This window comes from Grammomys surdaster, unplaced genomic scaffold, assembly GCF_004785775.1.
Source record: "Grammomys surdaster isolate TR1022 unplaced genomic scaffold, NIH_TR_1.0 126131, whole genome shotgun sequence".
Lineage (NCBI taxonomy): Eukaryota > Metazoa > Chordata > Mammalia > Rodentia > Muridae > Grammomys > Grammomys surdaster.
In genome coordinates, this window is record NW_021620939.1 from 4,510,326 (window position 1) to 4,647,580 (window position 137,255).

General features: G+C 49.9%; 3 protein-coding genes across 5 annotated transcripts in view; 2 read left to right on the top strand and 1 right to left on the bottom strand.

The window, feature by feature from the left end:
- Positions 1 to 4,892, bottom strand: part of Alas1 (5'-aminolevulinate synthase 1) — a 14,275-nt gene extending 9,383 nt beyond the window's left edge. The window contains exons 1-3 of the mRNA XM_028756655.1: positions 4,723 to 4,892; positions 3,715 to 3,934; positions 586 to 819 (exon numbers count right to left, since the gene is read on the bottom strand). Coding sequence (XP_028612488.1) covers positions 586 to 819; positions 3,715 to 3,913 — 433 coding nt within the window. The 5' untranslated portion in view covers positions 3,914 to 3,934; positions 4,723 to 4,892. The remainder of the gene's footprint in view (positions 1 to 585; positions 820 to 3,714; positions 3,935 to 4,722) is intronic.
- Positions 4,893 to 35,828: 30,936 nt separating this feature from the next.
- Poc1a (POC1 centriolar protein A) lies at positions 35,829 to 108,033 on the top strand. Of its 2 annotated transcripts, none has more exons than XM_028756741.1 (11): positions 35,829 to 36,223; positions 37,615 to 37,699; positions 40,700 to 40,871; positions 41,230 to 41,409; positions 43,070 to 43,177; positions 44,219 to 44,334; positions 51,069 to 51,202; positions 61,292 to 61,360; positions 64,128 to 64,220; positions 85,997 to 86,140; positions 106,013 to 108,033. In XM_028756741.1, the coding sequence occupies exons 1-11, from the start codon at positions 36,206 to 36,208 to the stop codon at positions 106,109 to 106,111; spliced, it is 1,218 nt and encodes a 405-aa protein (XP_028612574.1). In that variant the 5' UTR covers positions 35,829 to 36,205; the 3' UTR covers positions 106,112 to 108,033. The 2 variants fall into 2 exon arrangements, with proteins under 2 accessions (XP_028612574.1, XP_028612575.1); XM_028756742.1 differs by having other exon boundaries at positions 36,199 to 36,223; positions 37,618 to 37,699.
- A 16,134-nt stretch (positions 108,034 to 124,167) lies between these two features.
- Positions 124,168 to 131,283, top strand: Dusp7 (dual specificity phosphatase 7). Of its 2 annotated transcripts, XR_003709913.1 has the most exons (4): positions 124,168 to 124,687; positions 126,111 to 126,545; positions 129,097 to 130,541; positions 130,625 to 131,283. XR_003709913.1 is itself a non-coding variant. In XM_028756722.1 (3 exons), the coding sequence occupies exons 1-3, from the start codon at positions 124,168 to 124,170 to the stop codon at positions 129,402 to 129,404; spliced, it is 1,263 nt and encodes a 420-aa protein (XP_028612555.1). In that variant the 3' UTR covers positions 129,405 to 131,283. The 2 variants fall into 2 exon arrangements, 1 of the variants encoding a protein (XP_028612555.1); XM_028756722.1 differs by having other exon boundaries at positions 129,097 to 131,283.
- Positions 131,284 to 137,255: the final 5,972 nt, after the last annotated feature.

The window sequence follows — 137,255 nt, forward strand, 5'->3', positions numbered from 1 at the left end:
ACCCAACGCCTACTGAGGCAGCTTTCCCCCACATAGGGTCTCTCTATGCCCAACGCCTACTGAGGCAGCTTCCCCATAGGGTCTGTCTATTCCGCTCTGGCTGTCCTGGAGCTGGCTACTTAAACAAGCACTCACGCCGATCCCCAGCGTCTGCCTCCCAGGTACTGGACTTACAGGCGTGAGCCACCATGCTCAGCATGCTGAGGCCTTGAGGAGCTGCTGGGAACTCAGATGGGGTTAAGGTTGTCCCTCCGTGACCATCAGCAGGACATGTAGCTTGGGAGTCCTAGGCTACACTTACTGCAGTAATACCAGAGACAAACCAATGCTGATATCTGTTCAAGACTACAGGTTATTTCTAGAAAGTGAGCATGACTTTGGGAAGCTGGTTACTGCCTACACCCTCACCAGAAACCAAGTCCCCCATTTTGTAATACAGTCTAGGCTAGGGGCCTTCCTTCCTCTCTGCTACAGAAGAGGAAGGTGTTCACATCATTACTACATGGTAGGAGCTCAAATATATGCTGGAGGGTTCCAGGAGCCCCAAGGACTGCCTCACTCTTTCCACTGAGACACTTCTGTTACCTTTCCTCACAGCATGCATTTCCTGCACATCCTCCTGAAGCTCCAGACTGGCCTTTCGGAAGACGCTGCTGCCTGTCTGGCTCAGCTGTGCCGCCAGGAAAGGGCACTTGCTCCCAGAGCCCTGGCTTGTAGTGGGTGATGGGTGTCCAGACGGGAGCTGTGTGCCGTCTGGAGTCTGTGCCATCTGGGACTCGTCAGGAGCCTGCTGGACTGCGGCTTTGGCAGTTTTCTCTTCTGAGGAAGGAAATGGAAAGAATGAGGCCTCAGCCCTGCTCACAGAGTGCATGAGCAAGTCACTGAGTCCGTCCCTTATCGCCTCAAACTTCATATTCACTCTAGCCTATAACCCATGCCCAGGTTTACCTTTGTTAAAGTCTACTAACATGTGTTCTCACCTGCCTCACTGTGATGGAGGCTCTTTGAGGGCTGACTGGCCCATCCAGGTTACCTCAGACCCACAGGACTTCTCCAAGAGCACTCTTTTGTATTTCCAGTCAACCCAACGTTCTTTCTTCATCTGTTTAAGACAGGGTCTTGCTGTGTATATGTAGCCCATGATGCTTGACTTGGTAATCCTTCTGCCTCAGCCTCCTAAGTGCTAGGATTATGCATGCGCTTAGCTCCAAAAGCTCTTGACATGGCTAAGTAATTTCTATCCTGCGAACACTCAGCATCTCAGGAGAGTAATGCTCTCTGAGGCAACTAGGGGTAGCCACACAGTTATTTCCTCTTCATAGTTTCTAAATAGATTCCTAATAAAGCTCAACCAGTTTTAAAAATACTTCTAGGGCTGGAGAGATGGCTCAGTGGGTAAGAGCACTGACTGCTCTTCCAGAGGTTGTGAGTTCATTTCCCAGCAACCACATCGTGGCTCACAACCATCTGTAATGGGATCCGATGCTCTCTTCTGGTGTGTCTGAAGACAGCTACAATGTACTCATATAAAATAATCTTTGGGGGAAAAGTCCTAAAAAAAGAAAGAGAGGGAGAGAGAGAGAGAGAGAGAGAGAGAGAGAGAGAGAGAGAGAAGAATAAGAAGAAGAAGAAGAAGAAGAAGAAGAAGAAGAAGAAGAAGAAAGGAAGGAAGGAAGGAAGAGTGAGCGAGCAGGCTGTCTCTTAGGTCTTCAAACTGTCCTCAAGCTATTAGGACTATTAGAGAGCCAGGCAGGTTACATTCATTCACACATGGCTCACCTACTTTCTCATCTAAGTTCATCAAAGGAAGCTGCTGACCTAGCACTAGCACAGCAGGCTGGTTTTGTGCTCTAAGTTACAGTCATTCCTCAGGCCCTTGAGCAATGTGCTCACCTTCCTTCTAGAAAAGTCTTCATCATTTTGGAATACTCCCATGAATCACTGGCTGCTCTTTCTACCACTTGGATAAGGTGTCTCAACACAGTTTCCGTAACATTTTCTACAAAGGGAAGTCAAGAAATGATATTTTGAAATTAACTTAATTTTACAAGGTGTGCAGATCTGTTATGGAGAGTCTAGACAACGGAAGGGAAAAGGAGCATTCTACCTCAAAACATGGCCACTACAGACATTCTGAGAAAAGACAACTAACTCCTGACAGGAAATCCTTCGAAGGACTAAGTCTTGCCCACTTGAAGAACAAATACTCCTTTGCTAGAGGCACACACCAAGAAGCCTGAAAGGTGGAAGGCTCAACAGGAGTAAGTGGACTCTATATGAGACAGGTCCACGCCCTGACAAACACTAACAAACACCATGCCTCACTTACGTAAGGCAACTGGCCCAGCGGCAGAGTGGTGGCTGCCAGGCACTGGGGGAAGGAGTATGGGAGTTAATGTTTAATGGCCGTTTTTAGTTTGGGGAGATGAAGAAAGTTCTGGAATTGAATGAAGGTGGCAGAACATGAGCATATGCAATACTGCTGAACCACACACTGCAATGATTAAAATGGGCATTGTAATTGAGGTGGTGCATGCTTATAATTCTAGCACTTAAAAGACTGAGGCAAAAGGACTGCCAAAAGTTGGAGAGCAATCTGGACTCTGATTTTTAAAAAACAAAACAAAAAAACCCTAAATATATATTTGCTTGTTTTTTTTTTTTGTTTTTTTTTTTTTTTTGGTTTTTCGAGACAGGGTTTCTCTGTGTATCCCTGGCTGTCCTGGAATTCACTCTGTAGACCAGGCTAGCCTCGAACTCAGAAGTCTGCCTGCCTCTGCCTCCCAAGTGCTGGGATTAAAAGCATGTGCCACCATTGCCCGGCTTTGTTTTTTCTTAAAGAGGGAAAAACAACAGGGGCTGGAGAGAAGGTACAATGGTTAGCACTTGTTGCTCTTCCAGAGGACTCAGGTTCAATATCTAGCACTAAGATGGTGACTCACAATCATCTGTAACTCCAGTTCCAGAGGATCTGACCCCCTCTTCTGGCCCCTGGGGCACCAGGCATGCCTGTAGTGCAGCTAAACACTCATTTGCACAAAGTAAAATGAATAAATCTTTTAAAAATTAAAACAAGAGGCCGGGCAGTGGTGGTGCATGCCTTTAATCCCAGTACTTGGGAGGCAGAGGCAGGCAGATTTCTGAGTTTGAGGCCAGCCTGGTCTACAGAGTGAGTTCCAGGACAGCCAGGGCTCCACAAAGAAACCCTGTCTCGAAAAACAAAAACAAAACAAAAAAAATTATAAAAAAATTAAAACAAGAAACAAACTGGCAGTGGTAGCTTAGGCCTGTGGTGTCAGCCCTTGGGAGGCAGAGGTGACGTCATGACTTTATGGCCAGCCAAGACTACACAGTGAGTTCCGGGCTTGCCTTGGATGCAAAGTGAGACCCTGCCTCAAGATACTAGACAGATTTTTTAATTACTGCTGTACAAGCCAGAGGCCAAATCTTTATTGAGGAAAAGGGTCAAGAGTGACTACTATACCAGACAATGAGGAAATGCTAGGGCCCAGCAGACCTGATAGGCAATCCAGAAACCTGTACAGTTTACTTTTAAAGCCAGGAGCACCAGAAGCCCCTAACTCAGGAGTCAGAGGGACAGCTACACAAGATGAGCCCTGTTCCCCATACACAAGGGCCCATCCGGATGGAGTAAGGCTCCCTCAGAGTGGCCCTCACCACCAAGAACCTGTTCCTTCACTGCCAACTACTTACTCTCATTGGCTGGAGGGGTTTCTTTGACCTGCTGGCAGTGGACTGCTGAAGTGGACAGGGTTCGAGGAGCTGGCTTGGCCCCCACTTCCATCATCTTGGGGCAGTTTTGAGCATAGAACAACAGAGACTTTCCTGCCTTCTGCAGAAAGGCCTGAGGGACACGGGATAAGAATGGGCATCGGCGAACGACAGTCTCCATGTCTGCAAAGTGTCCTGGATCCTGTAGAAGAGTCCATGATGAGTGATGTCAAGGGAGGCCCAGACACACGTCCCACTCAAAACAAAACAAACTAAGGATAGCAACCAACATGGGGCTCAGTAAAGGCGTGGGAGCCACACTCTACCGAGGTCACCAACTTCTTCATTCTCTACCTCTACAAAAACCCTCCCACCCCTAAGCAAGTTTACCGGAGTAAGTAGGGACGACTAATATTTAAGGGAGTACAAGAGATGAAGAACAAGGCAGAATAGGTGTGGGAGGCCAGAGGCTCCTCGAAGGGTGAACACTGTAGGTTAAGACATCTTAGCACACATCCAGAAGCAACATTGAGGCTAGAGAAGTCACTGTCATCTATCCAGATAGAGAGGACTCTCGGGGATCCCGGCAATCTGAGGAAGAGGGTAGAGTCTAGACCAGCCCTGAGTCTCCGAGACAAGGTCATGCCCCTACAGCTGGAACCGGGAAAGGAGGCAGAAAGAAGGGTAGGGTCAGGGCTGATTCCGTCAGGAGCAGGGCTAGACAACGCAAAGAGTCGGACTGGTGGAAGGGGGTCAGCCGTGAGTCAGAGGTTCCCTGGGATCAGAATGGAAAGGGTAAGAAAGAAGTTCTGAAGCCGCCTGTCAAACGCCGAATGTCAGAAGGGGACGTAATGGGGCGTCTGAGGTAGCCCAAGAGGTAAAGAGCAGGGAATGGACGCTGAGCCAAGGTGGTGGCCGGAGGGGGATGGGGCATGTGGCCGCGGTGGCGGGGCGCGCCGGGTTCCCGCGACCACCGAGCGCGGCCCTCACCTGCGCGGGCTCTCGACGAGGCGGCGGTGGGCACTCGAGCAGAGGGCGCTAAACCGATCAGTGCCCTTGTTCACGAGCAGCCTAAGGCCGCGATCGCTGGCGGCCCTAAATATAGAGCCGGAGTGACCGCTGCGCATGCGCCTTGGGTGCGGCCTGCCGCGCGCACGCGCTCCGAGTCGGCCCGGCAGGCTGCCAGGTCCCTGTGTGTGGGCTCCGCTCCAGCTCTTGGGACTGTCTCTCAGGCCTACGCTGCCGGAGCCAGGAGCGCAGGGCGGTGGATGGGAAAGTCCCTTTTTGGATCCCTTCCCTTCGTCCCTCTGTCATCTTCCACGAACAGCCCTGTGCGTCAGACTCCTGCGCCCCCGGTGTAGGTCGTAAACCAACCCCACCCGGGAAGGAAACCTACCTGCTAAAAAAAAGGCTTTATTGGGCATATAGAAAGGGGTTTCCGGCCAGGACCTTAAGATCCTATCTTAAGGCTTGCTTAGTTTTGTTTGCGTCGATGACAGGACTTCTTTACTGCATGGATGGCCCAAGAATAGAATGGCCCTTGCGAAGATGTGCCAAGAGGCCGTGGACACGGGATTGAAGAAGCAGCCGCAGAATGGAGCCCAGTGGTGGCACGCTCTTGTCCGAATTGAAGAAAAGAGGGGAACAGAGGAACTGGCTAGATGGAGCTCATTAGGTCCGCAGCTCTAGTCACCCAGGTGGGGAGGGGGTCATGGCAGCACAGGGCCTGACACGGGATTGAACAGCTAAGTTATTGCTCTGGTTTTTACTTTGAGACAAGGTCTCATGTCAAGCCATCCTGGCCTCAAAGTTGCTATGTAGCCAACCTTAGAGTCATCCAGTCTTTACCTCCCCAGTCCTGGGATGGCAGGTATGAGCCTCCACACCTAGAGAATACAACACTGAGTATTGAACCAGGGTCTTCTGCCTGCTTGGCAAAGACTCCCCTAATGAGCCGCATCCCTGACCCCGTTTTTTGTTGTTTTGTTGAGTCAGGGTCTTGCTTTGTGGGCCAGGATGGCCTCCAACTTTGCCAGATTCTTCTGCTTCTGTTTCAAATGCTGGGATTATAACATGTGCCACAACACTTAATTAGCTCATTGTCCAAAGTCCTTGCTGGTAGTGATGCACACCAGTTGACAGGTTGAGTTCTCCGCCCTGTGTTAATGCAAAAGATGAGAGGAGAAGGACAACTCCTGACCCAATTCATCATGGCCAAATGTACTAAAGCAAGCAATTAAGGCAAGCTTTTCTTATTCGTGTACACGGGCTGCCTTCCTCTAAGGCACTGACTGAGAGGTCAGCACTGGATAGGAGGAAGACGAGGTGTTGGTAGCTCAGGGGTAGAGTGTTTCCAAATGGGGAATTTGGTGGGTGAAATAGGTGGGATTAGAGGAACAGAACCTAAACATAACAAGTTAGTCATAAGGATCTCCTGAAACAAAAACATGATTGCAAGGTGGTCATAAGGTAGTCATGACAACAGATAGACATAACAACCTTTTGAAACAAAGGTAGGGTTGCCCCGATAGTTATAACTTTTTGAAACAAAGACCTGGTTGCCATTTCCTGGAACAGGCAGTACAAAACCATTTGTAGTTAAGGTTGCAAGTGGGACATAGCCCAATCCTTGAGAAACAGTTTTAATCATAAACAGGAATGAACCTAGCTTGTCTTTACTTTAAGGTGGCTTTTAAGCTTAAAGTGGAGGCAGGCTGGTTCATCACCTGGAGTGCAGAGCTGATTCCTGCCTCCTTTGAAGCTCCTGAGACCTCACCCGAGGGGTAGGGCTTGGCAGTCTCTTAGACACGCCAACCTGACCTCCTCATTCCACACCCTTCTCAGCTTGCCCCAGACTGGGTTAGGCTGGACCTGTGCCAGGCCGAGAGCTGCCCACCTGCAATCAGGGAAATAACCATTCTGGTTGCGTCTTTCCCAGCTGGACACCAACAAGAAGAACAAAGTCCAGAATGATAAAGATGGAAGCCTGCCCAGGTACTTCCTGATTTCCCTCAAATCGCCACTTCACTGTAAGACTGGTGTGGTGAGTCTGGGACTTTGGAGAAAACACTGGAGTCCAAAGTGGCACCACGGGCATGCCAAGATAAGGACTCTGGCTATTATCAGAGGGAAGAGAGAGGAGGTCAGCACTTGAACCCAGAAGTCAGACCTGGTGCTGAGGGATTGCATTTGCTCTGGGCCTCACTTTCCTTATCTGGGCAATGGGATCACAAGGCCTGCTGCCTGGCTGTCTTTGGAGCTGTTGGGTGATGAGTAGCAGAGCAGACATGAGTTCTAAATTCAGCTCCGAATCTCATCTGGCTTTGGCCTTCACCGCCAGGCTTGGGCTTCCTCATTAGCAAAGTTCTCCCAGCGCCACTTGTCATTGGTGGGAGTGTCAGGGTGAAGTGGTGACTGCAGAGGCTTATTGTTTAAACTGGGGATCCAGCTCTCTGGGAGTTTCCTGTTTAATGTGTGTGTGGGAGGGCAGGGGGGCTAGGAGGCCCACCCGCGAGGAAAGTGAAGAAGTGAAGTAGGGTGTTGTAAACAATCCCAAATAGAGGATCTATTACGTCAACCTCAACCGGAAGGAGAGAGGTTGCAGCCATGGGGAGGGCTCCCTGAAGAGAAGCAGGCGCTGGCTGGAAGAGTGCTGAGAGACTGCTGGGTAAAATTAGGAGTGGAGAGTCCCAGGCCTGTAGGAGGGGAGCATGGCGTGAGGCAGCCTGGGTAGTTTGGCCACATGTACACAACAAGCCAGGAGCTGGGGCGAGAGGTTAAACCTGAGAGGCCTTAAATGAGCCACCGTGTCAGAACCCAAAGATCCACTACCCAGGTTCTCCTGGAAGCATAGGTCTTTAGCTTCAAAATGCACCTTGATTTTTTTTTTGAACCAGGAATCTGTATCTTAAACAGACCACCTTTCTGGTGCTGTGGGTGTTGGGTCTCATAGGGCCATGTGTTAGGATATGCCACTCCAGTGGTTCCTGTTTAAGACCTTGAAGGACAAAGTTAAGTCGAAGAATTATAATCCTAGTGCTGTTACATTCCAGTTTCTTCAGTAGAGGCTCCATGTCCTCTGCGTCCATCTTGTGGAGTGGGAGTAGCCTCAGCTGCCCTGGGCTTACCTGCCTTGGCTTTGTACCCAGGTGGGTCCGTGCTGATCCAGCTGCCGTCTTCTCCTGTGCTGCTGCTGCTTCTTGTCTGTCCTCCCCTCTTCATCCAAGTCTGCCCTTCTCCCAGGATCCTTCCCTTCCCCCCCCCCTTACTCCTTACTCCCTCCAACTCCCATGACCCCCCCCCCCCCCCCCCCAACTGCAGTATAAACTCTAATCCTTTGCTCTGGCCCTGAGCATGGGCGCCCAAACGGCTGGCGTTCAAGCAAGGTCAACCCTCATTCTGGAAATGACGCTGAGACATTTCTACTTCTCAGCCAGTCTGCGTCACTGTCACGGTCAGGGGCTGCTGCATATCGCACCGGGCCTGCAGTCAAGGCAGAAAGAAAATGTCAAGCCTTGCTCCAGAATCCTCCCCCACCCCTGTTATTCTGGGCCCCACAAGCTGTTTTCAGCAATCCCCCTACATGACAAGCTTACTAGCCAGTCTTACTGATTACCACTCTCTTGGCCTCAGTTTCCCCTCAAGGAGACCCTCGTAGACAGGAGACAGTGCTACCTAGCATCCTCAGTGTCCTGCATTCAATTCCCAGTAATGCAAAACTAAAGTAAAAAGAAAACAAAGCTGTCCAGCCCAGGCTGTTTCTGCTTGCTTGTAGCCTTGAACCAGAAGGACATCTTGTACCAGTACCCACATGTGCAGTGGGTGGTGAGGGCAACCTGGCAGCCCAGCGCTGCCCTGGAGAGCTGGAGACATGAACTCCAAGTTCACAGTGTCAGGGCTCGGCAGCCGCTGTGTGAAATGGGATTTAGAGGAGAGCAGGAGGATCAAGGCACCTGCTTTGCCTTGCCGCTCGCTGCCTTTGGAATGACTTCAGGCCCTGGCTGACCTGGGGCCTGGGGGCATAGTGTAAGCCTTGACTTCTGTTCATGACGATAAGGGTGGGATTAGGGGCTCCAGCTGGAGAGGAGCTGTAATGGGTCCTCAGACCTTAGCATGACAGACTCCACAATGAGAATACCATTCAGACTGTAAAGCTCAGCTCACAGACACCTGCCCAAACAAAACCAAAAGGTCTAATCCATCCAAGTCCATAGTTATGGGAACGTCTCAAAATGTACTAATCTTGCTTTTTTACTTCTAAAGTTCTGCTTACTGTTCTTGTTAACTGGAGCATGCCATTCAAAGCTTACACTAAGAAAGACTCAGCGCTACACATCGAGATCCCAAATACCTAGCATAGTCCCCAGGCAGCCCGCTAATAACCACCTTCTATTGGCTTAAGCCCATGTCCAAGCAGTCTTCTCTGGTAGATACCCCACAAAAGGACAAAACTGTTAATGCTTCCAGAGGCAGATCTGGATTGGGGTCCTCTCAGGACAGCCCACCTCCAACACTGTCCTAGAGATAAGATGTCCAGGGGGCTCCAGAGGTTCCCTTCAGCCTCACACCGGAAATTGTGGCCTAGGTATCTGCTTGGTTCAGGTTGTACTTTGTTTTGGTTTTTAGTTTATTTTTAGAGAACCTACATAACATGTGTTTGTTTATTTTTGCTTAAAAAGGAATGCCAGGCTACCTAGATGGCTCAGCAGATTAAGGGGCTTGCTGCAGAGCCTGACAACCTGAGTTCAATCCCCAGGATTCGCACAGTAGAACCGATGCCTGAAGCAGAAACTTGGGGACCTGGGGGTTCTTTGGAAAGTCAGTTGGATGGTGTTTTGCTGGGGCAAACATGAGAAGGAACATTTTATTAAAGTGGACACAGGTGTGAAAGGCAAAAGCAAGCACATGAAAGGACATGTGATGAAGGATTCCATGGAGAAAAATGCACCAAAAAGCTTCTGGTGGTATGCTGCAGTTTCTTGCCGCTTCTTTGGATTCTGCCTGATTGGATGCACACGGAGTCCTGGCAAATGCAGCTCAACTACACAGTGTAAGGTGGACCAATACATGTGTGTTGTTAGCGAAGAATCCTTCATCACATGTCCTTTCATGTGCTTGCTTTAGCGGAACATCCTCTCCTGTGTCTGCTTTAGTGAAATGTTCCTTCACAAGACTGCCTTAGCCTTTCACACCTGTGTCCACTTTAACGAAATGTCCCTTCATATGTTTGCCCCAGCAAAAAAGACTTTCCAAAGAACCCCCAAGTCTCCACTTCAGATGCCCGTACTGCTAACAAATCTGGGTCAAAATAGAGGACTTCAAGATGATGTCAGTTCCATTGGTCCACAGTGTGTAGGTGACAAACAGTCAGTTAGCCAACAAAAGTGTCAAATCTGTTAACATTTTTTCCTTTTCTATATCATCCTCAGAACTCAGAAACTTGCCTGCCTCTGTCCCTGCTTCCTAAGTGCTGTGATTAAAGAGAAGCACCGCCATGGCTTGCCTTTGAGACAGGGTGTTGCTATAGTGTGTGTGTGTGTTTGTGTGTGTGTGTGTGTGTGTGTGTGTGTGTGTGTGTGTGAGAGATAGAGATAGAGAGAGAGAGAGAGAGAGAGAGAGAGAGAGAGAGAGAGAGAGAGAGAGAGGGGGGGGGTCGTCGTTGTCTGTCCTCTGGGGCTTGGCAGTAAGTGCCTTTACCTGCTGAGCCATTTCTCCAACCCTACAAGGCTTCTTTTGTGATGCTATTTCCTGTCATGATTCCTGACAATGTTAACAGTTCTTGATGCCCTCATCTACCAGAGACTTTAGTGAGGCATTTTCACCAATGAGCAAATCCCCAGGCCAAACCTCTGTCCTGTTAGCCATCTTCCCCTCTGTGTCCAGGCACAGGTTATCCTTGAACTCTCTTCTCACTTTGGCTAATGGCCTCCTGAGCTACTGGAGAGACAAAGTACTGGGAAAGACCTGGTATATGCCAGGGGACTTTGGGAAAAGGAGAGAGGAGGTGGATTTTGGTCATTGCTAAGACCGGATATCAAGGAGAGGCAGCCTAAAGCAAGCATAAGCCTAAACTTAAGCCTAAAACATCTTAAGACTAAGATAGGCCGGGCATTGGTGGCACACGCCTTTAATCCCAGCACTTGGGAGGCAGAGGCAGGTGGATTTCTGAGTTCGAGGCCAGCCTGGTCTACAGAGTGAGTTCCAGGACAGCCAGAACTACACAGAGAAACCCTGTCTCGAAAAAAAACAAAAAACAAAAAACAACAACAACAAAAAAGACTAAGATAGGCCTTTAATCTCAGCACTTGGGAGGCAGAGGCAGGCAGATCTATGTGAGTTCAAGGCCACCCTGGCCTACAAAGCAAGTCCAGGACAGCCAGGGCTTGTTAAGGATTTAGTGAAGGCTTGGGGATCCTCCTGTGAAAGAGGAACATGAAGGACCTCAGAGAAGCCTGAGCTATCAGACAAAGGGGAAAAAACAGATGTATGGCAGAGACAAGAAGGTGGCCTAGTCCCAACCAGCTGCAGCCAGATTTCCACTGTTAGCCATTACTGCAACAGCCTGAGAATTCTTCCAGAGACCTCTACTCCCCAGAAGCCTGGAAAAGGAGACAGAGAGACAGACAGAGACTGAGACTCTTGCTTTAGATAAGGAAAACAATTTCAGGATGAGCCAGAGTGAAGCTGAGTTAGGTTAGGAAGAAAGTTTAATGTTTTGTTTGGCAGAAAAAAAGAAGTGCTGGGGTGGTGGGTGGTGGGCCAGGAGGAGAACAAGACACACCCAAGCATGGATATGGGCCTCTTGGGAGTGGTGTCTAACCATCTTAGTCGAAGCCACATACATGATTGGGAGCTCTTAGAAGTCCCTCCCAAAAGGTTCCTAAAACACTAACTTTTTTCTTTCTTTGTCCTCTTTTTTTTTTTTTTATTTTTTGGTTTTTCAAGATGGTTTCTTTGTGTAGCCATGGCTATATTGTAACTCTCTGTGTAGACCAAGTTGGCCTTGAACTCAGAGACCCACTTGCCTCCTCCTCCCCAGTGCTGGGCCATCACACGTGGCTTTGTTTTGTTTTTGTTTTGTTTTGTTGTTGTTGTTTTGTTTTTATGTTTTTCGAGACAAGGTTTCTCTGTACAGCCCTGGATGTCCTGGAACTCACTCTGTAGAACAGGCTGGCCTCGAACTTAGAAGTCTGCCTGCCTCTGCCTCCCAGTGTTTGGTTCACACATGGCTTTCCTCCTCCTCCTCCTCCTCCTCCTCCTCCTCCTCCTCCTCTTCCTCCTCCTCTTCCTCCTCCTCTTCTTCTTTTTTTTTTTTTTTTGAGACAGGGTCTCACTGTGTGTCCCTGGCTACCCTAGAATTCACTATGTAGACCAGGCCGATCTCAAACTCTCCAAGACCCACATTCCTCTGGCAAGCTCTGAGTTCAAAGGTATGTAGGAGCACACCAGACTTGGTCCTCCTTGATCAATGAAAAGGTAGGGTGGAGCTAGAGGTGCCTGGGACAGGATTACAATCTGATTAGATAAAAGCAGAATCACAAGAGTCTCACAAGGGTGTTAAAACCTATCTTTTACAATAAATAGAAATTTCTTGTGAGATTTCTAGAAAACAGGCTTGCAGCTGACAAGAAGGAGAAAGACCATGTATATACCCACCTAGGCCTTAGCATGACTCATTGCTAGCTCAGCATTTTTATTTAAAATATCTTTGTATGAAAGGAATCTTGTTCCTGTGTAGGCAACCTTCATAGCAAATGCCGCCAGTTGTATTGAAATTCTTAAGGTTGTTTTAACATTTATCAGTCACAACTGGGACCTTGGTCTATGATGCTGTAGGTGTTTAAAGGGCTACCCAGCCTTCAGGAGGCAAAGACAAACAGATCGCTGTGAGATCAGGCCAGCTTGAGCGATGTAATGAGGGCCAGGCCAGCCAGGGAGGGCTACCTGAGACTTTGTCTCAGAGAGAGGAAGGGGTAGGGAGGGAGAGATTAGGAGCTCAGAAGGGAAGTAGATCTTGGTGTGTATGGTCAGGGAGGACAGTTGGGGGACAGTTGCTAAGACTACAGTTGGCACATATGTTAAAGTGTTTGGCTAGATGCTGTGGCTATTACTAACTTCAGGTTCCCCTTGAAGAAACGGTACAGGACAGTGCCACAACTAGTCCCTAAATGGGACAGAACCCAGGATACAGCCAACAAGAAGAGAGTATGGCTAACAGCTTCTGCCTTTAAGACCAATTTTCCCAACCTAGGGAGAAGCTGCAAGGAGCCAGGCTGTAGCTGTACTGAGGGTACTGGGTCTCAGTGGAGGTGTTTCTGTACTCTGGATGACTAGTCCAGTTGGAGTCCCAGGACCACTTCATAGCCAGCCAGGACATCAGGAGGCAGGACTCCTTCCCGACCCCACACACTTGGAGACACTGCCCATTCCCTGTCATCTGTGCAATGGTCAATAGCTCTGGGCTTCCTCCCCATCTTGGGAGTCCCAGGAAGGAGACAGGCTCTTTTTCTCCATACCACAGAACTTTCCTCTAGCAACAGAAAATAGGATCCTCCTCTTTCTGCCTCTTTGCCTAGGTCCGAGAACATCTCCATCCCTTTTGAGTTCTAACAGCAGAAGGCTGACAGTCACTACCTGTCATGGCATGAGAAAGCCAGGAAAGAGTATGTTTGAAACCTGATTCTTATAAGCACCTCTCCAGTGTCATCTACATTCTATACTCCCTCCTCCAACAGAGGCCCTGAGACTCAAGTTCCTCACACAAAAAGTAAGTTATGTAATGCTCAAATATCCCATGTCACCTCAGCTTTGCAGTTGGATCCACTGTTTATTTTTTTATTTTTTATTTTTTTGGTTTTTCAAGACAGGGTGTCTCTGTGTTTTCCCGGCTGTCCTGGAACTCACTCTGTAGATCAGACTGGCCTCGAACTCAGAAATCCTCCTGCCTCTGCCTCCCAAGTGCTGGGATTAAAGGCGTGCGCCACCACTGCCCGGCTGGATCCACTGTTTCAACACTAGTCTAGATAGTGCTGTATCTAACACCTGTGACCAGCTGGTTTTGGTTGTTTTGCTTTTTGACGGGGTTTCTCTATGCAGCCTTGTCTGACCTAGAACTTGCTCTGTAGACAAGACTGGCCTTGTACTCAGAGATCTGCCTGCCTCTAGCTCCTGAATGCTGGGATTAAAGGTGTGTGCTACCATTTCCTCAATGCACAGCTGATTTTAAATGAAGAAGATAGTTCTGGATGAGGAGGGAGGGCCTCCATCCGTGAGCTGAAGACTTTTGGAGCAAACAAGATTTCCTGGAGTCAGCTTTGCATCACAAGCTATGAGACAGAAGTCTGGCCAGAGCGTCCAGTCCACCCACATGTCATCCACCCACGGCTTCTATTTGTCAGTCTCTGAAATCACTGAGTCAATTTCTCCCTTTCCCTCCATCCTACCAGTTCCTTTTCTCAGGAGAATCATCATCAATACTGTCTTTACAGGAGATTGACATGAGAGCTCAGGGGTATAAGGCCTTTTAGGGCCTCAACTGTACCGGGAGCAGCAGGCAGGAAGTGTCAGTTGTTGGGTTCAGATAACAAAACTGAGGATTGAGAAATCAACTTTTTTTTTTTTACTTATTTTATGTACATTCTTGTTTTTCCTATATATAAGTCCATGTGAGGGTGTTGATTGCCCTAAAGCTGAAGTTACAGATGGTCGTGAGCTGCTATGTGGGTTCCAGGAATTGAACCCAGGTCCTTTGGAAGAGCAGTCAGTTCTCTTAACTACTGAGCCATTTCTTCAGCCTAGGAAGTGGCTAAAGCTTCATCACTGCAGTCATGATTCCAGCCATACCTGCACTGTCTACCTTGCCACCCACCCCCTCACAAGATATCAAGGGGTTTGCTGTGGGCACTCTCTTTCCAGGACTTCCTGTTGGTTTCAATGAAAGCCCTCAGACACTGGTTGGGGAAGTAAGACCAGAAACCCTAGTACCATTCCTGGTACTGAGCTAACAGATTCTTGGGCAAGATCAGCAGGGGGTCATGGTATACCAACACTTAATTGCTCCAGAATTATCTTGTGGCTTTGAGGTTTAGATCAGAATCAACAAAGGAGTGGCAGCCTGAAAGCTTGCCCAGGTCTCTGCAGTGCTAGGAAGCTAAGATCTTTGAAACACAGACCTGGGATCTGCATCATAGAAGCTGTTAGGGTGTACACAAGGTGAAGGCAGTGGAGGAGCTGGAAGGGCCTAGTCCTCCAAGCCCCTCAGAGGTCCTGAATGTGGTGTTCCTGGTGATGCTCCTGAGGGGTGGCGAGGCACTTCTTTACAGAGTTCTAGCTTTGTTCCTTATCCTCAGTTCTGTCCCCAACTCCTCCTTGGCACTTAGGTTGGAACAATTTCAGGCACTAAGGGATCATGGAGCTGGGGCACATCACAAGAAACAGATGGATACAGGTAGCCCTGGGACAGATAGACGGCGGGCTCAGTGGGTAGTGGCACTTGCCATGAAAGCCGAATAACCTGATCCTCAGAGCCCACTTGAAGGGGAAGGAGAGAACTCCCCAAAGCTGTCTTCTGACTGTCACACATGTGCCTGCACTTCTATACCATGCACACACACAATAACATTTTAAAACACTCCGAGAAATAATGAGTGAGACCCTATGGCCATAGATTATCAAGACAAAACCCACTACTGTTAATATCTGGATGACAATTTTTTTTGACACAGGATTTCTAGCCAAGGCTGGCCTCCAGTTCCCTAGGTAGGGGAAGATGACCTTGAACTCCTGATCTTCCGGGCTCTACCTAAAATCAGATTTATGCAGTACCAGGATTGAACTCAGGGCTTATACATGACAATCAAGCTTTCTATCAACCGATCCACATTCCCAGGGGGGTGATAAATGCTTTATTCAATTAATTAATTAATTATCCATGTATTTATTTAATCTTATGTGTATGTATGAATGAGTGTATGCATGCATATGCACCTCGTGTGTGTCTGGTGCTCTCAGAGGCTGGAAGGTGTCAGATGCTCTGGAACTGGAGTTACAGGTGTTTGTAAGCTGTCTTGTAGGTTCTGGGAGCCAAACCCAGGTCCTCTGTAAGAGCAGAAAGCGTTCTTAAACTATTAAGCCATCTCTCCAGCTCCTGGATGGTAAATTCTTGTTGTAAAGTCACCCTGAGGTGGTTTGCAGTGATAATCTGCACTTGGTGCTGAGTGACCACTCAGCTGCCCTTTGAAAAATGCCTCAGTGGTTCCATGGTGACTCTGCGTAGCCATGTGACCTAATGGATAGGCCTGAGAAGAATAGGGAGTAGGGGACACTGGGGTCTGAGGTGAAGATCGGTCAAATGTCCTTGGTCAGTCTCCAAACCTCTACCCTCAGTCAATTCCGAAGGGTTTCTATTGATTTCATATCTACAGTTTGCTGAACAGCTGAGAGTGAGAGCAGGCCTGACCCACGGTCAAGTGTAGCAAAGGCACTGCTACCGCAGCCGCGCTGCTGCTGCTGCGGACACATTGGAAAACCTGGATGACCTTACATGCCTGGGCCACATGTGCTGGCAGAGCATGGTTGCTTACGGAACCTTCCAGGGCAGACTCTTGAGAGTGTCCAAGCAACTGGGTATCTGGTAAATGATCTCACTTCTGTTCCCCAGCCTCTCTTCAGGCTCCTTGCTGACCAGATATCAGCTTCTAGCTTTCCCCATTGACTTCTTTGCTGACACAATGTACCCAAGGACTCTGGGGCCTAGGGACACCCACATATGATCCTCATCTGTTTATGTACTGCGTTCATCCAGGCATTCATTTCTTCATTCAACAAGCACTCGTTGAGCATCCTGGGGTGGGGGTGGGGGACACCAGTTTGTTGTACCCCCAGGTCAGAGTAATGAAAGCATGCATGGCTCAACAGACCACTGTGTGGGAGGTTAACCAAAGAGGAACCTGGGGCTCAGTGGGCTTGTGGCCGTTAGCTGGGGGGAAGCACTGAGCTAGTGTCACAACCAAGCCAGGGCATCAAGCTGGATGGACTTGGGAGGTTGAGTAAATGTATGGCAGTCCCCTCCCACCAACAGGTCCCCCAAGACTGGGTCTAACATAGTCACTCTGCAGAGCCCCAAGGCTTGCTTTGCCTGAGGTTGAATCCCAAGGCTACAGAGTTGTCTTCCCATCCTACAGAACAAGGTCCATCTCTCTCAACGGGACCCTGCAATCGAACCTCCGCTGTTTGTGCCGGGGGACAGAGTTACTGCTGTGGCAGGCTAGAAGCTGAAGGGGCCTCAGCCCGGCCCTCTATCAGCCCATCCCACTAGCTCCACCTTCCTAACTCCCTTTCCTCCCTATTCCATCTTCTCTTTTTTGAATAGCTTGACTCCTGAGGTGACCTCAGGCCGGCTCATCCTTTTCCTCCCTCATCCCGTCCCCAGAAGCTGTGTCATGGTGTTTCCCACCATGGCTCTGAAGAGAATCCACAGGAATAGAATGACAAGCCTGGGATTCCCAACCCCACAGTTTTCAGCAGGTCCTGTGGAGATATGTTTCACTAGAAAGCTCGTACTGTGGAGCCTGGCCACAGCCCAGTTCCTAGCCAGTTGGGTTATTTTCTTGACAATTCATTCCCACAGATCCAATACTCTGAACTGGCATTTTCCTCTCTGACTAGATGGCCTCTGAGTGATCTTGAATGTTCTATGGCCAGGTAAGTTGATGTGTTATATAAGTCCCTTCATATTGGGTAACTGTATTTCAAAAAGTTTTCCCACAGTCTGCCTGTGTTTTACCAGGCAGAAAATTCTGGCCAAGTCCAGAGTGACAGTTCAGGTTTGAAAGATCTTATGGTTAGTTTCCTGTTAGGATAACCTGCTGATTACATTCAGAGGCACAGTCCTGGACAGCACTTGAATACATGCCCAATCTCAGGCACTATCTTGGACAGCTCTTGAATAGTGCCCAGTCTCAGGCCACAAGTACTCAGAGACACAAACACCTATCATTTATGTCTGTGCTTCCAAGCCCCTGATTACAAGGAGAATACCACAAACACCAGCTGTCTGAAGTAGTCACAGTGTCACGTTGTTAAAAATGACAATATAGCCAATGTAAGCCCCAGGATGGATATCCGTAGAATGCCATGGTTGGTATGTCCGACTGACTTTGGCTGAGATGAACAGGGTCACAATCTTATACTGTTTCACCTCTACCATGTTGATCCCCAAAGACCGTTGGGATATGTTGTTAACTGCATTCCCAATGAATTCCAGGATAATCATGAGACCTGCCTGTCACTCTGTTACCTCTTCAGGAGCTCCCTGCTCAGAGCTGTGCTGATGGCCCTTAATACTCCTGAAAAAGTCTAAACTCTCCAGAATGTGGACTCTAGGATAGTATGCTCAAACTGAATGACCGTAACAACCCTTTCTTTCTGGTCTCAATTTCAGCCAATGAGAATGGGAGGGGGGAGGTTCTAGTCTCTTCTAGCTCCTGTGATAGAGATACTTCCAATTCTTTGGCTCCTCTGGCATTCCGTAAGTGTCTACTCCAATCACACTGCCCAGAGCCTGTTGCTAAAGATCCCTGCAAGGTATTCTTGGAAGCAAGGAGAAGCCAGCCATTCCTGAGGCCTTGGAGATGTTCCCTGAGGCAGGTCTGATGCAGTTTTCTACAGAGCTGCAAGAATGACTCTCCAGCTTGCTGAGATGGCCTCCGGGTACCCATCTAAAGCCTCTGTAAATAATGTTGTCTGTGCTCAGAAGATTGGTCTCAGGCAACAAAAGAAAAAAAAAAAAGCCTTCCAGAGAAGCTGTCTTGAGACCAGGCAATGAACTCAGCCAGGGTGGGCACTTACCACCCACAGTTGGTCACTGTTCTGGGAAGGCCACGCTGGTTGATCTCACTGCAGTTTTTCTTGTTCCTGGATCTTTCCAGATGCTTAGCCTTCACAGGCAGACTAGAGAATCAGTGCCCAAGGCTCTGAAGCCAAGTTCTCTTGCCTCTGAGCCTGGGGAAAGGTCAATTGATATTTACCTAACCCAAGTCCTATCAGGGCCACCATGGGACAACTGAGGCTTTTTTTTCAGAGAGTAATTGAGTGTCCACTGACTGCCAGGTACACTGTAGGAGCCAGAGAACACAAACAACATTCTGAACTGATCTCTTTCCATGTGACCAAGATGTTTATTGGGTGTTCTCGAGCATTCTGTGGTCTGGCAAGCTGGCCATTATATAATTCACAAGTGCTGAAGAAAGGTGAGCTGGTTTCATTTCTGTGGGTTTTGGCAGGAGTTGTGAGCAAGCTGTGTGCGTTGGGGATGTGGGTGGGGGAGTCAATCAAGTGCACCTTGTTTCTCACACAGCTGAGCACAGGACTGTCCTTAGAGCCTCTGGTATGGTCTAGTGGAGTCAAAGATCTCAAGAAGTACTTAAGGACCGGGGACCTAACTCAGTGGTAGAACACTTGTCAGTGTGCTGAACAACCTGGTCCCTAGTGCTTCAAAACAGAAAACACAAGGCCTTAGAATCTCCCAGCACAGTGAGCTTCCCCCAGCACCCCTAACTCCCCCAGGGATCACTCATGTATGTGATCCCAGGGTTCTTGACTCAGCCAAAACTTCTCTCCCTCCTGGACCTGAGATGCCAGGAATCCGTGTGATCGTGGCGTTTCTCAGCAGGATCAGAGAGTCCTGTTGAAAGCCCAAACCGATACACAGTCCCTCCACAGCTTATAGCAGTCTAGTGACTCCCCTCCAGGAGCAACTTCCTCACAGGAATCTGCAAAGCCTAGCCACTTGGTTGATGGCCCCTCATTTTTCTATCCCTTAAATCCAACCAAGAAATCCCTACCTGAGGCCCCTGCCACCGCTGCCTTTCTGTCTGCGATGTTCCTTCCAGCCTGGTGCTTTCTCTCCCCTTCTTCCCCTGTCCTAGTGTGTACTCGTCTATGCCTTCCAGGGCCTTTGTCATCCCCTGCCCCTCCCCACCTTGCTCTCAAGCTCCCTCTGTTCACCCGAACTTTCTGATCTCTTTAACCTCTGTCAGCTCCAGGAGACTAATTAAAGCTTTTTGATGGCTCTACCCCATAGTGTCCAGTTCAGGGGTGAGGGTGGGGAGCTGCTACCAAATGAGGGGTGCCTGGAGCAGCCCGAAGAGCTCCTGGAGCTCTGACCTCTCAGGCTAGCCAGGCTGGAGAAGGTGGGACTACCCATAGGAGGGATCAGCGGGGAGGGGTTGGGGGGCTTTCTGAGCCCACGACAGGTCTGGAGTACTTGGATAGTTTAAGGAGGGAAACAAGCGTCTAGACTTGGCCAGAGGGAGTGGCCCTGTGGCTTTATCAGTGCTAACCTGTGTCCTAACCCCTGGAGCATGACCTGTTCCTGCCAATGCACACAGGTCAAGGCAGAACAAGTGAACTCAGCTTACCCAGTTCTCCACCAGGAACCTGATGAACTCACAGGCTGTCCTGAGGCAGAAGCCAGAAGAAGGTTCTGAGTGGAACCAGAGAGACACAAGTCTGTCTATGTCAACCCACCCATCTGGTCCAGGAAAAGAATTTAGCTGAGCCAGTCTGACTCCAGAAGTCTGAGAGTTACAAGGAGGGTTAGGGAGGAGCAGATCTACTCCTTCTTTGCCTGGAGGTGGTTGCCTATAATCTCCACCAAGGTTCCCTGATCCCTGACTCCACAAGTGGCTCTGACAGTTGAACTGCTGCACCCTCCCCCTCCACAACACATGTCTCCTCCATCAAGACAAAGCTGTGGGTTTGGGCAGCCTTGGAAGTACAAGGCTCCCTGGTATCTGCTCATGATGTCAGTGGTGGCCTTGTTTAACATTCCTTAGAAAATTTCAGAGGAGCAGAGCTTGGTGGCCCTTTCACGTAAGGAAGTTGATCTTTTGCCCTGGGCCTGCCCATAAACTGAGGTCCTCCAGTCACTTTATCTAGACCTCTTGGGTGTAACACAGTGAGCAGTGCTTTGCTTCCTGTGCATACGTCACTGTCCAGGCACGCACACAGCTGCTCGTGTGAATATGTAGATACACATGCACGGAAGCCTTGTCAGCTTCCCCTATCCGCTCTTTTTGTTTAAGGCATCACTTGTTGGGGACTGGAGAGATGGCTCAGTGGTTAAGAGCACTCACTGGCTGCTCTTCAAGAGGACCTGGGTTCAATTCCCAGCACCCAAATGGCAGCTCATAACTCTCTGTAATTCCAAGGTCTGACACCGACGCAACAGACAAACATGCAGGCAAAACACCAATGCACATAAAATGAGAGTAAATAAATCATTTTAAAAATGTAAAAAACAGGGGCTGGAGAGATGGCTCAGTGGTTAAGAGCACTGACTGCTCTTCCAGAGGTCCTGAGTTCAAATCCCAGCAACCACATGGTGGCTCACAACCATCTGTAATGAGATTTGATGCCCTCTTCTGGTGTGTCTGAAGACAGCTACAGTGTACTCATATAAATGAAATAAATAAATCTTTCATAAAAAAAAAAAATGTAAAAAACACATCACACAGGTATGTAGCAGGCATTACATACAGCAGCCCTATGTCCCAGGGTTGTAATCCCCTAAAAAGATATACCCAACTGCATCCTCTGGTGTCCGTGAATCTGATCTTATTTTGGAATAGGAACTTTGCAAATGTCAGGTATGTCAGGTTAAGTAGATCCATCCTAGATGAGACTGGGCTCATAAGAAGGAAATCTGGACTCTGAAGGTAAGATAGCCACACAAAAAAGGAGGCGGAGCATAGAAAAATACTGCTTGGAGAGGCAACATCTGGACAGAGGTGGGAAGGTACCCCTCCTTGGCATGCCCAGCATACCCTACTCCCTATGAGCAGGAGATTGATGCTCCCTGTACAACATTCAAAGCCCCCCTGGCTACTGTCCAGGTTCCTGGGGGCCACAGGGTTGAGAGAGTCAGGAAGCCCAGGGTCTAGACTCAGTATCTTCTCAATAGGAGTCCTGACCCTCTCACCCTGTACCCACTGCACTCTGACCCCAGGTTTCATACTGGCCTGAGGACAGGAGCTGCTGGCACCTCCCAAATCAGGGCCAGGACGATCTGGTCACATTTGTAGAAGCTTGGCATGATTTGGCAGACCCTGAGCCAGGGAGGGTGGAGAAGAAAGGGCAAGGCCACAGACAGCATGCTTGCTGTTGTATTGATCTTTCTGTGAACTCACAAAGGCTGTCAAAGAGAGGTTTCTGTCCCTGTGCCCATGAGCATGACAGGGCAACAGCACAATCATTAACATGGACATACGGTATATGTATGATATACTGGTTTATACTGACACTCCATCTGGTTCCTTCTTTCATATCATTTTTGCCTAGATAAACCTTACTTTCAACTACCCCGACTGGAGATTTTATGCCTGAGGCCTTTCCTTGTCCTAGGAGACCTGAGGCTATGTGTGGGACAGAAGGGAAATGCCAGGCCCAGCTGTGCCTGTTGGGAATGGGTGGACAAGTGGACTGGCTCACCCTTCAGAGACAGCCTTGGGCACTAATCCAGTGGCCCTCAATCTCCCTAATGCTTCAACCTCATGTTGTTGCTACTTCATTATTGTAATTTCACTACTGTTATGAATCGTAATGTAAATATCTTTGGAGATAGGGGATCGCCAAAGACGTCATGATCCAGAGGATAAGAACTGCTGCTAATCCTTTCTCCAGGTACACCAGAAAAGCCCAGATTAAAATATTAAAATACACAGGCAGGGGTATATACACAGTCTCACATACGTACACACACACCACACACACACACACACACACACACACACACAGATACAGAGACACACAGCCATAGATACAGAGGGCACCCATCCCCAGAATACTTGTTACTATGTGCACAGAGATGCAAACACACATTGTCAGTGGTGACACATGCACACATGACTGCCCATACACTTCCACTCATTGTGTATGATGAAGAGGGGACATAAATGAGTCTTTCCTCCAGGAATTCAGATCCTCAGCTAGAACAAGCTGGGGCCCTAGGGGAGACGAAACTGGCCTGAAGAAATTCATGTTCAGAGTAGGCAACTGTAAAGGATGGAGACATTTAAGACCAAGTTCAGGGGAGAGGTCAGGATCCCCCCATTCCTCATAGTATTTGTTAGGCAAAGGGACTACATAGAGCAGGGATAAAGGTGAGAGAGCGGCCGGTGAAGTCATCCTGGGTGGAGCACACAGTGAGGGTAGAGAGGTAGGAGGGACTGAGCAGGTGGATGATGGGGAATCTGGCCTTATCCTGAGGCACCACAGATGGACTTCCATTGATGGACCACACAGTGAGCCCCAGGGAGGCTGACAAGGGCTTCCTCTCTCCTCCTCCAGGACCCAAGAACCAGCTGCTTTCTCTCTGGGGCTCAGTCTTTGCCTTCTACAACTTGGAGGATGTGTCGTGGTTGGGTCTGGTTGGGATATACAAATGACCCTTTAGAGAGAAGGCTTTGCCACCTGGGTGAGTCCCTTGCTTCTTAGAGCTGAGCCAAGAGGTAACAGTCCCTGGGGGATGAATTTGCGCACTAGGGGGAGTATGTTCTTGCTTGCCTCTGTGATTCCTTTATCTTTACCTCTCTGATGCTTCTTCTGTTCCCAGAAGCCTCAACTCTGCCACTGGAGTGCCTCCCTGCCCCCATGCTGGGTTGAACCCCAGTGAGAACACTCACCAAGCTCAGCCTGTTTGGTGGTGCTTTTCCTGCCTGCATTCCTTTGCAGTGTTAGTCAGCCAGCCTGCCCTGCTGAGCCTGGTACAGGGACTGGGATGCAATGCCACTCCCTAACTGTGTGGATCCTGTAACACAGCAGTATTTCAAAAACACTGTGTTTGTGGAACACCTGTGGAATTGAACTGTTTACTCCTGAGTGTATAAGAAGCTCCTCCCCAAGCCCAGTTTTCACTGGGGATGGTGGAAAGGATCTCCAGATATCTGTGGATTCCAGGGGTTGACTTGTAAAACAAGTCTGCTTGGCCTTTTTCTTCACCAAGTCAAGGACAAGGGCCCAAAATATCCATCATCCACCACAAGGTCACATTAAGTCTCCACTGCCCCAAGGAGCTCCCAGTTCTAGAGATGGAAGATAAAGCCTCACATCTAAGCAGGGAGGAGGCTGGAGAAGGCTGAAGCCTCAGTGTGCAGCTCGGAGTCATAGGAACCATCTCCGAGGATGCAATGTGCAGGCTGAGGCCTGGAGGACGGAGATCTTACAAAGCAATGATATGGAGTGAGCAAGGCTGACAGAGAGGAGAGCCAGTGTGGCGTGGTGAGGTCGGACATGCCTGGACCACATCCATCCACAGACCAGAAAAATCTCCTATGTATCTGTCAGTCAGGCAGGCCTGAGGTTAACCTTACCTGCAGTTGCTCACTGGAGTAGGCAGGCCAGGTCGGGGCCAGTAGAGGGAAGGGAGGGAGGGCGGACATGGACCTGATTCTTTTTTTTTTTTTTTTGGTTTTTCGAGACAGGGTTTCTCTGTGGAGCCCTGGCTGTCCTGGAACTCACTCTGTAGACCAGGCTGTCCTCGAACTCAGAAATCTGCCTGCCTCTGCCTCCCAAGTGCTGGGATTAAAGGTGTGCGCCACCACTGCCCGGCAGACCTGATTCTTCTAAGACTCAGAACCTTCCAAGGCTCAGACTCTGATCGTAGGACATGACGTGTTTTATAAAATGACAATGCGGCAGAAGGGATCACCTGGGCAGGCCCAAGCCGAAGCATTCCCTCTGAGAAATCAAGTCATTCATGAGACAGACGTAATATAAGGAAGGTTTATTGGTGAGAAGGGAAAGGGGGAGGAAAGAGAGAAAGAGTGGGGGAGAGAGAGAGAGGCAGAGAGAGAGGAAGAGAGAGAGGGAGGGAGGGAGATCAGAGACATGAGGGAAAGAGAGAGGGAGAGAGGGAAAAGGAATAGATGGAGAAAGAGGAAAGATGGAAAGTCCTTTTATACGTGAGCCAGGCTCATACTTGGCTGTCTCCAGGTAACTGTTGGGTGGGGCTTAGATGAAATGCTAACAGGAACACCATGAGAAGCTGCGTGTCTTTATTTCACAGATGGAGAAAGTGAGGGAGCAGAAGGGACTGTAGAGCAGGATGAGGTCACTGCTGGGATCGTAGAGCCAATGAGGTCACTGCTGGGATCATAGAGCAGATGAGGTCACTGCTGGGATCGTAGAGCCAATGAGGTCACTGCTGGGATCATAGAGCAGATGAGGTCACTGCTGGGATCATAGAGCAGATGAGGTCACTGCTGGGATCATAGAGCCAATGAGGTCACTGCTGGGATCATAGAGCAGATGAGGTCACTGCTGGGATCATAGAGCCAATGAGGTCACTTCTGGGATCATAGAGCAGATGAGGTCACTGCTGGGATCATAGAGCCAATGAGGTCACTGCTGGGATCATAGAGCAGATGAGGTCACTGCTGGGATTGTAGAGCGGATGAGGTCACTGCTGGGACTCGTCTTGTGTCCCTGGTCAGAGTTCCACTACCAGGTGAGGGTCCTTCTGCTTTGTGGGAGCAAGACGGGGGGCAGTGCCCTTTCCAGCAAGGCCCAGGACTGCATCACAGTCACATGGGGACCTTTGCAAACTCAAGCTTCTGCCCTCTTTCTCAACAGAAGCCAACTCTGACAGGCCTGAGAATTGACATTTATAGCAAGACCTCTAAGGATTCTTTAACCACACCATGTACCCTACATCCCCTGGAGGCCTGGCTGGGGAGGGGGGACTCATCCTATTTAATGGCCAGCTGAGTAATCAGGCATGACAAGGTGGTACACATCTGTAATCTGAACACACAGGATGTAGAGGCAGGAGAATCTTGAGTTTGAGGTCAGCCGGGATATATCATGAATTCAAGGCTAGCCTGAGTTCCACAGAGATCCTTTCTCCATGCAAAACCAAGGCCTATAAACCATTGTCTCAGCACTGGAAAGGCTGAGACAGGTAGATCTCAAGGCCAGCCTGGTCTACAGAGTGTATCCCAGGACAGCTAGGGCTACACAGAGAAATCATGTCTCAGAAAACTAAAAACCAAAAACCAACAACAACAAACCCAAGGGCTGTGGGTGAGACAGCTGAGCAGGCAAAGGTCCTGCCAACTGATGATGCAAGTCTGATGTGCTACGTTTGATCCCAGGAATTCATGCAAAGGTAGAAAGAACACATTCCAAAGAGTTGTCCTCTGACCTCCACAGGTATGCTGGGACAAAGCACCACATCGAAAAGAGCCACGGATGTAGCTCAGGAGTAGAGAGCCTGCTTAACACAAGCAAGATTCGAATTCTCTCCCCTGAAAATAAAAACAGTCTGAAAGTACATGACCTGGGAATGAAGCCATAACTAAGTGGTTAAGAGCATAGCTGCTCTTCCAGAAGACCCCAGTTCAATTCCCAGCACTCACATGGAAGTTCACAACTGTCTGTAACTCCAGTTCCAGGGATCCAACACCCACTTCTGCTCTTCATAGGCACAAGGCACACATGTGGTAAACCAACATGTGCATAGGCAAAACACCCATACACGTAAAATAATAATATGACCATCTGAAGCCAGGTGGTGATTTTGCAGACCTTTAATCCCAGCATTCCATAGGCAGAGGCAGTCAGATCTCTGAGTTCAAGGCCAGCCTGGTTTACAGAGCAAGTTCTAGGATAGCCAGGGCTACACAGAGAAACCTTGTCTCAAAAAAAAAAAATGTGTTTGTGTATGTGTGTATATACACATAGGACTATCTGAGTGACAGGTGACAGTGACCCGTCACAGGACAACTTGGGACTTTCTAGTATGAGACTGGCTGCTGTGGGACAGTTTTAGCTCCATCTCTTTTGTGTGTGTGTGTGTGTTTGGGGGGACAAGCATATCTCAAGATCCCACCATGTAAGTATTACAGCATCCCAAACTGGTACAGACTTCTTAATCATTCTCCCTGAACACACTAGGGTTAAGAGGTCAGGTCTGTAGATAGATAAGTTCTAATCTTAGCATTTCTTTACCAACTCCGTGCCTCAGTTTTTCCATCAATAAAATGGGCTTAGCTCTGCACTGCTCTTGGTGCCGTGGTTAACTTCATTTGCATTCATTATCTAGTTACTCAGTAGGTGAGAGCTATTCTTTTCTGACCATCTGGCTTCAGGCTACTTCTTCAAGTCCCACTATGCTCTGACCTCTATGGATATCAATGGTCAGTGTCCTCAGGTCCTCTGGAAACAGCTGGAGAAGCCCTGTCATGGGGCATAAAGAGCCATGGCCAACCCTTTTCTGCCTTGCTCCAGGTATCCTACATTGGTCTAATGTCCCTGACCCCTTGCCTTCACCTGGATAATGGGGCATAGGCCAAATGACTTCCACAGGTACTATAGATTGGACCCCACACGCCTTCATGACCTTACCAGAAGACTAAAATCCAAGTGGTCAATGACTTTTCTGAATCCCCAGAGCCAAGCCACATTCTTTGCCGGCTGATAAAGTAGCCACTGGCTACACGCAGCTAATTACATTGAAATGGCTTGAGACACAGTAAGATGAGGAATTCAGTTCTTCAGCCACACTGAGAACTCCACACTCACACGGGACCACACTCACACGTGACCATGTATACCGCGTTGGACAGAGCATGTGGACATCTGCACAGCCCTGGAAAAGTCTTTTGGTCATCACTGGTTTAGAGCAGGGTTCTCGGTCTTGGCTGCCCACTGGACTCCCCCGGAGAACTTAAAAAAGACTGACGATGGACCAGGCATGATGGTGCACGCTTTTGGTCCTAGCACTCATAGGGCAAGAAGTTCCATGAGTTCAATGCCAGCCGGGTCTATAGAACAACTTCCAGGCTGGCCAGGGATTAATAGTGAGACCATGGCACAAACAGAATCAGCAATGTCAGGCTGGGCGTTAGCTCATTAGCTAGAGTGCATGCCTCGCATGTACAAGGCCTTGTGTTTGAGTCTGGTGCCTTAGACAAGCCCCTAACCCCCATCCCACCCCAGGTCCTGACATAGTGAGGTGTTGGGTTTGATCCCCAGGACCACATAAACTGGGCATGATGGCACATGCCTGTTGATCCCAGCATTTAGGAGGCGGAGGCAGGAGGATCTACATGCTGAATTTGATGCTAGCCAAGTGTACAGGGAGACGTTTAAAAAAACAGCAAAATAACAGAAACTAAAACCCACTGACGTTGCTGCTTGCCCGTACAGAGGTTCTACACAGTAGCCAGGCTGACCACTGCTGCTCTAAAGCTGTGGCCACTTAATTTATTGGGAAAGATCTACTCTTTGAACTCAGGCCATGTGTTCTCAGCCCATGCTCGCAGAGCCCACTGATGAAGAGTTTGCCTTATCACAGGTGGGATTTCCTGGCTCCTCCCTTGGCTCTGGGCATTGTCAGCTAGGATCCACACACTTCTTAGAAGTTAACTGAAGGGGACACATGGTTCAAAGTTAGTATTATTTCTTATTTCCAGGAAGCACAAGACAATTCCAGGCATGTCTTCGACCTGCAATGTGGGAAGAGAGGCCAAAGCTAGGTGCTCATCCAGAGGGGCCCCCTTTAATGTCTCTATTGCTAAGGGATTTTTAAATTTTTTTTTTTTAAACCAAAGCTGCTGCTGGACTGAGGAACCTGGGTAGGCAAGACTGTAGACCCATAACCCCATTGGCTCTCTTCTCTCTCTAGGATCTGGCCTACTTTTAGAGAAAGCTGACTCAGAGGGTCATGTCAGCTCTGCAAAGCGTACCACTGGGACCAGAATTGCTGTGGGATCCCCTAGGGAGGGAATGCCACAGAATCACTCTCACAATAGGTGGATCTGGGCCAGAGTCCCATCAGAGGGGCATGGGGAGCTCTTTAGTTTCACCACAGCACTAGGGCAGGTGGGTTTACTGGAGACGGATTCCAAGGATCTAGTCTTCGTCTGTGTCCTCATAATCTGGTTTATCCCTGATCTCATCTGCTTTGTCCTGATCCTCATGTTTCTGTTTAGTTATCTGAAGAGACCTTTGTTGAGAGTGTTACCTACAGACAAACTGTCCTCCCTCAACCAGGTAAGGCAGCCCACACCTGTAATCACAGCACTTGGGACAGAGAGGGAAGAGAACAGGAGTTCAAGGCCACCTTTGACTACATAGTGAATTGGAGGCTAGCCTGAGCTACGTGAGATCTTGATCTCGTCTGAAAACAAACAAATAAACAAAAAACAAAAAACAACAAAAAAAAAAAAACAAAAAATAGGGCTAGTTGTGGTGGCACACGCCTGAGCACTCTGGAAGCAGAGGTGGACAGATCTTTATGGATTTGAGATCAGTCTGGTCTACACAGTGAGTTCCAGGCCAGCCTAAGCTACATAGTGAGACCCTATCTTGACAATGAAGGACTGTAATGAAATCAACCCAGTGTTTCAGATGGTAATAAGTCACTGGAGGAAAATGAAGCAGAGACAAGGGAGGGGAGGGCTGAGGTTTTAAGTAGAGTGGCCATGCTTGATGTTTCAACAAGATCTGATGGAAGTGAGAGACAGAACCAAGTTGTTCCAGGTCCTAAAGACAGTGAGCTGGCTTCATGAGCTGGGGAGAGTAGGGCAAGAGAGAGGGAGGGGGAGAGAGAGGGAGGGAGAGAGGGAGGGGAAGACAGCTTGGAGTAGGGACAGGAGGTGTTGGCTAAACTGTCACTACAGAGGAAGTATGAAGTCACACGCTTCATATTAAATGACAGAGGACCATCAGGCTCCAACATGAATTAATAATAGCTCACGGGATTCCCCTGTCGTCACTGTAGCAGGTATAGTGCTACGATCATGCTATTATCGTGAGCAGAAAGGCTGGGAGGGGTGCTGTGACTCTTACTAGCTTATCCAGCTTGCAGGTGGCTGAGAATGGATGTATCCCCAGACCAGCCCAACCCTGGGGACAAGCCTTGAGCTGCCTTGGCACAGAATTTCAAACAGAACAAGACTGTCTGACAGTGTTGATGGGCTTTCCAGGCTGGGATGGACTGGACTAGGCTAAAGAGAGGGGTGCCTGCCTTTCCTATCTCTGTCTTCATCCTGTCCTGGACTGTCTGAGGACTGGGGTTGTGGAAGGATGACGGGAAAGAGAGATTCATGTAGATGGACAAGCCTGTGGCCTCAGGCTGAGACCGAGACTTCCCTGGGACAGAGGCCTGAACAAGCAGGGCGCTTTAACATTAAGCTCCCACTAACATGGAAGCTCCTCAAACATTGACCTCTGACACAATGTGGAGGCCCAAGTCAGAACTGCAGTCCGATCTAAAGGAGCTGATGAGGGTAGGAGAGGGGCTCACTGAGGTGGGCGGCTCACTGAGGTGGGCTTCTCTTGTCTCTCTTCCCTGGCCAGTAGGGACAGAAGACTGAGATTTGGAAAGCTTTGGAGGAGACCTGGAGACCAAAAAAATCTTCCATGACTTGAACTCGGAACAAAACTGATATTTAAAAACTATTTTATTATTTTACTTAAGTTTTCTTTTGTGTTTTTGTTTTTTGTCTGTTTGTTTGTTTTTTGAGACAGGGTCTTTCTATGTAGCCCTGGCTGTCCTGGCACTTTGTAGACCAGGCTGACCCTGAACTCAAGAGATCTTCCTGCCTCTACCTCCAAGTACTGAGATTAAAGGTGTTCACCACAATGCCTGGCTCAGAAGTTTTTCCAAATTCCACTTTCCTTTTTCTTATTTATTGTGTGGCACTGAAGATGAGATTTAGGGCCTTATGTGGCTACAGCCTCAGCTTCTGTTTTTACATACTTTATTTTTACATTTGTTTCGTTTACTTTTGAGTGTGTAGGCACATGTGCCATGGTGTATGAGTGAAGTCAAAAGACAACTTGGAGGAGTTGGTTCTCTCTTTACACCTTGTAGGTTCCTTCCTTTGGGGTTAGGTGGGAGGCGGGTGTGTCCTGTGATTATGATGGCTGCCAGAGTAATGATCAAGGGAGGAAAGAAGATAGTTTGGTTCAACACCACTAAGTAGCCAGTGTTGGCCCACAAGTAATGTATCTTAGGTATGTATATTTAAGCATAGCACAATTTGGTGAAAATATTCCTAGTGATAATTAGTTCCATCTTGTGGGGAAAATTTAGAGACTGCCACAGCGGTGGGAGTCCAGAGGAGCTTCCACGCTGCGGCGGGTCCCACTTCGGGAGGAATCCTATGGTTCCAGCAGCCTGGAGGCCTTGGCGGCGGCAGGGCCCAATGACACAAGGAAGTCTTTGGTTCCAGAAAGGTTTATTGTCATGGCAGATGGTGGATTTATCTAGGCGTACCCCCCAGAACTCAGGGCAGTCCCGAGTTATATAGGGAGGAAGAAAGGGGGAAGATTGGGGGAGAATCTGGGGGAGGCATGCTTAATTTGCTCTGTCCTCTGTCCTTCATTAGTATGTAAATCCCTAGGGCCTGAGGCCTATAGTCTGGCCTATGTGACTGAAAATGTAATTCTGTGAAGACATGACTGTTTTTCAGGACCCTGGATTCTGGGGGGCGCCGAACTCCTGACGGTACTCACGCAGAGTCTCGGGGTTCTAGGCACCTGCTCAACCATGACCCAGGATACCCTCACACAGTCCCACACCATCTCACGTGCACAATAAAGCTTAAGACATGATGACATTGAAACTCTCTGTACGTGTGACACCTACAATTGACAAGCTCATACTAAGGGTCCTGGGGAGGATCCCGTGATCTCAGCCACACAGAGAATGCATGATGAGTGTCATCAGGCTATTAACCACACTCCCAGTCTCCTGGATGGTTAATGGGTTCTGCATCCCTCCATTTAAAGGATCGAGCCTGTGTGGTTAGCATTCCTGGTTCCTTTAGTGGGTCTCTGTGAGCATAAAGACCTCTGTGCCTCCCACACCTTCTGGGGATTGAACTCAAGACTGAACTCAACTTGCAACAAGCTCTTTTCCTGCTCAGCCATACTGCTAGCCTTTTCCTTATCTATCTATCTATCTATCTATCTATCTATCTATCTATCATCTATCCATCCATCTATCTACCTACATACCTAGTTTGTTTTATGTGTGTGTGTGTATGTGTGGGTACCAGCCTCTGTGTGAAAATGGAAGTCAGAAAAAGAGGGGAAGCAATGAGTTCTGGCAAACAGTTACTTACCCTTTTTGACTCTTTGTTTTGAGACAGGGTCTTACTGAGTTTCCTAGACTGGCCTCTTACACTTACTCTGCAGCCCAGGCAGGCTAAGAACCTGTGACCACTCTGTCTCAGATTCTCCAGTAACTGTGACTACAGGGCTGAGCCACTGAGCCCGCTTACATTCAGTCTTCTGAACTGAAGATTTCTCTAACCAAGGGTATTTAACAGGAAAAACAGACAAAACCCCACCACCATCCCCCACCCCCAAATGTTTAGATTTTTATTTATTTTATTGTTATTATCATCATCATTATTATTTAGAGACAGGGTTTCTTTGTATACTAGCCTTAGCTGTCCTGAAACTCACGTTGTAGACCAGGCTAGCCTATGAACTCACAGAGATTCGCCTGCCTCTGGCTATAGTGTGCTCAGAATAAAGGCATGCACCACCAAACCCAGCTTAAATTTTAAATTCTGTACACAGACTTTTCTGCATTTTCTTTTTTACCTCACCCCACAACCCCTCATCCCCTATGCCTGTGCCTTGAATGTTTAGCTGGCTATGAAGACAAGGTTGTGTCCTACTCTAAGTTACTCTGCATTGTATGAGACAGTGGCTTATCAGCTATGCTTTGCCCTAGGGGACTCTATAGACCACAGCAGCAGCTGGCTTTGGAGTGAATGCAAACACAGAGAAAGAATGACTCTTTGTTTGTTTGTGCATTCAGCTTATCACCACCTGTCTAGGTGATATACAGAGTAACACCTCATTCTGTCAAATGAAAAGTCACCACCTACATCCTTCTCCAAGTAGAGAAGGAACATGTAGGCACATGGGTGTTTTAAAACCATACCAGAAACTCCAGGCCTGAGGACTTTGTTGTTATTTTGTGCCAGGGTGTCTCTGTAACTTTGGCTGATCTGGAAATAGCTGGCCTCAAATTCACAGAGACTCTCCTGCCTCTGCTTCCAAAGAGCTGAGACTGAAGGCATGTGCTGCCATGCCCAGCCCCTTGAGAACTTCTCAGAAGAGACCAGACAAATGAAGATTGCAACAACCTCTCTGGGTCCCATGAAAAGAACACCTAACACCACAATGGTAACAGCTCCGCCAACCTGTTTTCCAGTGACCAGTCACCCAGTCACCAAGTGACTGTGTCAGAGAGCCAACAGAATTCACAGCCCTCAACACACTGCAGCTCAGCACAGCTCCCTCTACTTAACTTGGCCCATTCGAATTTCTGTCTGTCCACCCATATCTGAGATGTCCTGTATCTCTGCAGCCCCTGTGCCTCTGCAGGGTGGCCCTGAGAACCTCTGGCAGCTCTCAACTGTGTTCACTAATATCATGTGTAGCAATGTACATAAGTCCTTGCATCTATATCTGTTCCCCACCTCTCCTCCCAGCAAGGCTTCTTTGAACTCTGTAGCCTCTTATACCTCTCTGTAGTCATTTTGTAGTCTTCATAATAATACACTGCGTATGCATATGTATTTATATATACATATATTTCCATGTATATTATTATATAAAGGTAAAAGATCTGGAAGGAATATTAGTAATTAAGATTGTAATCATGAAATTAGAGTTATAGCTCAGAGGGGACTTTGCTTTGCCTAGCATGCATGAATCCCCACCATTGTGTAAACCAAACACAATGGTATAAACCTGTATTTCCAGAACAGAAGCAGGATCATCTGAAGTTCAAAGCTTTCTTCAGCTAATGTAGTGATCTGCAGGCCAGCCTGGGCTACATGAAACCCTTCTTGTAACAGGCTCCCAGACCTTAGCACAACTGACTCCATGATGGAAGTACTATTCAGGCTGTAAAACTCAGCACATAGAAAGCAGCACTACCTGCCAAAACTAAAACAAACACCTAATCCATCAAAGTCCAGAAACATGGGACACTGTCTAAATGTACAAACCTTGCTTTTGGGTTTCTGTGCTTCCTCTTCTGACTAACTGTTCTTGTTAACTTAAGTATGTCAACCCAGAACACTTTTTTTTTTTGGGGGGGGGTTTCTTGAGACAGGGTTTCTCTGTATAGCCCTGGCTGTCCTGGACCTCACTCTATAGACCAGGCTGGCCTCGAACTCAGAAATCTGCCTGCCTCTGCCTCCCAAGTGCTGGGATTAAAGGTGTGTGCCACCACTGCCCGGCCAGAACATGGTTTTTATGCTTAAAAGCTCACCTTAAGAAAGGCTTGTGGCTACAGTGGGATCTCAAACAACACTCGGTATAGTTGCTGGCTGGCTAATAAAGACTTTCTATTGTCTTACACCCATGTCTTAGCAGTCTTTTCTGGTGGCTACCCCACAACATTCTCAAAAAAAAAAAAAACAAATCAAGACAAAAGAAAAAGATTAGAGTAAAAGAGCCTGTGGCTGGTTGCTGGAGAGAACACCAAAGGGCACTGCTGCTCTTACCAAAGACCCTGTTTCAGTTCCCAGCACCCACATGACAGCTCACAACTGTTTGTAACTCCAGTTCCAGGGGATCTGATGTCTTCATAAGACATCAGACATAAGTGTGGTACATATACATACAGGTAGGCAAAGCACTAAAACTAAAAAAGTTAAAATAAAAGAACCTGTGGCTGCCAGAGGAAGGAAAGCTAGGACTACATAGAGAGGCCTTATCTCAAAAATAGAACATCAGCAGCAAACTGATACAGTTTGTGAATTTATTGTTATTCAATACATTTGGACATTGTAGGAATATACAAAGGTGACCGTCATGCTTCTGGAGTGGGGTGCTCATGACACTTATAGACAAGAGAAAAACTGAATGCTGTTTATGGGAAGACTGGGAACTCATTCTCTCAACAGTGCTGAATGATTCAGAGTATATTGTGTATGTTGGCAACTATTTTTGTCTTGGGACTTCCACAATGTCTATGTTAAATTAAACATTTCCAATGTAAAGGAATCAATTCTATGCCGACATAATTAAGATAGGATCAGATATATATCCTGTATCTCTCATCAAAACACTAAAAAATTATTTTTAATGATGTGTGTGTATGTGTGCCTCAGGAGACAGTCAGGAAGTGTTGAATTGCCTCAGAGCTGGAGTTACAGGCAGTTGTAAGCCATCTGACATGGGAGTTGGGAATAGAACTTGTGTCCTCTGGGAGAACCGTATACACTCTTAACCAATGAGACATTCTTTTAGGTCCAAATACATTCCCCCCACGCCAGTTTCTGAGTTTACTGTCCCTGCAGATTTAGGGATATAGTCTCAAGTCTAGGCATGTGGTAAGAAACCTCAGGACACAGCCAGATCCTAATTAGTGTTTGAGTATGGACGAGTTGGCCTGCCCAGGAGAGGTGATGGAAGGTTCTTGAATCTTACAAAACACCCAGTTCAGGTCAGATGCATACTAGGTCACTCCGGGCCTTTGAGGCTTTCATTGCAGAAAGTGGGAAAGGACGGCCTCTGGAGGTCAGGCCCGAGAATTACTTCTTTTACCTTTTTTTTCCCCTCCGGAAGGCTATGGAACCCATGATTATCCTGATTACCCAGTGATGGGAATACATCGACTTCTTCCAGGAAAAGCCCTCTTAAGGCTAAAGACTTCTGAGCAAGACAGGCCGCAATCACATTCCTTCTTAGGACAAATGGGGAGGCAGGTCCTCAGAGCAAACGCATTTTTCCTGAGGTCACCCAGTAGAGAATTAAGAATTGAACACAGGTCTCTCTACTCCATGGTTCTTACTCTAAGTGACTCCAAATTTTTTTTAAATAGACACTTAGGAGCATTCACAGGAACGAACCATTCATTCTGGGGTCCCGAGGCGCTAAAACTTGGTTCTTAATGGCGCCTTAGGCGGAAACTTTAGGCCAAGAGTAATACCAGTATCCTCCTTCCGGGATCCTTAAGGCCGTCACTCAGAATGGTAAAACTCCGCCCGCCCCAGGGCATCTCGGGAAATGTAGTTCTACCTTTATTAAGACTATGGGGTAAGCGCTATGTAGAACTTCATTTCCCTGATGGCTGCGCGCTCCGTTACCTGAGCTAGCGCTGAAGGGCCGAAACCTTCATCTAGGATTGTTTTTTTAAGTTCTCAGGAGGAAACTGTGATAGCGAACTGAGGCTTTTGGCTGCTCAGCGGGTCATTTCATCTGGCAGAGCTGGAGGACAAGAGCGTGGCGCCAATCGAGCGACCCAACTTCCTGTCGGCGGGCAAAAATCTTGGGCCCTTCTCCTTTAATTGCGGTGGGCGGGACGCGGCGACGCCACCGCGTTGCTATTGGCGGCGATTGGGGGCGCGGAAACTGAACTGGCACAACTGCCGACCCAGCTATCTCGGGCATTTGTGGTGCCTCTGGTCCTGCCAGCCCCGCCAGCCCTGCCATGGCTACTCCTAACCAGGTAAGTCCCTAGAGAGTGGGCGCCTGGCTGCTTGGAACAATGGCCGCGAGAGGGGCGGGTGGTGACGTGGGGTTCTAGGGTGACCTGCTCATCCAAGGTTACGGGGTGGGTCCGGTCATTGACTTAGCACCCCAAGTACCAGGCTAGATGCTGAACCACCAAGGCGAAGAAACAAGTCACCGCCTCTGGAATGTACGGCTTATTGAGGAAGACACAATCAAGGCCCGACCCTTGTCGTGGCCTGGGACGTGGCCAGAGTGAGCCTCGTAAACTTGTCCTCTTCTGAGCAACATGTTCTTTTGGAGGTGACATCCTTTTCCAACAAGTAGAAGCAGGAGACCATTGGGATGCCTGGGTTAGCGGAGGCCTGCAGTGTGACCTGGGCTCGATTCTGACTCCTCTTCCCAGTTCAGAAAAAGGACTCCAAATTGGTCTTTTAAATAAGAATTTGCTTCCACAGGGCCAGGTGGTAGCTGGTGGCCCTTGATGCACCTGCAAAGACTTGGGTAGAAATAGGACCCAGACTTGTGACTGCCAGTTTGATATTCTGTTTACATTTAGCCTTACACAGATTTTAGGGGAGAGGAGGCCTACAAGCAGGAAACTGCTCAGGGATGAGGGCATTGGGAAGAGGTCTCACTGATCAGGGTCGGACCTGAATATGGTTCTGCCCACTGAGTCTAGGATGAACACTTCCTCACCCTTATGTTTCTAAGAGGCTCTGGTGAGGACAGGAGTCAGAATGAGCGCTTGCTGCTTAGTTGGAGTCTTCCCCCTGAACTCCATCTGTTAAAAGGCGTGGTCCTACAGGTGTGCTTGGGGGTGGAGCTGGGCACTGGGCCTCACCTTTGTTTGGGGTAGAGTTTTGTGAAATAGCAATGGCTTTGCTGTGTCAGAGAAATATCCTTTCCCAAGCTGGGTTCCTTGGAGCTCCTAAGGTGTGGGTATTTTGTTTGCTTGTTTGTTTGTTTGTTGCCTTTTGTTGTTGTTTTTTAAATTTTTGGGTTTTGAGGTGGAGGGAGATAACTTACTATGGTCTTGGCTATCTTGGAACTTATTGTGTAGACCAGGCTGGCCTTGAACTCACAGGGTTCCACCTGCCTCTGCCTCCCATGTGCTGGGATTAAAGGTGTTTGCCCCCACACTGGGCCCATATTTGGTTCATTTTTTGTGGATTTATTGATTTGTCTGTTCATTTGTGGATCTGTGTTTGTTGATCGTGAACCCTTCCTTGCTGTACTAATTTATTCTAGTAGTTTTTAATGAATTCCTTAGGATTTTCTACGTACAAAATCATGGTTTGAGTGCTTTTAACATCTCCTGGTTTTAGAAAGAGTCTTAGTTCCAGAGAAGCCCCTTTTTCTGGTTATATTTGACCTTGCTTTTCCTAGGAGGACCCCTCACTGGAGAGACATTTTAAGGGCCACCGAGATGCAGTTACCTGTGTGGACTTCAGTCTCAACACCAAGCACCTGGGTAAGAGAAGGCCTCTGGATTCTAAACTGAGAAGGCTGAGTTTCTGGAGATATGGGAACACCAGAGTGCAGGAAGGACATGCTGTCTTTTCTAGCCCTTAGCTTTGGTCCTAGCTGCCAGCCTTCTGGACACAGGGCTTATTAGGCACCGTCACCTCCTTTTGCATGAGAAGAGTATAGTGTTCAGAGAGGTTAGGTAAAAGGATTTCCACACGCAGCTTGGGACAGATCACAGCAGACTAGACGGTTCCACGAGGGGAGGTTTATTAAGAGAGTGGGAGAGTGAGAGGATTTATTTACCTATTTATTTAATTATTCATTCATTCATTTATTCCTTTTATTGAAAATAGATTATTTTCTTACAAAATATGTCCTGATTACACTGATTACAGTTTCCTCTCCTCCTATAACTTCTCCCAGTTCCTCCCCACATCCTCTCCCATCTTGATCCACACCCTTTCTGTCTCCCATTAGAAAAGAACAGGCTTCTAAGGGATAATAATAAAATATAACAAAATAAAATATAATAAGATAAAACAAAAAGTATCGCATCAGATTTGGACAAGACAAACAAACAGAAGGAAAAGAGCCGAAGAGAAGGCCTAAGAATCAGAGACCCTGGGCTGGAGAAATAACTCAGCAATTAAGAGCACTGGCAGATTTTCTAGAGGACCTGACCCAAATTCAGTTCCCAGCACCCACATGGCACCTCACAACTGTCTGTAGCTCCAGTCCCAAGAGATCTGACACCCCCTCACAGATATACACTTGCAGGAAAAACACCAAATGCACATTATAAGAAAAAGTATTAGAGACCCACTTGTTTACACACTCAGGAATCCTATAGTGACATTAAGTTGGAATTTATAGTATGTACCACAGAGGACCTGGGTGCAGGCCCATACAGGCTCTCTGTACATTGCTGCTAATGCAGTGGTGAGAGACTAGGGCCAGGTGGCATGCAGCTTTAGTCCCAGCACTCGGGGAAGCAAAGGTGGGTGGATCTATGTGAGTTCCAGGACAGCCGGGGTTGCACAGAGAAACCCTGTCTTGGAAAAAAAAAAAAAAGAGAGAGAGAGAGAGACTCTGAGACTAGAGGGTAGGTTTCCCCCTGTACATTCTGGCTACTTCTTGGGTCTGTTCTGTGGCCTGGGCCTCAAACTAGCTTCTTTTGAGTCTTCAGTTTGATTGTCCACAGTAATATGGCACATTTTCTTGTTTCAGAGGCCTGCAAGTGAAAAAGATGTTGAACAGGGTCTGTCTCCTAACTGCATACCACTGCCACTTCCTCATACACACTGGGGTTCCTAAACAGCTTTCCTGGCTGCAGCCTGCTTTTTGCTTGGATTTAGCTTGCCTCTTCATTTTATTGTTGAGGTTTCCTGCCAGACACTGTTGATGTAGTGGTTTGCTACAAGCAAAGAAGGAGCTGAAGCCATTTTTCGTCCTCTTCTTGGGCTTCTTTTTTTTTTTTTTTTAAGATTTATTTATTTCATTTATATGAATACACTGTAGCTGTCTTCAGACACACCAGAAAAGGGCATCGGATCCCATTACAGATGGTTGTGAGCCACCATGTGGTTGCTGGGAATTGAACTCAGGACCTCTGGAAGAGCAGCCAGTGCTCTTAACCTCTGAGCCATCTCTCCAGCCCGGGCTTTTTTTTTTTTTTTTTTTTTTTTTTTGGAGACAGGGTTTCTCTGTGTAGTCCTGGCTGTCCTGGAACTCACTCTGTGGACCAGGCACTGGCCTCGAACTCAGAAATCTGCCTGTCTCTGCCTCCCAAGTGCTGGGATTAAAGGCTTGCGCCACCACCGCCCGGCTTCTTCTTGGGCTTCTTATTAAGTTTGGTTCTTTCTTTTATTTTTACCCAGTCTACCTTCCTTCCTTCCTTCCTTCCTTCCTTCCTTCCTTCCTTCCTTCCTTATCTATCTATCTATCTATCTATCTATCTATCTATCTATCTATCTATCTAATCTATCTTTTGGTTCTTTGGGACAAGGTTTCTCTGTATAGCCTTGAATGTTCTGGAACTCACACCATAAACCAGGCTGGCCTTGAATTCACAGAAACTGCCTGCCTTTACTCTCAAGTGCTGGGATTAAAGGTGTGCATCAATGCCACCGCCACCACCACCTGGCCTTTCTTTTATTTTTAATTTATTTTTAGATTGTCTTATTTTATGTACATGGACGTTTTACCTGCATACATGTCTGTGCACCACATTTGTGCTTGGTGGCCCCAGAGTTCAGAAGAGAACATCAGATCTCCTGGAACTGGAGTTCAGACTATTGTGAGCTACCATGTGGGGACTGAGCCCAGATTTTCTAGAAGAGTAGCAAGTGCTCTTAATCACTGAGCCCTCTCTTTAGCCCCAAGTTGGGTCCTTTCTTCTATTTTCTTTCTTTCTTTTAAAGATTTATTTACTTATGTATATGGGTGTTTTGCCTGCATGTACATTTGTATACCAGAAGAAGGCATTGGATCCCATGTGGCTACAGTTGTAGATGGTTATGAGCTACCTTGTGGGTGCTAAGAATTGAACTAAGGACCTCTGCAAGAGCAGCCGGTGCTCTTAACAGTGAGCCATCTCTCTAGTCCCAAATTGGGTCCTTCCAATAGTAAAAGGCCTTTTGTGTCTGACTGGTCCCTGAGTGTTGGGAGTACTTGCCCCTGAGCATTTAGCGTATCAGTGGGGAGACCATGGGCCAGACAGGTTTAAATTTCATAGGAACTTGGGTTGCAGTACAGAAATGTCATGAAAATGTCCTGTTAGTCTTGTGTTGGCCTGCTGCAAGGAGAACTGCCAGGCTGTAGCTGTCCAAACTATAGGTCAGCAGTCATAGGAGATGTGGGCCGTCCCAGTGGGATCCTATCCTTGACCTGTTGGGAATGCCTGTGAAGGTGGAGCTGGGCCTGTTGCCCTCCTGTCTCTCTAGCATTGAGGTGGGTGCTCACAATTCTTGAGATCTGAGAATCATCATGTTACTTCCCTCCTCAGCCAGTGGCTCCATGGACTCCACCCTCATGATTTGGCACATGAAGCCCCAGTCACGTGCCTACCGCTTCACGGGCCACAAGGACGCTGTAACTTGTGTAAATTTCTCCCCATCCGGACACCTGCTTGCCTCAGGCTCCCGAGACAAGACTGTTCGCATCTGGGTACCCAATGTGTGAGTTCTGGACTTCAAGGGACTGACAGCGTCGAGGGACTTGGTATAAGAGCTGTCCCTCTTTGGGTCCTTATTGTGGCTTTGAACTGGTCACAGTGCTTCATTTTACCTCTGAGGTGCCATCAGAGGCTGAAGCATCACTGGGGCTGTCTCCTTACATTGGAAGGACTGCTACCTGGTGCTGCTGCTCCCATGAGGGTGTAGGTGGGGGAGGAGTGCTTTGTTTCTGTTGGGGAGCTCTGGCCTCCTTGGGGTGAGACTGGATAGTCAGGCCTAGAGAGGTGGTGAGCATTTTGGTGTACTTGTAGGTTCTCATGTCTGTTATGAGTCTCCTGAGTTTGGATATCTATCCTCATAGCAAAGGTGAGTCAACTGTGTTTCGTGCACACACGGCCACAGTGAGGAGTGTCCACTTCTGCAGTGATGGTCAGTCGCTCGTGACAGCCTCTGATGACAAGACAGTCAAGGTGTGGTCAACTCATCGCCAGAGATTCCTGTTTTCCCTGACTCAGCACATCAACTGGGTCCGCTGTGCCAAGTGAGTATTTCCTGTCTGGAGAACCTGGGAGGATGAAGGGCTTTGGGGAGACAGAAGAGCTCGTAGGTGTCAGCTTGTAACCTTGGGCAAGTTGCTTAGCCTCCCTTTCGTGTATCCCTGAGTCTTAATTTTCTAATATGTAATATGTCAATAGTGGTTGTTACCTTGAACTTGTTGGGAAGCATTATTGAGCTCATGTGTGATACATATTAGTCAGCTATGACCCTCTGCAAGGTGTGCCAAGCACTCCCAGGGTACCAGATAACAGCAGCCAACAGCAGCAAGGTCCTCAGTACCACTGTGTGCTTTCTTCTTGTTCCTGAGGACAATTCTGCTGGCTAGGTAGTATCATTTTCATTTTGCAGAAAAAGAAACAGGTTTAGAACAGTATCTTTGCTCAGAGCTTAATTATGCTCCAGAGCTACTAGGTAAGGACTTGGTCCAGAGGCCCTGGTTTTGGTATGTGTCTTAGGTAAGGTTTTACTGCTGTGAACAGACACCATGACCAGGGCAACTCTTATAAGGACAACATTTAATTGGGGCTGGCTTACAGGTTCAGAGGTTCAGTCTATTATCATCAATGTGGAAGCATGGCAGCATCCAGGCAGGCAAGGTGCAGGCAGAGCTGAGAGTTCTACATCTTCATCTGAAGGCTGCTAGTGGAAGACGTGACTCCTAGGCAGCTAGGTTGAGGGTCTTAAGCCCACACCCACAGTGACACACCTACTCCAACAAGGCCATACCTCCTAATAGTGCCACTCCCTGAGCCAAGCATATGCACACCATCACAGTGTGGGAGGCATTGCTGTGACATGGGATGCTGGTGACTTGAAGAATTACAGAGACAGATACTCCTGCCTGTGGTTTCGTCAGCTTCTTTCAACAGAGCTTTCTCATGTCACAGCTCTGCTCCAGAGGAGGGGGTTAAGGTGTCCAGGGAGTACTAAGAAACCATGAAAGTCAGAAGTTGGGGACCATTGAACTATCTTCCTCTGGAAAATTCTTATCCGTAGGACAGAACCATTCTTTTTTCTGGGAGGACCCTGCTCTGAGAGCAGGTACTGATAGGGAGGGCAAGCCAGCAAAATGGGGTTTTATGTCCTTAGTAGGCCTTTGATGGTAGGTCCCAGGACCTCCTTGTACTTTTGTTGGCCCATCATATTTTGCTGATGTACTCATGTGATGCTCTTGACCACTGCCACGCATCAAGCAGCACCGTTTGTGTACTGCTACAGGCCGCATGTCTCCTGGGCGGTCTGTGCTGCTGTGTGATTACCGTGGGCTGGGCACTGTAGAGGATGGATCTCACAGAGAGGGAGGCTGCTTGCCCAGGATCACTCAGGGTATCAGAGCAGCACATGTAATTATAGGTGGTTCCTGGGTCAGGCAGCTGGTGGTGCACACTTATAGTCTCAGGACTTGAGAGGCTGAGGCAGGAGGATTGCCACAGTTCAAGGGCAGTTTGGTCTACATATAGAGTGTTGCAGGCTAGCCAGTGCTATATAATGAGACCCTGTGTCAAAACAACATTTAAAAAACCCTAAATGCCCAAAGAGTTCCTGGATCAAGCAATAGCATGCCAGATGAAGTGACTGTGGAGAACGCAGTGTGGTATTCAAAGAGTTTATTAGTAGTGTGACCTATGGCCCTGTCAACCTAGGTTCTCCCCTGATGGGCGTCTCATCGTGTCTGCCAGTGATGACAAAACTGTCAAGCTGTGGGACAAGACCAGCCGGGAGTGTGTCCACTCATACTGTGAGCACGGCGGGTGAGTCCATGTTGTCTTCCCTCTGAAGGTCCTACAGAGTGTAGGTCAGGGCCTGAGGATGCCCAGGGGCCTTCAGGGGCTGGAGCTGTGCATGCATCAGCCCTGCTTGCTCTCTTCAACTGAATCTGCCTTTCGTAGGAGCTTTTATCTTTTCCTTTGTGGATGAAGAGTTAAGCCCCATCCTTACCCCACAGACAGTGGAGATCCTTTACCTAAAGTCACAATAATTTGGCCTCTTTTTTTCCCCTTTTAGTTTCTAGTTCTCAATTATAGTGTGTCTCTCTGAGCAGCGAATCGGCCCCTTAAACTGCATGTTAAAAATTAGCATCACCCATGGTAGTGGCTCTTCATTCTGTGCCACATTATATGTGGAGAATAGAAGGAGCCTGCCCATGGGCGGGATTTATCTTCTACATGTCTAAGGACTTGGCTTCACTCCTCATTCCTTAAGCTGGGGCTCACTAGCAGGGGCCCCTCCAGAGTGCCTGCCTGAGTATTATGTGTTTGCATTGAAGGCTCTAGGCCTGTCTTCTAGAGACAGATGGGTGAGCAGCCTTTGTAGCCCTGCTAGACCTTTCCACCCATACATACCTCAGTTGGTGGGACCTGTCTTGGAGCTAGCCCTGGCAAAGGAACCCCAGAGCAACTTGGCTGACCTGTTGGTCTAAAGATAGCTGTCTCCCCTTGTACTTAAAAAATCAGCAGTGGGCTGGATGTGTCACACATACACTTGTAATCTTAGTCCTGAGGAAGGGTGGTGGGAAGGTCAGCTGTGGTGACATACTGAATATCAAGATATTCTCTCAAAAAACTAGACAGAAAGGAGGGAGGGAGGGAAGGAGGGACATGGTCCCTGAGAAGTCTACTTTACGTCACTGCTGGTTACTGTTGTCATCTGCTATTTGCTCTCTCTTGGCTACCTGGTAAAGCAGTGTGTTCCAGGTTGAGGGAACTGTGTGAGCAGACGCACAGGGAAAGGGCACTTTGGGTCCATCCTACCCAGGGAAAATGTCTTATGGTATGACTGTTCTGTCTCTCCAGTTTTGTCACCTATGTGGACTTCCACCCCAGTGGTACCTGCATTGCTGCCGCTGGCATGGACAACACAGTGAAGGTGTGGGACACACGGACTCACCGGCTGTTGCAGCATTATCAGCGTGAGTGTCGAGCAGTGCCCCAGGCACAGGCAGCCACTGCTGAGCGCTAGGGCTGGGCATTTGTTTCTTTGCTGTGGTGCTTACGTAGGCCCTAGGACAGCCCTGAGCTGGGAGACTTCTTGTGGCTGTTGGGTTCACCAGGTGAATAGTTAGTGGTATAGCCATCTTGGCTTGGAGTGTTGGTCAGGTGGTACCCCGCTATGAGAGAGCAGAGTCTCACGCACACTGTAGCTGAGGAGTCTTCAGTGAGTTTCTGGCTGGGACTGTTCCTGAGACTTCCTTCTGAGAACCCCATACTACTCATTTCTCCCAGTGACAGAGATGACTTTCTAGGGTCAAGGAGACAGGGCTGCCCATAGAGGTTAATGGGACCTTGGCCTCGTGTTATCTTCCACAGGTCTGCCTAGAGCCAGGAACCACGTAGAAGGTTGACTTGAACTGGGGGCCAGGCCCTGGTACCAGGCCTAGGCCTATGGCCTCCTCTTTAATTGCCACCTGTGGATGCAGGGCAGTGGGGAGTTGACATTGGGTTTGGAGTTCAGTCTTTAGCACTCTCTACCCCAGTATTCCCATAAGCACTTTCTTGGTTGCTTCTTGGATGTTGGAAAGCAGCACTTTCTTGGGTAACTGGTGTGAGCGGATCTCTAGGAATTGGGAGAAGTTCCTGGTCTGGGACAGGACACAATAGAGCATTCTCAGCTGTGTGACACTAGGTGGGTCAGTGGACTCCTCCGAGCTCTTGGGACAGTAATAGAGTTCATCTTACAGGTGGCAGGACAGGGTTTGAGTTAGCTCTTGTTAAGAATGAAGAGTGGCTGGCACAATATGGGAACAGTGACAAAAGATGCTATCGCTGCTGGTTGAGGTATACAGTACACTGTGCCACCACCAGGTGGCAGGGCTTAGCCACAAGAACTAGGTCTTTCCTATCTACCATTGATATTCTTTCAGATGCTTCTAGAGCAGAACAGCAGAGAGGATTGGGCTTCCACCTGGAGAGCTGTGGTCCGTCTTTCAGGCTCAAAGACTTTTTTTTTTTGTCTTGGCCCAGGCCCAAGTTAAGGACTAGGGTGAAGGTGGCAGAACAAGGAGGGTTTGTGCAGGGAGAGATGAGACAGGAATGTGACCAGGTAGTACAGCTGCCAGAAGCACAGGCTATGTTCTCTGGCCCTTGCCCACGAGGTGGTAATCTGATGAGAGAGTATACATAGGTGTTATAGTATAGTGCATGGTGTGATTGTGCTACAGCAGCCCCTGCACTGGGAGAAGAGGATTTCTAGCTGTCTCTGGAAGAGTCCCTCTGATGGATTGGGAACTTTGGCCTGGTAATCATGAGTTATAACAGCATGTAACCATTGGAAGAACTTTGAATGCCAACTTTAAACCTAAGGTCCCAAATCCTAGTGACTGGTAACTCTGGGACCTGGCACTCAGAGCAAATGGAGGAGAGGGGCATTTGAGAGGACAAATGTTGAGTGAAATTCTCCTATGATGTGTGGTTGATAGACCCTGGTCATTGTTGCATGGATTTCCATGCCTAGTGTAGCATGAGTGTATCAGAGTGGTCAGACCAAGCTGCTTATGTAGACCGAATAGAGGCAGAGGCTAAGGCTGTGTTAGTGGAGGGGCCACCTGGGCCTTGGGATCTGGGACATGAGAAAGGCTGGTACCATATTCTGAGCCATTATGGCTGAAGATAAAAGATCTCCACAGCAACCAAAGTGAGACCCATGTGAGCCAGGGAGGGCAGAGCCAGGAGGTAGACTGGGATCTCAGGAGGGGGCCAGCAGGAGGAGGTAGGGGAGAGGACTGTGGGTTTCAAGGGAGTAGGCTTGGTTACAGGTAGAAGTGCAGCTCGAGGCTAGCAGGGCTAGGAGATATGTGGACTTGGGTGAGCACCAAGGCCAAGTTCCGAGTGGACGGGTGTGCTTGCAACCCACAGGTTCCTCTGAAAGCTTTCAGTGGGCATTTGCTGTTGTCCTTGCCTCTTGGGATGGAACTCCTCAGCAAGGCTGCAGGGTCATATTTCTCGGCTGTCCTGGTGTGTGTTGGAGCCTTGTGGGGACATTGTGCAGCCTATAAACACAGCCGCTTTTTCCTGAGCTTCCTGCACAAGGCTGTGGCACCTGGTAGGTGTTCACATGAGAGCAAACTCACCCCTTAGCTTTGGTAATCACTTCCGGGAGGGGGAGGGAGAGTCAAGGGCCTTCACAGAGAGCTCCTTGGCTCAAACACTGCGGGGAGCATCACACCTCTTCAGCACACCCATGGGTCTGTTTGGAGGCTCTCAGCACTGTTGTCGTAGCAAACCTCTGATCTCTCCTCTGTTCAGATTCCTAGGAAACCCAGGTGAAGGTTTTAAGGACACTGAGTCCAAATGTCTCCCTTAGTGATATGGGATGGTTGCCAGACACTTGTGAGTGGCTCTCTGACTCGAGAGGCTAGTGGGCTCTTCTAAGAGATATGGTTAGCGCTACTGCAGTGTGCACCCAGCTGCCCTGTGCTCGTGCTTCCTGCCCTTGCCTTGGTTGTTGGAGTAAAGCTTGCTCCAGCTTTGAGCTACAGCGTATAGTCAGTGCTGTTTGTCTAAGGATGGCTGAGTGTCCTCCCAGGCAAGATGTTTCTTGGCTCCTGCCTATCACTGCAAGGAGCAGTTCTGATTTCCTAATTCAGCGAGGAGCCGATGGGCTGTTGGAGCCCTGATAGTGCCAGTTCCCATGGAGGTGGGCTAAGCGCCATATGCTCAGAGCCCACGTCAAGACTGTTTAACCATCTGAGCAGCAGCCCCCGCCATCCTTGAAACCCAGAATGTGCTCTGTGGTTTACAAACATGTGCAGGTACATGATTCAGGCACAGGCCTGGGTGACCAGCAAGGCATGGCCACTCCCTGCCTCACCCACAGGTAATGCGAGGCTTGCCTAGAGTCACACAACTGGAAGCCAAATCTAGCTCTTCAGTAGGAAGGGTCTGGGAGTCTGCCCACTGTTCCCGCACTGGGTCCTATACACGCTAGTGTTTTATTTACAAAATTCCTGGGAGAGGTAGGTTTTCTTGATGGGTTGTCAGGAGGCTTGGCGTGGCCATTTCCAGAAACTTGAGTTGCTTAGTCTTGAGTTCTCTGGTCACTGGCTCCTGAGAACATTTATATACCTCCACCCTACCCAAGGGGTGTTTGTTTAATTTTATTTATTTCTGTAGGTTTGAATGTTTTGCCTCCAAGTGTGTACAGTGTAAAGAGGCTGGAAGAGAGAGAGCGGAGTTACAGACTGTCGTGAGCAGCCATGAGGGTGTGACCCATGACTTGAACCAGGGTTCAGGGTTCTTCAGAAGAGTAGCTGGTGCTTGTAACTGCTGACCCATCTCTGCAGTTTGTTGTTTTAATGTGGCGATAGGAACTGAAGCTAAGACATCAGCATGCCGTCATCAGACCGTTACACCCCAGTCTCAATATTATTAGGCTTTTTTGCTTTGTTTTGTTTGTTGATTTTTTTTTTAAATTGTGTGTATGTGTGCTCTCTTCTTTTCCTTGTCTTTCCTCTTTCCCTCTCCCTCCCTCTCCCTCTCCCTCTCCCCCTCCCCTCTCCCTCTCCCCCTCCCCCCCCCTGTCATTTGTCTCCTTCTCCTTCCCCTCCCCCCTCCTCATGGCAGCTCTCCTGGCCTCAATCCTTGAGGCTATTGGGGCCAGTGAACTTATCCAAGAGCAGATTTTTTTTTGTTTGTTTTGTTTTGTTTTGTTTGTTGGTTTCTCTGTGTAGCTCTGGCTGTCCTGGAACTCACTCTGTAGACCAGGCTGGCCTCGAACTCAGAAATTCACCTGCCTCTGCCTCCCAAGTGCTGGGATTAAAGGTGTGCACCACTGCCCGGCTGAGCAGATTCTAAATAAATCTGCATTTAATATAAAAAAAAATTGTGTGTGTTGGGGGGGGCGGGGATGTGTCTGCAGAGGACCGAATAGGATACTGGATCCTCCAGATCTTGGGAACTAAACTTAGGTCCTCTATAAGAGCAGTATACATTCTTAACTGCTGAGCTATCTCTCCAGAGCATCATGAAGGACTTTTAAAAGGCTTTGCAGCTGGCAAGATAGTGAGCCCTTTATTTGGTGTTTTAAATTTTTTAAAATTACATTAATTAATTTAAATGTTTGTTTGTTTAGAGAGTGTGCATGTGTGCACGCATGCGTATGTACACACATGTGAATGTGCCATGGCATACTTGTGGAGGTCGTAAGACAGCTTCTGGGAGTTCTTCTCCTTCTGTCATGTGGGACTCAGAGATTAAACTTAGGTTGTCAGGTTAGACAAGCACTTGTTATTTCTCTGGTCCTACTTGGGATGCTATTTGTCAGTAGCAGTGCTGGCCAACCTACCTCACTGTTTCCTACCATCCCAAAGTGGCATTTATATGACCTTTGCAAAGAGGACACATGAGGTGTCCTTGCTGCTTGTCTCAGGATACATTTAAGTATATTCAACATTCCTTGGAGACCCAGAATGCCATGGAGTCGTTGGGTAAACAAGTTAGCATCGTGAGGAGCATGGCAGTCATTTGGAAGTGAGCAGGCCTCTTTGTGACAGGATGTGGAAATGAGCTCGGTCCCAGCACTATCTACCTCAGAGAATTCCATCCTACCAGGCACCAGGCTTTCTCTGGGTCCCTTGGCATCCCTGGACTCTGTCAGGCTTAGATTTGCCGAAGGCTTCGTCCTGTACACAGAATAGTGTAGGTGGAAAGGATTGTGTGTACATAGTCCCTTCAGGTTCTCTGCTGCCCACAAACTGAAGCTATTTCCTGGTGTTTAGGGACAGTGGCTGTAGGACCCCGCTGGCTCCTGGTTGACCTGTAGCACTGTGCACTGTGCATCTCGGCATGAGTTACAGTTCCCACTCTAGATCAGCTAGGAGCACATGGCTACCAAATGATAATCTGTGTTGTCTCTAATATCTGCCACAGAGCCAAGGTGACCCAGACAGCTCAGGACTTCATAAAAAGGAGGTTGTTCTTGGACAGTCACTACTCAAGGCATTGTGAGGAGAGGTTCACCCCTTTGAGGGCAGTTGAGCCCTTGAGTGGGAATATTATTCAGGGATGGCTTTTAAAGATGAGGCTGGCCTAGATGGGTCCTGTCCACTACCTCAGCAGAGCAGAGCAGAGAGGCTGTGGCCAGCAGTCTAGGCAGGAGAGCAAGTGGGGAATAGTGGGAGTGGGTTCCATTTCAGGATGTCCCCCGAATCCTGACATATCAGGCTCAGTCCTCCTTAGCAGTACGTGGCTGTAGAAGGTGGAGAGCCTGGCATTTGTAACAGAGTGGGGCTTCCGTGGTTCTTCCATTGGGGATAGTTTTCTCTCAGGTAGGGATGGGGTACGTAGTGTTGCATCTACACAGACTGCTGTCTTGGTGCTTCTGGGGAAGCCCAGGGCTCCCTGAGCATGCCTCACTGTGCTCCACCTTTCTGCTACTGGCTGTGTCTCTGCCGCTTTGTCTTAGGTGAGTCAGGGATCAGGTGGCCTTCATTCCAGAGCAGGCTGAGGGGTCTCTGTTCTGTCTCCAGGAGTGAGCTGCAGAAACCCTGAGATCTCTTCCATGCTGCTTCCCGGAGTTGTGTCATTGGAACGTGTTGTTCAGATATAAATATCAGGTTACATAAAGCCTTGGCTGGCTCCCTAAGTGTTCCTGGGAACATGTCTGCACACTCCCCGCACATTCATGCACCAGTGTGGTTTGCATCTAAGAGGCTCCTTGTAATCCTTGTGGGCTCTGCTAAGGGCCTCAGGCTCCTGCATGCTCTCAGAGCCCAGGCGGAAGCCTGGGATTTGAACTTGTCTCTATTTATGGTGATGCCTACCTGCCAGGGTCATGATTGCCTCAGCTCAACTGTTTCTTCGCTAGATCAGGAAGGCACTGGGCTTTGCCTTTGCAGCTTGTGACTTTAAGTGGAGAACTTTATGATCAGGGACAGGGAAAGAGACTTCTAGACCCATTGGGAACAGGGGGTGAAAAGGCTCCACAGGTGGGTAAACCACCAAAGTTGGGAAGACTGAGATTCTTGGAGAATGAGGGACACCAGGATAGACGGTTGGCTTGGTGGGAAAGGAGTCTTGAATGGGTAGAGAAGGCCATGGGGCTGGCCAGAGGAGAGGGATACCTGCACTGACACTGGGGCAGAAGGTTCAGTTTGAGATTCACTGGTAGCATCCCCATGCCAGCCCCAACATTGCTATGGTGCCAATAAAGAAGATGCCCAGTTCAGTCAGAGTGATGGTTTAGGGTCGCAAGGCAGGCCAGTGGGGAGACTAGGATGGGAGCCCAGGCCCCTCCGGCTCCTGAAAAATCTCTGTATCTTCTGCTTGTCTGTCCCCACACAGGCCCTCGCCTAGAGGACAGCACATTGTGTTAGTATTTTGAGGGTTTTCCTGCAGTAACAGAATTCAGCACTGTATTTGCGTGTTCTCTTCTCTTCCAGCTTCACTGCTGAGCATTGTGGGAAAAGGTGAAGGGTCATTTGATCCTCTCATATGTTTCTTCCTTGTGTCTTCCAGTGCCTGCCCTTGGTCCCCATCCATAGATTGTGCCACTCTCCTGGGAAATCCATGTGGGGTTCCCTAACTTACTCATCAGTGGGCAGACTAGGAGGCCAGTGCTGAAATGCTGTCGATTCTTATCGCCTGTCTCAGGCTTCAGTTCTATTCTGGGGGCCTCTCAGCCAGTGCCTGATGGCTGTCCTTTCTCCAGTACACAGTGCAGCCGTGAACGCCCTCTCCTTCCACCCGTCGGGAAACTACCTCATCACAGCCTCCAGTGACTCAACCCTGAAGATCTTGGACCTGATGGAGGGTCGGCTGCTCTACACACTCCATGGGCACCAGGTGAGGGGCGTTGGCATGGCATGGGGCAGAAGCATAGCTTTGACGTAGGTGCGGGGCTAGATTTTACCTAAGGAGATTGATCTGAGAGGCACTCCGCTGGAGCCCACCGCAGCTCCATCTCAGCCTAGAAAATGCAGTGAGACTCAGAGATAGGCCTGGTACCAGCAGGAGCTGACAGGCCTTTTTTGTGACCTCACTTGATTGCTGGGATTGAACTTGGTGTGCCTGAGGAGGAAGTGGGGAACTAAGATTGGGGGAGGTGTGGGATGAATGGAATCAGTCCTGTAAAGAGTTTAGGCTCCTTGGTCTGGTGGGCGAGTAGTGTCCTGGAACCCTAATCACCATGGTGTTCTGGGACGCACTGATTGATTTCCCATGACCTCAGAGACAAAGATACATTTTTCAGAGGTTGGGGCAAGAGAGGGATCTGAGTGTTTGTGTAAGGATTTCTGGCATTGAATCAAGGAGCAGAAGCTTTCTCTCTGCGTGCCTTCAAAGAGCGTCAGCCCTCTGAACTCTGGTGGGTGGTGGCTAGTGTTATGGCTCTGTGGTTGTCCACCGGAATTGGGCTGCACGAAGCTCTCATGAGCAGCTAGCCTGGGGCCAGGTCACAGCCGTCCCCCTTACCAGGGAGTCGTGATGTAGATGTCTTCTCTAAACAGATCAGTCACCAAAGTTTCATCTGTTGGGACATAGTCACTATGCACAAGTCAGGTAGAGTGTGGAGTCCATGGATTTTAAGTGTGTCCTTTTCTCCATCTGTGAGCTGGAAGAAGACAGGATACAGAGTAAGTCCCCGAGGGCTAAGGGGGCCCTGGAGCCAGGCCTGGAGGATCTAGTCTAAGGCTTCCGAGCTGTTTTGGGAACCTGTTATCTGCTGTTAGGGCACATGAGCCTTTTGGACATAGCCTTTTCTTCTTTCTTGGGACCTGAAAGCTACTTGTTGTCCCAGGCCTGCTGATGAGGCCTGTCTTCCCTGTGTTGAGGAGTAGGCCTGTCTTACTTGGGCCACCACAGCAGATACAATGTGCAGTGCCCTGGGGTGTAGTGACTGCAAGCTAAATGCTTAGACTCACGTGTAACCGGTTTGAGTCTTGTAACAGGAGGGCCCGTGAATGCCACCTTTTCTGCTTCCCGTGAGCAAAACAAAAGCACTCCTCAGAAACAACATGGAAACAGGTGCATATCAAATGATGGTTCTTAAAACAGTGGACTTCTCTCTCAGCCCGGGGACACTTCAGTGTGGATTGCAAATGGCATTCTCAGTATTCTGGTGCATTATTCAGCACACAAAGGCAAACCTGTTGACATTGTTCTCCCTGCATCTGTCTGTCGTCTACTCCCTGCTCACTGGGTCACACAGGAGGGAGACAAAATGAAGGTCATGGTCCTACTCTCTGGTGCTTTACAGCCTGGGCTGTGAAGGACTGCACTTAAGGCAGAGGAGCTAAGGGACTAAGAAGGGCAGGCTGAGTCTTAGGAAGTACTGACAGGGTTGGGTAAGAGTGGGCAGACCTGCCCGTGTCCTGTGGTGTGGCTCAGATGGAGGTGATAGTCAGAATATAAGGTCTAAGCATTTCTCTCTACTCATCCTTTAAGTTCCCTGTCCAATACAGAAACGGTGGTTTGTCACAGGTTTTACGAATTTCTCTTCTTGAGGTCTATGATGCCCAGTCCTTCTGGTACTGCAGGCCCAGGGTATCCTCGGCTTGACTGCTTCAGAGTTCTGCAAGCTGTCCAGGATGCCAGGGCTTGCCTGGCTCTGCTCTATGCACATGTTCCCAGAATTCCTGCTCGCTCTTTCTTTCTTTCTTTCTTTTCTTTTCTTTTCTTTTCTTTTCTTTTCTTTTTTTTTTTTTCTTTTGGTTTTTCGAGGCAGGATTTCTCCGTGTAGCTCTGGCTGTCCTGGAACTCACTCGGTAGACCAGGCTGGCCTCGAACTCAGAAATCCACCTGCCTCTGCCTCCCAAGTGCTGGGATTAAAGGCGTGCGCCACCACTGCCTGGCAAATTCCTGCTCTTTCTAGAGGCACTTGTTCTTTGTCTACCTCCTTCCTCTTCAAGGCCCTTGGTGAGACCCCTGTGTACTCACAGCTGGTGGTGGCCGCTCAGGGCTGTTCTCACACCTAGTTTCTTCGTCCTCTCAGTATAGGGTGGCTGTTTTAAGCTTTCTTTTGGGTGCTTACTAATGTAGAAGTAGTTTCTGTTTGAGAAGTTGAGTGTCATGGTTAAGGTAAGGCAGTGAATGTGAGATGTGAGGTCAGGGCTGAAGGGACAAAAGGACCTGACTGCTCATATGTGCCGTGGAGGAGAAGGCCTGTTGTAGATAAGAGAGAGATCATAGCTAGCGGCAGGAACATCTGGGAGAGTCTAGAGTAAACATGATCCTAAGCCAGGCTGTGTGAGGAGGGCAAGGAGAGGAGAGCCAGGAGAGTAAAGAGTAGACAGAAAGGATTGGTAACCAACATGGCTGGATTATATAGGGAAGGGCAGCCCAGCCATACCCTGTAACTGGTAGGAACTGAGGGATGCTGGGAGAGCCTGGCTTCTAAGTCCGCTTTGATATGTTAAATAGGCACCTCAGCCTTTTGTTATGGTTTGAGACCTAACAAGGGCTGCTTGAGCCCAGCTCAGTCCAGCTTACCCTCCTGGCTCAGCCCTGTTTGGAGGTTCTGTGTCAGCTTCCCAAAGAGGAGAATGTTACAGGAGAACAGCCTTGATGATTTGGGTAGTTGGTTAAACCAAAGCCCACCAGCTGGATGGAACTCTGCGTATGGAGAGCTATGGCCAAGATCTGATCCACTCCATCCTTGGAGGTTGGTCTGGGCTGTCTGTGACTTGAAAGTTTGTCAGCTGCTACCAAACAGGTTTGGCTTAGCTGCAGGAAGAAGTACTCTCAGGCTGCATCCTTGAGAGAGGATCTAGCTGGGAGTCACGTCACAAGAGGCTGTAGACAACCGGTTCCCAGTCCCAAGAACTACTCCACTTGGGAGGTCCGTTTCCTGCCTTGATCTTCCAGAGGAAGTGCAGGTGGGCTCTGGTGCCTTAAGCTTTCATCTCCTGTTCCAGGGGGCAGTGGCATGATGGGGGATGAAGCTCAGCTGTTACCAGCCCCCACCCTACCCCCAGCTTTATGTGGTTTAGAAGCTCTAGGGCTTGTAAGTGGCCCTGTCCTACAGATAAGCAGCGTGGCAGATTTGGAAGCTCTTCTGAGAACAGGTGACATTGAGAGCCTCAGGAGCTTCTCCGGACAGTAGAGCTGAGACAGGCACTCACATCACAGTTTCTGCCACACTCACGTGCCTGTCACATATGGCTTTGACATTTTCGATGTGGTTTTTACCCTTGGCTCTGCATCACTGGTCTGGATAAGATGCCAGCAAGCCTCATGGCTGCTACATCCCTACTTGATTGCTGTGTGACCTAATAGGAGAGGTACCCCATGAAACTAACTTAAACTCGGGAGGTGCAACTATGGGTTATGGGGCTCTCACTGTGTGGCAGTCCCCAGGTATAATCCCTAGACCGATGTCACAAGGAAGTCCATTGAGTAAAGCAACTTCCTTGTGCTTCCGTTTCCATATGTGTGGGAAGAGGACCAGCATGGGGGAGGGTGGAGCCTGGAGGAGGTCAGCCTCAGAGTCAGACCAGGAAGCAGCCCTTGGCCAGGAGGGAGGGGCTATGTATGCTGGAGAGCTGTGCTTCCGTGTCCTGTCAGGACAAGGCGTAAGCAAGCCCTTTTGGAGAGACTGTAGGAGAGGATCCGACATAGGAGAAAGAAGGGTCAGATCTGCAATGCTTTGGGTGACTTTCTCATCTGGGTTGAGGTCATAGCTGCCTTAGTGTGTCTTTTCCATTGTCTCCTTGGGCACAAGGGCATTACCATGAAGTAACTTGTCAAGCACCAGGATGATCTCAAAATCAACTCAAATCAGCTTTGAGTTTCTTAGATTGGACCTGTGTGCAGATGTGGAAGGCAGACATCAGCCAAGGAGTCTGCCATGTGGCAGTTTGGTCATTCTCTGGTATATGAGGGGCCAGACTTCTCAGTGGCCCACTTGAAGGGCATTCTATGCAGCAAGGGGTTTGATATAGGGTAGAAGGTCCCTGTTGTGATACTAGGGTCTCACTATGGGGTGAGGGGCTCACATTGTGGGGCAAAGGACTTAGTCTTGGGTAAGTAGCTTACTTTGTTGAACTAAAGGCACACTCTGAGTTGAGAGGCTCACTCTTGGGTGAGGAATTTGCTCTGTGTGGGAGGGCCTCATTTTGGGGTAAAGGACTAATTCTGTTGAGCTAAGGACTTCCTCTGTGGGTTACAGGACTCTCGCTGTGTAGAGTGAACTGAGGGCTCACTGCAGGATTGCCTAGCTCCACTTCATGTTTGCTGTAACAAATACCTTAGTACCAAACCTCCAGGCATGGCTGCATACCGTAGCGGTCCAGCATTGAGGAGCCTAGACCAGAAGGTTTACAAGTTCAAGGACAATGTGGGCTACATAGTGAGCCGTTGCCTCAAAACAACAGCTATAAATAAAAAAATTACCCAAATTGGGAAATCAATGAAGATAGGAAGTTGTTTCCTCATGCTCTGATACTGAGAGGTCCAAAATCAAGGTGCTGGCCAAGGCGAGGGTTGTTGCTGTTCTCTGCTTTCAGGGTAGTACCTTGACACCGCCTCCTCCTGGGGAGGAGTCCTGTGTCCCATGTTTTACCTCAGTTGGCAGATAATAGGTGGGCAAAAAAGACAAATTCCCTTTCTGTTTATAAGGCATAGCCTTATAAAAAGACCACACTTTGGAACACTGCTGCTTTGGGACTAAATTTTAACATGAATTTTTAGAAGAACAGAAACATTCAAACCATCAGAGAGATAGAAATTGGTAAGTTTATTGTAGGCATAAAGATTTTGGTATTGTCATGTGGCCCTGGCTTTGGGATTCCCTTAGTTCATTTTACAGTCCATGTTGCTTGCCTACCCCTGGGCCCTGTGTGGTCGGCTCTTCTGAGGTTCTGTGGGAATACTGCTGAGTGACATGGCTGACAGGCCAGAGAGCTGGGTGAGTTCTTTGCTGGCTTGGACTTGCATGGACTTTGGGCCTTTATCGCTCTGCCTTAGCTTGGAGCCTCTCAGCAATGGTGGGAGGCAGTGGACTGTCTACAAGCCTGAGTGGACACTGCCACACTTTCATTCACTGCACCAGCTCAACTCCAGAGGGCCTGCTCTGAGTCTGAAGCTTGGGGGTCTGCCACCATGGTGGCAGCTAAGCAGGAAGGCAGAATTCCCAGCTTGTCTCTCCGCTCAGTGTAGATTTAGGGAGTTGAGATCTGTCTAGGAGCTGCTGTATGCCCCCTCAGCTTACGTCAGGGAACACTGGCAGGAGAGGGAAGGGTTTCCCAGTAACTGTAGCTGTCATTTAAAGCTATGTGCCCTGAGCAGGGCCCTCACAGATCCGTGTGGCAAGTGTGGGGGCAAGATGCTAGAAATACAAATTTATTTTTCTGTATTTTCTGAAACATAGTCTTGAGGCACGCTCATTTTGGTTTAAATCCCCTAGAGCTATTTGGGAGAGGATGGTGGGTGGGCGTGGGCAGAGAGTTAAATCTGGTATTAGTGGCTGTGCACTTGGTATGCATGTTACTGCAGACTGTCACTGTGGAGACACTGAGCCACACACCATCCGGCGAACACAGGCGTCTGCCCTAATGTAGGTGGGAACGCTTTCATTGGACAGAGGCTGCTAGCTGTACTCGGTGGGCTCCTGAGGGACCCACAGATGTGTTATGGCCCTAGGCTGGGGTTGGGGAACTGGAGGAGAGAGAGGAGTCTCTGGTGCTTGGACAGCCCCTGGGGCTTGAGCCGTGGAAGTGATATTCTGGAACATGTCTTGGGTGCACTTAGCCCTTTTCCAGTCCCTTCGTTTTGGAGTATGTTGGTCATCTGGTCTTACTTGGGATTGGTTGAACTCCTCTGGGAAGTGTAAGGGGCCACGTAGACAGGGAGTAGTAACGTGCACCCCTGTAAGAAACCTAGAGTCAGCCTGGCCCCGTGTCACCTTCTAGCAACCCCAACTTGAGAGCTGGGAGCAGGGTCCTGGGTCAGGATTGAGAGGGAGACTTACTGTCCCTGGGCAGCACCTCCTACCCAGAGCTGCAGTGTCCCTGTGGGTCACCACGTAGATATATAAACACCTGATAGACTGGACTGAGTTTCATCACAGCGTCAGAGGCCGGAGCACCCACACCAAGAGTTCCCTGGCCTCCTAGTCAGCACGTCTCTGATGGCACTCTTCTTTTTGTCCTCGAGGAGTGCATGATGTGACAGCCCTGTTTGCTTACTGGTACATGGTGTGTCAGGTGCCTGGCTAGACTTAGGATAGCTCTTAGGGCACCATGGTCGGAACCAGGTGACAGTCTGGGGACTGTGAGTGAGGGGAGTGCCGAGCTGGACGGGTGCTTAAGGGTAGCAAAGTGTGCAACCAACTTAATCACTGTGGGGCCGTTCTGCCTGTTTGCCTGCCCATTCTCTCTCCTTCCCTCCTCCCATCCTTTTTCTTGTTTCACTGATGCTTGCTGTTTAAAGGAAATAGATGGGGAACTGACCAGATGGCTTGTGGGTAAAGAACCTTGCTGGCAAGCCTGATGACCTACATTCTATACCCAGACCCCATGTGGTAGGAATAGAGAACCAACCTCTGCAAGTGGGCCTCCTACTTCCACATGTGTGCCATGACACACACATGTTCTTGCTAAATAACTCAATAAAGTATAGAGAAGAAAAAAAAAACCCAAACAAAATAGCATGGATTCTGTGAGTCTGGAAATTGACAAGGGAAAAGAGGCATGTGGTGAAATGACTGGGTGTGAGTTCAGTCAAGCATGGTAGGGTGAGGAGAGAAGACAGGGTAGATACCATGTGTATGCAGTGTTCATGACAGATTAAGAAACGTCACCTCATAAAACAACTTCAGGGAAGGAGAGGTGTTGGCCCAGCTGAGCTTGTGAAGCCTCTACATGGATGTAGTTAGAATCAGACATGGACCAGGGCCACCAGCACATGGGCCACCCTGCTGCTGTAGGGTGCAAGGCAGCTGGAATCTACACTGCTGAAGTCCCAGCAAGAGATGACCGTGCTCAGGCCACATTTAGGACTCGATGTAGAGGGACCAGGGACAGGCCTGTCCTTGGGAGAGAAGAACTCAGCAACATCCCTGCCTAGAGCTGGGTACAGTGCATGAGGAGTGATTAATCCAATGGAAGGAATAGGCCGTCACCAAGCTCAAATATACTGTATTTGATCAGTGACATGGACAGAAAGGAAGAGTCATTCACTTCCAAATAACTGCCTGAAGAAGAACTTGGGTCAAAACTGGCAGTTTGGGAGGGCGTGTCCATGAATGAGTTACAGACTAGAAACTTCTGGGATCTGGCTAAGGTGGAGTCATAGACAAATGTATTTAATATGAAGGAAGATTGAAAATGACTGAAGAGCTCAATGTTGGGGGCTCTAGAAGGAACACTGAAGAAGAGGCCCTTTTTTTACCCAGCCTTTGAGGAGCAGTCAAGTAGGTTAGAGCATTGGTGAATGGAGGAAAGAGCCTGGCAAGATGAGCAGAGGCTGGCTTGTCAAGGCCTGAGAGCCTCATGAGGCCCAGAGCACGTCAGCATAGAGAGCCTGGTCTGCGCAGTAGGTCTGAACATCATCATTTGATCTTGTTGTCAAGCAAATATCGTAGCCTGTACTTCACAAACCAAAGTGGCCACAATAGCACGGTGATGCAGTCTGATAGGAGTCCAGGCTGCACTCAGCGCCCAGGCTGCTTCCTGGGGCTCTGCACAAGCTAACAAGCCGCTGGATGAGCGCTGTTCCTTCTAGGAATGCAGTGGGTCCTGGTTGCAGGTGTCTTGCAGTCCTCTTAGTAGACAGGCACTGCTGGGAAGGAGTGTGGGCCCTACAGAGCCTCCAGGCTGCTTGTGCGTCCCTGAACTCGAGCACCTGGCCTCTGGCCTTGATCCCCCTGTAAGCTGGGTGCAGTCTCCAGTGAGTCCACTGCTGTTGCTGCTGACATCTTGTTCCCAGCTTGGCATCTGGTGTTGGAGTGATGACAGCAAGGGGAGGGAGCCACCAGTGTGTGTTTGCTTGCTTCATTGCTGGCCCCTTCCTGGAGCTCTTCCCATGAGCTCTGGGTGGGCAAAGGGGCCCATCTGCTTTTGAAGCTCTGTTCTCTGGTTTCCTTACTGTTTTTTTCCTCTTTGTTTTTCCCCCCTCAAAATGAAAAAGCATTTTTTTTATAGTATCACTGCCATACATTCATTAAAAACTTCCAAATATGAAAATGGCCAAGATTGTCAAGAATCAGGTAGCCATTCTTGGAAAGTGTATCACCTCTCTCCATCAGCCTTGTAACCCCTTGCCAACTGTCCACTGGAAGGGACATTCCCCACCTCCACTCTCTGCACATGCAGCCAGTGTTACTCAGAAGTGGAGTCACATGGTCCAGGATGCCTTGCACGTGGTATTTGACACTCACTGTTCATGGATGTGAGTGGGCATTGTTCCCTATCAGTAAAAGTGGGTCCACATTATCTTGGCTAATGGTAGCTTAGAATTCCTGGGGCTGCCAGGGGTAGGGCACACCAGAGCCTGTGGCTCCACTTGCGTGGAGAAGGGAGGTGACAGGCAGGCGTTGGCTTTGTATTGTATCTACTCGGGCTTTGTTTCCCACAGCTTGGAGTAGTAAAGGCACACACTGTCCTCTGGGGATTAGGTGGGTTAATGCAGGTGCAGGGCTCCGGGCAAGCCACCGCTAGCTGAGGTGGGACTCTATCTCTCACTCCATTCTGAACACCTCTGAGAGAGAGAACTAGAAATGGATTCTAGAAGTGTGAGCAGGCATGTTCTCTCTTGAATCTGCTCAACTGTCCTATCTCCTGGGGGAGGAGAAGCTGCTCATGGCTGTGAGGTCTCTTTCTAACCTAAACTAGGCTGAATGCAGGGAGTCTCCCTAGCTTCCCCTGTCTCTAGCCGAGGCTCTGCTGCTGAAGGCCCCTCGTGTGGGCAGTTCTTGTTACAGTCTGGTGGTAGAGGAACTGAGAGGAACCTTTGTGACAGATGTAAGAGACAACCTTTGACTTGGTTTTGCCTGCAGAATGCCGGGCACTAGCCATGGTAAATGTACAGCTGGGGGAGAGATGGTTGCATCTGTGGCTGTGACCAGATCCTGGCTTGGCCTATCTTTCTCAAATGGATTCCTGGCATATGGGGAGGAATGTTCTTTCTCTATTGGGAGATCGTGATCTTGCCACCCCCAACCCCCAACCCCCAACCTGGGCGTGTTTGTTGGAGAGTGCTGCATAGCATGTACTTGACGTTCCCCTTTAGGTAGTCACTCTGACCTTCAGTCCCCAGGAAGCCAGAGCAGCGCATCACCCAATGTTAAGGCTCAGACTTAAGGAAAATGCATGTACAATTGAGACACTGGCGTCATTTCATCCACTTCCCAGGCACCTTCAGTGTTTCCCTCCTCGGCCTCCTTCCTATTGTTCATTCAAGCCATTGGCTTCTCCTTGGAGCTGCCTTTTCTCTGGGCTGCAGTAGGGCAGTGTTAGGCCTACATCAGAGAGGTGAGTGTGATCTCAGCTATGTATCTCTGACCTCCTGTTTCTCACTGGGGAAGCCATGGAAATGGTGCCAGCCTGGCCAGACTGCCAGCGTGGGTGTCCTGCTCTCTCCCTTCTGCCTCCCCTTGATCCCACAGCCTGGCCTGTGTTGAGATGTTTGGAGGCTGAGGCCCAACTGTGCTTCTTATACCTGAATACATGCAGGCTTCTTGGGCAGAGGCTAAGAAGGACCATGTGCTGGACAAGGGCTCAGACTTTTGTCCCACTGCAGCTGCTATTCTGGAACTATGCAGTTAGACTCAGAGTGACCTTTTGGGAGGGTTGCAGGGTGTATATGGAGATACGGTCTTATGTACCCCAGGCTGGCCTAGAATTCCTGATCTCCCGACCATCACCTCCCAGTACTAGAGTCACTGGCATGTCACTATGTCCAGCTGACCTTCGGTGTTTGTTCTGTTTGTTCTGCTAGGGGCATGCTACCACCGTTGCCTTTTCAAGAACGGGGGAGTATTTCGCTTCCGGAGGCTCTGATGAACAGGTAAGAAAGAATGGCCTAAGGAATCAGAACTCCATAGGAGGCTGGAGGCCATCCGAAAATAGGGTGAACACACTGACGAAGTGTGAGTGGAGGCACCCAGGTCCAAGGTATCGGCTGTTCCCCAACAAATCTCCTTCAGGGATGACCTGTGGAAGTATCTCAAACTAGAATGGATTGGAGGACTTTGAGCTAATTATCATGGTGAAAAAGTTGAAGAGTTTCAGGTTTTTCCCCCTGATTGCATAAACAGTGAAGAATTCTGGCTACTTACTGCAGATCTGGTAATGTCGTCAGTGTGGCAAGCATTCCATAGCTCATTTAGCTCCCCTGCATCCTGTGGGATAAGTCTTCCCACTTTAGTCTTATAGATGAGAAACCAGTCTCAGCAGAGACGGCAGAGAGGGCAGAGAGGGTAGGCCCTAAGCCCATCTGACTGCTGGGCCTCCTAGTCTGGGGGCCTCTGCTCCATTCTCTGCTGTCTTTGGCTTCCCAGCTCACTGTCCATCTAAAGGGTCAGCATTTTCTGTATCCTTGACTGCAGAGAGGAAGTCCTGTCCCACCTTATCACCACTCACACTGAGGCTTCATCCTGTTAGCCCTGTGCCTCTTTGCCCAGACTGCTAAAAGCCACGGGCTTATCTGCTGGGGGAGGGAGGTACTCTGACCTTGGTGTCCAGCTCAAAGCCTGGCCCAGGAAAGGTGTGGGGCACTGAGGGATGCACCTGTCAGCAGTGTCCCAGGGCATACACAGTCCCTTTTGTCCAAGCATGGCGGAAGAAAGAGTGGTGGCCATAAACATGCTTGATCTGGTGGGCTGCTGAGAATGTTCATCCTCTGGGTGCCCAGCCTCTGTGTACTTAGCCTAGACAAGTCCTGTTTGCCTTCCATAAGTCCCAGCTGCAGTAAAATGTACTGATTTTCAGTAAAACAGAGGTTACCTAAATGTTCTTTGTCCATAGCCTAGATAAGAGCCAGCTTGTACCTTCCCACCCCATCACTAGGTCCTAGCTATCAGCCAAAGAGGAGGAAGGTACTGGAAAGCCTTGAGCCTCCAGTGAGTGTGAAAGCAGAAGCTGTATGGCAGGTGCTCGTGTTAACCGTGTAGTAGAGGTGTACACTAGAAGCCATGCTAAGACAAAGTCACCCAGACAGCAAGGCTGACAATTCCCTCAACGTTTTACAATTTGGTCATGTTTTTCTGGGGTGACATTGATGTTAAGTCTACATTCATGCTGGCCACTCTGTTGTTAGTAATGTTAGGTCTCCACAGTTATATAAGAACTTTGTACGTGCTGTATGCATATGCCAACATTCTGTTTGTAAAATGGTAGACGAGGTACCCATATGCCCATCTCTCTGGGAAGTATTAACAGTGGTAACTGTGAGGAACCTCTCGAGGAATCATGTTCATTGCTGTGTCCCAATGGAGTGACATCCAGGGTATGTCAAGTCTTCTAGGGTAATAGAGTCGTGGGTTTTTTGTTTTGCTTTATTCTGTTTTTTTGTTTTGTTTTTGTTTTTTGTTTTTGTTTGTGACAGTCATAAACTACTCATCATGTTGTATGAGTCTTCTGATGGCCAAGTCACCCACCCTGAAAATAAGCCTAGCAGCACCCAGCCGCCTATGACTGCTAGCCACCACTAGAGGGTACTCTTGCTTCCGAGCAGAGTAACTGAGCTTTTGTGAAATACTTTTAGGCATTATCTGTTTTGGAAAATACTGAATGTGGTTAGTTATTTATTTGGGATTTTTTGACATTTATTTTTGTATCTTTAACTTTCTTTTAAAAATGTGCATAGGTTGAGTTCGAGGCCAGCCTGGTCTACAGAGTGAGTTCCAGGACAGCCCGGGCTATACAGAGAAACCCTGTCTCGAAAAAACCAAAAAAAAAAAAAAAAAAAAAAAAAATGTGCATAGGTGTTTTGCCTCTATGTATGTGTATGCAATGCCTGTGGAGGCCAGAAGAGGGCGTCGGATTCCCTGGTACTAGAGTTACAGAGGTTATAGTTGCTATGTTGGAATCTATCCGTCTGTCTGTCTGTCTGTCTGTCTATTTGTGTTGAGGCAGGATCTCACTCTTTAGTGCTGGGTGGCCTGTGTATACCAGCTTGGCCTTGAACACACAGAGGTTTACCTGCCTTTCCCTCCAGTGCATACACTACCATACCTAGCTAAGAATGTATTTTTTTATTATTAAACTTATTGGACTTAGGATAATGAGTGTGTTACTCTCCATTCCCTGGTGCCAGTGACTGTGTCACACTGTGTCCTCTGAGCCTCATAGCAGCTCTGAGATCTGGGAGCTGGGATCTTTTCACAGAAGAGGGCACAGACATATGCTGGATTCCTCACCTAAGGCCTCACAGTAAGGGGCTGGAGCCAGGACAGCAGTCCAGTAGTGTGGTCTGGAGTGTATGTTCACTACTTCCCACAGTGTCCTGGGCAAGCTACCACCCTCAAGCCTTCCTTTCCAGACCGACATGATAGACAAGGAAAGGAAACAAATGGATTTGATAGTGATTCTGACATTGAGACAGCTGTGACACTTGGGTAGAGGGACAAGCAGGTGCTAAGATCTAATCATGCTATGTGGTGATACCCCACCCTGGTGCCACATGCACCAGGCCTGTACCCAGAGACTCCTCATCAGGGATGTGAGGCAGGTCCCAGAGTTGGATTGGCATATCAGGTAGGAGCCACTACGGCTGAGAACTTTGGGGTGGACTCAGTTACCTCTCTTAATTCTCTACCTGTTGCTCTTGACAGGTGATGGTCTGGAAGAGTAACTTTGACATCGTTGATTATGGAGACGTGAAAGCACGGAGGCCCCCACCCCTAACCAGCTCTGCTGGGACTCTGGTAAGTGGCTTGGCAGTTAGGGCTTGAACCTTGTGACTCAGATAGTCACAGTGATCAGCACAAGGCTTGGAGGTGAGGGGGACTGGAGGCTTCTCTGTCATGAGAAAGGAACCTTGGTATGATCTACCAAATAACACTTTGAGCCTTAACTCCAATCCAGACTGAACAAACAAGACATAAAGGCTGCAGAGCAGTTTTAGGGTCCAGGATGCCGGCCCCTTTGGTGGGGGTACTGTCATGGTATATGTTGCTGCTGGAGGGAGGCCAAGGCACACAAAGGACCTGTCCAATGCTGGGCCTTCCTCCAGTCACAGGACCCATGTCCATGGTTCCTAGAGGGCTCAGCTGGGACGGATGGGAAAGACCCTGGTTTGGTTATTCTCAGTTCTTTATTCTTTTTCTCCTTAAACCATGGAGAGGAAGTTCCTTAGCCACAGACCATTTTTAGTACTTTTGTTGGTTAAAGGACAGTCAGTATTCCTGAGTAAAAAGAATCTAATTTTGTAAAATAAATCACTGAGTGAAAAATGATAACTGATAAAGGCTCATTAAATAAATCTATCACTCATTTCAACTTGGGTTGAAATCCCAAAGGCTTTAGGCTTCTATGGCCATGGACTGTTTTATCCTTTCCTCCTCCTGGGCCAAAGAAACACTGTGGCCTCCTGGGTGGGAGGAAGCTGGCCTGAGCAACAGGAAATGGCTCACCCAAACCCTCAGCAAGTCAAGGCTGGAACTCAGAATAGAACCAGGAAGCCTCCTAGTCTGTCCCAGGCTTACTGTGGCTGCCCCCAGTCTGCACTAGAGCTGCCTCTGGAGTAGGCTACATTGTGCCTACAATTTTCTCCCAAGAATCTCTCCCTTGACCCAGCCACTGTGGCTGGAGGCTTTGTTTCCACTCTGTGTTTGAGCTATAAGCTAGGTGGAGCTTTCTGGGTTGCCCCAGTGTTCTCCTTGCTTCTAATCCATTTTCTGCTTAGAAAGCACTTTGAATGGCAAGGCTAGGGTCCTGTGTGGATCCTGCCCTCTATCCTGCAGCTCCCTGACTATTGGGCACTTACAGGGAGACCAGCACTGCCCAGACCGTTACATGTACTCGTTGCCTGCAGAGTGAGTGGGTGGTTCTTGCCCTAGTTCTCAGGTGAGACTCCGAGCTATAACCATGCTATCTCCTCTGAGCAAGGCTTAGTAGCCATGCAGGTGGCTGCTGGTGCCAGGGGGCTGTTTGATAGCCCTTCCTATCCTGCGAGGCCACTGCTGTCTGCCTTGGGGGAGTGGGTAGGATCAGGTGGAAGAAAAATTGACATTACTACTATTATTATTAAAAAGAATTTCATGCAAGTATTGAACATTTTCCTCCCACCCCCTGCCCTCTCATCTCTCTTCCCTCCCATCCTGATTGTTATCTTTGTCCCTGCAGTTTAACTTGTACTTTCATGTCATGTGTATGTACACAGGTTTATGAATCTATATAAAACGTAGGAACCACAAAAGAGAGAAAACATTTAGTGTTTGCCTTCCTGAGACTGCCTTGATTCATTTAATCCGGACATCTCTGGTTGCATCCATTTGCCTGTAAACAACATAGCTTCATTCTTTTTGTGAGTTAGCTGTTGTGAGTAAGGCTGCAGGTGTCTCTGGGATATGCTGGCTTGGAGTTCCTCCAGTAAACACCAAGCAGTGGTAGATAGAGCTGGGCCACACGGTCAATCTGCTTTTAGTTGTTTGAGAAGCCTCCACTCTGAGTCCCACAGTGGCTACTAGCTTACGTTTCCACCAATGGAGCATAAGTGGTCATTTTGTCTACATCCTTGCCAACATTTGTTGTTTGTTTCTTAATGGCAATTCTGACAGGACTAGGGTGGAACTCATTGTAGTTTTGATGACTAGTGAGATTGCCTGTATTTTTTTTTTTCTTATAATTAGGAAATTAAGTTGGACAAACTGCCTGTTGTCAGAATGGGGAACATACCCGCCTTGTTTCCCAGAGCTTCAGGGCCTGAGAGTCTAGGGTGCAGTCACATCACGTGAGTAGAGGAAGACAGCGTGAGAGGATGGAGAATTGGAGGTGAAGGGCTGAATAGGACCCAGAGCAGCCAGTTGTCCTCAAACTACTTTGAGGCCCATATTGGGGCTATTGCTATAGTCCTACCAATGGGTGCCCCTACATGGGACTCAAGCAGGGGACAGGATATGAGTTCTGATATCATGGAGCTGCCTCTGAACCCTGCTGAGTAGTCCTGGGCAAGCACCCCCATCTTCCCAAGCCTCCATTTCTTCAGGGGTTCAGAATACCCCCATAGGCATGTAATGAAGGCACCTAAAAGTGACACAGTAATCTTAGAGTTATTCTTGGTTGAGATAGGAACTTTTTCTTTGTCCTAAGTCCCTTCTAGAGCCTTGAGAGAATGGGTATGCCTTCTAGACACCCAAACATACACACACCTAATGCTGCCTGAGGGGTTTCATTGAAAGGGAAAAAGAAGACGGCCCAGGGTATTGTTCTGCCTGGTTTTAGTGTGGTGTGTGTGTGTGTGTGTGTGTGTGTGTGTGTGTGTGTGTATGTATGTGTGTATGATAAAATTGACCATTTTAACCATGTCTCAGTGTCTGTCTTAGTAAGTCATTAGCATCCACCTCCACGGATTTTTCATTCTCCTGTGCTGGAGACAGCAAGTTTTTGCAAAACTGTGGTAGCTAGGTTCTCTCCTTAGGTAGAAAGGGACCTGGTTAGTTTCTTTCCTGGCACTCAGATCACCTGTTTGGCCAGAGAGCTCAGCTCCTCACGGGCCCGGGAGCACTGCTTTGTCCTGTGAACAGGCTCTGACAAGCGCCCGTGCTTCACTTCTCCCCACGTCCCATCTTTCCAGTGACTCCGGGTTGCTCAGCCTCAGCAGTTTGCATTGGGGCAGATATTCTTTGAGTGCAGTCCCATGCACCATGACATCGTTAGCATCCTTGGCCTTTACCTAATAGATGCCAGTAGCATCCTGCTTCCCAATTGTGATGACCAGAAATGTCTTCAGCTATTGTCAGGTGTTACCACTGAGAATTACTGCAAAACCTTCTTGTTCAGAAGGAGCCCAGAAAGAAAGTGGTTGGGAGGCGTGGGGTGAGGCTGTGGGAGAAGTGTGCAGGGGAACTGAGGTAGGCTGCTCTAGGAGCCTGTGCCAAGGATTCTGCTCAGCTGGGTCAGGTTTGGGTTCCCACCAGAAGATGTAGACCAGAGCTCTCAGCTCAGTCCATTTTGCAGGAATGCGGTTCGGTCTATCAGATTTCAGGCTCTCCTAGAGATGTTGGTAAACAATAAGAAAAGACTCTTTACCTTTAGCAACTTGGTTTTCTTCAGAATGGCTGTGTCTTGTCCTTCCTGCCCAAAGGCTATCAGACTCGAAGGCAATACCTAATGAGAGGCCTGTGGGTGGCCAGGGTGGTTTACTTCTCCAGTCATGACCCAGCTGTTCTGCCGCTCTGATGCCCTTTGCCCCCATCATCTCTGTCTCCCAGTCGCCTAGTCACTGAAACAAGGTGTGTACTCCTGGGCATTTGGAGTTGTCAGGGAGTTCATTGGGCCAAGTACATGTGGAAGTTCTGACCTTGTGCTTTCTCCAGGGTGGCCATTGGAAACCAGAGGGACAGACCTTACCTGGACCCCTTGCTGCTCCCCCCACCCCTAGCAGAGACTGGCAAGGACAACCTTGTGAGCCCGTAGAGGTCCTTCACCCTTGAGCCCCCCTGCCTGTGACCTCGTCTCTGAATGTGACGTGTCAGCTTTCAGATCTTGGAATGAAGGCTGTCCTTAAACTCACTCCAAGCGGAGCCGTGCTCACTGTGGAGCTATTTTCAACCTCTGGTTGAAATTCACAGCTTATTTTTAGGCACATTTCATGTTGAAAAGCAAAAGCCATTTCCCAGCCATTCAGAATGAGAATAATGGGTGCCATTTTCCCTCTGTTCTTGGCTGAGTTGTACAAAGGAAGGATTTCAGGGCTCGTGGCTGGGGCTCTTTCTCTGCTTGGAAGGTTGCACATGAAGGATTCCAGGCCATGCTGTGGGCTGAGTGGGCAGCAATCTCCATGCTCTGCCCTGAAAGAAAGCTTGAAGGACTACTTGTGGGCAGATGAGTGCCTCCTGGAGGGGTGTGAGTGGGTACCCAGGGGGCTTCTCTGTAGCAGATACTTGTAGTGGTGTTTCAGGGAATTTGCTTAGCCTGTTCCTTGCTGCAGCCCCACCCACAATCTGTTCTTACCTAGTCTCCTGCTCTCTGAACTTGAGGGTCTGTTCCTTAGGCAGAAAGACCCTGGTGTCATGACTAGTTTCAAAGTTAGCGTCTTGCCCATCCCAAATCTTCTGCAGGACAGATTTCTACCCCAGGTGCAGAAATACTTTTAACCTTTTTGTTTGGCTTGTTTTGGACAGGGTCTCACCATGTAGACCAGGCTGACTTTGAATTCACAGATCTTCCTACCTCTGCCTGCATATTGGAATTAAATGCATGTAGTACCATGCTCAACTTTTTAATCTACTTTTAATGAACAAGGATGCATTTATTTGGATCTGCCCTTATTTTTGCCATAGTCAGAGGCCCATTATGCAATTGAGAAGTTGTACTAGGTGGGGTGGGAGAGGAAGAACACCATGTTCTAGGTAATTCAATGAAACTGACAGAGGAAAAAACCAACCCACTTCCTGCGCTCTCAAGGTTGGCTGCTCCTGGTTAGACATTAACCTTGATCTCTGGGTTGAGGGCTTTTCTCTGCTCACTTCTCAAGATTACATTTGAAGGAGAAAAACTACCTGTGGTTAAGTGCTTGGCCTCTGGCTTCCGACCAACCAGTGATTGAATCCTGTCCCTGCCTTGTTTGGGCTGTGACCCTAGCCAGTGGCCGGATCTCTGAGGTCTTGGTTCCTCTTCTGTCAGCCTGGGTCCTCCCCCTTTCATGAGATTTCACAGGTGGCATACCGAGCAGCACTTGGCCCTGTTCCTGGCACACGGTGAGTGCTCACGAAGCATAGCTACTTCAAGAATGTTCTTTTCTCTCTTCAGTCTTTTTTTTTTGTTGTTTTTGTTTTTCGAGACAGGGTTTCTCTGTGTAGCCCTAGCTGTCCTGGAACTCACTCTGTAGACCAGGCTGGCCTCGAACTCAGAAATCCACCTGCCTCTGCCTCCCAAGTGCTGGGATTAAAGGCATGCGCCACCACTGCCCGGCTTCTCTTCAGTCTTTTGAGAGCCAGTCAGAGTGATCAACAGTTCAAACCTTCTGGGGTGAGGGACATTGGACAAGTGTGAGTGCATTGCTGACTAGGATAATTTCAGATGCTGGCTCCTCCATCAGGTGGTTCTTGTGAGGACCAGGAAGAGTTTTAGACCCCTCCAAACATATATTGTTTGTTTTAACTGACAGATCCAAAGTCCTCTGAGCTTGCAGATAAGAAAGTAAACCTGTGAGGAGGGTGGAAACAAATCACACATATATATACACCTACACACCACACCACATATATACCCACTGCACTCATCCATCACACCAGACAAAACATATACCACACATACACGTACACTTATACCATACACACACATATACCACACACACTACATCACACACGCACGCACACACGCACGCACACACGCACACCCTCAAGACTCCTTAGGACAAAATGCCCAGGAACCTCAGAGACTTAGTGCCAGAACCTTTCCCAGAGAAGCAGTTGGCACGGCCAAGAATATCTGCCCTTAGCCTGAGGCCTCCTTCTTGAGCCCCCCTCCCCCTTCTGCCTTGTGCTTCAGGTTCTGAGGGCAAAGTTCTAGTCACCTGTTATGCCTGTGTTTTGTTTTGGGTTCTGCCGTGTGCTTCTGAGTTTGGGTGCAAAGGGGATCTGATTTCCGCTCCATAGATACTTCCCCTATTCTGAGGATCTGGAGGGTCCTTAGTGCTTGTGGGGCGTTTTTAAGACCTAGCTTTTCCCCACAGGAACCTCACCTAAGGAGGCAAAGAGGAGACCCATTTCCACCTGCCTCAAGGGTTTCATCTCAGTGCCCTTTGTCTGCTGTTATAAACACTGTGGACTAGGTAGCTTTTAAACATATGATGTCATACAACATTGACATCACAGTTGTGGAGGCACTGGTGAGGGTGTGGTGGTACAGAGGTGATTCCTTTCTTCAGTGTCCTACTGCGGTAGACAGTGCTGGCTAAAACCTTTTTATAAGGACACTAATCCTAATCATGGCAGCTCTGTCCTCATGACCCAGTTACCCTCCCCCAAAGGCTTAATTCCAAATATGCTAGGGATTATGATTCTAACATATCAATTTTATGGGGGATACAAATACTCAAACTATTAGCAATTTGATTTCCTGAGTTGGATCTGTTTTCCAGAATATAGATTTCTGTTTTGGGGATTTGCTTTTTTGTAGAGAGAAATAAGGGCTCAAGCTGGTTATGGGTGGCACACACCTGTAATTCCAGCCCTTGGAAGGTGGTGGGAGGAAGATCGGGGGCCAGCCTGAGCTACAGGAGAGCCTGCCCCCAAAAAACAAAACACAAAATAAAGGAAACTCAAATTGGAAGGCATGCTTAGAAGGAGGGTCATTGAGGGTGTCTGAAGCAGAGTGAACCCCAGATTTAAGTGTCTTAAAAAGGAACTTCTCCCTTCTCCACTTGACCCCATTTCTGGGTCTTTTTCTTTTTTCTTTTTTCTTTTTTTTTTCCTCCAGACTGTTAACGGGAATTCTTGGCTTTCTGTCTGCTCCCATGGAGTCAGATGCCAGCAGCCGCATAGCTGGAATAAAGGGTTGGTTTTACAGGGCCCATCGCCCCATCATATGGCGCTGCCCTGCCTCTGGGTCCAGGGCTTCTCTGGTCCTAGTGCTGTATCTCTTTCTGCGTACATGTTGTACATCCAGCTGAATGGCCAGTTTTGTCCATTGTGCCCCTCATCTCTGTGGGTGATGGCTTGGTGGAGAACAGGGAGTCAGGTCCTCTCCTGAGGGGCCCCAATCCTGTTTGGTGTTGGGAAGCTTTGCAGATCTCAGAGGGCTTTGAGGGATGACTTAGGAACAGTAGGGATGCTGAGACTTATCATCTCTGTGTGACTCCTGGTACAATTCACTGATGCCTTCTGCATGCAGAAGAGGAACCTAGACTCAGGTCATATGACATTCTGGTAAATGGTTCTAGAATTCCCAGTGAATGGTCCCAGTCAAGTGCAGGCCCCTGGGGTGGGCTGCAGCAAAACCAAGAGAGTCTTGAATGAAAAATCAAAAGGTGTCTCCCCTTTTCTCCTTCAGCATCCTCAGACCTAAGACAAGCACCCAGGCTCAGTGTGTGTATGAGTACACACTCACATGTAGAACAGTGGCATTGCTGTCTTAGGGGCCTGTGGAGTGTGCATTTCTACCTTTGGTCAGATATGATCATTAGTGCCTACTGCTGCTGCTTAGTGTTATTCTGCAGACATAGGGTGCTGTGGATCCGGGCACAGGACAGGGGGTGTCAGGTAATCTGGCTGCTCAGATGCCTTCCTGGTGTGAAAGTGGGAATATTACAAGGACAGATTGCATTTGCACAAGGTGACATTTGCAGGAGTCCATGTTAGCTGTCAGGATAAAGACAGGCTTTTCTTTTTTCTTTTCTTTTTTTTTTTTTTTTTTTTGAGTCTCACTATAAAATCTTGGCTGCTGGCCTCAAACTCATAGAGATTTGTCTAGTTCTTGCTGCTTCCCCATTATTGGGATTAAAAGTGTGTGCCACCATGCCCAGCCAAGGCACTCATTTTAACATTTGACATTTATTTATTGTCAGAAGCTCCTCCAGCTGGTTCTCAAACTCAGTCGTGTATCAAAGCACACCTGGGGATGTTAAAACTTAACTGCTGGCTGTACCATCCCCAGGGGGTCTGATTTGCTAGAGAGTTTCCACTTCTAACACATCAGACACTGATGCAGCCAGTGCAGGACCCACTCTGAAAATTGGTCTATTGGAAGACAGTGTATCCAATGGTGTTTGACATCCTAGACAAGGAGTCTTTTTCCGTCTTAGACATTCCTGTGACTGGTAGAAGTTAGAGCTTGAGAGAAGCAATTGAAGAATAGGTTGTCCCTCTCATCCCACTGTAGTGGACATGGGTGTAGGGGGAGGGATATGGCTCTGGTTTGAATCTTCAGTATTGTTCCTAGAGATTCCAGTGCTGTCCTGTGGGTCTTTTAAACCTATGAGCACTCATCAGTGGGCTTAGAACTAGGCAGACAGACCTACAACTTCTGACCAGCCAAGACTGTCGGTAAGGAAGATGCTGCCCTGGCATGGGACATGCCAGGCTTGTCTTTCCGTCTCGCCTCCTGGCTGCTATTAGATGCTCTGTCTATAGTCAGTAGCTTATTCTTGAAGCTCCACTTCCAGCCACTGCTTTCTTCATTGTCCTCAGTGTCTCCTTTTGTCTGTGTTTCCCACCTCACGCACCTTAGATGTGGATATTTAGACCAGCTTCATCCTCTGGAGAGCCTGCTGAATCTTGAATCTGCATGAAGCCCAGAGGCCTCAGATTCAGTTCTGCGTGTATCAGGGCTCACCCAGCATGTAAATCCAACCATGCACACCCTTTTTTGAATTCTGCTAACTCCTTTGGGAAATCTTCCTTCTCCATGTGGGACCAGGACTGTCGGTAGCCCCACTCTTGCATGCGGAGAGATGGCTTCAAGTCAGACAACAGTGGGGTAGCCAAACCATCATGCTTTACTATAAGGCACACACAGCCCTTGAGCACCTGTGCTCTCAGCAACTGCTCTAGCATTGTCATTTTGCTGATGGTGATGACAAGCCACCTACAGCCCTGTCAGTCCATATTTTCAGACTCCCTCTCTACATAAGAGACAGCAGAAGCCACGGAAGAATATAGCCAGCTTTGTGGTGCTGAGCAGAGCATGCATGAGAATCAGGCATCTGAGGCTCGTCCTTTTCTCTTCTTTTGGCTCTATTCTGTTTTTTAAACCCAGAAAGCTGGAAATGGGAGAAACAAGCCACATGTAGAAGCAAGCCCAGATGCTTGGGCCTGGCTCTGCTTCTCTGGGGCACCTGTTCCCAGAAGAGCTGCCCTCTGCCATCGGCTTTTTCCTTCATGTAGTCTTCCCAGGTATTTGGAGACTGGAAATTCTTTCTCTTTTCCTTCCTTCCTTCCTTCCTTCCTTCCTTCCTTCCTTCCTTCTTTCCTTTTTAAAAACCAAAAAAACCAGGGTCTTTCTCCATAGCTTGGCTGTCTTGAAAATCACTATGTAGACCAGGCTGGCCTTGAACTCAGAGATCAGTTTACCTGTCTCCTGAGTACTAGCTCCTGAGTACTAAAGGTCATCATGTCTGGCCTTTTTTATTTTTAGATAGATAGATAGATAGATAGATAGATAGATAGATAGATAGCTATAGAAGTCTCTGGACAACTTTCAGGAGTTCTTTCTTTTCACCATGTGGGTCTTGAACTCAGGTCATCAAATTTGGTAGCAAGCACCTTGACTCACTGAGCTATCTCACCAGCCCTTGAAATTCTTGCGACTACACCTGCCCAGAGCAGCCTGCTTCCCAGAGTAGGCTCCCCTTTCCCACCATCAGTTAGTCACAGTCCTAGGACTGAGCTTTGTTCTCCCCACAGCGGCCAGTGTGTGGCTGGAACAGGAATCCTGAGAGTCAGTGTGGAGGACATGTGCCTGGGGTCACTGAGCAGTGTGCGGGAGTGTGTGAGCCTGGTGCCTGGGGTCACTGAGCAGTGTGCGGGGAGTGTGTGAGCCTGGTACCTGGGGTCACTGAGCAGTGTGCGGGGAGTGTGTGAGCCTAATGCCTGGCTGGCTTTGGCCCTTTCCTTAAGGTGTTTTTTTCCCCATGATCCCAGACTAGATGAAGAAAGTAACTTTCTGGCTTCGTTTGCTCCTCTGGCAGCTGATGCCATGGGATGGTACGGGCAGCCATCAGGCCACAAAAGGATGCAGAAGCTACTTGTCTGGACTAGACTCCAGAGCTTCTTCTCATTTGAAATGGAAAATCCCTTTTTGCATTTTATATTTTCCAGATTGGCTAGTAGTGTTGACCATGTGGTGTAAGGGTGTTGGATAATACTTATGTTTATGTTCTTATTGGTTACCATGGCAAAAGAAAAAAAATCAGAATAGATGGTTTCCATGGAGATTATCTTACAGTTAGTTTCCCTGAAGGTCTGGACACTGCTGTGGGCTCAGTGAATACTGTTACTGCCATCAGAGACTTTCTCTACAAAGTGTCATCGCCTCGTGCAGACATTCTTTAGACTTGGGCAAAGCCATCTGCCTCCCATGCTTGCAGACCCTAGCACCCTAAAGATGGTGACCCGTGGCTCTGCTTCCTGCTGGAGTTTCTCAACATGGCGCCAGCCCACAGCACTTGTCATCAAAACAAACAAAAGCCCTTGTGTGACAGAATAATTCAGATTAGCACTGGAGTGGATCAGACAGCACCCCAACCCCTTCACCTGGGTTCCCCACTCACCAGCCTTACATCTTCCCCACACTTTTTAGAACCCCAGAGCATTTCTTTAATTCCAGATACAACATTTTACTCTAAATAAGGATTTTCCTTGATTATGTAACTGTAAGGCTATTGTCACAGTCAACAATATTAATGATTTCTTCATAACAAATACCTAGAACATGCTCACATTTTCCCACATTGTATCAAGAATGTCGTTTTGGGGATTGTAGTGGGGATATGGCTCAGTTGGCAGAGTACTGTATTTGATTCCCAATACCAAATTAAAAAAGGGTGTGGTGATATATGCCTGCAATCCTAGCCTTTGGGAGCAAAGGCAGGAGGATCATAAGTTCAAGTTATCTTTGGCTACATAGCAATTTTGTAAGACTGGGGGAGGGGGAGGGGCGGGTGTCTTTTCACTTGAGTAAGGATATAAACCTTGCATGCCCATGTGTATCATCCTGTTGTCTGCACACTCCTCTCCACCCTGCCCATAGTCCAGAGTCAGGCCAGGAACAGGAGGACCTCCTTGACCCACTGTCCTTAGGAAGACCCAACTCTTCCTGGAGCTATGGTGGCTACATAGGCAAGCTACTGCTAGGTGACCTGGGCCAGGCACCGTCACCGGATAGGATGTGCTGGCCTTCTTTGGCGCCTGCAGGGGGAGGGGAGAGAGGGATGATGTAACTATAGTCTCTGCTGTCTGCAACTTTATTTTCCAGGAAAGAGAGGCCATGAGGCCCCATGGGACACAGCCTCCTCCTTGGGAAGCATGGGGCACTGGCAAAGGATTCTATCTAATCTGAGGCCAGCTGCCTCTGCTGATTGGCTAGAGTCAGGCCTGGGTATCTGTCCTGGCAGGCCTAGTTCACATCATTTTATGCTGTGCAAAATATGAATTAACTGAGCTTGGGAGTGATGCCTGGTGTATGGTCGGTGACTCTGACACTCTCCATTGAACTAAGTGCAAGGAGACTTTAAAATAGTCTAGCCTTTGTTCCTAGGGTTTTACAATTCAACTCCAGTAGTTACAATGATCTGTCTTCAAGTGGGTCTATAAATAAACTGCTACTGTTCCTCTTTGTCACCAGAGCTTCTGAGTCCCCCAGAGACGTCTCTGCTGCTTGTCTTCATTAGAGGCCTCTCATCTGTAGGGCAGCTGCAGCCATCAGAAAGCTGGGCTGACACGTGGAGTTTGTAAAAACAGCAGCACGTTCCCTTTGAAAAATCCAGTTCCCCCCAAATTAACTATGGAGGGAGAAATAGCAGCTTTGCTTTGGAGAAACTTGGAAAGTGGACAGTGCCCCACAGAGCCGTCAGCATTAAGTCCTGGCTGCACAGGCCCTGCAGTGTCAAAGTGTGTAACCTGAATCCAGTCACAGGAAATATCAAGCAAACACAATTGAGAAAATAACTGACCAGTGTTGTTGGAAAGTATCAGTCATGAAAGACAAAGGAGGCCTGGGGAGCTGACACAGATTGCACAAGGCTGAATAAATTGTAAAGGATGGTGAAGGGGCCAGGGATCGGGCGGCTGGCAAAGCCTCAGCACACAAACCTGAGGACCTGAGTGTGGAACCCCAGCTCTCATGTAGAAAGCCAGGTGTGGCAGCTCACTGGCCGGCCAGGCTAGCTGAATTAGTGAGCTTCAGGTTCTGAGAGACATTGTCTCAAAAAATAAAGTGGAGAACAACTGAGGAAGTTAACCAGTGTTGACCTCTGTCCTTCGTAGGTGTGTGCAGCCACACACATGCACATACACCACACACACAGTGTGTGTGTATATATATATATATATATATAAATATATATATATTTATACACACACACACTAAACACACACACACTAAACACACATGCATACTATTTACAATACATACATATACATACTACACACACCACACACACCACACACACAGGAAAATCCTGGCTAATATTCTGTCTAGACTGGAGATTGGAGGATATCAGCTGCAGAAACTGGTGAAACTCATATAGCTTTTGGTTAGTGGTATTTCCCAGTGTTGGTCTCCTGATTTAGTGACTGTGCTGTGGTTATGTAAAATGCTGACATGGGGGGGAGGGAGTAATGGAAATTCTATGCACTATATTTTGCAACTTTTCTATAAGTCTAAATTTAGTTCAAAGCAATTTAATCTTTTATTAAAAACCAACTACAGTCAACACTAGAGCTTTATTAGAATTCTTCATCTCCTTCCTCCCTGCACTCCAGGCACTTGCTGTATGGAGACTCGGTGTAGCTGTAGTGGACCTTACAGAATATTTGTGGGGCTGACCTGAACACAAGCTGTCCTGACTGGGACCTCTGTGTGTCCCCAGGGAACACTCTTTCCTAGGAGGGAGTCTCTGCTTGGCTACATTGTTTCCTTTTTAAAAAAAAGATTCCTGTGCTCTGACCACTCACCTTTATTCTGATTGTCCTCCTTAAATATTAGTTCACCTTTAAGACTTTTTTTTTTTTTGGTTTGGGTTATTTTTCTTGTTTGTTTGTTTGAGACAGTCTCTTTAAGTAGCCATGGCTAACCTGAAATTGCCTATGAAGACCAGACTGGCCTTGAATTCAGAGATCTACTTGTCTCTGCTTCAGAAGTGCTGGAATTAAAGGGGAGCTACTCCATCATTCCTGACAAACACTTATTTATTATGTGCGTGTAGTCTGTCACACTTAAATGTGGAGGTCAGAGGTCATCCTGCAGGAGTCAGTTCTCTCCATTCAGCATGTGTATCCCAGGGATCTAACGCAGGTCTTCAGGCTCTGTGGCGAGCTGAGCCATGTGAGGGTGCTCCTGAGGTGTGTCTCACTTGAGTCCTAGCGGACCATATGAAGGAAAGTGGGATGGGCCTGCCTCCTCTGAGGCTCTTGTAAGCCAGGTTAAAGGACCTAGACCTTACTGTCCCTCTGTGTGTTCCTGACCCCACCTTAGCATGCTGCCACTAATGTGTGTCTCTGACTATGCTATGGCAGTGATGCCCTGAACACCAACCAAAAGGGCTGGTTATTGTTGCTTGTCCCAGGAATGAAGGTTGGGGACCTCCTGGGAACTTTGTGGTTATATGATGGGCATGGCCAGTTGCTGTCTCAAGACCTCCATTGGTTTAAAGTGCTTGGCTTTCTCAGTTTCATCTTGTTCCCTCACCTCTCTCTTCTCCTGAGAGCAGAGGTGAACCCTGCCTGCCAGGGCATGCTCTCCCCTCTTTTGAAGACACCCCTTCACTCTATGTGGGAAATGTTTAGAAACTCTTGCAGAGCCAGGCTGGTTGTGAGCCCAGGAGTGGCTGTCTCAGCCCTGGGGCAAGCAAAGTGGAGTTCTGTGCTTTGCCTGTTTATCATTTGCTCCATGCTCACAGGCCTGAGAACAGCCCAGATGTAATGGAATCACCTGCATTCCCTGCCTCTCTGAAGGGAATCATGACATAAAAAGGTACACCATGTTGCCTTTAGTCCCAAAACACAGATTACACTGGTCTGTGTGGCAGGGAGGGCCGGACATCAATGTGTTGATCTGGCCTGTGGATCCTTTGCTGTCTATTTTAAAGACATATACTCAATTTCTAAGTAGTGAGAACCTATGTAGAGACAAGATGGCTAGCTGGCTAGGACCTGGCTGGGATCTTTGCTTGCAGAGTATCCCATTCAGCTGTGAGGCTACTGTTTTGGCTCAGACCTTGTATTTGTCTGTCCCCCAACTTAAGCATGACCCAGCACTCTGCCCTCCCCAGAGCCTGGTGTGGGGAACAGGCAAGTCTAGAGAGCCAGCAGCTGTAAGCAAACCCTAGGCTCACTCTTGGGCAAACATCGGCCAGACTGCCAAACAATTAGATGCTTTTAAGAAACCAGAATTCCTCGTGGCTTCAGAGCTATGTTTAGAACCAGAAGTTTGTTCCCCTGTTGGATTCCAGACCGGAACCCTAAATTACAAGACAAATAAGGGTATAGTACATCTAGTTTGCAAATGTGTGTGATTTAAGAAGCTAGCCCTGCCTCTTCCTCATGAGAAGCAGAGTGTGAGGCTGAGTCCAAGTGAGCTCTACCTTTTAATTCCCTCCCCAGGGTCCGGTTTAGCAAACCTGAAGGCAACTGTAACTTCTGAGAACAGCCAGTGGCCTGAGGTCAGGACAGAGACCTCTGAGCTCCTCTTGCTAAGTGAGTAGACTGCAGTGAAAGAAAAGAAAGCTGAAGAGATTTAACTATAGTGTGTGTGTGTGTGTGTCCCCATCTGTCCGTCCATCCGTCCATCTAGTCCTTCCAGTGTGGCTCTCAGCCTTTCTTTGGAAACTCAGTGATATGCTTTGATGTGTTAAGTAAGCAGTGACCAGGCAGTCTGTGCAAGGAGGAAACTAGTGAGAACTCAGCCTAGGTCACCTCAGCTTCCCCATTCTGGCCCCATATGAAGCCATGAGTCAGTTCTTAGACACTGGTCCATTACAGAGTTTTCATTTTAGGAGCAGGCCAGGCAGAGGACAAGGTCCAGGGTGAAAAATTAAAAGAAAAGGAGAAATGTGTACTCTGGGCAAACATTAATCATCACCCATCCACCCACCTGCAGCTCTGTTCTGTTAGTTCAGCATCGTCCAGTCAAATGGCAGACGCTTCTGGCTACTTGCCTACTGTGTGTGGTCCTTGCTTGGTGCTGCATGGATCCCTGTGTAGCTAAGGGCTGCTTGGGGAACCCTGCCCATGAGAGTCCATGAGAGTGTGCTTCTTCCTCTCTTCCACTGAGGAGACTATACTGAAATAAGATGCTCTGCTCAGCACATGTGAAAAATAGTTCACATATTGATGGCAAGCCTCATGGGCCTCTCACCTAGAGTCATCAGCCTACAGCTTAGCCTCTTGGTGCTGCTCTGTGGGGAGGTGGTGCTCTTCACCGTGAGTGTGGCGTGGTAGTGATAGACTGTCAAGTGTGGTGTGTGCTGGGCAGGTGGGCTCCAAGGGGCACCTAGATGTGATAGTAGCTTTAGAGGGAGTAGAGTTTTGTAATTGGAATAGTAATATTCACCTTGAGAAGTGAGCAACTAGTTCTGAATTTTGTCAAACAGATCTAGTTAGGTAATACTACACCCCAACATATGATCAAAATACAGAATATTTCATTTGTTTCAAAAAGTTTCCTTGTGCCTCTTTGAATATACAAACAACACTAATTGACTTTCTTGTTGTAGGATTTTGTTTGTTTGTTTTTGAGACAGGGTCTCACTATGTAGGTTTGGCTGGCCTGGAACCTGCTTTGCAATCAGGCAGGCCTCAAACTCATAGAGACCTGTCTGCCTCTGTCTCTGCTGAGGTTAAAGGCATGAGCCATCATGCACAGCTGTTGTGAGGTGAGTTTTTGTTTGGTTGGTTTTATTTTTGAGTGTTTTTTGCATATATGTGTGAGTAACATGTAAACATGTGTGGGTACATGTATATGCGCAGTTATGTGTGCACATGCCTGTGGCATTTGACATCCAGTTATCCACTGAACCCAGAGCTTGCAGACTCGGCTAGCCATCGTGCTCTTGGAATTCTGTCCCCACCCCCAGAGTACTAGGGTCGCAGGCTGCCCGGCACGCCTGCTCAGCTTTATGAGGCTCTGTGAATCCAATTCCAGTCCGTGTGCTTGCCTGCCTGGGCCATTTAACCCCTAAGCCATAGCCCCAGCCCCAGCACTTAGTGAGTGACTTTGCTGTCTAAGTTAGTTTGTACCTCTGAGAATTTATGTAAGTGGGATCATATAATTACTTACCCATTTGATCCGGTTTCTTCCAGCCTAATTATTTTGATGTTGATCCATGTTGTTACATGTATAAGTAGTTCATACCTTTTACTACTGAGGAGGATTCAATGGAGTGGATGTGGCACACAGTCTGTTTATCTACCTGAGGGTAAACATCAGGTTATTTTCTGTTATTTGGTTATTACAAACAACAACAATAACAACAACAAAGCTGCTGTGACCTTTCATATGCGTATTTTCTATGGATGTATGGTTCTGTTTTTCTTTCTTTCTTTTTTAAGATTTATTTATTTATTTTATGTGAGTGCATTGTCACTCTCTTCAGAGAGGGGATTGGATCCCATTACAGATGGTTGTGAACCACCATGTGGTTGCTGGGAATTGAACTCAGGACCTCTGGAAGAGCAGCCAGTCCTCTTAACCACTGAGCTATCTCTCCAGTCCTGCTTCTGTTTTTCTTACAGTGTATGGCTAGAACATATAATGGGTATAATACAAAGTTTATACTAGTGTAAGTTTTTAAGTGACTGTACGACTGCTATGGGCCCCCGTGCTAGTCTTACGTGGTTCAGGGATCAGACCGAGGGCCTTGTGCATGCTAGGCAAGCACTCTGAGCTATATCCCTTACCTAAGTCCTTTTGGAGGCTGACAGGATAGTTCTTTCTTTCTTTTAAAAATGTATGAGTATGACGTGTTACCTACATGTATATACATGCCTTGTGCCTGAGGGGATCAGAAGAGGGTGTCAAATCCCCTGGAACTAGAGTTAAGAGTGGGTGTAAGCCACACTGCATGGTGCTAGGAACAGAACCCAGATTCTCTGCAAGAGAAAAAAGCTTGGTTCTTTTAGGGTGTTCCCTTTTTCCTTCTTAGGGTAGAATCGCTGCTTCCCCCCAGCTCCCAGTATCCTAGGCCCATCATATAGTCAGCCAACCTAGAGTCCAGCCAGGAAATCTACCCAGAGTGATTTCTCTGACAACCAAGACCTACAGGCTGTTCAGGTTTGTTTTTAATGAAATTTCACGGGTTGATTCCTCGTGTGCCTGGGTGACTGAGATAGCAATTTTAATTCATCCCTGCTGTGTATGAAGGGCGGAGCCCATAGTGGCATATGTCAGGGAGCTGACGGAAGACAAGAACCCAGGCAGACACCCTTCAAACATGCTGTGAGAGCCTAAAATCCTACTCCAGGGTGGCTTGAGAAGAGACCCTACAGGTCCCAAGAGGAGTTTCCACATCTTTTTTGTGGTTTTGGTATTAAAATAATATTTGAGCCGGGCAGTGGTGGCGCACACCTTTAATCCCACACTTGGGAGGCGGAGGCAGGCGGATTTTTGAGTTTGAGGCCAGCCTGGTCTACAGAGTGAGTTCCAGGACAGCCAGAACTACACAGAGAAACCCTGTCTCGAAAAACCAAAACCAAAACCAAAAAAAAAAAAAAAAAAAAAAAAAATTGATATAAATGGCATAGTATGGAACTGTACCTGTAGCCTGATCTTGGTGGGGAGATTATTTATGATGCACTGGATTATTTCTTTTCTCCTGCTGTGGGAAAGTAACTAACAGAAGAAGGTAAGGAAGGTTTATTTCAGCTCCCAGTTTGACAGAGGATACATTCTGTCATGCTGGAAAGGCATGAGCCAGTGGCTGTAAGTCAGGAAACAGAAAAAGACTGATGCTGGTGTTCCGCTCAGTTCTCCTTTTTATTCAGCCTGGGACCACAGCCTGTGGGGTGTTGCCGCCCACATACAGGATGGGCCACTCCTCCTCTGTTGAAAACACCTGACAGTCAGGACCAAAGGTGTGTGCCCTGATGACTCCAAGAATAAGTATCACACCCAAGAGCCACCGTGGCCCCTAGGATGCTTCATGTCAAATTGCTGTGACCTTTGCCCTTCCTTGCTGCTGTGGCATCTGCATCTCCATTACTCGGCTCTGCTACCTTGGCACTTAGCTGTCCTACGGCTCCTTTTGTGTTTATTTCCGGGCCTTCACAGGGGATGCTACAGCTCTTGAATGCTGGAGTGCAGGTGAGTGGGGGCAGGGCCCATGGCCCTTTGCTGCAATGCAGATGCTGGAGAGGTTTTGTCACAGGATTTTCTCTGCTCTTGTGGGTTGGGCCCTTCGAGGCATCAAATATTTGTGGAGGGCCTCTGTTCTCACCTTGGCTGGCAATCCAGGATAGACAGGGAAGGGCAGTGATACAGAAATGATTAGGCTCAGAGGAGCTGCTGGCCTCCACAGAGATACTAAAGAGAAAGTACACAAAGAAGTCCATCTGCAGCCAGTTTGACATATCACCTATCACAGACTGCCTGATACCCAGGAATTTGTGCTTTGAGGTTAGATCCCAGCAGAATGATTTTGAGCAAGTACGTAACGTACCAGGGTGATCTTTCCTGAGAGAACACTTAGACTGAGTGTCCTCTATCTGAAAAATACTACTACTGTTAAGGACCCTCGAGGATTTAGTGAGGTGATGGTAAATCAGGGTGTGCAGTAGATGCAGGTAAACAGCCCTGGCTAGCCTCAGTGCTGTAATGCTGGGAGTTTGTTCTTTTGAGACAGGATGGCCTAGACCATGGCCTTAAGTTCACTTTGAAGCCCAGGCTGGCCTCACATTTGTGATCTTCCTGCCTCAGCTTCCCAAGTGTTGGGGTTACAGGGACTATGCACAGCTTCCAGAAACCCCAGATCCTTTTTAATTGTTTTCCTTTTGTTTTCTCATTATATTTTTATTTTATTATTTCTTTTTTAAATTAATTCTACCACTCAGGAAGCAGGTGAATCTCTATGAATTCAAGGCCAGCCCGGTCTATAGAATGAGTTCTAGTACAGCCATGGCTCTGCAGGAATTGTTTAAATTGAGTGTATGTAAGTGCACCAGTCTTATGTGTAGTGTAGCGCATGCATGGAGGGTAGAGGACAATATCTGTTAGTCAGTTCTTTCCTTCTGCCACGGGTTTGGGATTGAACTTAGTAAGCACTTGTCCTTATCCTGCTACCCCATATGTTTCCATGTGTAGCCCAGGCTACCCTGGAATTCACAGTGCTTTTTGTCTTAGCTTCCAAGTGCCAGGCTCTGTATTTCTTTCCTCTGTTTTCTTTGTTGTGACATGAAGACAGCCCATATCCGTGGTATCTATGGGGACACGTGTCTCCCCTGAAGCCGCTTCTCCAGCTGGGAGTACCGTGGCTCCAGTCTCTGCTGCTCCCTTGGATCTGCTCAGCTTTGGCTCAGAAGGAGATTGCTAAAGCTGGCACTCACTCCCCACCCCCACCTCATCAGCCCGTTTCCAGGAGCTCCGTTCAGCACTGGCAGCTTCCGGGCTGCTCTGCAGAAACACTCAGAATTTCCATTCCCTCCTTCCCGGGCAGCAGGCAACACCAGTCTGGCTATCCCCAGGAAGATGCCTGCTGTCGGGACAGGATGCCTGTAACCTTTTCTCAGTAGTCTGTTCTGGTGGATCTACAGTTCTCCTGCCTTGGGGAAGAGTGTGCCTGTCTAAAAGGAGTGTGCAGGGGCACAAGGCTTGATGGTGACTTCAGGTGAGCTTGTCTAACTCACTGACCCCATTTTACAGATGAGAAGGTAGAAGCACTAGCTATAGTGGTGGAGCTAAGGCCTCTCCAGCTTCTCATTTCTTACCAGTGCCAGAACTACCTGAACCTGGAGATCACTGTACTGGGTCCAAGCTGTCTTAGCAAGGCTGGTAGGCTTCTGAAGTGTTTCCTTATGGAATAGGCTTCTGGGTACATTAATTCCAGGACTGGAAGAGCCGTGGTCCTGATAGCCAAGAGCTTAGAAAATGGTCACATCATACAGCAGGCATGTCAACAGTGGGCACGTGGTCCCCACGTCAGTTCCCTTCTCAAGAATGTCCCTTTGGCTCATGTCTCACACTCAAAGTTCTTTGGCCACCAGAGCTGGCATTTCTCAAGTTCACATCAATATGTCCTTGAGAGTTTGTGGTTTTATAAGATCAGGACTCTTTCCTAATAAAGAGAGATATTCAGGTAGATTCCGCATGCTGACTCACCGTGCATTCCTTTGTCACTTGAACCCTCTCCTGTGTCCATGCTTTCCAAGGACTGTGGTGTATTGCAGGTGAGCACGCCTGGGCCAGAGCATTCGCCACAGCAGGGCTGACACTGAGGGGAGATGTAAACAGCCACGACAGCTGAGTGTGGGTCTACAGGCATCCCAGTGCTGTCAGGGCTGGACAGTATCCTAGCTGAGTCCCAGTTGTCCCCAGTATACTCCACTGCCTATGGCTCTGGGAGGTGGGCAGCTTCTGGGTACAGTAGGCTTAGCTCTGTGGTACATGGGTGGTCCACAAGCTTTGAGCCTAGTGATGTCCTGGATTTGTGGGGGAAGGAGTGATGAGTACAGCCCACACAGGAGCCCCAGGAACAGGCAGCACCGATTCGTCTTGTTTTGAAGTTGAAGTGGCTAGAGGAACAGGGCGGGAAGGAGGAGGCCCCGGTATGCAGGGGCAGAGGAGCTCCTGATGGGGGAGGGCAGGGTACTTTAGCAGACGGAGAGGGTAGGCAAAAGAATCCATGGAAAGGGAGGTGCGATGTGAGTGCCAGGGTACAAGCAAGAGAGGATGTGGAAGGAGGTGGATTGGATTGGACAGAGCCCTGGGGGCGACATGGTACATCTGGAATGTCCACTAGACATGTGTGGGTCATCAAAGCTTGGGGACTGACCCAGAGCATGGGCCATCCGTATTGCATAGTGGAGCTGCAGGATTGGGACTGTGGCGTCTGCTAAGTTGCCTCCAGGCACCCGTGCTCAGGGAATCTTGCTCCATACATGCAAGCTGCTTCCTGGGGCAGGAGGAACTTTCGTTTGAGTACAGAGAGGGGCTCTACTTTTATGACTTGGGGACTTAGTCACCCTTCAAGTCATAAAATCCCAAGTGCCTCCCATTCCTGGAGTCCTGTTTGAAACAAGCCAGCTGTGGCTGTCCTGTGGATTCTGGCTCCTGCCAGCCATCTGGGCACAACAGTCACACAGAGATCTTTGTTTTTCCAGGGGATCTGGGGCAGGGCAGGGGTTGGAACATCTCTTCTCATTTCTGGGCCACAGCTGCTAGGTCATTGGGAAGGCAGAATTGAAATCAAGCTGTCTGCGAGAAGAGGGACTTCAGGACTTTGCAGTCTTTCTGTCTCTGACCCCTCCAAGATGCATCCTGGTTGGTGCCTGAGAGTGAAGAGTTGCAAGCTTGACTAGCCTTCCTGAGGACCTCGGAGATAGGAGAGTACTCGGAGGTCTAGGAGTCCACCTGCCCCTGTGCCCAGGCCCCATCTAGTGACTGCCGGGCACTCAACTCCACTTCTCCTCAGTCTCTGCTGTGAAAGATGGGCATGTGGACTTTGGTGTGTGGAAGGGGTGCATGTCCTGTCTCCCTGCTGTTCCCTGCTGACGTAGAAGCCATTTCCTCAGCTCTCCTGGCTTCTCAGATAATCCTCTGGAGATGGTCCTCTCTCCTTGTTTCCTCAACTACTAAATAGACTGAGGGCCTGGTCTCTTTCTGTCTTTAGCCAGAAATGGATTTGCCTGTCCCACCAGGCAGAGAAAAGAGTCTGGAGTCAGTTCAAGGCGAACCCCAAGAGCCCATCAGCATGCCCCAAACACTGACCAGCACACTCGAGCACATCGTGGGCCAGCTGGACGTCCTCACACAGGTAGGGCCTGATGGGACTGCACCCGTCATCCGCATTGCTTGGTGTTTGAACCACTTGATGTTGGTTGGCTGGTATTGAGTTTTGTTCTAATGAGCCAGGGTCACCTTGAGTGGCCTAGGCTGACCTTGAACTGGAGAACCCCTTACTCCAGCCTGAGCACAGCTGTCACAGGTATATGTCTGTCACCATCCCCAGCAACTGCTGGTTTTTTCAAGGCAAGCTCAGAGTGCCTTTGTGTTCCTCATGGACCATGTCTTTCACTGGATCAAAGGCATGGTGCTGGTCTTATTATGAATTCTGTTGCTGTGATGAAACACCATGGCCAAAAACCAAAACAAGTTGGAGGAAAAGGATTTATTTGGCTTACACTTGCACATTGTAGTCTGTCATTAGAGGAAATCAGGAACTTAAAACAGGGCAGGAACCTGGAAGCAGGAGCTCATGCAGAGGCCATGGAGGGTGCTGCTTCCTGGCTTGCTCAACCTGCTTTCTTATAGAACCCAGGAGTGGCTCCACCCACAATGGACTGGACCCTTTCTCACCAATCACGAAGAAAATACCCTAGAGGCTTGTCTGAAACCTGATCTTATGAAAGCCTTTTCTTAATTAAGGCTCCCTCTTCCCAGATTACTATAGCCTGTGTCAAGTTGACATAAAACTAGCCAGCACAGTGGCTTACACCTTTGATTTTAGCACTGGGGAAGCAGAGGCAAGTGAGTATCTGTGAGTTTGAGGCCAGCCTGGTCTATAGTAAGTCTTAAGGCTGGTCTTAATAAGTTCCAGGCTGGCTAGGGTTACATAGTGTGAGACTCTGTCTTTTAAAAGAAAGAAAGAAGGAAAGGAAGGAAGGAAGGAAGGAAGGAAGGAAGGAAGTTAGTTAGTTAAGGGAAGGAAGGAAGGAAGGAAGGAAGGAAGGAAGGAAGGAAGGAAGGAAGAGTGAGTTTCTGTGAGTGTAAAGGGGAGTGGCGGGGAGAATGGACCTGTTTTCCAAGTGACATTAATGAACTATTGGTGTCTTCCCTGGGATTCTGACTGATGGGCCTATGGAAGCCCCAGCCACTAAACTCCAAAGTCAGCACACAGGTCTTTGCCAGAGTTTGCCCACCCTGGTATGACTGGGTCACAACCGTGTTTGACAGAAATCGTCCATTCAGGCTGTTCTCACCTGCAAGCCGGGCTTTGAACTCAACTCCATTGGTGCTTTTCCCAGGTGCCCTTGGATTGGCCCCTTTAGTGCTTTAAACTCCAGTGTCTGGCTGTAATGCACAGGTGGGCTGGGCATTGACCTTTGCTATTTTCGTAAGGGTTAGCAGATTTGAATCTCTGCAGAGTGTTTGGCTCGTGCCAGATTCTAGGTATCTGCTGAGTAAGTGTGTACTATGGCCTGTGGTCCTTTTCAGTGAGGTAAATGTGGGTTCTACTCTTTGGAGCTTAGCTTACAGTGGCAGCTTGCAACCTACAGCATAGTACCTTCAATAAGAGCAAAGTATGCCAGAGGAGGTGGCAGCTGCACTGTGGTTGTTCAGCAGAGCATCACATCTGAGGGAGGCCCTGACAGAAGAGCAACCTGCCTGTGGTCTGGTGGAACCAGTCCAGGATAGCTGACATGTGGCACAAGGTGCGCAGTGGGCAAGGCAGTGTTGAAAGATCCCCTGTCCTCCTGCTGCCTTGGCTTTGAGTGCCTGGCAGGGACCCTACAGATCCCCACATCCCATGCTGGCTTGTAGTTAGACGGCTGTGGGCCAGCCTGCTAGGAAGGGTGGTAAAAGCAGGGAGAGGCGAGAGCTGTTCCCCATTCAGTCCTAGAGGAGGACTGCAGAGGACAGATGACAGAAATGGCGCTGAAGCAGCCTGCTGTCCCTTCCCAGGGCCAAGGGAGAAAAGCCACTTCATCTTGTCACATCATTGGTATACTGTTAGCCTTAGGCCCACAGATGGAAGTACGCGTGGGAGAGGCTGAGTGGCTGGGTGTCATGGTTGTGGGACTCCAGAGGACAGTGGACAGACATTCTGGGAAGCCTGTTAACCCTGAAAAGAAAGAAAGCCTTCTCTGAAGAGACATGAACAGTTGCCAAGGTTTTAAGATGAAAAACCCACTTCAAGCCCAACAGAAACTGCCTCGTGTTCTTCACAGCCTCTTCAAGTGAGAGGTCAGGGGAGGTGGAGTCATTAGGACTTTACAGGATAAAATTGGAAATTAAGTCTGAGAAGATAGCTAAAAATACAGGAGTATAGCACCAAAACCACTTCCTGCTGCTGACTTAGGGGAGCACGTGGAAGGTTGTTTTGTGTTAGCAGTCAGGAGTATGATAGTAGCTTTGTAAGAAACTCGTATCATAGAGTAGAAGTAGCCTGCAGCTGGGTGTCAGGATGTCCTCCCTGACACTGGTCTCTTCGTATCTCCATAGTGGCCTTCTCCTCTGTGTGTTCTTTGGTACACGAAGTGAAAAGAGTTGCCCTTGGATCCACTGTGCCTTGAGGAAGCTTGGATTTCTTAAAAGCTATGAGGCTCAGCCCCTTTTTGTACATGGTACACATCTGAGTTCCTCGGACCATGCTCTCTGGAGGCCTGGTCCTAACTGAACCAGCCCTGTCCTGAGGCTGAGCCCAGGTAGCTGCTTTTCAAGTGGCTGCTTGAGCAGGGCTCCCTGTTTAGTCTGTGAGTGCTGGCCTTGGGTGCTACCCCACTCCTCACTGTGTGCTTAGTCCCAAAGCTTTCTGTGCTCTAGCCACCTCAGCACTAACTCCCACTTCAGTGGTGTCTGTGTGAATCGTCTCTTGTGCTGTGTGAGCAGACTTACTGCCCTTTTCCTCCTCTTCAGGGAAATCTACTCCCTCAAGGCCCCCTAGAGGAAGCTGATACCTCTTGGTCACTTACACTTCTATCCTGCAGAACATCCTTCCAAGAGAGCCATGCTTTTGCACTGGAGAGTGGACAGGGATGATTTCTGAATGAGTCATAGGTCCTCCAGTACCCATTACAAAGGGCCCTGGGGTTTTTTCTTTCTTTTCTTGTTTTGTTTTGTTTGTTTGGTGTTTGTTTTGTAGACAAGGTTCTCTGTGTAATCTTGGCTGCCTGGAACTTGCACTATAGATCAGGCTGGCTTTGAACACTCAGAAATCCGCCTACCTATGCCTTCTAAGTCCTGGGATCAAAGATGTGCAACACCACCACCCAGCTAGGGCCCTGGTTCTTAAAGCTGGAGTCAGTTCACACTGGCAGTCCTGGCACTTGGAATCCTGGGGCAAGAGGATCAACAGTGTAAGGCCAGCCTGATCTACAGAAATATAAACAAACAGAACCTACCTTGGTCAACAGTCTGTCTGGGTGTGTGCGTGTGCAGCTCTGTGGGGCAAGACAGCCTCTGTGGACGTTTGTAGTCTGTTTACCGCCAGTCTGAGGGACAGATAAAAATTCCCAACTCTCTTCAGGGTGACACTCTGCCTCAAGCAGCCCTTCTATAAAAGAAAGTCCTAAAGTCAGGAAACTAAGCACCACCCCCCTTAGGGTCTGGCTCCACTACAGCCTCCTGCGGTGATCTTAAGAAAACCCAAGCCTCCTGTAGATCTGGAATGCTATTCTGTCACCTACTCTCCAGGTCTCTGAGAATATGAAATATGTCTACCCGTGGGGCTCATCAAGCAGTGCCAGGCCGGGCTTTGTACTTTTGTCATGTTAGGAGCTGTCCCTCTGTTCCCACTGCTACGACCCAAGGCTTGCTGGGGCCAGAGCACCACAAAGCCTTCCTCCAGTCTCCTAACTGCTTTCTAAAGCTAGACCTTCCCAGGGCCCAAGAGAGCCATTTCTCAGCCCTTCCAATAGCAGTGATAGTTCCTCCTGTCAACACACACATTCACTGTGAGCCCACTCTGTTTGCCCCTGTGTGAAACCCAGTGTCATCCCTGAGAAGTCTCCTTAACCGAATCTGATGTCAGAGCCAGGCTTTAAGGGGGAGCAGGCAGCTGGGGCAATTGTGAAAGCTAAGAGCCGTGCATAAGGAGCCCAGCCGGTCAAGGCATGGAAGCTCTGGGTCCTCTAGTGGGAGATACAGAACAGCAACCCAGGAGTTATGGGACACTGAAAGAGAGGGGTGGGGAGGAGACTTAGGCAAGAGGCACAGGCTTGCTCCTGGGAGGCAACTTCCTAAAATCTTGGAGCCAGACTTCACTGCAGGTCAAGGAAATGGGTTGTGAGATCAGCAAAACTGAGGCTTCTAGCCTCCCAAGCCAACAAGGTGGCTGCCAGGGCCAAGAGGCCTCACAGGCCCCCAGCTTCCCAGCTTCCCTTATGGCTTATGCTGCATCAGAAATCAGTTCTTTAGCCCCATGTTGGGGTTGAGCTGGTTTTACCTTTTAGAGACTCCCCTGTGTAAAGTGCACACATTAATTTTCAAAAGTGCATTTATGAGTCAGGTGTGGTGGTACATGTCTTTAATCCCAGCACTTGGGAGGCAGAGGTGGATTTCTGAGTTCGAGGCTAGCCTAGTCTACAGATTGAGTTCCAGGACAGCCAGGACTACATAGAGACTCTGTCTTGGGGTGCAGGGGCCATCTATGAGAGGAACACAGCACTTGAAATGACCTTGCAAGGTGTGGGGTCCTTTGCTCTGTCTCCTCCTGTCTGTATTTTCCCAGCTGGCAGTCTTCTGCCTGGCCTGGCCTTTCAGGTCTCCTCAGATTGTTTTAGATGGATAGTCCCTAAGTGTGCACATCCTGATACTCGGCTGGAGCCAGCAGCTCTTCTAGGCTCTCCTCTGCATCCTCACTTGAGCTTGCCTTTGGATGGACATCAGCATCTTGCCAGGTGCTGATAAGGCCCCAATAATGGTGTCACCTGGATCCAGCCTGGGTCCACACAGCCTGTGGCTTTGGCAGGAAGCAGGTAATCCTGGCCTTAGTCACCGTGGGCAGAGCATCCCTGCATCCTTTGCTAAACAGTTTGGGTGGAATTTGGGATGTCTTCATCAAGAAGTTTCCTGCAGAACCAGCAAGATGTCTCATCCAGTACAGCACTTGCTGTGGATGCCTGCCAATCTTTGATCTCTGGAACCCACATAGAGCTGAGGGGAAACTGACTCCTCGGGGTCATTCTCTGACCTCTGTACACATGTTGTGGACTTTGTGCACCTTCCTTCACTGCTAGAGAGATGGCTTAGCTGTTAAGAGAGAGTTTAAATACAAAATGCTGGAACATAGATAGTGCTTGCCCAGCATTCTCAGCACCCTGACTTCAACATCTACTGCTGCTGCCCACCGAGACCATTTCCTGTAGAACAAACTTGACCTTCCTGAAGGACAGAGGCACAGTTCTTGCTCAGGGCTCTGTAATCAGAACTCAGAAGGCTAGCCCCTGAGGTTATCTGCCCAACACTATCTATCTGTCTGTCTGTCTGTCTATCTATCTATCTCCATCCTCACCCCCACCCCCACCGCCATCCCCACCCCCATCCCCATCCCCATCTCTTTCTCTATCTCTCTTACCTTGGCTTGTGTTCTTGGTGTAGGAGAGAGCTCGTTCTTAACAGCCCTGTGAAGCTACTACTTGGGGCTTCACTTGCTCCTCTGCTCAGCTCATGGAGGATCTGATCCTAGCTGGATACCATCCATTCTTAGAGTAGCCAGGATTCTTCAGCATCATTCATACCCACCAAGTATGGAGAAGCTCACTGAACAAGCTGCCTACCTTTCAGATGCTCGACACATCCACTTTCTTAGATTTGAAGGCAACTGGATGTCTTGGACCTTTGATACAATTCCTGTGGCCTCAGTTTCCTTCCTTCCTGCCTGCCTGCCTTCTTTCCTTCCTTCCACTCCCCCTGCCCCCTCCCACCCCCCCAGGGTTTCTCTGTGTAGTCCTGGCTATCCTGGAATTCACTCTGTAGACCAGGCTGGCTTCGAACTCAGAGATCCACCTGCCTCTGCCTCCTGAGTGCTATATATAGCCAAACCTATGAGGATCCTTAGTTAACTGGTAAACTGGACTGGGGCAGCTGTGGTAAAGACCAGCAGTTAGTCCAGTGTTGTAGTGTGGCACCGTGGGACAGCCCTGCAAGCCTATAGCATGGGAACAACAGGAGTGGACATCAAGTCTGGGAGTCCTGTGAGCTACCAGGGAAGTGCAAGTGCCTGGGGGAGGAGGGATGCACAGAAAGTGAAAGTGGCACTGGGGTGAAGCTGTTGAAAATTATGGGTGAGTTTTTGATCCTGGACCTAAGCATCCAGGGCCAAGATCAAAGTTCTTCAAAGATGTACACATCTCATGACTATCATTCTTAGAATCACAGTAGCCTGGAAGGCCACTGTGAGAAGGGCCAGGAAGGCCCAGCCAGTGTTGATTAGTTTGTTCTAGACATCAACAGCAACTGGCTTGGGGAAAATGTGGGTCTTTCTTAAGTTATTTATTTATTACTTTATCTTTTATGTGTTTTGTGTTTGTCTGTGCATCCTATGTGTCTGGTGCCTGTGGAGGCCAAAAGAAGGCTTCAGACCCTCTGGAACTAGAGTTACAGATTATTGTGAGCTACCATGTGGGTGCTGGGAACCAAACCTGGGTCCCCTAAGAGAGCAGCCAGGCTCTTAATGGCTGAGCCTCTCTCTAACCCTGAAAAAAATGGGGGTGGGGGGTGGAGAGGCAGGGTTTCAACGTGTAACCTTGGCTGGCCTGGTACTCAGCTTAAAGATTAAAGGCATGTCCTGCTATGTGTTTTCTGTCCCTTGGAGGACTCTGAGTTCATCACGCCATCACCTCCATGCACAGCATACACCTGCCCACATTACTCTCTTGACTGGCCTGCCTCAGTCATTTTTGCTAACAAAGCTGGTTCTACCCCAGAAGCCTATAGGGAAAAGCCAGGAGCAAGAGCAAAAAGGCCTGGCCACTGTGGTTGGGCTTTGCTTCTTACGGCTTTCTGTAAGGTGGTCCAGCTGTTAGAGGCCCATGGAGTGGCCATTCCTGCTGTTTCTGCACAGCTGGCTGTCCTACTTCCCATGTTGTCCTTCAGAAACATGGTTGTAACCACTGTGCTTTCTACCTTTCTGTCTTCTGAGGTAGGCAGCCAACATCAGCAACTATGGTAGAGCCAGGGCTTCCCATGAGGCCTTTTGAAATCTGCTGTGCTGCCATCCATGCCAGGCTTGTCCCTCACGGCAAAACCTGAGGACTTAATCCAGACCTTAGGCCATACTTGCTTGTGTGACTCACGCATCAAGGGCCTGTGGCACAGGCTCTGACCTGCATGTTCTTTCCTCTTGCATCCTATATTGGTGCTATAGGAAAGAAAGATAGCTAGCAGGCAGGTAGAGTCTTGATCACGTTCAGCTCCCAGTTGGCTCCTGTGTGTTACACTGTGGACCCAGAATCCTGAAGGAGTGCTGGGTGGGGCCTTGCTACTCTCTTGAGTGTTTGAGGCTCTGTTTCTCTTCAGGAGCTGGGGTGGAGCATGGAGTTGTAGACAGTGACCCAGGAGCCTGGGAGGCTTATGTGAGCAGCCCAGCACAGACTTAGCTAGGGGCTCCGTGCTTCTGTTTCAGGAGCCGACAGCAGAGTTATTTTTGACTCAAGTTTCACATCTTGCTGCTTTTTAAAAATACCAAGCCATGAAATTCTTGCAAATTCTTGTTCCAACTGTTTTTTTAATAGCATACAGTGCTTCGGGCCAGCCCCAGCCATGCAGTGATGTCACAGTTGGGTCCCTATATATATATATATAGCAGTCTCATAGAGACTGCTAAGCTCTAATCTAAGGCTTGAAATTTAAGCAAGAAGAACCAGGCCATAGAAGCTCTGCTGATTTGGGGCTCCTTGGCAGTTAAGTTTGCCAGATGTTGAGGTCCCCGAGTTCTGATCTCATTCAGCAAGGCCAAGGGGTTTTGTTTGATTTGGGGATTTAGATACCTTTAACCACCCTACCCTGCCAAGTTCCAGCAGTTCCCTGCTTAATGGACTCCTGGCCTAAAGTGTCTACTTCCACACTAGTGGGAAAGGTGGGATTGCTAGCCCACACCACTGTGCTATGGGCCAAGCTGTGTGACTACTTTGTGGAGCTTTCAGTGTCTGTCTTTGTCAGGCAGGCCAGCTATCATTTGTATGGACAGACTAGATTTTAAAGTAGTTATACCATTTTGCCTATGGGTCCTCTCATGACTCCCAAACCCACTTTGTAGGGAAGGTACAGAGCAGGGTTCCCATGCATGCCTTCTGGCAGCCCCTACTTACAAGAGGGTACTTATTTGTTTCCCTGATACCACCCTCCGCACATCTAACCACACACAGGCAGTCCAGAATATGTTTGTCATCATCTCCATCCAAGCATTCCTGGGCTATCTTTTCAGCACAGTCAAGTTCAGAATGGCCTGAGCCCCTGCCACTTGGAGACAAGAGGCTTATTTGTCTTTCTGTTAAGAGGTTACTACTTGGGAGACAAGGGACTCAAGACATTGTATAATCTGTGGTGGGGACAGGCTTGATGCCTGCCTTTAGCTAGTTGCAGACACTCCAGGGAAGAGTAAGAACATGTCTAGTCCCTGCCTCCTCCTCCCCAGCCCTGTTGCTAGCTTTGGCATTCAGTCCACAGGCTCCTGTGGCTTTACCATAGGGAAGGGTTGAGGAGGCCATTCCCACCTTAAGTACCAAGTCAAGGCAGCTGCAGCCTCCCTTCATGGGAGGCTTATTAGCTGCACTCCAAAACTAGCCTGCATTTGGTATTGCATGGCAGGCTGGATGGCAGCTCCCTTGGGGATCTGGCAGACATCTCTTGCTTTCCATCTTCCATCCCGTCTGCGGTTGTGGTGAAAAGTAACTCCCTTCCCCCAAAGAGCTGCAGAGGGAAATGGGCTGGCCGATGGCTGTGGTTACCTCTGGAGCCAGGGAATGCTCACAATTGGTCATGTGAGATTTCTTCTGAGGCTCCAAGCTAGAGTAGTGGGGTGGGCTGGGAGACAGTGAGCAGGAGCTGGGAGTGGGACACATGAGATGCATGCATGGATCCCTCTTTCTGGCTGGTGTGGGATGTGCTTAGAAATGGGTGACTCTAATATCTGCCCTTGTTCATCTGGAGCCCTCTAAAAGAAGGGTCAAACACAGAACACAAGAAGGGGGCCTATGTAAGCTTTGTGTCAGGCAGCTGCAGACAGCCTGATGCTGCTTTGAGATTAACCAAGGCACAGCTGACCCTGTGGGCTGCCAGGTGCTCTCTCTGCTGAAGTTCCTTTACACCAAAGCCAGGGAAAGCAGAAAAGCCGCCGCAGTCCAGTCACTTTGCTATTCCAGTCCAGTCACTTTGACCCAAGCCTATACTTGAGCACAAATGCTTTCATACCCTAGGGGCTGCAAAGAGAAGAGAAAGAAGTGTTGAGCTTTGCCTAGCACTGCGACAGAGGACAGTTCTATGCCTCATCCTGATCTTGGCCTGGCTGGTGCCTCTAGAAAACTCAGGAATTTTCCCTGGTGGGTTCAAGTGGCAGAGGAAGCTTATTTTAAAACCCACCCTGATGACACATACCCTTCTCTGTCCCTGAAGCTGTCCTCTTGGGCTGGAGCTGCCGCCAGCTTGCCAGGCTACAGTGATGTTGTGCAAGCAAGCTTACCAGCTGCAGAGCAGTCTCCCAGGCTTGGGGATGCACAAGGTAGCCAAGGTCCATGCCTCTACTCTGACTCGGTGTAGAGTCAGTGTAGCAGAACCACTGGGCAAACATGCCGGATCCTGTACCTTAGATTCTCTCAGACACCTGCCTTTCCAGGTGGCTTTCCCATGGCTGGCAAAGAGAGGTGCTTAATCCCAGGTCCACATTGGCAGGGCTGTGTTTTGGTCTCCTCTGGTATGAACAATACTCCATAGGTCCCAGGAGCAGCTGGCTTTACAAACACTGGAGGTGGGTCCTTTTATAGCTTCTCCTTTTAAGGACAGGCTCTGCTTATTTGAGAGGTGGAAAGAGGGATTGCTATGAAGCCATGAGAAGGTAAATTAGTCAAAATTCCTTAATCCAGTGCTTAATCCAATGATAGAAAATAGCATTTCGTGTACTTCTCTAAGAGCTAATCCTCAGTAGAGATGGGGACTGGGACAGGCGAAAATGTCAGAGAAATCCTATACCCCTGAGATAATGGGAAACAGAGCCGGGACCCATGGGCTCTGGAGCCAAAGCTTGTATTTCGTGCAGCAGGCTGGGGGAGGTAGTTAGAGATTGTGAGGGATTTCTGTAGATTCTTGTGTTTTATGGGCCAACTATGTGTGATCCTGGGTACTTCAGCATTACAGATGTCATCGTAAGAGAGGATCTTGATTCCTTCCCTCCAGAGTTCCAGCCTTAAAGCTGTAAGTCATCAAGTCAGGGCTGACAGGAAGAGGAGGAACCCACAGATCCTTTGACTCCAGCTCCAACTTTGTCTTTTCTCATTTCCTGCTCTCTTAAAGTCATGGGGAGGGGACTCTCCCAAGGCCAGGCAATGGGGGGCCATGCTTGGGGTAGCTGGTGTCTGTCACCTCCCCCCCTTCCCCTGCCACACTGAGGCTTGCTCTGTCCAGGGATTAAAGTGAAATCCGTGCTGCTCAGCAGCCGGGCAGCCCCATCGCCAACCTTGGGCTGCCCGTCACGCTCAGGAAACTGTGTTCTCTCTACTCTCCCAACACTAAGGACTCAGCATTTGTCCATCACGGACTTTCTTTTTTTTTTTTTTTTTTTTGGTTTTTCGAGACAGGGTTTCTCTGTGTAGTCCTGGCTGTCCTGGAACTCACTCTGTAGACCAGGCTAGCCTCGAACTCTCGAACTCAGAGATCCTCCTGCCTCTGCCTCCCAAGTGCTGGGATTAAAGGCATGTGCCACCACCACCCAGCCCATCACGGACTTTCTAAGTGCCTCCATGTCTTGGAACGGGAAGGCTTGGAACTTGTCTATGAACAAGATTTATACAAAACCCTGCCCCTTATAGTACAGACACCAGATGTCTGACTGACAGGCTGCTTGAGGGCCAGCATTGACACCCTCAGAGTTAAAAGCCCCTGTGCAACAAATCATTTGATGTGGGCTGTGACCAAGAGCCGGGGTGTCAGGGAGGATTGGACTCAAACTAGTGGCCTGTCCCCAGGGAGCTAAGTTGGCCCCTCCAGTTCCTAGTCACCTTGACATGTGACTGGCCAGGCACTGTCCACCATCAGCAAGACAAGGCTTCCTATATATCCATGTGTGTGTACACATAAGGATATGTACCAAGAGACGGGTTGATGCTTGCTAGCAACAGGGTAGAGCCAGGACAGACTGCCTACCCAGCATCTGTACTTTGACTTAATAGCTCAGACGACCTCACACCAGAGAGAGACGCCCCATTCATCACTTCTGTTTTAGATGTTGAGAATCTGAGTAGAGTCAAAGCCATGCGATAGGGAGATTCATTCCACATTTTCTGTCTTTAAAATGAACAAAGGAGTTAGATGTGTGTAGCACAGTCCAGGTCATGTGTTTGGAGCCAATGCCCATCCCCAGAACATTCTCCCAGACCTTCCCTTCCACTTTTACTCACAGTGGTGTGCCACTTTTTTTTTTTAATGACACCCCTTAGCCTCTAATAGAGTCCTGTATTTGGGGGGAGGGGTACTGGGGAACCCAAGACCCTCCAGAAAGACCTCCTAGGGGAGCCCAAATCAGCCCCAGTCCTGGAAATGATTAAAAGCAGTTTTCTATTGTAGGGGAGCTATAAGAAGCCATAGACCTCCTTGCACCCCACTGGCTCAGACCCTCCTAGGACTGATCACAGGAAACTTTCTTTGGAACTTCAGTGTGCCCCAATATCCCAAAGCCCAGCCAGGGCAAGAGCCAGGGGCATCATGTTGCCCACAATACACCCTATTTCCACCCCCAACAGTATGTGTTGGATAGACAGTGAGTTGTTAAGTGAGTGTGGCAGTAGCTCTGAGAGCTGTATGTTACATACAAGAAAACTAAAGCCCTAAGTCCAGTAACTTAGCCAAGACCAGTTGGCAAGCTGGTCAAGTTCAGATTTAAGCATGGACCATCAAAGTCTGGATTTTGTTCTTTCGTCATATAGGCCAAAGCTTCTCACTGAGAATCGCTGTGACATTTCCCAGGGGCTGACACCCCTGCTGCAGCCACACACAAAGGAGAGCAAGGCAAGCCCCAAACATGAGCTGGGGCCAGGAGGGGATCCTGGGAAAGAAGTTGTACCTGGGCTTCAGGAAGCAGTAGTGGCCACAAGTGCCATGTAAATGTCATACACATAAACACACACACACACACAGGAGTCTGATGTCTCATGTAGAAAGGGGATGAATGTCTTAGAGGCAGTGGAACGGATGAGAATCAAGGATCACCTAGGACAGGAGTCACTAGGAAGTTGACATGTGGGTGTCGGGGGGACAGACAGGAGGTAAACCTCAGAGCATAGCAGGGAAGATGTGGGTCCATAAGGCTGGATGCAGTGTGTGCTGGTGCAGAAGGAGCCCCTTCTCTACAGACCCCTGCTGTGGCTAGCTTCGTTGCTATGAGACAGCCGAGTGCTACCTTCTGTCCAATGCTGCTGTCTTTTCCTAGCCAGAGTGGATCTCTGTCTTGCCCCAGACTAGGGAAGATGTCCCAGGCCCAGGCTTCCCTACTAGACTTCAGTTACTCCTCCTCTTGCCCAGGCAGAAGGCATGTAACTGGGTGTTGGCATTCCACTTTCATCTGGCTGCCTGGCTTAGCCACCTTGCTTACTTCTGTGTTACCTGCTTTCCAGCTCATGGAGCAGGCCCAGGAGGTGTCCTCCTCTCTGGAATCTACTGTCTCTCCCAAGAGGGCCCAGGTTTGGACCCTCTTGTGAGGCTCCACTTGGAATAAGACCTAGTCACAGGAAAGTGCCAGGGTAGGCAGTAGCTGCTGGGAAGAAGGTCCCCAGAGCTGAGTGGGGAGTGGGGTAACCGAGGGAAGCTGCAGCGAGTCCTGCACATGTGCAAACCCTCTTAAGAGTCTAGCCATGTATCTGAGAAGCATAGCTAGAGTGGCTGGCGCACCGGGTGCCTAATAGTTCACTTCTTTCTTCTGCTAAGATATATATCACTTACCATCAGTGATGGCAGAACAGTTTTGTCAAAACTCAGCCCTTCCAGATTTGTGCTGGTCACAGGAATGTCTAGAAGACCTCAGGAACCAGAGTCCCTTGTACTGCATGTAATAGGTGCCTGTCAAGGGTATGGTAAGAAGAGCTGTTGGATATCCTGAGTAGGTCAGAAGGACCCTATGAGTGTCTGTGATACTTCCACAAGAGAGGCCTTCTGCACAGGTGGTGGCAGTGGCTGAAGGAGAAACAGCTGCTAAGTGTGTGATTCTGAGCGCGTGTTGTCAGTCTGTGTTCTGAAGGGCCTTCCATCCCTCTACTTGTGGGACCAGGGGGCTAGGGACAGGTCTTCAATCAGAGTTCCTTCAGCCACCAGCAGACACCATTTTATCTGTCCTGATGGAACCTGCTCTGACCTGTGGCTTAGGAACACAGCAATAGGAAACAGGAAGTGGAGGCTTCCTCCTTCCCTCCCCTTTTTGCCTAGGACCCCTATTCTAACTTCTTTCTTTCCTTTTTTAAAAATTGTTTTGTTTTGTTTTTGTTTTTAAGATGGGGTTTCTCTGTATAGCCTTGGCTATCCTGTAGACCAGGCTGGCCTCGAACTCAGAAATCTGCTTGCCTATGCCTCCCAAGTGCTGGGATTAATGGTGTGCTCCACCACCATCACCACCCCCCAGCCCTTACTTCTATCATATATCTCTTCCTACCCAACCACACTGGGCAGTACAGGACCATTTGCCAGGTGTCCCTTGGCCTTTCCACTCATCCTGTGCTTGAGAAGCACCACAATCTGCCACCTTGTGACATTTGTCAATCTCTCCCAGAAGCAGCAGCCTCCCCAGCTACAGCCTGAGGCCCAGAGACCATTATGTCAGGGGCACCATCCCAGTGAGGAAGACATTCACAGAGCTCTGCTTTCTTCTCGTCTCCCCAAACACACAGTAAAATTGGCACACGCCTTTAATCCCAGCACTTGGGAGGCAGAGGCAGGTGGATTTCTGAGTTCGAGGCTAGCCTGGTCTACAGAGTGAGTTCCAGGACAGCCCGGGCTATACAGAGAAACCCTGTCTCGAAAAAAAAAGAAAAAAAAAGAAAGAGTTGTAGAAAGATGCAATATAAACCCACCTTGAGAAAACCAGGCCAGAGAGGGAAAGGGACCAGTGAGACTGTAGAGGAGGTCAGTGGTGAGGAGACAGAAGACAGGCCATCAGGAAGTAGAAGGGACAATAAAAGGCCCACATAACCAAGGGAGAGAGCACAGGGTGTCAGAGGCCACTCCCTGAGGTGGGGGAACAACCACACGAGTTGTACCTGACCATTTTCACTATATGGCCTTCTCTCCACTATGGTCAAGTTAGGGGGACTCTGGTGAAGGGTTCTGAATATCTTCCTCTTCATCCCTCCCAAAATCTGGAATATTTATACCTTCCCATGTTATGTTTAAAGAAAAAAAAAAGTAAATTTAAGAAACTATTTTAAAATTTTTTTTAAAAAGGAAGAAATCTAGTCTCAGGGTTCTGGACTTTTCTTACCCCTCCTTAAAATGCCCAGAGAACCTTTCTCTGGGAGTTTGCAGTGACTGCCAGTGCAGTGTGGCCACCTGTGAGGCCCTGTGAACTCGCCCTAGCTTCCTAGTCACACCAGTCAGAGAGGCCAAGAGTCTCTCCTTGGTCACCTCAGGCCAGCAGAGATACCCAAGCCCAGGCTCTGTGCCATGCAGGGCATTGGGTCTGGCCACTGTGGCTTCTTGGTCCTGTCAAAGACAAGGCAGGAGCTAGATTCGGCTATTTGGGGGTTGCAGAGCTCTCTTGGGATCCTAGCGGGCCTCAGCAGACACCTCATAACTAACGCTGGCACAGAAAGGCATCTATCAAAACGACCCTAGTGCTACGTTTCTCTGCCACTGGGGCAGGGGAGCCCAGTGCCAGACATGTCAGGCTTGGTTGGCATTTTGGTGCAGCTTCTGTGAGAATCACCATGGTTCTTAGGTGACTAAAAATAAAGACTGCCACTTTCAAGTCAGTTCCTTTTAGACTGTGTAGAAGGCTCTTCAGAGTGTTACATAAAATGTCTTACTCGCCTTGAACTGTGAGTGGAAGAAGCCGCCTGTGCCTGGGGAACGCTGCCCTAACCGGAGGCAGATCGCTGTCTCCCTCCCCTTGCTGGAAAATCAGGATAGAAATAGAATACCATTGTTGAGCCTATCCTAGGAGGATTTTCCTCCAGAAGCCCACGATGAGTCACACTGGCAGCCCCACCCCCTGCCCCAGCTCCTAAATCCTCACTTGCTGCGCTGAGCCAAGGGCTGATCGAGCCTCTTGTCACTGTGCCCTTGGGTCTTGTCCCCAGCACCTTACTCCTTTCCTCCTGTCCATTCACCTATGCTGGGCAGTCCCTCCCTGGCCATCTTCCGCAGGGCTCAGCCTGGATTGTCCCCTCCCTCAGGGACTTGTGGAGGCACTGTCCTGTCCTCCTCCTCTGCCCCTCTGGCTCTCCCAGCAGTGAGGATTGACTCAGAAGCACTTATTCTGCTGTTCACTGTGCCTCCTCTAGACCTCTACAAGCCCTCCTATGTCCCTCCTTCCTCTCCCGGGGACCTACCTCCCACTCCCCGTCTCTTCCTGGGCTCTCTTCTCTAATCTGAGTCTTGGCTCACTCTCCAGAGAGTTCTCTAATTTTGTGTCTTTTCCTCCAGGGCTTCCCTTTCTCCAGTCTGACCCACACCCACCCCTCACATCCTGATTTCACCTTGCCTTCCCACAGCTCTCTGCAGCCCTCCCAGACTATTCCTGGGCACAGTCACATCCTCTCACTCTTCCTGCTGCTCTGAGGGCTGTGCGGCCTGAGGCTCTCTCTCCTTGATCCACTGTGTGAGCTCCTGCGGTTGTCTCCCTTGCCTGGTGAGCTCCTCCCCAGCTCTTGCTCTTGCCTCACTTCCTCAGGCTAGCCTGAGGCCAGGCAGGCCAGTACAGCCCCTGGCCAGAGTAAAGCTTGCTGTTTGTCTCTTTGAACCAGTGGGCACCTGTACACCCACTGACTACTGGACAAGATTGTCCCTGAAACACTACCTCATTTTTTCTTCCTTCTCTTTCTTTAATTAATTGTATATGTATGATGTACACACATATACACTCACACATATTCATGCTCACACACATGCCTGCACACGTACCACAGCATGCATGTAAAGGTCAGAGGACAACTCTGGGGATTCAATTCTTTCCTTCAGCTGTGGATTCTGAGGATCACACTCAGAATGGCAGTCTTCTGTGGCTTACCTGGGGAGCCATCTCACCAACCCAACTCTCTCTCTTTTTTTTTTTCCTCTTAATGGCTTCTGTGAAAATTCTAAGCCTAAGTGTTTAGGCAAATCAAAGACCATTTGACTGAGGTTTGGGGAGGGGATGCGAGCAATCTGGTTAGCCGGTGTGTGACAAGGCCCTGGTTGGCCCTGAGCAAACTGGAGTCAGGAGCTCTGGAGGCCTCCACCTTCCCTTTGGGCTGTGCACGCATAGACATTGGGGCTGGAAGTTGTAACAAGTGTTCTGCCCCTCGGGCACCTGCAACTTGGTTTGACACACATCCATCTGAGAGACTGGACCTGAACATAAATCACTGGAGGGCTTGGAAGGCCAGGTCTTATCTGCCTTTGTACTAAAGAACGTCAAGGCAGGTAGGCTAAGAAGTGTGAACTCCCAATATTGCAGGTGTACTTTTTTTTTTTTTAAGATTTATCATTTATGTATGTGAGTACACTGTAGCTATCTTCAGACATACCAGGAGAAGGCATTAGGTCCCAGTACAAATGGTTGTGAGCCACCATGTAGTTGTTGGGAATTGACCTCTGGAAGAGCAGTCAGTGTTCTTAACCACTAAGCCATCTCTCCAGCCCCCACAGATGTACTTTTATTAAGGTCTTATTCACATTCTGAGGGTCGGGTATGGCCGTATGTCTCAGCCCAGACAGATCAGGCCGTTTGTGACAGGAGACTCTCAGGGGTTAAAATGAGGTAGGCAGCTAGCCGCCTGTGTGACCAGGCTCCCTGCAAGGGCACTAGGCAGTCAGAGTCCCCTGGACACTGACACAGTACATACATACCAAGCCCTCTGGGTCCCCCACACTGATAGACATGTGCTCCCTGCAGGTAAGAGTCACACTATGAAAAGGCCAAATGACGTGGCCTAAGGTTAGTCCTTACCAGGGAAGCCCTAGATGTCCACCATAGTCCCCTAGATGTTTGTCCTTCCTCCTCTAGGCCCCACCAAAGTGGCAGCAGCCTATTCTGACTATTCCAGTGCTGTGGCCTATGCAGACCCCAGCCAGGGGCTTGCTTAGTTGCATCACCAGGCTGGGGTGTGTAATCCTGCTACTCAGATGCCCTGGTGGGGTCTTTCCACTGCTGGGAAAATGCTCTCCTTTGTAGAAGAACAGAACATCAGGCACTGGGGCTATAGCTGAGTTGGTAGAGAACATGACTCTAACATGCACAAAGCCCTAGATGTGGTACCCAGCACCTAACTGGGCACTAATCAGACATAGTGACTTGTGTATGCCTGTGATCCTAGCACTAGGAGGAAGAGGCAGAAAAAGTTCAAGGCCAACTTGGCCTACAGGAGACCTTGTCCCAAAACAAAGGAAAAAGAAGAAGAAAAAAATCTAGAATTTTTCTGGAAAGATATACAATTCCCATTAAAGTGGGTTACAGTCTCACGCAGATACCGCAGTGAACATCAAGAACATGGTTCCGGGGCCCAGCTCTGTCCCGGGGACCATTGTTCCCAGTGGAAATGAGTGCGTGTGTTTTATTGGAATGGGATCATTGAGAGGGGAAACTATCAGCAGAGGATCCTAGACAGCATTCTGATGTACAGAGATCTAGGAGGCCCCTCCTGCCCAAGCCCGTCCTTAAGGCTCAAAACATGGTAAGATCAAATGTATCTTGTGTCTTGTAGTTATCCCTGGTGGTGACTGCCACCCAGCTCCTTGACAGAATAGGCTCGGGGGCAGAGCAGATAAAGTGTGGTCAGATGCAAAGATGTCATGACTCTTCAAGCTTTCCTGGCAGGGAGTGAAGCTTGAGAAGCATCATGGCGGGAGATGAAGTCTGCCTTGCCAGGCATGGTGTTCTTGTCTCTCATCCCAGCACTGGAAGGCAGGAAGATTGCCACAAGTTTGAGGTCTAGAGTACATACATCAAGGCTACAAAGCAAGGAGTACCCCTTCAGAACTGTTCACAAACGTGTCCCCAGCCGGCACCCTCCATTATTCGATTTAATCTAATAAGTACACATTTAAGGACCACACTCCTGCTGGGCTAAAGTATGGGCCTCCCTCCCATGGAACCAAGTAGAGGCCCCCAGTACTGCCATTGGCCCAGCACCTCTTGTTTTTTAGATCCACAGTCTCTGCATTTGGAAAGTGGGTTCCCATTAAAAGCTTAAAAGCGGAAGAAAAAAAAGCAGGCAGAAAAGGAAATGCCATCAGTCCTGCTCCCCCACTGCGGCCTTGAGTCCCGACTGTCTGTCGGAAAGGGGCTGGAAGGAGACTGAGTCTGTCAGTGGAGTTTCACGGCAGCCAATGGAAACTTGCAGGAATGCTGCTTGGGCCAGCCGGGGGCTGTTTCCACTGCCACTTTTACGAGATGCAGACCCGCTCCTCCTTCCTTGGCTGGCCAACTTAGAGATGTGAGAAGTTCTTTGAGCTTGGCTCCTCCTGGGGGTGAGGAGGGGGTTCAGTTCATGTTCTACAGGCAGTGATTTTTTCAGGTTCTGTCCTATGACCCAGGGTACAGAGTCCTCCCATCCCTGGCCAGCTCATACAGAAGGGCCCAGCCGTCAGATGAAGCACCCTCTGTGACTGCTGACATCCACACAGGATCCTGTGAGAATTTATAGCTTCATTAAAGGGGAAACTCTTTCTTACAATGTCTGTTTTATTAAGTGTATGAGAGCTTCCTTTCTGCTGGGTCAAGCGCAAGCCTTCGTGGAGCCTCAGGGAATGAGACAATACCTTGGGAAACATGACCTGGCCTTTCTAGTGACAGTGGGAACCAAGCTTGGTGTGCTTACGTGCAGTGACCTTATCCTCAGTGGCTAGCGTGGCCCTCATGTATGCAGTAGGCACTCAGCAACCCTTAGTGGTAGAAATGAAATGACCGGCAGAGCCTGGAGCAGCTTAGTAAGTGTTAGAGTAGGTGAGACTCCGAGACCAGGCAGAGTACTGGCCCTCTGTGAAGTATATAGCTGCCCAAAGCCAGCGGAGGTACACAGATTTCCACAGCCATTGTGGGAGCCCTGTCTACAAGACTGGTCTTGGTCCATGAAGTACACATAGCCTTAGGTATGCTGGGTGTGTGCAAATGGTCCCATGTGGCATTGTCACTTGCCAGTGGTCACCCTCATCCTCACCCCCAGGTGGCACTGTCTCACTCTGTCCTCCTAGGACCCACACAAGTAGAGCCGCCACTACCGCGCACCCCACCCCCGGCTCAGGCAGGTGGGGTGGATAACACTCACTTCCCAGCTTTGTTCCCTGCCAGCCTTGGAAAGAGTGCCATTAGTATAGAGGGAGGGCTGTGTCCTAGGCAGGAGTACAGACTAGGGCTCAAAATTCCTTATACCGTGTCTTAGGGGAAGCTATGAGATCTGCCATCTGCCTTCCCTCTTCCTGGCCACAAACTCTAGAGACGAGCGCAGAGGGCAAGGCCGGGCAGAGCCCACTGGTGCGAAGTGAGGCGCCTGGCATTTGGGTGCCAGGCTTATAACGATCCCTATGGCGGCAAGGTAAGCCCTCCATCCTGAGCCTAATCCCTTTTATTTTGCAGACTGTGTCCATTCTAGAACAGCGGCTGACACTGACAGAAGACAGGCTGAAGCAATGCCTGGAGAACCAGCAGCTAATCATGCAGAGACCACCACCATGATGAGGGGAACAAGGATCAGGAGCTCAGTTGATTGGGGGGGACAGCAAGCCAGGGATTTGTACCAGGACTGGAGTAAATAAATAAAGGGATCCCACCTGAGGGAGCCACATCTTACCCAGTCTGGGATTGGGTGCCCTCCTCCCCACCCCCTTCCCACCCCACAAGTGTTGTTTGTACCTGGAGCCTCTTTAAGATAGTTGGGAAGCTCCCAGCGAGCAGAGCCACACAGAAAGGAGACTGGAGACCCAGAAGGCAGAGCCATACTAATTTAACAAAAAGGAGCCATTTGAACCACGCTGTTTCCTCAGAATCCTAAGATGGTGGCACGCTGGCGTTCGCACTCTCTCTCTTTCTCTCTCTCTCTTCCCCCCCTCTCTCTCACTCTCTCTCACTCTCTTTCTCTCTTGCTCTCTTTCGCTCTCTAGCTCTTTCTCATCTTGCCAGGTCTTCATTCACCTCACCTTCATCCTCCTGACTGGTTTCTAAATTGACTGCTCATTGCTTAGATAAGCCAAAATTTTTCTTTCCATTTGACCCCTTCCCCTGCCCAAAGCCCCCAGGGGGCCCACCTGGGTCAGGTTTGTTCAGGAAAAAAACTAGGTGGAATAGGTAGGTCCTTTGCAAGGACCTTAATTTCTGTCACCACATATATTCACCAGGACCCATGGCTTCTTCCTGTCTATATGCATGAGAGTAAAGGAATCTGGAAATTAAAACTACTTTAACTGATCTTTTGCAGGAATGGCTTGTTCTGGGTAAGACCTACTCAGTCCTCCCATCCCAAAGTCCCTAAGGGAGAATCACAGCAGCAGCGGGAGGTGGGGTTCTCAGAGACCAAAGACACTCTTTTGCAGCTGTTTGGGGTACTGGGGTGCAAGGATAGCCAAAGGCCCTGTGTACTACCCACACCCTCCTAACTGGCTCCGAATGGGAGGTGGAAGCCCCAGGCATCCTGTTTCCATTCATTCACAAGGGCTTCCAGGGGCCTCTTCCTCCACATCTGGACTGGGAAAGCCATAATGAGTGCTTTCCATGTCTGAGTTGCTTGTGCCTTCAGCCTTGAGCATCTAGGGACTTAACCAGTCAGGGAGGTCCTTTTCCCCTAGCTTACTGCCCTGCACCAAGGTGAGTCTCAAGTGCTAGAACTTCTCAAAAACTGTCAGTACCAGTGGTTAATGTAGTCCCAGCTCTTTCAGCTCCCCAGAGAGGCAGAGCCTGGATGGATGTCTTAAGAGTTCAGGCCAGCAAGAGGACCAATCTGTATCGATTTCTGATAAACCGTAAGTGTGGGAGTTTGCCTCCTCCAGCTTCCAATAGATGAGGAAAGCTGAATTCCAGGGTCAGACCTTGATCCTGCCCTTCCCCTGCTATACCCCTTAATACTGTGGTCTAACCTCTTTGAGGCTCTGATTGATAGAGTTTTGAAGTAATGACCCTGAGAAGCTGCAGTGTCAGGAGCCTGGTGGCCTCTGGCAGGAAAGCCACTCAGCTGCGCTGGGGATAGTAAGCACCCCATCCCATGAGCTTTAGCTGGCAGCCAACTTAAAGGGCACAGCTTGTGTGGCCAGCCTTGTCATCCCCTCCCTCCCCAATGCTGGCTCTGCCACCCAGCATGGGCTCTTCTGGTGGAGGCAGGGCAAGTGTAAATTTGGCCCACATGGGAAATGCCTTTAATTCCAGCACTCAGTAGGCAGAGGCAGGTCAAGATCTCTGAGTTTGAGCCTGCACTCACAGTGAGACCCTGTCTCACTCAAAACACAGGTGGGGGGTGGGAACAGAGTATCAGCGTCCATCATCAGCATCCATCCCTCCTTCCCTGCTTCCCTGCTGCGGGTGCCTGGTAACCATCTACTTCAAGCTTGGGCTGCCATGGCTTCCCTACCGTGATGAACTGTGAACCAAATAAACCTTTCCTTCCTGAAGCTGCTTTCCTGAGTATTTTGTCAAAGCAATGGAGAAAGTAAAAGAGCTGCTCAGAAGGTGCTTCTGCCGCTCACACTCCTCTCTCAGGGGAGCCATGTGACCGCAGGGTTCCCAGCCTACATACATGGCTCTTGGAATGAGCGGTGATGGGGGCAGATTTATGGAAGGCTAAAGCGTATTTAAGACCAAGATCTCGGGCTGGAGAGATGGCTCAGTGGTTAAGAGCACTGACTGCTCTTCCAAAGGTCCTGAGTTCAATTCCCAGCAACCACATGGTGGCTCACAACCATCTATAATGGGTTCCGATGCCCTCTTCTGGTGTATCTGAAGACAGTAACAGTACATTCACATATATAAAATAAATAAGTCTTAAAAAAAAAAAAAAAAAAAAAAAAAAAAAATCTCTGGTAAGGACTTTTTTTTTCCTTCTGAGACCCAACTCTGAACCTGCGTGGTTGGGGTGGGGTTCTACCATGCTCTTACCACAGGGCACTGACCAGCTGCGCCGCCATCTCCTACCCTCTGAAAGTTTAGCCAGAGGCCCTGTACAGGCTGGTTCTGTTTGTCAACGTGACACAAGCTGGAGTTATCACAGAGAAAGGAGCCTCCCTTGAGGAAATGCCTCCATAAGACCCTGCTGTAAGGCATTTTCTCAATTAGTGATCAAGGGTGGGAGGGCCCATTGTGGGTGGTGCCATGCCTGGGCTGGTAGTCCTGGGTTCTATAAGAAAGCAAGCTGAGCAAGCCGGGGGAAGCAAGCCAGTAAGTAACATCCCTCCATGGCCTCTGCAACAGCTCCAGCTTCCTGACCTGCTTGAGTTCCAGTCCTGACTTCCTTTGGTGATGAACAGCAGTGTGGAAATATACGCTGAATAAATTCTTTTCTCCCCAACTTGCTTCTTGGACATGATCTGTGCAGGAACAGAAACCCTGACTAAGACAGGCTCCAAATCTTGGATTTGAGTAACTGAGCTCCCAGAAAGGTGAACTGTAGCTCCCACAGCCAATGTGCCCCATACTTAGCCCTCTCTTCCTCTCAGAAGTAGCTAAGTTGCCATGGCCAGCTTCTCTGCGTTCCAGGCCTTGGACCTGCACTTCTTGTCAGAGAAGCAATGGTGGCAGGCCAGGTGGGCTTTGACAAGCACTGTGCCAGGAAGAAGTCACCAAACCTAATCACAGCCCATGGTTTCCTACTTTGCTTCTTTTCCTACTTTTGTTTTTGTGATAAAACATTCTGACCCAGAGCAACTTGGGGAAGAAAAGGCTGACTTGGTTTACACATCCTGATCACAGTCCATCCCTGAGGGAAAGTCAGGGCAGGAGCCTGGAGGCCGAAACTGAAGAGGAGGCCATGGAGAAATGCTGCTTGCTCTCCATGGCTCAATTAGCATTTTTATACAATCTAAGACCATTGAGGGCTGGGACCAGAGGGGGACTGGGCCTTCCCACATCAATTATTAATCAAGAAAATGTCCCCCCAGACTTGACTACAGGTAAGTCAGTGTGATGGAAGCATTTTCTCAATCGAGGTTCCCTCCTTCCCAAATGACCCTAAATCGACCCAAACTAGCCAGCACACATGGCAAGCCCACCTGCCCCTTATCTTTGAGTACTACCCCCGGGGGCATCTAACAGGTGGGTTCCAAGAGCCCCAAAAGGCCTGTGGTCATTTCACAGTCTCCATTGGAAGTCTCTCCCGGTTTCCTGCCTCTGTCCTGGGATCTCTGTCACCTGACAGCTTTGCCATGGCTCAGGATTTCTTCCTGGTAGTGGGCATCTGGGGCCGGGACAGAGCAGCAGCACAGTGGAGGTGCTGTTCCTCGTCCATCGCTCAGGTCCTGGCTCTGCGGTCTTCAAAAGTCCTCTCGGATTTCCTGACCTCTGTGAAACAGAGTGAATGTGGACAACATATGATTGTCTTTTACCTTATAGCCAGGTCTCTTTCCTGGCACTTGGCCCTTCATGTCAGTGGGGCAGGGGACTTGGATCCATGGTCCCTCTGGTTCTAATTCTAGGAGGCCTTCATTTCCTAATCCAAGAGCTCCTGCCACCGGCATCTCCAGGAGCAAGAAAGAAGTGTGAGGAGGTAAAAACTCCAAGCTGCCACCTCCTCTGCCGCAGGGAGGGCTAGCACAGGCTTCGAGGTGGATGTTTGTGATTACCCAGAATCCCGGAAACCCAGCCCGCTGAGCAAGCGAGCACAGGGTGAGTCATCCTCCCCTCATCCCAGCTCCCTGTCATTATCCTCATCTTCCTAATGACTTGCTCAAGATAGGCCCATGACAGCTCCAGCCTAAACTGGTGTGTGACCATTTGAGGGGGACCAGAAGCACAGGGGTAGTTTCTCACTAAGCAGCCCCACTCTACCTGCCCCACCCCACCCTGGGCTGCTGGAGAGTGACACCATGTTTGCTAAGGGAGCACTGACAGGCTGGTGGCAGTATCACTGCCCTCAGAGCATAATTCTACTTCCTGTGACCATGGCTGAATGGGCTTGGGGCCTGGTTCCTTTGCCTGAAAGACTAGCCCACTCCGGCTACGGCATTGTGAGCACTGTGAGTTCACTTCCACCACACTAAGGAAGTGTCCCTCTAAGAGCTTCACTTTGTCTTTTGGCCCAGGATGGGGCGCTCATGACTATGCCAGGATGGGCCTTGAACCATCCCTGGGTTCTTGCTGCCCAGCTGCCGGGAAACATGGGGAGACAGCCCCTCCTGCATGTGGAAGCACTCTCCAGAGAACCTATTTATAGAGCAAGGGGAGGTGTTCCCACTTAGGTGAGGTTACCACCCCAGTGGCCTGGAGTCAGTTGTGGAAGAACCCCCAGCCCCTACAAGTACCCCACCTCTCCCACTCCTACTTCCTGGAGAAGTCTGATCTCTGGGAGGAAGGGAAGAGGCCTGTTTTCCTACTGCTTCCTGTTCAGCCTCTGCTTCTCTCTTTCAGACACAGTGTGTGTTCTTGGAAGGGGTGCTTTAGTCTGCTTGATGGGTTCCCTCTGGTAGAGGTTGGGCCTTCAGGTCAGTGTCACGAAGGCAACATACACCCCAGTGCCTCAGCCATCTCCACTGGCACTTGGTGAGTTAGGCTTTCCTAAGCACCCAGGCCTGAGCGTTCCCTTGCTCTCAAGGGCTAGCCCTAGCAGATGGTAGGTATGCTCCATGCTCACACTCAGGGCTGGGATGGGATCGTGCGCTCAACGCTTGCACCTAGTGACCTCTCGCCAGCCCTGCTCAGGCTCCAGCATCTTGCCCACATGACAGCTCCTACAGAGTTTGTCTCTCAGAAGCCTCTAAACCTTGGAGCTGAAAGTAGTGTGTTACACTCCTGCCCTCCAGATAGCAGCTCACATGCGCCCACACCTAGGCCTGCTCTCTGAAAACAAGGTACATTCTGTCCCAGTAAACGTGGCTGCTAGGGACTCTGCCAGGAGCTAGGAGTCTGACCTCTGTTCTGAGGCTGCCCCTGGAGTGTGGGTTGTGAGCATCTCCCCCAAATAGTTGGGATGCACCTAGAGTGAGGCCAGTCATGAGCTCCCTCATGGATGCTCACAGTCCTGTGAGAGGTGGCTAATCCCCTGTTGAGAACCAATGCCTGATCTGAAGGAGACAGAAGTCCCATAGACCTCTCTGATGGGAGTGGAAGTCTCAGGCAGTAATGCCAGGTGAAGACTACCAACATTCCCAAGAGCGTGAATCTGTTCTCCTCTTGCAGATCAACAGAAAGCCCAGCCTCAACCCAAAGCCTTTCCAACCTTCCTCCCATGCCTGCCCCTGGCAGCACAGCACTCAAGCTGCAAAGGGTCAAGCAAAAAGAGAGCAAATAATAGAAAGCTTGTAAGATGCTCATCCTACTCCTGCTCAGCCTCCAAAGACAGGCCAAGGGGACCCTCATTTTCACACACACACACACCCATGGTGTATTCTTCACTGCTCAGCCCCAGGGTTCCTGCAGCCAGGAATGCAGGACCTCATCTCTGAGCTTTCACAGAGTGAAAACAACAGTAGCCTTGTTGGCTGCTGAGACAATTCACCGACTGTTGGGGGGGGGGGTCTGCAGCGAAATAAGACCCACACCCCAGGGAGTAGATAGGAACCCAAGAGGCAGGCCTGTATTATTGGTGCCCCACCCCCATGCTAGCCAGCCTGGGCTCAACTGGAGTTCGGCCAGAGTTCCTAGGAGGGGTTCCATTATGCTCCACGATGTCTTAGAGGTTGCTGCCCAAATGTCACACATCTTTTACTGGGCTCCACCACCCACCACAGACCAGCATGGCCTCTTCCCAGTGGGACTTCCAACCATCAGGCCAGTCCAGGTGCCTCCACACAACCGCATGTGCCAGGCCTTCCCCTGTACTAGTGAGTGCTAAGGTGAGGTTCAGACTGGTGATTAGCTCCTCAAACCACCAGGCCTGGCGCAAGGACAGGACTTGAGGAGGATAGCTCTGTCACTAGTCACTGGAAGTGAGGAGGCTTCTATCTCCATCCTCTCCTACCCACTAGGTTCTATATCTGTAAACCTCTGTGGTCCAGAACCTAAACAAGCAGACCCAGGATTTTGGCTTTTTCTGTTTAAGAGAAGAGCAGCCTCCTGGGGCCTCTTGCACCACCCCCATCGGACCACTGGCCTGGGGCCTCCTGCGGGGGCCTGGGAGCCTGCCTGCCAATCTGGGGTGCGGTAGAGCTTCTGGGGACTGAGCCTGCCTTGGCTTCCTCCACAGCCACATGTTTCCAATCCCTTCCCCGGCCCCTCTCCCCCGCCCCAGCCCCTTCCCACTTCCTCTCAGCCATCCACTCCATGTGGAACTTATTAAGAGACCCTCAGGGCTCGTGTAACCCAACTCTGGCCTGGGCTTGGGGAGAGTGCTCTATCCACAAGCTGCATTCGGAGACTCAAACTCCCCATGTTCACCCCACAACATCTCTGTCTGGCCCTGAGTAGCTCTAAGCCAAGACCACAAAGAACTGGCTATGACCAAGAGTCAGCCGTGCTGAGGAAGGAAGTACAGCCAGGCCATCTTGGCTCTTCCTGTCCTCTCCCTTTAAATAACCCAGCCTCCTCAGTAAACCTCAGCCTCCTCAGCAGCCGGGTTAAGAGCCCTGATCCTAATGGGCAACTGGACCGGTGTAAAGGCAAAGTTCAATGTCCCTGAGGGCAGATTTTGAGGCTTCTTCTAAGCCACTGGCTTGATGACCTTCAGCTTCCTGTGTAAAAAATAGGAAAGTCCAGGGAATAAATCAGTGTGTGTAGACTAGCCACCAAGCAAACATAAGGCCACATTTGCCTGAAAGCCCATTCCATGGAGATTATGCATACATGCATAGATAGATAGGTAGATAGATAGATAGATAGATAGATAGATAGATAGATAGATAATAGATAGATAGACATCTGATCTAATCACTCTGATCACTAGACTTTGGGAAATACCAGGATGAGTGTGTATAGCTGACACCCTTCCTTCAGGACTTGTCAGAGCCTTCAATGCATTCCTATACAGTGGAATTCTTTCCAGATGTGTGACCACATGACCGTTTATGTAGAGGTGTACATAGCGAGCCCTAGAGTTGTGTGGAATCCATTCTGGAAAATACTACAGTGAGACAATCAGAGGCCCCTAATAAGAAAGACTCCTGTGGATCCAAACAACTATTTTCTTCTGGCTCTTAGGAAAGGTAGACACTCAATGGTGACAGCTAAGAAGGGAGCAGGAGACGTCTATGGTCAAGGCGAGAGACTGAAGGAAGCTTCGGTCAGGCCAGGGCCCCGGTGACTCTCTGCCTAATCTTCCTTCCTCGTGGGAGAACAGGCAAGTGGGCGGAACAGCACTGGGTGCTGAGGCCTGGGCTGGCAGGCAGGGCCTTTCCCATGCAATGAGACCTGCACAGGCAGGCCCAGGGTGTTGGGAGTGTCCGCACTGCCACCCCACGGCAATATCAGCCTGGGGATGGGGCAGCCACTGGTTCAAGGTTCAAAAGAGTTCCTTTGTCTCTGCTTCCCACCCAGTTGGGGCCAGCCTCTGCCCAGAGTCTACTCTATCTACATGCTGGCACAGGTGCCCCTCACCCTTCCTGGATCTCTGCTCTAGGTCTCCCCACCAGGGTCCTCCACTAGTCTGCCCTGACTAAACACAAGACATACAAGAGGCATAAGCAGGGAGGGCTCGGCCTTTCACACACATGTCCACCAATCCTGTCTTGTGGAGGGTTTGCATGGCGTCTTAAACCCACTTTACAGAGAAAGAAACAGGTTGGGGAGAGGCAATGGTGGCTTGGGTGGGCCAGCTACCTTAGCTTGGGCTTCAGTTTCCACCTCACTCTGTCTCCCCCTGCTCTGTCTTGAAAGTCACAGCAAGGGCCTGGCAGGTGTCTGTACTTGATCTTATTGGTGCAGTCTGACCAAGCCAAGACTACTGCTACATATAGAGAAGGGAACAGAGTCTGTGCTCAGCCAGCCCCCTTGACCACAGAAGGCTTCTCCAGTATCAGAACCTGTCAGGCTTCCCTCTTCCCTAGGGGAGTTAGCTAGGCATATGGAGAGATGGAGGGCCACGGGCTGGAGCCCCACTTGGAGCCATCCAATTGACGGCATAGCTGCATTTTTTTTCAGCTCTCCAGGTCTTTGTGCTGTTCTCGGGAGCTGCCTGGGAGTCCCACATCTGGGCAGAGCCTGGGCCCTGAAAAGTTCAGCCACTTTTTGCTCTGAGTTCCTGTACTGGGGCAGAGTTCCTGCACTGGGGCAGTGTTCCTGGGCTGGCTATTGTTTCAGAATCTCTGCTGAATGCCTATAGTCAAGCAACTCCTTAGGGCCCTTTCCCCTGCCTTAGGGCCCAGGTAGAATGTCATGCTGCCTGGGGATGGGGTCAGAGCTGTGGTTCTGTTGTTGTTTTGGTTTTGCTGTCCTGCTCCTGCTCTTCCTCCTCTTCCTCTTCACTTTTTATTTTTATGTTTTGAAGGAGGCAGGATCTCACTTTGTAGCTTTGGCTGTCCTAGAACTCATCATATAGACCAGGCTGGCTTTGAACTCACAGAGATTAGAGATCACCTGCCCCTGTCTTTTGAGAGCTGGGATTAAAGGTGTGTGCTACTATGCTTGGCTCGTGCTGTCTTCTGAGACTTTCTGACAGACACTTCATGAGCTATCATAGCTAGATGCCAGGAGAAAGACGGGACAGCTTCTAGCAAAGCTCGCCTCTTGCCCAGCCCATCTTCACATCAGAGAGCAATCAGAGCTCACTGAATCTCTGCCCTGCCAATAATCTTTTGCATGTTTCATGAGGTGGAAGGGGCCTACCTTGGGAGGGACACCTGCTGATGTACAGGAGTAGGACTGGGTGCAGCCAGCCCAGATAGCACGTCCTCCCACCCCCAACCTATTTCCTGGTGTCACCAACCTGGGGTCAGGCCACCTAGCTCCAGGACAGCCCAGCTTGTGTGAGATGTACTAGGTGTGACACCTGGGACAGGGACCTCAAGCCAGCACCCATGTCTGGGCCAGGTCAGGTGGTTCCCAGGCCATTTCCCTAGCATCATCATGGTCACCGTCATTGCCACCATCAATGCCTCATAGGAGGGATTCCTGAAAAACAGGGCTGCGTAGGTTGGTAGGGAGGGGAACAGACAGGCCCAGGCGACAGGCAGATGCTAATGAGGCAATTAGGCCTAGCAGCTACAGAGAGACCTGCCCACCCAAGACAAGCCCAGCCCAGGCCCCTGGCACATCCGCCAGCCCAGGCCAGGTGCCCTGGGAATTCCTGGCCTGCTCCACCCTCGCCACCTCAGAGGTGGGACTAGCTTCATAGTCAAGAATCTTTTCACTCCAGCATCCCTAGTTCAAAAACCACGGTGAGTTTAGAAAGCTAGAGCCAGGGGACCTCTAAGTCCATCGCTACTTTTTACGAACAAGTTTGAGGGTTTAGCGCGGGGCCCCAACCCATCGGTACTCCCTGGCTGAGGTAACCATAAAAGGACCTGAAGCTTGATGCTAGAGGCCAAGGATAACATGGTGACCAGTAGCTGCCGGCAGCCAAATCCCCTACACCGCAAAGATGTTCAGGGTGGGGTCATGGCAATGCTGCCTCTAGGGAAGGACAGAGTGCTTGCGATTTTGGAAAGGGGGATACTTCAAGACAGTGACCCCGTTCCCTCTCTGCCCAGCCTACCTCTGAGGCCCAAGAAAAATTTCAGCAGCCTACCTGATTCCCCTGGCTCTCTGAGGATGACTTCAGTGTCAGAAGATGGGGCATCTGGCTGAGTCAAAAATCCTCCACACCCCTCTTTCAGGTTTAAAGGGTGCTGGCTGGTATGGACCTGGAAACCAGGCTCAGGACCCTAAGGATTTGACATCCACAAAGAGGCTAGAGTTCTGGTCCAGCTTGTGGAAGAAGGGTATGCCATCCTGTTCCTGGCAGGGGAGGGAAGAGCTCTGACAGGAACTTGAGACCCTGCCACAGGGCAGAGCTGAGGCTAATGGCAGGGAGACTCTAGGCTCCAGGGAGTCCTACTGAGCAGCTCCAGTCAGATCAGATGGCACATGCTGAAGGCCACATGGGGAATGGACGCTAGAGGCTGCCAGAGTTATACCATGCCACAGGGGAGGCCCCAAAACATTTTAAATCATAGGAGCACATGCTTATGGCTGACAATGTAGAAGCTTGCTAGGGTGGGTTCTAATCCCAACACAGCCATTTTGCGGGTATCTACTCAGGTCTAGAAGGGGACAGAAGAGTCTGGGGAAGAAAAAGAAGGTAGTCAAAGGAAAAACCTGGAAGATAAGTTCTTAGCAGAGGGAATGATACAAACCCTGGCACACCCATACATCCAAGCAAGAACCGGCAGAGGTGTCTGAGAGCTGGGTAGACCTTGTCAGAATCTAGCCAAAGGGAATGTGGTGGGCAGCTGAGACCCTGAGGTAAAGCACAGAGAGTCAGAGCTAGACTGGCCACAGTGGTGGGGGATGGGAGTGGGATAGACTATGCAGGGGCAGCTGAGGCTAGCTTGGACCTAGGGCAAGATCAGCTCACTATCTTCGACGTGCTGGGGGCAGAGCCATAGGGCTGGAGACAGGAAGGCTGAAGAGAGACTGGAGGGACCCAGGGCAGAGGTCAGAAGCCTGGGCTATGGAGTAAGAGTCCAGTGGTCTCCAGGTCGTAGGTACATTACTCACATTTGCTGTAGAAGTAGAAAACCGTCCTGCGGCCCTTCTCTCTGTGGGGCAGCCTCCCACTCCCAGCCTTCCCCATTGTACTGGTCCTCTGACCTGGGGTGTTGGGGGCAGAGCAGAGGAGCCTGGAACCAGATGGAGACACCTGGCAAAGAAAGAGGAGTTCTAGACTTTAGTCCGGGCCCAGGCCTTGGCCACGGCTTGACTTGTGACCATGGGCCTCAGTTTCTTCATCTGTCAGCAGAGCTGGCAGCATGCCCAGAGCTGACACAAAGCCCAGATGCAAGGCCAAGAGGGAATATGTTAGACACAGTCAGATGTGCACCTGGCCAGTAAGCCCAAGGGGACTGGTGTGTGGGAACTCATACTGGGAGCCCCAGGCAGTCTTCCACCCTCTCCCTAGCCCGCCCTTCCCACTTGCTCATGTTTATATGTTTCCTTCCCATCACCTGGGCCACCATGACTCATCCCAGGCCCTGTGGGTATATGAGTAACTGGCTGGGACCGGAGCCAAGCCAGTGGGCAAGACACTTCCCTTCTTGTGCCTCAGCTTTCCCATCTGTAGAACGGTCAGAGCCCTGCTCCACTCACCTCATTGAGAAATATAGGGCCATCGCAGGGCTGAGAAGGTGAAAGCAAGAGATGCCATGGAAAGAGGGCAGCACAGGCCTCACTGACCCGGAGCTGACCAGCCAGACAGTCCCTATCTTCTCAGAGAGACCAAGAATTTGGGATGGCAGGTGGGCCTGGCTTGACAGTGGCTGGCAGGACTGTAGGGATGAAAGGGACCAGACCCAAAGGGACCAACTGTCTTTAAATGGGTAAAGGATGGGAACTGCTGGACCCTATAAGGGACAGTTTGGAGCTTTGAACAGATCCTACTGTGACCAGGCAGAAAAACTGCCTGAACAGGGGGCCCCTCAGGAACTAGAGATGTGATGGGCATTGTGGAATAGATATGTAATTCCAGCAGAGGGGATGAGACTGGTGAGGTTTGAGAGAAGAAGGTTTGTTTTTGCAGTACCAGGGCCTGAGTACGGAGTCAGAGGACAACTGTGAGAATCGTTCTCCACTTCTGTCACGTGAGTCCCAGGGATCCGACACATACATACTCCTAACCTCAGCATCAAGTGCCTATATCACATGAGCCACTTCACCAGCCCCTACTTTTTATTTTTCAGCCAAGTTCTCACTAAGTTGCCCGAGCTGTCCTACAGTTCACTCTATAGTCTAGTCAGGTCTTGTGAGCCCCCCACCTCAGCCTCCTGGATAGCTGGAGACTACAGACTTGTGTCACCAGGACTAGCTGCAAATAGGTTTTATGTTCTTTTTCCTATCATAATTATTTGGCCTGGTAATGTTTGCTGTAAAGAAGGTGAAGCCAGGGTCTGGCTTAGCAAGAAGTACTGCAATTGACTAGTAATGTCTGCATGGAGTAAAACATGGATGGCTGCCCCATGCAGTCTCCTGCCTCCTATTTTCCATTCTCAGACTGGCCTCTGGAGATGGAGCCTGTGGCTGAGAAAGGCATACTCTCAGAGTGAGTGATCATGGGGATTCCATGTAAAGAGGTTCTGCCCTGTTCTTCTGGGTAAGGAGGACTTACATTCATCTGATCTTACCTGAATGCCCATTCCTCTGTCTTGTATCTTTCCCAGCACAAAGAAGGCTCTCCCGAAGTGTTTGAGAAGGAGCAGGTGAAAGGCTAGCCTAAGACATGGCTTTTTTCTCTCTCCTCTTTGCTTTTTCAAGGCAGCTTTGGTGATCAGATTCCCACAGATTTCCCAGGGCCATCACGTCCTGTGCTCTGACCTGGACATGGCCCTATCTCTTGCTCTAGTTATTTGTTCCCCAAGGCTCTGCATTCTCACCTGCTCTGCCCACACATCTGGGCAGATGTGGCTCCCAGCTACCCTGTGCCCTAGGACTATCATTTGAGACCAGGAGGAAGGCAGGGGGAAAGCCAAGGGTAGAGTCTTTAAGAACTTTAAACCACTGAGACCTTAGAACTAGCCAATAGGAGACAATGAGTCTGGTGAGTGGGGGTTGGGGTAGGAGTGTAGTTCCCACTGGGTTGGTGGGACAGCCCCTCTGGCCTGTCTGCCCTAACAGGAGCAGCAAATGCCAGAGAGGGGGACTGGGTACGTGTATGCATATAACAATGTATGTACACATAGTCTATCTTTTCTACATGCACTTAGGTGCCTGTGGTATATACCTATGATACGTATCTATGAGATGTGTGTGTGTGTCTCATAGGTAGATCCATGTCTTGGGGGCTGTGTTGTGTGTTCTTGAATGTATATGTGTATATAGAAAAAACATATGAGCATGTGGCAAGAGTTCTGTTAAGGACTAGTCTTTCACAGATCACTCCTGGCCTACTTGTCTGGACATCACCTCCCCAGGTGAGTGACCCACCAAGGACTGAGCAAACTGACCAAGGCTCAAGGGCAAGCAAAGCGAGCGAGTTTCCAGTGGTGGCATGGGGAGCTTCACCGGGCACAGGGTGGCTGTGCCAACAGCAGCAGGAATCATTGACGCACTGTTCTCACTGCCCTAGCCCCGCTCACTTCTCATAGGTGATGGGAGACAGGACTGCTCAGAAGCCAACTCTCTTAGCTGGAATCACAAGATACACCTATAGGTCCAGTAATCAGGAGGCTGAAACAGGAATTGTTATTTGAAGCCAGTCTGGGCTCTAACCCAGACTACGAAAGAGATATCTTGTCTCAAAAAACAAACACAAACAAGAAACAAAGATGGAGGGGTTGCAGAAAGGAGAAAGAGAATGTAAATAGGAATTCAAATTCACCCTAAATACATCTAGCATCTTTGGAGGACAAGAAAGTGACCCAAGTGACCCCTCCCTGCAGGTCATGCCACTCAGAACATAATGGTCCATCTTGAAGAAATTCTCAAGCACCAGAGGAAGTCTGTTTAAAGCATACTTTTCTGTTTAAGCACAGAAGATGCTTAAACTGGCACAGCAGCGGAGTCGCCAAGCCACACAGGGGCTAGGGGAGCAGAGGGGAAGAAGCAGGTTCACACCAGTTCACATCTGTTCTTGGGGATCTGCAGCTCCTCCTAGAAACAGCAAAAGTTAGGAAATGCCCCGCATCATGGTCAGGCTTGTCTTCCTCCGTCATTCTGGGTTGAAAGTGCACACACAGGGAAGGCAGCTTCAAACGTGCCTCGCGGGTTCCAGGTAATTAGGGATGAGACTGGGACAGAGGAAGTGGGTGACCAGAGATGCCACTGGGCATCCAGACTGAAGAAGTCTGTAGGGGTGTTGCCTGGCAGCTGTGATGGAATGGAGACCAGATGGGGTCAAGGGTCCTGGAAGCTCACAGCAGCTGGATCAGAGGAAGCTTCTGGTCAGGGATACCTAAGCTGAGATCAGAGAGCAGACAAAGGCTAGGGGCAAAAAAAAAAGTCTACATTTTTGTAGTCTATGGTTGTTGTGTAAGAGTGTCCTGTAGGATTAAAATACTCCATCCTGCAGGGAAGCTACTTAAACAGGAAGGTAAAAAACTCAAAATAGCTTCAGGAAGTCCCTGACACCGACCAGATTCACTTGGCCCCTCCCAGTCAGAGTAAGCGATAAAAGCTGAGCAGCTGTCTAGGAAGACCAGAGGGGAAAGGTAAAGAAGACTTTTGAGATCAGAACAGCTAGCTGCCTGGAAGCAGCAGAAACCAGCTGAGCTACCTGGAAGAGGGCTAGAACAACTGAGTCACTTGGAAAGCACACTCTCCGACCTGTTGAGATGCCTGCAGGCTGTGCAGTGGGCTCCATGTTCCCAGCTTTTGTGAACTCTCACCTTTGCTGGAGTGGGCTTTGGTGACACAGCTGTCTTTGAGTCATTTCTGCTCCTGTAAGTAACCCCAATAAAACTCATGGTTCACCAAGTTGAACTTTGGTGGTGTCCATACTTTAGTTTGTCATAAGCTTCCTATGTGGGGCAAGCAGATGTGTTTGTTGCGATCTCCTTTAGAATTGCTGTCGCAATGGTACAAAGGTCTGGAAGTGTGGAAGAAGCTCTGACTGCAAAGAGCTAAAGTAAACCCACCTGCATACCACCTTCTGGGGTCTGCTTATCCCAAGGATACAGATCTGTGAGGGAAGCCTTTGCTCTTCCTTTCCCTCAGGGACATCTTGGTAAGCTAGGCACTTCTGTGAGATGCAAGAGGGACTAAAGAGAATGGAGTACCAGGTTCCTACCAAAACAAACAAAAACAAACAAACATCTCTTTCAAGGGCCTTCTCACAGTATCTTTGAGGGAGGTTCACAGGTACTGGGTGTCCATTCAGAACCAAGGTTTTGGGGCTTTGCTCCAGCCTGAGTGGGTGATGGAGGTCCTGATCCTGCCAGCATCCCACAAGCTGCTTTTGCTCTTCTTTGTCCCAGCCCTTTGTCTCCACAGTCAACCCCTCCCCATATGGTCTCCCTCATCCAAACTCTGATGCTTTTTCCATTCCTCCTGAGTACACCCCACCCCCACCCAGAACCATCTCCAGTTCCCAGCATCCTGCAGATGTGTGTCCCTTCGAGGGACTCCAGAGGGGAAAAGCTAATGTAAGGAATGGCAGGGCCCCTAGCCTTTCTCTAGGTCATGGGGTGGAAATATGGGTGCACCCAAAATGTGTCTCTTTCAATGGAGTCACCACTGGACAGAACCCAGCCTAATTCCCTCCACCTCTCATTCCAAGAACCTCAGAAGGTTCTGAAAACCTTGGTTCTGAATGGACACCCAGTACCTGTGAACCTCCCTCAAAGATACTGTGAGAAGGCCCTTGAAAGAGATGTTTGTTTGTTTTTGTTTGTTTTGGTAGGAACCTGGTACTCCATTCTCAGAAGCAAGCGTGCCTGCACACAATGGAACCCAGCCTTGCTTGAGGACAGCAGGAGACTCTTACTAATGTGACTCTGGCCTGCCCCTCTGGAAGTGTCTCCCTAACAGCTTGTTAGTAAATCATGAAATCATCTAAGGAGAGGCACTAAACTCATCTTTCTCCCAAAGAGAAAGGTCTCTGGGTTTGATTCCCAGCACCACGTGGTGCTGTAATTACAACCATCTGTAATTCTAGTTCTGTGGGATCCTATACTCTCTTCTGGCCTCTGTGATACATGGACATACAAGTAGAGAAAACACTTAAGTCTTTTTTTTTTTTAAATGAAAAGAAGCTGGCTGAGAGGTGGTGGTTCATACCTTTAATCTTAACACTTGGGAGGCAGAGGCCAGAGGCACCAGGCAATCTCTTGAGTTCACGGCCAGCCTGGGCTACCTAGAGAATCCTGTACACAGAGAAACCCTGTCACCACTGCTCACCTGAATTAGCTCTTGGCAAAACTGAGACCAAGAAGGGAGAATGGTACTCAGGATTTACCACACATCACGAAGGGGCAGGACATATAGGGACTTACCACTGGGACTCGGAAGCTGTCTACAAGCAGTGTCCAGTGCAGTTCTTCACATCTACAACCCGTCCTAAGAAGGCCATCCTTAGCTGCCCTACTGTGACCTTTCTGAAAGAGAATGTAGAAGAGAGCTCCTGCAGCTGAGAAAAAAGCCCTGTAAGTGGGAGATGGGGACTGAAACTGCAGCCCAACCGGACACCACTGACACCGCAATCTCGGGTTGGGGTCAAGATGACTCCGAGATCACTAGCCCGGGACAGAGTGAGGGACTAAGTTTCATGTTAGGCTACCCTGTCTGTTAAAGCGAATGCACCCAGGGCTTGGGAGGAACAACTTCCTCCAAGGAAAGACCGCCTTGGTACAGTCAAAAATGCGCGGTAGGTACAAGGCACGCTTGCCGCCGGAGTCCAGCGCCTTTGTTTGAGACCTACCTGCAGATCCATTTACCTCCTTAGCCCCACCCACCTGAGAGCCTGAACACCACGCTGGGCGAGACCCCGCCCACTTTCATCTGGGTGGACCCGCCTCCTTTCCCGCACCCTCTTTCGGCGGCGATTGACTCTCTGCCGAGCGCGTGCCCGCCTACCGCGAAAGTTGATTGGTGCATGCAGAGAGGTAGGTGAAGGGAAGCTGATTATGGAGCGCTCCCTCCCTCCTACCCGCCCCAGTGGGAAAGTCACGTGGCGCTTCACTCCGCGCTAGTCACCACCGCACTTGTAAAAGCTTTCTTAAAGTGCTCGCGTTCCCTTACCCAGGGATGATCCTTTCAGAATTCCTCTAGTTTTGCTTGCGGTGTGTGAGAGCGGTCCTTGAACCATCCCCTAAGTCACCTAGGTGATGATACCCTCAGCAGATCTCAGCAGACCCTCCAACTCAGGTCTGGAACTTATAACCATCAGGGGAGGATGATGCGGTCATCTGAAACTAAGACCGCCTAACAGAGCAGGACACATAGTAGGAATTCAGTTTTCATTTGTTGAATGAACGCGATCAGAGAATGAATGAGGATAACAGACAAGAGGAGGGAAGATTGGCTCCGGGTGACCGCCCCACACACTCCAATCCTAAAGAAATTCTGCTCCTGTAAATGTTAGGTGGGGTCCCAATGCAGCCTTTCTGCAGGGCACAGATCTAGGCGCTCAGCCAGAGGGGATCTGCGAGGCCGCCTTGACTCGCCCCCCTGGGCAGGTGGTAGCCAGGTCCTAGCTAGGCGGGACCGCAGGAGCCGGCCGAGGGCGCTCCCGCGCCGCTTGCGGGGGAGGGGCTGCGGAGGCGCGGTGCCTTTAAGCCCGGGCGCCGGCCTCACGGCCCCGCCTCCCGGAGGACGCCCGGGCGCGCGGCCGCCGGAGCCGCGGTTTAATTGGGGCTGTCAGGCCGCGGCACGCGCGGAGGGCCGGCCGGGCGGGACTGAGGCCGGAGGCTGGGAGGCCGGGGCGGCGGGCGCGCGGCTCAGCGGGAGGCGGGCGCCCGGAGACGCGGCTGGGGCCAGCGCGGCCGGGGCGCCGTCCCAGGGCTGGGTTGCCCGGCCCCGGCCCCGGCCCCGGGATCCCCATGAAAAACCAGCTCCGCGGGCCCCCAGTGCGGGTGCACATGTCGACTTCGGGGGCGGCGGCGGCGGCTGGGGGCACCCGGGCGGGGTCGGAGCCCGGTGCGGGATCTGGGTCCGGCGCAGGCATCGGAGCGGGAGCGACGACGGGAGCGGGGGCCATGCCCTGCAAGAGCGCCGAGTGGCTGCAGGAGGAGCTGGAGGCGCGCGGTGGCGCGTCCCTGCTGCTGCTGGATTGCCGGCCGCACGAGCTCTTCGAATCGTCGCACATTGAGACGGCCATCAACCTGGCCATCCCGGGTCTCATGCTGCGCCGCCTGCGCAAAGGCAACCTGCCCATCCGCTCCATCATTCCCAACCATGCCGACAAGGAGCGCTTCGCCACGCGCTGCAAGGCGGCCACCGTGCTGCTCTACGACGAGGCCACGGCTGAGTGGCAGCCCGAGCCCGGCGCCCCCGCCTCAGTTCTCGGCCTGCTCCTGCAGAAGCTACGAGACGACGGCTGCCAGGCCTACTACCTCCAAGGTAAGGGCAGAACCTAAACCCCAGACGGCATTGGGGCTGTGCCGCTGCTCCCTGGCGCCCTAGCTGCAGGCTGTTTCCTTTCCACTCGCTTGGCCAGGCCGGGCGCCACGTCGCCCCTGGTCCGAATCCGCCCTTCTGGGAGCCATCCCCTAAGGTGTTGATTTAGCCAGGCACAGGGAACCCAATCTGTGTCCTCTTTTTTAGCACCATTCAATGGCTGAAACAAACTTTTCCTTTCCTATTTATTTATTTTTTTCTCTGTTGATGGGTAGACAACAGCGCACAGGCTCCAGCTGAGCTCAGAGGAAGGGGAGAGATCGCTGCTGGAACCCAGAAAGGAACAGGGCCCACAGGCTAGCCTGGCATTTGTGTCATTAGTAAGCTTAAGATCGGGAAGGCACCTTTCACAGTATCACCCACACTCCTGTGCATGGGACCCGTTTATATTGGTTTCTCTGGGATCTCTGTATGGCCCCTATCAATCAGGATCGCGGCTTCTTGGAGGCACTTTGGCAGATGTGTGGACAGTGGCCCAGGTGTGTGTGTGTTGAGGGGTGGGGAGTGGTCCTCAGTTCGCTGCCCCTGAGTTTACAGAAGGGGGAGGCAGCAGCCTGCCTGCCGGGGGGTAAGGGAAGCTATTGGCTGCAGCCGGTGTTTCCAATTAACATTCCAAAATGGCCTCTTGCTGGCAGCAGACAGGCTGGGAGGGGAGGGGAGTCCTGCGGCACCCTCGGGTGCCGCAGGGCCATGTCTAGCTGCATGGTGCTCCTTGTCTCTCCTGTCCTTGTGTAGCCCCCATGGCCCCTCCGTTTGGGTCACATGCAGTGTTTGGGGTGTTTGTGCTGAGGAAGGGCTCCAGAGAAAAGTGCGTCGCCAGTACCCATTTCCCCTCTTGCTGGGGAAAAGGACTTCACAACACCCTCCCCAAGTGTGGTTGCTTGAGTGCTTGAGCTCTGCCTCTGACTGGCCCATATGTGTTCTGGCTCCTTTCTCTTTGGAATAGGGGTTTGCTGGCCTACAGGTGTTGGCATGTGGTGGGATTGCTGGCCTTTCTTTGCCCATTAGCCACTACTGAGCACTCGGGTGTGTTGGTGTATGTGGGAGCTATGGAAGAGGAATGAACTGGTACCTGTCCTCAGGTGCTCTATATCAAGTGATAGGGCCAGTATACTTTAACGGTTATGGAACGGGCTCAAAGCTGAGACCCCAGTTCCCTTATTTGTGAAGTGGTAATAGTTTAGATGGCCAGAACGTATGAGTGGGTACATATGTGATGTATTTGGCATGGTCACATTGTCTTTTGACATGGACATGTTGTGTGTGGCCTTTGACATGGAGAGTCCTGGCCATTAATAGTCTTTTGTGGCCCATCTGGACTCACCAGACCCCTCTGCCCCCCCCCCCAATCTCACCCTGACCACAGGTGGTTTCAACAAGTTCCAGACGGAATACTCAGAGCATTGTGAGACTAATGTGGACAGCTCGTCCTCCCCGAGTGGCTCGCCACCCACCTCCGTGCTGGGCCTGGGGGGCCTGCGTATCAGTTCTGACTGCTCAGATGGCGAGTCAGACCGAGAGCTGCCCAGCAGTGCCACTGAGTCGGATGGCAGCCCTGTGCCATCCAGCCAGCCAGCCTTTCCGGTCCAGATCCTGCCCTACCTCTACCTCGGCTGTGCCAAGGACTCTACCAACCTGGATGTACTTGGCAAGTACGGCATCAAATATATCCTCAATGTTACACCCAACCTGCCCAACGCCTTTGAGCATGGTGGCGAGTTCACCTACAAGCAAATCCCCATCTCTGACCACTGGAGCCAGAACCTCTCTCAGTTCTTCCCTGAGGCCATCAGCTTCATTGGTAGGTGTCTTTGTCTGGGCAAGGTGGGTGGGTGGGTGGGCGAGGCAAGGTGTGTGAGGGACGCTGGGTGTCGCCCCTCCCCAGCTGGGTACCTCTGGGCCTGTCAAGACCTGTGTGTGCTCTGCGTGTGCTGGCATGTGCCTGTGGGTGTACCCATGCTTGCAGTGACTCACGGAGCCCCTCGGGCCCCTCTACCTGTTAGGACCTGAGCAGTCCCCTGAATCCTGGACTACCCCCAGCTCTGAGTACCTATTGGACTCTCTGGTCCAACCTATGTTTTTCTGGCTTTGCTGTAGTTTCAAGTGTAGCAAGCTGAAACATCACAGCTCACAAACTCCCACGGGTCTCACTTGTTCTCCATCACGCCTCGGCACATGTGTCTCTGCAGGATGGGGCTGTCACGATGCCTCTTTTGGCTTTGTTATGCTTCAGAAAGGGCTAGGAGAGATAGCCCAGGGAACCAGATTGACCCTAAACTGACACGGTGTTTTAGATATGGGATGCCCTCAAGTGCCTCTATGGGATCCAGATGCTCTTAGCTGCCTACATAGAGAAGGTGGAGGCAGCTTGAGGAAGGCCTCTGTCCCCGACCTCAGCTGACTCAGGCTCCTCCTCCTGCTTCCTCCTTGGCCAGCTGGCCTGGAGGTCATCTCTTCTGGCCTCAGGTCTTAACCAGGCAGCCAGCAAAGGACACAGGCTCGGGATAAACATAAACCTTGTGCTCTCTGAGCCTGCTACTTCTGTTTCTGCCCAGCCTCCAGTGTCAGGGTGAGGGAGGACCTGGGCCGTGTTTTCCAGATTGATGGCCACTGTGTCCAGCTGAGGGCGTTTAGTGTCAGCTGGGCTGGGCTAACTTTAACAACAGGAAGTGGGAGGCTTCCCCCGCCTCATCCGCTTACTGGGAACCAAAACTAGGTGCCAGGGCTGGGAGGAAGGAAGGAAGCTGAGGTCTGGGGGAGGGGCTGCCTAGAGCTTCCAGCCCTGCCCCAGAAGCACTCTGGAGGTGCTGCTTCAGCATTTGGGCTCCCACAAAAAGGGAAGGTACAGAGAGAAGCACCCCAGGTTGCTCAGGACTAAAGCCTGACTTGTGGATGGTTTCATTCTTAAAAGCTATCCTCCATTTCTGGGTGAGAAACAAGGAAAGAGTACAGGATGCAGAGGTGTGAGGGAAGGTTCCCAGATATGATAAGTGAAGGAATCAGCCCCCCACACAGGACTGAGCCACACTCTCAAAGCTTCTAAGGAAAGTTTCAGTGTGGGTCATCTGGGAGTGACCCTACAGTGTCATTCTGAGGGCTTTTCCCTCACCCCTTTCCCAAATTTCAAAGTCAGGCCACTTGACTCCTGTCACAAAGTCAGCCATATCTGCCACCTGTCCTGCCCCTAGTACCAGGAGCGGTCAGCCAGGCTGCCAGTCCTACTGTTTGCTTAAGAGTAGGTCTCCTAGATGAACAGAGGTGACGAGGAGATCTTGGCCAGGCGAGGGACAATAAAGAATAACTGGTGAATGTATCCTACAGGAAAATATCAGTTGTCAGCTGTGTCCCTGGCCCAGGAAGCTTGGAGGCAGGCATCATAAGGAGCCTGCGGCTGTCTCCTGTTAGCTCAGGTCCCTAGGAGTTGTACAGAAAGAAGCGACTGCTGTGGGGTCTAGGGGAGAAGACCCTGGTAACACTATTGAGTAGCTCAGTCAGTATTTGTAGAGTTCACACTGTCTCAGGTGGAGGTGCCCTTGGTGGCCCTGGAGGAGCCTAGAAGGGTGCAGGGAGGAAAGGGACTGCCCATGGCCGGAGATGTTATTCTCGTCCCTGGGTCTTCAGGAGCTGGAGTTAAGACCTAGGAGACTGAGTGGGTACAGTACGTGGCCATGCTGGGCCTGGCTGCCCACTTCTTTCCACAGGTGCCTGCTCCAAGCCCTCATCCCAGGATGTGCTGGGAGTCCCCCAGGGAGGGGGTGTGGAGTGGAAGGACCCTCTGTGTGCCCTGTTGCTTCATTTCTGCATCCATTTTCTCTTTGACTCGACGGGCTGACTGGCTGTGGTGTCATCAGGAGGATGTGGGTGACACCCTGTGTACCACTTTCGGCCATGTGGGACTAGAAGTGATCCCAGGGGTGACAGTAATTTGTGCTTGGTGAACCCCCTTGCATCGGGTTCCTACAAAAGCACTGACAATACCTGGGCAGTGGTAGGGCAGACCTTTCATTCCAGCAGTCCAGGAGGCAGAAGCAGGCAGCTCTCTGGGTTCAAGGCCAGCCTGGTCTACAGAGTGAGTTCTGGGACAGCCATGGCTACCCAGAGAAACTCTGTCTCTCTAAATCAGGCTGCATAGTGGAGGGCACTGAGGCCCACTGGCGGTCAGGGGCTCAGCTGTAGCATAGTATTGTACCCCAGCACCTTGTCCATGCTGGGCTTTATCAGGTCCTTAAAGCATCTGCCTATGCTAGCCAGCCGCTAAGCTCTCCTCTGTGCCTCTGCCCTTCTTTGTGACCCATCTGTCTTGGGGGTTGCTTGGAGATAGCTCTACTCTGACCCATGTCCCTATGTTTCAGATGAAGCCCGCTCCAAGAAGTGTGGTGTCTTGGTGCACTGCCTAGCAGGCATCAGCCGTTCAGTGACAGTTACTGTAGCCTACCTGATGCAAAAGATGAACCTGTCCCTCAACGACGCCTATGACTTCGTTAAGAGGAAAAAGTCTAACATCTCGCCTAACTTCAACTTCATGGGGCAGCTGCTGGACTTTGAGCGGACGCTGGGGCTCAGCAGCCCGTGCGACAACCACACACCCAGTGAGCAGCTCTACTTCTCCACACCCACCAACCATAACCTGTTCCCGATCAACACGCTCGAGTCCACGTGAGGCCTGATGCACTGACGTGTGCAGCACCAGGGTCTCCCAGCCCTCCGCAGGGCCTGGTGGGGGGGGCCCCTAGCCTGCTGCTCCTCTGGCCTGAAGAACCCACAGATGTCACCTGTGTCCAGAGAACCAGGCTGAACAGTGGCTGGGCTCCCATGCCATCCTGTGCAGGGCCCACAGCAAGGCTGCCTGTGACAGCACTTGCCAGATGGCTTCAACTTTCCAGACATGTTGCTGAGGTGAGCGTTGGCCTCAGCTTTCAGACTTACGGCTTGGGGGCCAGCGGGGCCTTGTCTCTGCCCCAGGACATCCATTCTGCTGATGGCTCAGCCATTCTGGCTATTTTTAAAGACATATCCACAGACCTGAGTTTGCTACTTTTGGCAGGTAAATCCAAGCTCCCTGGAGCAGAGAGTGTTCAAGCTCTTCTTGGTTTTTCTTTTCCCTCCTTTCCTTCCTTCCTTCCTTCCTTCCTTCCTTCTTTCCTTCCTTTTTTTTTTTTAACAAAAAGTGTTATTTTTCAGGCTAAATGCAACAACGGGTTGTATAAACCAATATTTCACCCCTTTCTTAGAGAGAGAGGGAGGGAGAGAGAAAGAGAGATGTTCTCAGTTTCTTGTTTCAAAAAGCAAATCATTGGTGTATTTTGTTTCAGTGGAAAAGACAAACCCCATGTACTTGACCAAATGCATTTTGCACATGTGTAAAGTCTGTTTCCCCAGCAGGCCATTCTTGGGGTGGGTTGATGCTTCCCGGGCATCAGGACCCTGGTTATACCTGTGGCCCAGCCAGCTCAGTGCCGCATTTGCATGGGCCAGTTGCTATGAGCTGAGCCTGGTGGGCACTGGTGGTCTTTGTGTTGTCTGTTCTCCTGCCAACCTTCTGGGAGTCCTGCAGACCTCTCTGCCAAGTCCTACTGGAGGTGGTGCTGCAGGGGAGTGCCAAGCCGTAGCATTAGCCATCTGGGTTCAGCCCCTCAGAGGGCTGGGCCCTGGCCCTTTTATAAATTACCCACCACTTCTGTCCTCATCTTTGTCTCTTAACTGGGAGTAGAGGCTCACAGTGCCTGAGTAAAGCCTTCCCAGTCCCTCATCTTTGCTGTAGATTGCATCTAGGTCCACTCCCAGCCCCCTTGTCCAGGTGCACACCTACCCTGGCCTGTGTTGCCCATGCCTTTTACCTGCAGGTAACTTACACCTATTGCGGTCCAAGAGCTGGGGCAGGTGGGGCAAGGACTGGCCAGTGGGAGTGTGAGGCCACCACCCCAGTATCCATAGCACAAAGCCACGGACTCCCTAACTCTCCTCTGGTTTCATTGCTTCTCAAGCCTTGGTTCTTACCAGGCACCATGAGGAACAGGAAGTGCTGGGGTCCTAATGGGACCCGCACCCACAGTGGACAGTGAGTGAGGCCACAGGAACTCCACACCGCCACATCTTACCTCACAGGGGTGGTTTTCAGGGATTCTTTAAGGAAGCAGTTTAAAATCTTGCCACAGTTGAGAAATTGACCAAAAACAAAACAAAACAAACAAACAAAAAACTTCTGTTCATGGTTTCCCTCCCCCCCCCCCCCCCGCATCTCTCTCTCCCTCCCTCTCTCGCTCTCTCTCACTCTCTCTCATTTCTAAAAAGAAAACCCAGAAACATGGATCAGAGTGTAAATGAGGGTATACCAGAGGGTGGGCAGTTTTGATTTAAGATCTTATGAAGGAAAGTTTGTGACCCTACATACCTATATATATACACACACACACACACACACACACACATACATACACATACACACACACAAACACACACACACACACATATATATATATATCCCGAGCCAGCAACGGGACTTTGTTTATATTGCAAATAAATATTATTTTTTCTTTAAATGGAGTCCTGGTGTTCAGTAAGGGCCTGGGAAGACAAGGCAGGAACAGTGTTGTCTGTTTCTGTGAGAGTTGGCCTCATCTTGCCTAGCGTTGGCCAGGAGGTGCTCAAATACAGGAGGTAGCAGCAAGGGCTTCTGAATGAAAGCAAATCCAAGCCGGGTAGTGGGGACACACACCTCTAATCCTAGCACTCAGGCAGAGGAGGTGGATATCTGCATCTGAGGCCAGCCTGGTCTACAGATCGGGTTCCAGTACAGCCAGGGCTACCCAGAGAAACCCTGTTTTGAAAAGTAGAAAGTAGAGCCAAGCTCACTGGGACAGGGAACTCCTCTTGTGTTTGGCATGGTGAGCACCTCTTTTGCTGGTGAGGGCTTAGGCCTGCTGGGGGCAGGTGGAAGCGGTGTGCTCGGGCCTCCGTTGGGGCTTCCAGTCTTACAGTCTACAGCTGGGAGCAAGGAAGCGGCTCTGGAGAGCAGGGACCACAGTGGGCAATGCCCCCCCCCCCCCGTTTTAGAATGCCTTATCCCCTCGTCTCTGCCTGCATCAGGTGGGCACAGGTGCAAGATGGGTAGGGCAGGCCCAGCCTCTCCTAGGACTTGGTCCTCTCTTGTCCTGGCTCTTCTCTGACCCCGTCTCCTTGCTGCCCCTCAGTCGCAGACCACCAGAACAGTCCCCACCCTCACAGAGGGGCCAGGCTCAGCCACCCATTGGTGGCTTAACTGCTGGGACTGGCGTCCTGAATTCAGTGCTCGGGGACTCCCAAGTAAAGGACCTCACATCCCTACAGGCTGAGGGCCAGTGAAGTGGGGTTCTCGCAATGTTGGCAAAGGGGCGGTTGCTACTTTTGCTGTCAGGATTCCTCAGGGCCCTGGTCCTTCTGTGCCAGGGGCAGGCAGGGGTGGGTGTCTGAGAAGGCAGAGACTGCCCCTTTGTTCCCTCTCAGTGCCCTTGCCTGGGGATAGGGAAGCCCGCGGGCGCCTGGCTGGGGGCTGGGCCCTTAACAGAGTAAGTGCCTGGCAGTGCCAGTGTGCCCAAGGGCATGATGGGGGTGGGAACAGCAGTGACTTTCTGAGCAGACTCCTCAAGCTGAGGACTGAGGGCTTGTGAGTGCGTTAAGGGGGCCAACCCATCCTTCCCGACCTTGATATCAACCCAGTGGTCTGCCTCGGACCCACAGTACCCTTGTTCTTTGGAAATTCTGCCCTTACTGCTTGCTAATGCTGGGGCCGGGGCGCAGTGGTCCTGATTATGGCTGTGTGGCTTGGTCCCTGGGTACCTGGTCTGAAACCTTAGGCCAGGCCTTGCAGCTCTAGATCCTAAACTCCAACCTTGTGGACTCTCACGCTGTCTACTCTCACAGCCAGATCCCATCTGTGGGTTCTGAACATTTCAAGCCCATTCGCAGCTGGGCCCCCAGACACCAGCCCCCCTGAACTTTGGGTGAACACTTACACTCGGGCCGTTCTACCCCGTCACTCTCCTGACCCTCTCTTAGCTCCACAAGGTCCTGTTTCTGCCTTCTCAGACTCTAACCCCAGGAACCCAAAGAGTTCCACTTCTTTGTCGCTTTTCAGCACTCTCGGGGGAGAAGGATCCAAGCTACTTACTCACGGGCACATTCATACACCAGCCATTTCCTGTGCTGGCTGGGCAGTCCCAGGAATGGGAACATGCCCCAGGGAAAGTTCTGTGATGTCAGCCTGGGTGGTAGGATAATGGGCCCTCAACTTGTCTTCTGATAAATGAATCAGATTGCAACAGCAAGCGTGACTAAGGCTGGACACCAAGAAGAACTTGAAGCACTATGAACTAGTCATCTTCGGAGGTTGGGCCGGGGCACCATGATAAGGAGACCACATAAAAGATGAACATTTTCCTAATGGTCCTGATCTGACCCTGGGATGAGAAAGACAGCTTTTAGGCTAGGGCCCACTCTATGTACCTGCCACCCTTAAGATCGAAAACACTTAATGCCTCCTGATTGGGGTGAGTAAGGGGTGGTAGCAGGCTGTGATGGGACCTCTCCATGCCACTGTTACTGCCCAGGACACTCGGGGCACTATGGTCACCAGCACTTCAAGCAGAGCTCTGTGTAGGAGTCTTAGCCTGAATCTCTGGACATCCTGGTAAGCAAAAGCACAAGTTTCTGCCTCTTGACCCTTTGCCTCCTCTTATCCTGTGCACTACCAAGACATAGATAGGACACTCCTACCCTAGAAGCCTCCTGGACGTGTCCTGTCTGATGTCAAGAGACCTAGCAGACCCAAGGAGGCCTGAGACTCTTCAGGTATTCCCACAGTGGGGCAGAGGGGTACCAGAGAGCAAGTCAGTCCTCGCCCCCCCCCCCCCCCCCCCCCGCCTGTCTTTTCTCAAAGTCCTGCCTCCACCATCAATCTGGAAACATTCCTCCCTCAGGCCCTGTGAGAGACCAGACACACACACTCATGTGTGCACATGAGGCCTCCTCACTTCACAGGCTAAACAGGTCCAAGCAAGTCCTACTGAGATGAAGGAGAGCCTGACTCTGACTATAGCTTCCTCCCATCCTTTAATGCCCTGAGTGACATCAGCCCTTCTCAGAACTGGACATTAAATTCCAACATTTAAAAGCTCTCAGGGGCCTTATCCTCATTGTCTCTTGACTGAGCCACATGAGCCCCTGTCAAGGACTCTAAGCCAAGCAGGTATCCACCTTGCCTAGGTAGTCAGCCCCCTCCCCGGGTCTTCTGTGGGACACCTCCAGGACACTATCTGCAGCAGTTCTTCTAGGCTCCATGGGTACTTCCAGGGCCACATGTCCACTCATCTGGTGGCCTGCAGGCAAACCAATAGGAGCAGTTCCTTTCCACATGGGGCCCAAAGGCCAGGAAACCTCTTGGGGGGGGGGAGGCCCCTCCCTAAGTGACTTTCAGTTCAAGGCTGTCTGGATCTAACTGTATTGTCGGATACTCTAGTCACTGAAGGGCAAGTAGCCTAAAGGGCAAATGTACAGGCGAAGGGATGGTAAGGGGGCTAGACAGTCATTCAGGGTGGGTCCAAAGGGCTGGATCACACAGCTCAGGAGCAGTGAGAGGACATAATGTTCTCTACCAACAAGGCTTGGCCCTGCGGGAAGTGGATGTTACATGTGAGCAGAGGGTCCCAACTTGTCTGGCTCTGTGTCCAGAGCCTGAATCCTGACTGCCAGAAGCCTCATGGGCCCAAGTCTTAGGAGATGGTTCTTGCAGCTAGGAAGACAAGACAGTTTAGTCATGAGGGCTTGAATTTCAATGCCCAGCATCCACATAAATGCCCATCACTGCAGTGTGCAACTATTATCCCAGCTAGGAAGGCAGAGACAAGAGGATCCCTCAAGCTTGCTGGCCAGCCAGTCTCACTGAATCAGTGTGTGCTTGGATGTTCAGTAAAAGACTGTCTCAAAAAATGAGGTGGAAGAACAATTGCAAAAAAACTCTGGTCTGCCCACATATGTCCACAAACACATGAACACACACATACACACACACACACTCACACACACAATGGCCCTTAGCCAGGGTTTGTATGGGTCTCAGTCCCTACTCATATCTTCTGTGGGGAGCTTGTGCTGACCTGTACTGTACTCTACACTGAGCACTCAGGAGAGATAGCATCCTTAAGGTTCTTCCTTCTCCTGCTGCCTCCCAGGACAGCACAATGATGGTGGTCCTTCTTAGTTTCAGGCATGTGAGCCACAGTGGTGGTCATTTGCATAAGACCTCTCCATGCTTGCCGAAGGGCACCTTTCAGGAGACAGCCACTGCTAATTCATTGAGACCTTGGGTGGACCACTCCCATAGGGTCATTACCCAGCCTGATGATGATAATGATCTGGAGAGACCTGACCCTCAAACTCAGACCCTCAGCCTTGTCCCAAGGACTGGACAGCTTGGCCTCAGTACCTAAGAGGAGCTCAGGGACCAGCACTTAGCTTAAGAGGGCCAGTGCTGAAGTTTCACGGAGGTCTAGGGGCTGCCAGGATAAGGTGAGACCAGGCTAGGCCTTTTCCCACTCCAGCATCAGATCCCTCCACAGTAGCCTCTCTGTCTTCCTGTCCCTCCTCTCTTTCCAGGGGACACCCTCCTTCACTTCCTCCTGAGGTCCAGGGGAGGTCAGCGTTCTTAGCAGAGGGTACTTACCCTCGGGTTCCAGCTCCGCTAACTGCTCTGCTCTGGCAACCATTCTGCCATGCATTCTGGCTATCCCCATGTGGCCGTTAGGAAAGGCCTCAATCCCAGCCTACTCCCTTCCACTCTTGTCTTTAGAGCTGCCCATTCCCTATCCTCCTCCTGTCTCCCCACCCCCAACAAGCTTCCCAACCTACCCACCCTTAACCCAGCATCTCTGCGAGCCCCTCCAGTCCTTCTAACCAAGACCCACTTTCTGTCTAGCTCTGCCTCTCTTCGTCTCTGAAGACCTAGGAGCTGGGAATGCTGTGCCTCACGCACGGGGAGAGCGCAGGAGCAAAGCCTTGCTCAGACCTAATCCCAGACCCCTAGAGCCAGAACTCTACTTTTCTCTCCCCTGTCCCTGAAAGGCAGGGAAGTGGGGGGAGGTGAATGATAACTGACCCTCTCAGTCGCTAGAAGTTCTGATAATTCAACTTCTGCCCTTCCATACCTCTGGGCAGAGTCTGAGTGTGATTTCTCTACATCTGTGATTCTCTCCCTTGGGCACCGTGCCCAGAAGCAGCATTTCTGGGGCAAACACCTGTGTTCTGTTTTTTTGACTTGGCTTCCAAAGGGAAAGAACAGAGCTATTTGGCTTTCCTGTTGGTCTATTGTTGCTGACTTGCGGAAAGCCAAAAGTCAGCTGTCCCTGGCAGAAGCTAGAGACCTAGCTAAGCGCTCCTCCTTGGCCCAAGCCCCTGCCTGGCCTGCACTGCCCCTCCTGGTTGGCCCTGCCTGGGGGCTGACTCATGGGATCCGCAGGAGTTCTAAGTGCAGCCAGAGTAATGATAATAATAACATACTCAGCGTGGCCCTCACTCTAGGTCTGGGGGTCCTGCAGGCTTAAGATGATAAACTCATTTAATCCTCGCAGCCTTCAAAGGGAAGGGCTGGGCTAGCCTTGATGGACAGATGAGAAAGCTGAGATAAAACAGTAGAGCCATGGTCAGGAAGGTGCTACGCTAGGTAGGCTTGGGCTAGTAGATGAAAGGGACCTTCAGTGTTTGAGACTTTTTTTTAAATTTGTTTGTGTGTGGTTATATATGTACTTGGGCATGCTGGTGGGGGTCAGAGGACAACCTACTGGAGTCACTTCTCTCTGTTTTTATGTGGTTCTGGGGGATAGAACTCTAGGTGTCAGGCTTAGCAGCAAGCGAACTGACCCATCTCACAGGATCCTAAAGGGGCTTTTGGTCTTCGTTCCCCTCCAAAGCCATAACAACCATCAGAAGCAGCCGAAGTCGAACATGGAGGCCCTGCCAGGACATCTGTGGGTGACTGGGAAGGCCACAGTTAGTAACGGTGAGAGGAGCTTGGAAGTGTGGGACCAGTGCTACCCTCCTACAGCCTATAAGCTGGAGTAGCAGAAAGATAGAGAGGCCCAGCTCTAACAGGAAACACCCTGGAAGGCTCCCCAGCGGAGGCAGCATCTTCCAGTGAACCGGAACCTTCTGAGCATCCTGTCTCCAGTCCTCGTCATGTGTGTGGCTTTCTTTTTCTGGAATGTAGAATCACTCACTGTCCCGTTCAAATGGCTACCTCTTAACTGACTTTTCCCTGAGCCCATCTCCAATACCCCCACCTCTAGGATGCTCTTCCCTAAGCTCATTCTCCAAGCTGGGATCTGATGTGTCTTCTGGTTTCCATGGGCCCCTGTGCAGAATCAACCCTGGGCCAGGCTCAGCTGGCCAGCCCCTGGGCCACCTGGGAAACATGATGAGCTCTGACTATCTATCTGTCTATCTATCTATCTATCTATCTATCTATCTATCTATCTATCTATCT

Coding starts and splice junctions, on each gene's coding strand:
- Poc1a (XM_028756741.1), top strand. Junction 44,335..51,068: donor GCTGTTGCAGCATTATCAGC/GTGAGTGTCGAG, acceptor TCCTTTCTCCAG/TACACAGTGCAGCCGTGAAC. Junction 61,361..64,127: donor CCGGAGGCTCTGATGAACAG/GTAAGAAAGAAT, acceptor TGCTCTTGACAG/GTGATGGTCTGGAAGAGTAA.
- Dusp7 (XM_028756722.1), top strand. CDS start 124,168: ATGAAAAACCAGCTCCGCGGGCCCCCAGTGCGGGTGCACATGTCGACT. Junction 124,688..126,110: donor CCAGGCCTACTACCTCCAAG/GTAAGGGCAGAA, acceptor CCCTGACCACAG/GTGGTTTCAACAAGTTCCAG. Junction 126,546..129,096: donor TGAGGCCATCAGCTTCATTG/GTAGGTGTCTTT, acceptor CCTATGTTTCAG/ATGAAGCCCGCTCCAAGAAG.